Genomic DNA, 144179 nt, shown 5'->3' with positions numbered 1-144179 from the left:
ACACGACGATGACGTGCTAAAGACGTGAAATTTAACCGACAGGAAGAAGATGCTGTGATATGCAAATGATTAGCTTTTCAGAGCATTCACGTAAGGTTGGCTCCGGTGGTGACACCTACAACGTGTTGTCATGAGAAAAGTTTCAAACCGATTTCTCATACACAAACAGCAGTTGACCGGCGTTGCCTGGTGAAACGTTGTTGTGATGCCTCGTGTGAGGAGGAGAAATGCGTAACAACAGAGTTTCCGACTTTGATAAAGGTCGGATTGTAGCCTATCGCGATTGCGGTTTATCGTATCGCGACATTGCTGCTCGCGTAGGTCAAAATCCAATGACTGTTAGCAGAACATGAAATCGGTGGGTTCAGGAGAGTAATACGGAACGCCGTGCTGGATCCCAACGGCCTCGTATCATTAACAGTCGTGATGACAGGCATCTTATCCGCATGGCTGTAACGGATCGTGCAGTCACGTCTCGATCCCTGGGTCAACAGATGGGGACGTTTGCAAGACAACAACCATCTGCACGAATAGTTCGACGACGTTTGCAGTAGCATAGACTATCGGCTCGGAGACCATGGCTGCGGTTACACTTGACGCTGCATCACAGACAGGAGCGCCTGCGATGGTGTACTCAACGACGAACCTGGCTGCACGAATGGCAAAACGTAATTATTTCGGATGAATCCAGGTTCTATTTACAGCATCATGATGGTCGCATCCGCGTTTGGCGATATCGCGGTGAACACACATTGGAAGCGTGTATTGATCATAGCCATACTGGCGTATCACCCAGCGTGATGGTATGGGGTGCCATTGGTTACACGTCTCGGTCACCTCTTGTTCGCATTGACGGCACTTTGAACAGTGAACGTTTCATTTCAGATGTGTTACGACCCTTGGCTCTACCCTTCATTCGATCCCTGCGAAACCCTACATTTCAGCAGGATAATGCACAACCACATGTTGTAGGTCCTGTGCGGGACTTTCTGGATACAGAAAACATTCGACTGCTGCCCTGGCCAGCACATTCTCCAGATCTCTCACCAACTGAAAACGTCTGGTCAATGGTGGCCGAGCAACTGGCTCGTCACAATACGCCAGTCACTACTCTTGATGAACTGTGGTATCGTGTTGAAACTGCATGGGCAGATTTACCTGTAACACGCCATCCAAGCTCTGTTTGAGTCAATGCCCAGGCGTATCAAGGCCGTTATTACTGGCAGAGGTGGTTGTTCTGGTACTGATTTCTCAGGATCTATGCACCGAAATTGCGTGAAAATGTAACCACATGTCAGTTCTAGTATAATATATTTGGCCAATGAATACCCGTTTATCATCTGCATTTCTTCTTAGTGTAACAATGTTAATGGCAAGTAATTTATATATCTCATGGTCTCCCTATAAAAGTTTTACCCCTCGCCCCCCACACACACATTTGCCTCCAATAATAAATTGGTGATCCGTTGATGTGTCAGAACGTGTCCTACCATTCGATCCCGTCTTGTGCCGCAAATTTAATTTCTCCCCAGTCTTTTCAGTATCTCCTCTTTAGTTACGTGATCTACCTATCTAATTTTCAACATTCTAATGTAGCACTACATTTCGTAAACTTCAGTTCTCTTCTTGTCTGAACTGCTCATCGTCCATGTTTTCCTTCCTCGAATAGCTAGGCTCAATAGCTAGACCTCCGCGAAATACGGCCTAACAATTAAATCTATATTCGGTGGTAAAAAATTTCTATTCTTCAGAAAGGCCATTCTTGCCATTACCAGTCTGCATTTTATTTCCTCTCTACTTTGACTATCATCATTAGTTATTTTGCTGCCCCAATAACAAAACTCATCTGCCACTTCAAGTGTCTCGTTTGGTAATCTAATGCCCTCAGCTTCACCTGACTATCATTATTCTAGTTTTGCTTTTCTTGATGTTCATCTTATATACTCCTTTCAGGAGACTCTCCATTCCAGTCAAGGTTTGCCTTTCCTTAACTAATTTTCGAGATAAGTCGTAGGGTTAGTGTTGCTTCGCATGTTCCTACATTTCTACGCATTCCAAACTGATCTTCACCGAGGTTGGCTTGTACCAGTTTTCCATTCTTCTGTAAGGAATCCGCGTTAGTATTTTGCAACCGTGACTTATTATACAGACAGTTCCGTAATATTCACTTGTGTCAGCACCTGGCTTCTTTAAACTTAGAATTATTACATTGTTGTTGAAGTCTGACTATATTTCGCCTGTTTCACACGTTAGGCACACGGGATGGACTAATTTTGTCATGGCTGGCTCAGGCAAGTAGGTCTGACGGAATGTCGCCAACTCCCGGCGCCTTCTTCAGACTTGGGCTGCCCGTCCGCTGTGGCCGAGCGTTTCTACGCGCTTCAGTCCGGAACCGCGCTGCTGCTACGGTCGCATGTTCGAATCCTGCCTCGGGCATGGATGTGTGTGATGTCCTTAGGTTAGTTAGGTTTAAGCAGTTCTAAGTCTAGGGAACTGATGACATCAGATGTGCTCAGAGCCATTTCAATCTTTTTTTAACTTGCGCTGAGGCGACAGTTATGGAATACATCATAATGTCGAGTCGTAACTCCTGTTGCCCGGAGTACTGCAGCAACTCGATGTGGCATAGAACCAAAATGTCGTTGGAAGATCCCTGCAGAAATACTGAACTATGCTACCTCTTTTTTTTTTTTTTTTGGTCATCAGTCTACTGACTGGTTTGATGCGGCCCGCCACGAATTCCTTTCCTGTGCTAACCTCTTCATCTCAGAGTATCACTTGCAACCTACGTCCTCAATTATTTTCTAGACGTATTCCAATCTCTGTCTTCCTCTACAGTTTTTGCCCTCTACAGCTCCCTCTAGTACCACGGAAATCATTCCCTCACGTCTTAGCAGATGTCCTATCATCCTGTCCCTTCTCCTTATCAGTGTTTTCCACATATTCCTTTCCTCTCCGATTCTGCGTAGAACCTCCTCATTCCTTACCTTATCAGTCCACCTAATTTTCAACATTCGTATATAGCACCACATCTCAAATGCTTCGATTCTCTTCTGTTCCGGTATTCCCACAGTCCATGTTTCACTACCATACAATGCTGTACTCCAGACGTACACCCTCAGAAATTTCTTCCTCAAATTAAGGCCGAGATCTGATATTAGTATACTTCTCTTGGCCAGAAATGCCTTTTTTGCCATAGCGAGTCTGCTTTTGATGTCCTCCTTGCTCCGTCCGTCATTGGTTATTTTACTGCCTAGGTAGCAGAATTCCTTAACTTCATTGACTTCGTGACCATCAATCCTGATGTTAAGTTTCTTGCAGTTCTGATTTCTACTACTTCTCATTGCCTTCGTCTTTCACCGATTTACTCTCAAACCATACTGTGTACTCATTAGACTGTTCATTCCGTTCAGCAGATCATTTAATTCTTCTTCACTTTCACTCAGGATAGGAATGTCATCAGCGAATCGTATCATTGATATCCTTTCACCTTGTATTTTAATTCCACTCCTGAACCTTTCTTTTATTCCCATCATTGCTTCCTCGATGTACAGATTGAAGAGTAGGGGCGAAAGGCTACAGCCTTGTCTTACACCCTTCTTAATACGAGCACTTCGTTCTTGATCGTCCACTCTTATTATTCCCTCTATAGACATCCATATGTGCAAAAGGATGACGGGTGGAGGATTTTGTGCCCAAACTGGCCTCCCGATTATGTACCATAAATGTTCGAAGGATGGCTAAACCATTTGTTCCAATTTCCCAGACTGTTCTTCAAACCCTTCACAAACAATTTCGGCCCAGTGACACCATGCATCGTTATCCATAAAAATTTTATCATTGTTTGAGAACATGCAGCCGATGAATGGTTGCAGCTGGTCTCCAAACAGCCAAATAGAACGATTTCCAGTCAATGATCGGTTCAGTTGGACGAGAGGACATAGTCCATTCTGTGCAAACATAGCCCACACCATTATGCAGCCACAATACTTCCTTGTTGACGACTTGGGTCCATGGTTCAAAATGGCTCTGAGCACTATGGGACTTAACTTCTGAGGTCATAAGTCCCCTAGAACCTAGAACTACTTAAACCTAACTAACCTAAGGACATCACACACATCCATGCCCGAGGCAGGATTCGAACCTGCGACCGAAGCGGTCGCGCGGTTACAGACTGTGGCGCCTAGAACCGCTCGGCCACCCCGGCCGGCACTTCGGTCCATGGCTTCGTAGGGTCTGCACCACACTCTAACCCAACCATCAGCTCTTACCAGCTGAAATCGGGTCTCACCTAACCAGGATACGGTGATCCAGTCGGGTAGGGTCCTACCGATATGGTAATAGGGTCATGCGAGGCGCTGCATGCGATACAGTGCTAACACCTACCAGCAAATGCATTCGCTACAGCCGTCTGCTGCCCTAGTCCATTAACGCCAGATTTCGCCGCACTGTACTAACGGATACCTTCCTCGTATGTCGCACATTGGTTTCTGCGGTTATGTCACCCAGTGATGCTTTTCTGTGAGCACTGACAACTTTGCGCAAACGCTGCTGCTCTCGGTCGTTGAGTGAAAGTCGTCAGCCGCTCCGTTGTCCCTGGTGAGAGAGAATGCAAGAAATTTAGTATTCCTGGGCACTGTTGACATTGTGAATCTTGGAATATTGAATTCCCTAACGATTTCCGAAAAAGAATTTTCCATGCGTCTAGCTCCAACTACTATTCCGCGTTCAAAATCTGCCAGTTCTAGCCGTGCACCCATAATCACGCCGGAAACATTTTCACATGATCCACCTGAGTATAAATGACTGCTCTGAAATTTCAGTGGGCTTTTAAATCTTGTGTACACGATTCTACCGCCATCTGTTTATGGAGAACATCGTTAACCCATGACTTTTGTCATCGAGATGTTAATCTTCTGCTGCTGTATCAAATTCTTCTCGCACTATCTTATCTCCCAGCTCATCTTCATCTATGTCGCTATTCCTAGCTGAAGTTTATAGTAGAACTCAGTTAGCCTTTCTGCTCTCTTGTTCCTGCTCCGTAGCCCGTATTGTCACGTAACGCTTTCTTCTATTTCTTCGAATCACTGATGATTATTAGATTTTCATGTCCCTTTCCATTCTGAATTAACCGTTCCGTGTTCCCTACATGTTTGCTCTTTCTTTTCAGCTCTTGCTTGCGGCGTCGGCATGGACTCTGATAACTCAACTACCGTTGTCGGAGTTGGTCTGGTGTTGAATCTGATGAGAACAGCCCTGTCAGTGAACTGTTCACAGTAGCTCACTCTCTACCCAGCTTTCCCATCGTCAATAATTGTACTCCCGTTACACAATTTTCTGGTGTTGTTGGTATAGCCCTATGTTCGTCTGACGAGAAATCTTTCCCTCATTTCCATTTCATCTTACTAACCTCCAGTATTCTAGATTGAACCAATGCAGTTTTCTTTTCAGATTTTCTAACTTGTAACAACAACAACGCTGTACTATTGTACATATAATAATTTTTTTCTTCTGATTTTTCATAAATTAGTGTAATCGATGTTCTGATTTCATTTCTTTTTCTTTTCATGTCATTGTGTTAAGAAACTGTAAAAAAATTTCGATGTGAATATTAATGTTTATGTCAAATGTCAAACGATATTGTAACAGAATTGAAATGTAAGAAACGTTGAAACTATTGTAAGATGTCAAAGTTGTAATTGTGCGTCTGGTCCATACTTAGGCAATGTATTAGAATATGTAGAATGCAAAACCTCTGGTGAATACCCTGTCTGTAGGGGAGCGGTAAAAGGTGGATGGCAGGCGAGCGCGGGAAAATGCACACGGGCGCTGCACGGCATAACGGGCTCAGCAGTAGTAGTCGGAGTTGGGCATTGGTCTGAGCCACACGTTCAGGATCAAGGAGGCTCTCCTGGAAGACGTAGTTTCATTGAGCCTCGGATGTGCCGTCCCGACGACTATACAGCATTGCAATATTCCATAGGCACTAAACGGAAAAGTATTGCGACGCTAAGAAGAAGCAAAGTGCCGATACATCAAGAGCCATTGCTGTGATTGTATGTGTGCTCTGTGCCTCGCCATCTCGCCGCCTGCCGAGCGCCGCGTCGATACGAACAGGTTGAAACTTTTAGTACTGTATTCGTGTGGACCAGTGTTACTTTTGTCCCATACTGTTCAATAACAACTTAAATTTTACCAGCACTGTCCTATCATTTAATTATCCTCACAACTAACCTAGACAGGGTCCTTTCCACATGTTGTGCAATCCGAGTGTCCCGAGATGAAGATTTAAAGTTTATGTTAATAATAATTACCTGCAGACCTAGCTATGTTAGAATGATGTTTAAAGAACTTTGTTGTTAATGAATCTATAGGCAAATAATAAAGGTCTGACAAAGTTGGAAGATAATTTTGAAATTGGTTTAGTAATGAAGTTTAATTATTTTGAGGCAGATATAATGGTATTTGAATGAGCAGGAAATAAGATAAAAAGAGTAGTAACTCATATATTGGAAATCTTGAGTGCTTAATGATTTCAATAATCAAAATTTTCAATACAGTGATTATAACAGTTTCAGGGTCACCCCCCTCATTTGAATTCTGAAGTGTACTGAACTGATTTGACCAGCAAAGTTAAAGTCAATATAAAACCAAAATTTATCAGTGTTTAACATTTATCAAAATTGATATTGTGTGTGTGTTTCGAAAGTGCTATTTCTAGGGTAACCTATGCCCGATTTTAATCAGATCAATGGACAGTACGAAGTTTTGTAGTAAACATTATAGTGTAATGTTTATCCATATCCATTTTTGTACAGAAAGGGAAATTATCAGTGCAGTAGATTTTCTGGTTCTAAACGTTACCATATTATGCAGTGTTATTACGTGTTGTTTTGCATGCACGTACACCAACTTGTACGGGAAAGAAACTCAGTTAATGCCTAATTAGGCTGGCGACCGTATTATTAAGAAATTGGTAGCATCTGCTGTGTTGTTTCTTGTCCGTCCTAACGTGTAGTTGCACATCGGAATTGTTTGACGTATCATGGTTATTACTGAGTGGGTGTAAGTCTGATTTGCCTCCATTCAGGTACACGCGGTCAATTTCTATACCAAAATCCTTTCTCTTAAGGTGAAGCCCGTCAACTTACCATAGTACAGGCTTTAAAGAATATCGTGTGCCGTAGCGCAGCGTTACAAACTATCCAACCATGTTCGCAGTACGGGGTACCCGTGCGGTTCGAGGCGTCTTGTAACGGTTCACGCAGCCGGCTGATGTGGCCGAGCAGTTCTAGGCGCTTCAGTCCGGAGGCGCGCTACTGCTACGGTTGCAGGTTTGAATCCTGCCTCCGCCATGGATGTGTGTGATGTCCTTAGGTTAGTTGGGGTTAAGTAGTTCTAAGTCTAGCGGACTGATGACCTCAGATGCTAAGTCCCATTGTGCTTAGAGTCATTTGAATCATTTGTACGGTTCGCGCGCCTCCCCCCCCCCCCCCGTCCACCGTCGGAGATTCGAGTCCTCCGTCGGGTATGGGTGAGTGTGTGTTGTCCTTAGCGTAAGATAGTTTAAGTTAGATTAAGTAGTGTGTAAGCCTAGGGATCGATGACCGCCGCACTTTGGTCCCATAGTCCTTACCACAAATTTCCAATTTTCCAACTACGTTCAAACTTCTGGCATTCCATGTTCCGACTCGTAACATTTAATTCCCTCGCTTGGCAGTCCGTGCCCAGAGGTACGTATTCTTTAGCCAAAGGAGAGATCATCAGACATCTTTTCACTTAAAGGCGATGTCCGCTCCCGGTAGCTGAGTGGTCAGCGCGACAGAAGATCGATCCTAAGAGCCCGGGTTCGATTCCCGGCTGGGTCGGAGATTTTTCTCCACTCAGGGACTAGGTGTTGTGTTGTCCTAATCATCATCATTTCATCCTCATCGACGCGGAAGTCGCCAACGTGGCGTCAAATCGAAAGACTTGCACCAGGCGAACGGTCTACCCGACGGGAGGCCCTCGTCACACGACATTACATTTTTTACTTAAAGGCGATATGCCCTGTGTATACATATTCCGTGTCATTAACGCTGTGGTTTGCATTGCCTTTTTAATGCTCATGTTGTTAATCATTACTGATTCCTCTGCCCTTAGCGGCTGTTCCCCATCCCGAGGACGAGAGAATGCCCTGAACCTCTGTCCGCTCCTCCATCCTCTTTGATTGGGTCGCTGGCAGAGCGATCGTGACTTCACGTGCCGGAAGTCTTCTGTCGCCATTATTGATGATTTTTATTCCAAATTTACGCAGGAGCTACGTTCGATCTCTGGACATCTGACGTATTTGATGTCTAATCAAAGACGCTACCCCTAGCTCGCTCTGTAAAATAGGATATACGGCCATCTGTGGTAAACATGACGACAGAGTACAATGCTGCTGCAGGGGCATGTGTTTCTGTGCACATCGTTGAGTGCACGTTGTTGGACATGCGGCTCCACAGGATACGACCTCTGTGTGTTGGCCTGTTGACGCAGTGACGTTGCCCCTTGCTCGCAGTGGCTACAGGATCAACAAGATTGGACCGAGGGAAATGATGAAAATGTCTCGTTTGGTAGGATGACTTATATTTATTATTGTACCAGGAAACTCAAATAAAGATAAATGTTATATCATTAAATAACTGGGACGTAATAGGATTTTACATTTAATATGTAAAGTTATAATTAACTTATTTCAAACAGCATTAACTTGTGGTTGATGGTCGTGTGCGTATACGACGGCATCACCACGAATGGCTGCTCGAATCATGCACTATTCGACGAATGCAGGTCGTTAGGGGCAGTATTATTCTGTGGGCGACATTGGCCTTGTCTTCCATTAGACACGTGGCATTAATCGAAGGCAGAGTGAGACAAGTATTTGAATATTACTGTGGATCACCTCCATGACCGAGCGAAGTGGTGCAGTGGTTAACACACTGGAATCGCATTCGGGATGATGGCGCTTCAAACCGGCGTCGGTCCATCCTGATTTAGGTTTCCCATAATTTCCCTAAATCGCTTCAAATGTTGGGCCGGCCGTGTTGACCGAGTGGTTCTAGGCGCTTCAGTTCGGAACCGCGCGACTGCTACGGTCGCAGGTTCGAATCCTGCCTCGGGCATGGATATGTGTGATGTCCTTAGGTTAGTTAGGTTTAAGTAGTTCTAAGTTCTAGGGGACTGATGACCTCAGATGTTAAGTCCCATAGTGCTCAGAGCCATTTGCATTTGTACAAATGTCGGGATCGATCCTTTAAAAGGGCACGGCCGACTTCCTTCCCTTTCCTTCCATTATCCGACGGGGCCGGTGACCTCACTGTTTGGTCCCCTCCCCCCCTCCCCCCCACAAATTAAACATCCAACCAATAGTTTCTGTCCATAATTCTCCATGTCTTTCCCGATGGTGATGGTATCTGCCAGCAGCATATTCATCTGCAGCACAAGGCCACAAACGTTTATCTTAGGGGCTGAAAGCCCATGAAGTAAAGTTCGCACATGAAATCTTCTTTATTTGGACTGATTACTAAACCGACGGAAAAAATCGCAAAGAAACGATTATTGTAGAGTAATGAAATTTCGGATATACGTTGGTCTGGGTAACGTATTTAAGTGAGAACGCTGCAAAAAATGTTCAAACGAGTGTGCATTCCTAAGGGACAAAACTGCCGAGGTCATCGGTCCATAGTCTTACACACTACTTAAACTGACATAAAATAAGAACAACACACACACACCCATGCCCGAGGGAGGACTCGAACCTCCGGCGGAGGGGCCGCGCTTTCCGTGACGTGGTGCCTCTAACAGCGGGGTCACTCCGCGCGGCGATAACGTTGCAGGGTCACAGGTTCATGTAAGCGAGAGATAAGCCATTCCAAATGAGAAATTCTGTACATAAATAACCGGTTTAACTGCCAAAATGTTGAATTCTGACGAGCAAATGTGTATGCAGTGTGTCACACAGATGTTCGACGTCCGTTTCTGGGATGGAGTTCCACGCCTGTTTCTCTTGTTCGGTCAGTGCAGGGACGGTTAATTCTGGTTGTGGATGACGTTGGAGTTGTGGACGATTTGGCGATCGAGCAATCAAAGGCAGGCAACATTACGACACTGTTTGCAGCATGTTGGGTTGCAATAGAGGTGTTGCTGCTGTCGTATGAAATCGTAGCCACAGACCATAACTCCACGTGTAGGTCCAGTAGCAAGCAGACAGTTTGGTTGCAGACGCTTGAACTGACCTTCTTCTAATCAACACACGGCCATCACTGGTATAGAACCAGCTTTCATCTGAGAACACAACACACCCCCACCCGCTCTCCAACGAGCTCTCACTTGACACCACTGAAGCTGCAGTGGAATGCTCGCTACAGGCCGCCTGACTCAGAGCTGTACTTGAAGTAATCGATTTCCAACAGTTCGTTGTATGACTGTGGTGCCAACCGCTGCTTGACTTGCTGCTGTAGACGCAGTACGATGTGGCATAGAATATGCCGAACACGACGATCTTCCCTCTCGGTTGTGGCGGTCCGGAGCCCGGTCTTCTTGCTATCGTACGTTCTCGTGACCACCGCTGCCAGCAATAATGAACGTTGGCTTCATACCTTCCGCGTCTTTCTGCAATGACGTGGAAGAAACGTCCACCTTAACGTAGCCCTGTTACATAACCTTCTCCAAAATCATCTGATAATAATGAGCAAGCAGTAAACGAAACAAAAGAAAAATTCGGAGTAGGTATTAAAATCCATGGAGAAGAAATAAAAACATTGAGGTTCGCCGATGACATCGTAATTCTTCAGAGACAGCAAAGGACTTGGAAGAGCAGTTGAACGGAATGGACAGTGTCTTGAAAGGAGGATATAAGATGAACATCAACAAAAGCAAAACGAGGATAATGGAATGTAGTCGAATTAAGTCGGGTGATGCCGAAGGAATTAGATTAAGAAATGAGACACTTAAAGTAGTAAAGGGGTTTTGTTATTTGGGGAGCAAAATAACTGTGATGGTCGAAGTAGAGAGGATATAACATGTAGACTGGCAATGGGAAGGAAAGCGTTTCTGAAGAAGAGAAATTTCTTAACATCGGGTTGAGATTTAAGTGTCAGGAACTCGTTTCTGAAAGTATTTGTATGGACTGTAGCCATGTATGGAAGTGAAACACGGACGATAAATAGTTTGGACTACATCTACATCTACATCTACATCTACATCCATACTCCGCAAGCCACCTGACGGTGTGTGGCGGAGGGTACCTTCAGTACCTCTATCGGTTCTCCCTTCTATTCCAGTCTCGTATTGTTCGTGGAAGGAAGGATTGTCGGTATGCTTCTGTGTGGGCTCTAATATCTCTGATTTTATCCTCATGGTCTCTTCGCGAGATATACGTAGGAGGGAGCAACATACTGCTTGACTCTTCGGTGAAGGTATGTTCTCGAAACTTTAACAAAAGCCCGTACCGAGCTACTGAGCGACTCTCCTGCAGAGTCCTCCACTGGAGTTTATCTATCATCTCCGTAACGCTCTCGCGATTACTAAGTGATCCTGTAACGAAGCGCGCTGCTCTCCGTTGGATCTTCTCTATCTCTTCTATCAACCCTATCTGGTACGGATCCCACACTGCTGAGAATTATTCAAGCAGTGGGCGAACAAGCGTACTATAACCTACTTCCTTTGTTTTCGGATTGCATTTCCTTAGGATTCTTCCAATGGATCTCAGTCTGACATCTGCTTTGCCGACGATCAACTTTATATGATCATTCCATTTTAAATCACTCCTAATGCGTACTCTCAGATAATTTATGGAATTAACTGCTTCGAGTTGTTGACCTGCTATTTTGTAGTTAAATGATAAGGAATCTATCTTTCTATGTATTCGCAGCACATTACACTTGTCCACATTGAGATTCAATTGCCATTCCCTGCACCATGCGTCATTTCGCTGCAGATCCTCCTGCATTTCAGTACAATTTTTCATTGTTACAACCTCTCGATACACCACAGCATCATCTGCAAAAAGCCTCAGTGAACTTCCGATGTCATCCACAAGGTCATTTATGTATATTGTGAATAGCAACGGTCCTATGACACTCCCCTGCGGCACACCTGAAATCACTCCTACTTCGGAAGAATTCTCTCCATTGAGAATGACATGCTGCGTTCTGTTACCTAGGAACTCTTCAATCGAATTACACAACTGGTCTGATAGTCCATATGCTCTTACTTTGTTCATTAAACGACTGTGGGGAACTGTATCGAAAGCCTTGCGGAAGTCAAGAAACACGGCATCTATCTGGGAACCCGTCTCTATGGCCCTCTGAGTCTCGTTGACGAATAGCGCGAGCTGGGATACACACCACCGTCTTTTTCGAAACCCATGCTGATTCCTACAGAGAAGATTTCTAGCCTCCAGAAAAGTCATTATACTCGAACATAATACGTGTTCCAAATTCCGCAACTGATCGACGTTAGAGATATAGGTCTGTAGCTCTGCACATCTGTTCGACGTCCCTTCTTGAAAACGGGGATGACCTGCGCCCTTTTCCAATCCTTTGGAACTCTACGCTCGTCTAGAGACCTACGGTACACCGCTGCAAGAAGGGGGGCAAGTTCCTTCGCGTGCTCTGTGTAAAATCGAACTGGTATCCCATCAGGTCCAGCGGGTTTTCCTCTTTTGAGCGATTTTAATTGTTTCTCTATTCCTCTGTCGTCTGTTTCGATATCTACCATTTTGTCATCTGTGCGACAACCTAGAGAAGGAACTACAGTGCAGTGTTCCTCTTTGGAAAAAGACATTTAGTATTTCGGCCTTCAGTCTGTCATCCTCTGTTTCAGTACCATTTTGGTCACAGAGTGTCTGGACATTTTGTTTTCATCCACCTACCGCTTTGACATAAGACCAAAATTTCTTAGGATTTTCTGCCAACTTTACTTTCGAATTCACTGAACGCCTCTCGCATAGCTCTCCTCACACCACAATCCGCTCCGCGTAATTTTTGTTTGTCTGCAAGGCTTTGGCTATGTTTATATTTACTGTGAAGTTCCCTTTGCTTCCGCACCAGTTTTCTAACTCGGTTGTTGTACCACGGTGGCTCTTTTCCATCTCTTACGATCTTGCTTGGCACATACTCATCTAACGTATATTGTACGATGGTTTTGAAATTTGTCCACTGATCCTCAACACTATCTGTATTTGAGACAAAACTTTTGTGTTGGGCCGTCAGGTACTCTGTAATCTGATTTTTGTCACTTTTGCTAAACAGAAAAATCTTCCTACCTTTTTTAATATTTCTATTTACGGCTGAAATCATCGATGCTGTAACCGCTTTATGATAGCTGATTCCCTGTTCTGCGTTAACTGTTTCAAATAGTTCGGGACTGTTTGTCACCAGAAGGTCTAATATGTTATCGCCACGAGTCGGTTCTCTGTTTAAGTGCTCAAGGTAGTTTTCAGATAAAGCACTTAAAAAAATTTCACTGGATTCTTTGTCCCTGCCACCCGTTATGAACGTTTGAGTCTCCCAGTCTATATCCGGAAAATTAAAATCTCCACCCAGAACTATAACATGTTGGGGAAATATACTCGAAATATTTTCCAAATTATCCTTCAGGTGCTCAGCCACAACAGCTGCTGAACCAGGGGGCCTATAGAGACACCCAATTACCATGTCTGAACCTGCTTTAACCGTGAACTTCACCCAAATTATTTCACATTTCGGATCTCCGTCAATTTCCTTCGATACTATTGCACTTCTTATCGCTATAAACACGCCCCCCCCCCCCTTTTCACTGTCCAGCCTGTCTCTGCGGTATACATTCCAATCTGAGTTCAGGATTTCATTACTGTTTACGTCTTGTTTCAGCCAACTTTCTGTCCCAAGTAATATATGGGCATTGTGACCGTTTATTAATGAGACCAGTTCTGGGACCTTTCTATAGACACTCCTGCAGTTTACTATTAACGCATTACTATTGTTATTCCCTGTTGCATTTTGCCTACTCCTACCTTCCCACGTCTCAAGAGGCGTCTTGTCGGGCCTAGGGAGGGATTTCTCTAACCTAAAAAACCAACATGTTCACTCCACACGTACTCCGCTACCCTTGTAGCCGCTTCCGGCGTGTAGTGCTACAGAAGAATGCAGAAGATTAGATGGGTAGATCACATAACTAATGAGGAGGTATTGAATAGAATTGGGGAGAAAAGGAGTTTGTGACACAACTTGACTAGAAGAAGGGACAGGTTGGTAGCACATGTTCTGAGGCATCAGGGGATCACAAATTTAACATTGGAGGGCAGCGTGGAGGGTAAAAATCGTAGAGGGAGACCAAGAGATGAATAGACTAAGCAGATTCAAAAGGACGTAGGTTGCAGTAGGTACTGGGAGATGAAGAAGCTTGCACAGGATAGAGTAGCATGGAGAGCTGCATCAAACCAGTCTCAGGACTGAAGACCACAACAACAATAACAATAATAGCGTCGTTGTTGTCTTAAAGACATTTCTCACTAACATCAACTCACTATGTCCGACATCAAACGTAACAAACGCTCATGACTGTTACATCGCATATTTGAAGCAAACCTGATTTGCAGTCTCATATTGGTGCCAATAGCCCCACATTTATCAGACTGGCCCCAAATTTCAATAGATGTCTTCTTTCGCGTATAGAAAGACGCGTCCCAGCTTTCGTTTATATCGAATAACTCCTCCTTGGCTTTGCGATCTGTTCTTTCCGTTAGCATAGTTTGGGCTAGTAACGTAGTCGTCTTCAGATTATAAAACATTCTAGAATAGTCCTGATGCCGTTGCGTTTACACGCATGACATGATATAATTAACAATTGTTTTTCATCGTTCGTTGACTGATGACCACAGCAGTTGAGTCCCATAGTGCTCAGAGCCATTTGAACCATCAATCATCGTTCGTTAGGCCGTTATAATTTAATAACTGATACAGTCAGTATCCACATATCCACACCACTTTCTAACAGAGTTACAGTGGTTGAGGTGCGTGATAGTGAACTCTTTTTAATGTCTTGGACATCAACTTCATCCGATATGATCTCAAACGAAACTTATGGAACGCTATTGCGCCACTTCCACTCCCAGTAACCACCTGTCCGTAACTTACGGGGAGTGCGTGACCTGCGTATAGATATCTGGTGCTACACACGTCTGGAAATCTAAGTAGGACTTGTGGAACCCATGGCATGCAGAACCGCTACTGTATTGATTTACAGTAGTGGCTCAACATGATACTAAGCGGATGATCAAGATGTTTTGCTCATCAGCGTATCTTCTTACACTCGATATGTCAAGTACGACATAATTCACATCTAATATACAACGTTACAGAACATTTATAAATTGTAATGGTGCAGAAGGAGAAGTACAGTTTACATTCGTTCAAAGAAACCGTCAGAGACAAGTTACAGGAAGATAATTATAAATTACAAACGCCACCATCAGTATACGTGAGAGATGAGGTGGAAGAGGGGGAGAAAGAGAAAGCCGTAATTAATTAAGAAAGTAGAAAAAAACGGTCTGACTAACTTACAAGGGGAGGCCGCCAATTGTGAAATTCAGATTCGATTCATACTGCGCATAATAAAAGCTCATGGCCAGAGGTGTAATGTGGCAAAGCACCAAGATGCACTTCTCAGCCGTTGTCGAGAAAATCGACAGTTAAAAGAAACCGTTGCGGTGAATTACTCTCTACGATAAATAGTTTTCTACAGCGTCGTGGCGCAGCGGCGCTCGGGTTCGTAATCCGAAGGTTGCCGGATCGGATCTCGCGCCATGAAACTTTTTTTTTATTATTAGTTTTTTGTAATTCATATAAACTATTAATGAATTGCCTATGCATGTTGGTGAAGGCGGATCGCTCTCCAATTGTACCGCCTCCATTTTTCCGTTTGTTTAACAGGGTGTACCAAAGCTCTCACGTCCGCACTGATTTTCGACGATGTTATAAGTTGCGCTAGGGGTCCTTCTTTCGAAGTTAGTAGGCAACTACGCTGTTATGCGGCGGCTCGTTTCGGCCCATTCAACATCCGTCCTTCAAGTGTAACGAGCGAGTAACAGAGTTTATATTTCATACCTGCCACAGAAAATTTGTGTTCGTGGGGTTTCTATTCTAATTCGAACGTTTGACTTACGCTATACGTATTCGTTTCGGAATATCGTTTCTACGTCTTCCGTTAACTATATGTGGTTAACATTATGAAGACAATTAATAACATTTGTGAAATACAACTTTGTTTGCGGAAAACATAATGATGTTCGAAGTCGCCAGTTTTTCCACGACAAACGAGTTTCAACAACTTATTATATGCATAATTGTTGCAACTGATTGCCGGGAATTATATATATATATATATATATATATATATATATATATATATATATATATATATATATATATATATATATATATATGTGTGTGTGTGTGTGTGTGTGTGTGTGTATACTCGCATTTGAATTACAAAAAACAAATACTAAAAAAAAATGTTACATGGCGCGAGATTCGATCCATCGACCTTCGGATTACGAACCCCAGCGCTTACCGCTGCGCCACGACGCCGTAGAAAATTATAAATCGTAGGGAGTATTTCACCGCTACGGTTTCTTTTAACTGTCGATTTTCTCGACAACGGCTGAGAAATGCATCTTGGTGCTTTGCCACATTACACCTCTGGCCATGAGCTTTTATTATGCGCAGTATGAATCGAATCTGAATTTCACAATTGGCGGCATCCCCTTGTTAGAAATGAAAAGAGACAAGCATAAGACCGATAAGACCGAAGCATTTGCTGTATTGTTTGGCCATGGACATTAATTTTCGGGGAACTTTGTGATGGTAACAAGAGGAAGTGTCTCACCATCTTATTAAGAAGCAACAGGACGTTTAACTGTGCTCAGTATTCACGGTAGATTGTTTCAAATGCGGAAGGCAGTAATTTGTCCTTTCATGGCTGGGCACAACTGGGGTATTAGGTAAGTTAGACCACGTGCTTCAGTAACGAAGAGCTTTCTTTTTCATTTTGAGTCACCAGTCTTCTGACTTCTTTGACGTGGCCCGCCATGAATTCTTCTCCTGTGCCAATCTTTTCTTCTCACAGTAGCATTTGCTATCTACACCCTCAATTATTTGCTGGATGTAATCCAATCTTTGTCTTCGTCTACGGTTGTTAACGTCTACACCTGCCTGTAGTGGCAGGGGAGCTGTTCCCTGATAAATTAACACATGTCCTGTCACCCTGTCCCTTCTATTTGTCAGCGTTTCCCACATGTTCCTTTGCTCACCGATTCTTTGGAGAACCTCCTCATTCCTTACCTTATCAGTACACCTAATTTTAGACATTCTTCTGCAGCATCACTTCTCAAATGCTTCATTTCTCTTTCGTTCCAGTTTTACCACGTGCCACGTTTCACTACCACACAATGTTGTGCTCCAAACGCACATTCTGGGCAGTTTCTTCCTCGAATTAACTTCTGTGTTGGATACTAGTAGACTTCTCTTGCCCAGGAATGACATTTTTGCCTGTGCTAATCTGCTTGTTCATATCCTACTCCCTCCATCTATCATGGATTATTTTGCTCCCTGGGTAGCAGAATTCCTTAACTTCGTGATCGCCAATTTTCATGTTTTGTTGCTCTTCGCATTTCTGCTGCTTGTCATTATTCTCGCCTTTATTCGATTTACTTTGAGTCGACGTACTGTATTCATTAGCCTGTACATCCCATCAAGCAGCTTCTGCATTTCTTCTTCACTTTAAATGAGGATAGCAATGTCATTATCGAATCTTATTATTGATAACATTTTACTCAAATTTTAATCCCACTCTTGAAACTCCCACTTATTTCCGTCATTGCTTCTTCGAAGCATAGCCTGAACACTCTATTTAAATCGAGCACTTCGTTTTTGGTTTTCCGCTCTTACTGTTTCCTCTTAGTTCTTGTACTTATATCCCTACAGTTTTCTATTTTTCTCAGGCTTTCGAAAATCTAGCGCCATTTTATATTATCGAACGCTTGTTCCAGGTCGAGAAATCCTGTGAACGTGCCATAAATTTGCTTTAGTACTGCTTGGAAGTGAAACATGGACGGTAAATAGTTTGGACAAGAAGAGAATAGAAGCTTTCGAAATGTGGTGCTACAGAAGAATGCTGAAGATTGGATGGGTAGATCACATAACTAATGAGGAGGTACTGAATAGGATTGGGGAGAAGAGGAGTTTGTGGTACAACTTGACCAGAAGAAGGGATCGGTTGGTAGGACATGTTCTGAGGCATCAAGGGATCACCAATTTTGTATTGGAGTGCAGCGTGGAGGGTAAAAATCGTAGGGGGAGACCAAGAGATGAATACACTAAGCAGATTCAGAAGGATGTAGGTTGCAGTAGGTACTGGGAGATGATGAAGCTTGCACAGGATAGAGTAGCATGGACAGCTGCATCAAACCAGTCTCAGGACTGAAGACCACAACAACAACAACAACTGCTTCCATTATCATCCACAATGTCAGAAACGCTTCTCTGGTGCCATTACCTTTCCGAAAGCGGAACTGATCGTCATCTAGCACATCTTCAAATTTCTTTTCCATTATCCTGTATGTTATTCTCGTCAGCAACTTGGATGTATGAGCTCTTACGCTGACGGCGTGTGGGTGATGTTTCTCCGAACATTTGATGCTGTATTAACAGTCTCACACATTCGACACACCAACCTAAATAGTTCTCCTGTTACCACTTACCCCAATGTTGAAATTCTGAGGGAATGTTGTCTTTTCCGACTGCGTTATTCGATCTTAAGTCTTCCTAAGCTCTTTTATATTTTGATTCTAATATTGGAACTCGTATCTATGTTTTATAGGCTCCTGTTTCTTCTTCTGTCACATTATCAGACAAGTCTTCGCCGTCATAGAAACCTTCAGTGTACTCTTTCTCCTTAACTGCTCTCTGCTCTGAATTGATCAGTGAAATTCCCATAGCACTCTTAATGTTACCACCCTTAATATTAATTTCAACAAATGCTGTTTTTACTTTTCTGTATGCTGAGTTAGACGTCTTGACAATTATTTTGTTTTCGATTTCTTCACATTTTTCATGTAGACATTTCGTTTTAGGTTCCATGCAGTTCCAATTTATTTGAATCCTAAATGGCTTATATTTGAATAAGAGGTACGTAATGGCTGATGCGTGGTGCTGGGGTGCTTGGCCACTGAAAAGACCATACGTTCGTACCTTGAGATGGTTGGGTTGAATGTGTATTACAGTAACGTGAATCTCAAACTCTCTATACTTCTTCTGACGTAGAAGTTTTACTGATGGCTTGACCGAAGTGATACTAGACGTAGAACTCAACCCGTAAGATAATAATCTCTGGCATTTAGCGTCATTCACGTACAAACTGAAATGGAAGAGAACACTGACACTTTTTTTGTATGTTATTGTTCAATTTTTGGTGCCAAACTAATTTTCTGTTTAGATCGAAGCCTTTGTTGGATTGCGAGCCGATTATCAGCTTGTGAAACTACTGCCGATAGAGGTAATCCCTCTGTTGTATCTTTGTACGTTGCGGCACAGCGACTGTTCCTCCGCTCAGAGACTGGATGTCGTGTTGTCTTTAGGTCGTAAATGACACTCCACTATTCGCAAGGCTAAAAGGGCACATCCCGAAAGGCAATAAATTAAAAGGAAAAGAAGGTAGCAAGGAATCCTACAGTGCCCCACTAGAATGTTCGATACACGCCAAAAGCCGCATTTAAGAGTTCCTCGTTTAGTGGTTCAAATGGCTCTGACCACTATGGTATTTAACTTCGGAGGTCATCAGTCCCCTAGAACGTAGAACTACTTAAACCTAACTAACCTAAGGACGTCACACACATCCATGCCCGAGGCAGGATTCGAACCTTAGACCGTAGCTGTCGCGCGGTTCCAGACTGTAGCGCATCGTTTTAGTGGCTCTGAGTCCAACAAGCAGACGTGATTCAAGTGCTGCAGTGGAGGCCCAGCATTGTTTTCTTTGTGTTGAATTGTGTGCCTAATGTCCAATTGAGCCACCGTTAGAGAGGAAACGCACTTGTCTCACTGCATCTGAGCAGCTGGAACGTCGAGCTAATAGCAGTCCGATGCCTGATGCGCGTACGGGGTTGGCAGTCTCCTAAGATTACTGACCCGTAAATGGAGCGCCGAAGACAATTTAATCCAGGGAGAAACATTTTAAAACAAAACGCTTTCAGTTTTCCTATCTACCACGGCAGAGTGACTTGCGTGTTCCTGCGCATGTTCACCGCATATATGAACCTCAGCTAACTTCCTGTTTAAACTGCCGCCGGCCGGGGTAGCCAGGCGGCTCTAGGCGCTACAGTCTGGAACCGCGCGACCGCTACGGTCGCAGGTTCGAATCCTGCCTCGGGCATGGTTGTGTGTGATATCCTTAGGTTAGTTTGGTTTAAGTAGTTCTAAGTTCAAGGGGACTGACGACCTCAGAAGTTAAGTCCCATAGTGCTCAGAGCCATTTGAGCCATTTTTTAAACTGCCATGCGTCATTTGGTCTTTCGCTGTCGTTGCAGTTGTTCTCCGTTCTTGTTGTGTTTTTAGTTGTAATGGTTCTAACTCCCCCACCAGGATGTCAAAAGTTGCTATGTTACATTATTAGTGGTTTTGCAGATATTACGTAAGCAACTTTTTGATAACCTTGGTTGCATCGTTGTTGATTGTCATTGAGTCTAAGAACTGTTATTACATAATGTCAGTGGTTCTTTAATCGAATACTAATAGATAAACCTGTCACTGGCCGGGTACCCTTTTTGCTAATTTTCTATTGCGAACGGAACAGAAAATGAACTGTGCTGGTAGTGCAATATCGAGAAAATCACATTTCCTTTTATTCGTGAAAACACCTTTGAAATTACGAAAGTGTCATGCAAAGGAACATGGATAATATACAGATGTATAAGTGCCGATGCTTCGTGTGTATGCAGCGCCATTTTGTAAACGTCTCTATGACCTCTTCATAGCGGTATAGACTCCTATTGACTTCGCCTGGCTTTCACCTACAGCCATTTACACTTCAAGGGTGAAAGCTGTCAAAAGGACCACCAGGCGTTAGGGATTTCCTTAAACTGACTCGACTGTAGGACTGTATTCGTAGTAAAGAATAAATGTATTAAAAGTTGAAGCATGATGCAGCATTTCTTCAAGTCATCTCAGTGATTATGACGTCATATCTCTTGAACTATGTGTCGTACAATAATGTATTTGTGTAGATACATTCAGCGGAATGTGCGGATGTTGTTGTTGTGGTCTTCAGTCCTGAGACTGGTTCGATGCAGCTCTCCATGCTACTCTATCCTGTGCAAGTTTCTTCATCTCCCAGTACCTACTGCAACCTACGTCCTTCTGAATCTGCTTAGTGTATTCATCTTTTGGTCTCCCTCTACGATTTGTACCCTCCACGCTGCCCTCCAATACTAAATTGGTGATCCCTTGATGCCTCAAGACATGTCCTACCAACCGATCCCTTCTTCTAGTCACGTTGTGCCACAAACTCCTCCCTAATTCTATTCCATACCTCCTCATTAGTTATGTGATCTACCCATCTAATCTTCAGCATTCTTCTGTAGCATCACATTTCGAGAGCTTCTATTCTCTTCTTGTCTAGGCGCTTCAGTCTGGAACCACGCGACCGCTACGGTCGCAGGTTCGAATCCTGCCTCGGTCATGGATGTGTGTGATGTCCTTAGGTTGGTTAGGTTTAAGTAGTTCTAAGTTCTAGGGGACTGATGACCTCAGATGTTAAGTCCCATAGTGCTCAGAGCCATTTTAACCATTTTTTCTTCTTGTCTAAACTATTTATCGTCCACGTTTCACTTCCATACATGGCTACTCTCCATACAAATACTTTCAGAAACGACTTCCTGACATTTAAATCTATACTCGATGTTAACAAATTTTTCTTCTTCAGAAATGCTTTCCTTGCCATTGCAAGTCTACATTTTATCTCCTCTCTACTTCGACCATCATCAGTTATTTTGATCCCCAAACAGCAAAACTCCTTTACTACTTTAAGTGTATCATTTCCTAATCTAATTCCCTCAGCATCACCCGACTTAATTCGACTACATTCCATTATCCTCGTTTTGCTTTTGTTGATGTTCATCTTATACCCTCATTTCACGACATTGACCATTCCGTTCAACTGCTCTTCCAAGTCCTTTGCCGTCTCTGATAGAATTTCAATGTCATCGGCGAACCTCCAAGTTTTTATTTTTTCTCCATGGATTTTAATACCTACTCCGAAGTTTATTTTTGTTTCCTTTACTGCTTGCTCAATATACAGATTGCATAACATCGGGGATAGGCTACAACCCTGTCTCAATCCCTTCCCAACCACTGCTTCCCTTTTATTCCCCTCGACTCTTATTGCGGCCATCTGCTTTCTGTACAAATTGTAAATAGCCCTTCGATCCCTGTATTTTACCCCGTCCACCTTCACAGTTTGAAAGAGAATATTCCAAGCAACATTGTCAAAAGCTGTCTCTAAGTCTACAAATGCTAGAAACGTAGGTTTGCCTATCCTTAATCTTTCTTCTAAGATAAGTCGGAGGATCTACGGGATCCAAAGTGATCTTCCCAGACGTCGGCTTCTACCAGATTTCCATTCGTCTGTAAAGAACTCGCGTTAGTATTTTGTAGTTGTGACTTATCAAACTGATAGTTCGGTAATTTTCACATCTGTCAACACCTGCTTTGTGCGGATACATCCTGCGAAATATATGTGATTAGGTTTTCACGCAATTTTGGTGCATGGATCTTGTGAAATCAGCACCCGGAACAACCACCTCTGGCCGTAATAACGGCATTGATACGCCTGGGCATTGAGTCAAACAGAGCTTGGATGGCGTGTACAGGTGCAGCTGCCCATGCAGCTTCAACACGATACCACGGTTCATCAAGAGTCGTGACTGGCGTATTGTGACGAGCCACTTGCTCGGCCACCATTGACCAGACCTTTTCAGTTGGTGAGAGATCTGGAGAATGTGCTGGCCAGGGCAGCAGTCGAACTTTTTCTGTATCCAGAAAGGCTCCTACAGGACCTGCAAAATGCGGTCGTGCATTATCCTGCTGAAACGTCGGATTTCACAGAGATCGAATGAAGGGTAGAGCCACGGGTCATAACACATCTGAAATGTAACGTCCACTGTTCAAAGTGCCGTCAGTGGGAACGAGAGGTGACCGAGACTTGTAACGAATGGCACCCCATACCATCACGCCGGGTGATACGCCAATATGGCGATTACGTATACACGCTTCCAATGTGCGTTCACCGCGATGTCGCCAAACGCGGATGCGACCATCATTATGCTGTAAGCAGAACCTGGATTCATCCGAGAAAATGACGTTTTGCCACTCGTGCACCCACGTTCGTCGTTGACTGCAGCATCGCAGGCGCTCCCGTATGTGATGCGGCGTCAAGGGTAACCGCGGCCACGGTCTCCGAGCTGATAGTCCATGCTGCTGCAAACGTCGTCGAACTGTTCGTGCAGATGTTTGTCGTCCTGCAAACGTCCCCACTTGCTTACTCAGGGATAGAGACGTGGCTGCACAATCCGTTACAGCTATGCGGATAAGATACCTGTCATCTCGACTGCTAGTGATACGAGGCCGTTGGGATCCAGCACGGCGTTCCGTATTACCCTCCTCAACCCACCGATTCCATATTCTGCTAACAGTCATTGGATCTCGACCAACGCGAGCAGCTGTGTCGCCATACGATAAACCGCAATCGCGATAGTCTACAATCCGACCTTTATCAAAGTCAGAAACGTAATGGTACGCGTTTCTCCTCCTTACACGAGGCATCACAACAACGTTTCACCAGGCACCACCAGTCAACTGCTGTTTGTGTGTGTGAAATCGGTTGAAAACTTTCCTCATATCAGCACGATGCAGGTGTCGACACCGGCGCCAGCCTTCTGTGAATGCTCTGAAAAGTTAATCGTTTGCATATCACAGCATATTGTTCCTGTCGCTCAAATTTCGCGTCTGTAGCACGTCATCTTCGTGGTGTAGCAATTTTAATGGCCGATAGTGTAGTTTGTAACAAAGAAGTAATAAATTTAAACGTCATTAATGATGAATTTTTTCACGCATCTCAGTGTTCATGACACCATGTCTACTGATAATGTGTGATACAGTGAGATAATTTTTTATGAACATTGAGCGGACGGGATGTGCTGATTTATTACGAATAGAGGGGGTAGCAAACAAATAATAAATTTAAACGCCATGCATAAAGCGACTTTTATTCGCGCACTTCATTGTTTAGGACGCCGTATCTCCTGAACCGTGATAGGTAGATGCTTTTTAACCCGATATGGATTGTTACCTGAAAGTAACGGGTGTGTGTATCATATTTCGTTGAAATCGGTACAGCTGTTTACGAGGAGATTTGGTACATACACAGATAAATATTCATACGTCCATTTTTATAATATATATGTATTACCAGCTTTATGAACTTGCGAATTTTTTTTCAGTTTTCTTAGAAGTTTTCTTATTGTTTGTTTTTGTATAACTTTTACTGTACGTTTTCTGAGAGTTTTCAGATGTTTTAGTTACCAAGTACTGGCAGGCTGATACCCTGAAGAAACTGTAAACTTTTTTTCAATTTTCTTAAAAGTTTTATTATTGTTTGGTTTTATATAACTTTTATCGTACGTTTCCGAGAGTTTTCAGATGTTTTAGTTACCAAGTACTGCCAGTCTGATAGTCCGAAAAAACTGCAAAATTACATCTTACAAAAGGTGTGTACCTCAAGACTGGTGTCAGAAATGAGATGCTTCGTGTAACATTAGTTTTTCCTGGCACGTGCAATGTTATAATAACTTACGGGAATGCAGCCGGGTGATACTGTCGACAACCACCGATATTTCGACAAGTGACCACTCTGTCATTTTCAAGCCAAAACGCAGCAAGGGAAATTGCGTGGGTTGTCCAGAAAGTAAGTTCCGATCGGTCGCGAAACTACTGTGAAAACCAGAAACGTTTCATTTGCAACAGTTATGTACACCTTCCACCTACTTCTCTTCATAGTCGCCGCCCCAACTTCGAGTTTTGTCGTTGTGCTGTATCAACTTTCCAATATCCTCGTCCTGGTTTTGCCAGTTATCTGCACTGGTCTGCAGCTCGTTGTCTGTGGAAAAATTTTGTCTTCATAGCCAGCGGTTCTTGTAAGCAGAGATGAGACTGAGGGGGAGCCAATTCTACATCTACATTTACATTTATACTCCGCAAGCCACCCAACGGTGTGTGGCGGAGGGCACTTTACGTGCCACTGACATTACCTCCCTTTCCTGTTCCAGTCGCGTATGGTTCGCGGGAAGAACGACTGTCTGAAAGCCTCCGTGCGCGCTCTAATCTCTCTAATTTTACATTCGTGATCTCCTCGGGAGGTATAAGTAGGGGGAAGCAAAATATTCGGTACCTCATCCAGAAACGCACCCTCTCGAAACCTGGCGAGCAAGCTACACCGCGATGCAGAGCGCCTCTCTTGCAGAGTCTACCACTTGAGTTTATTAAACATCTCCGTAACGCTATCACGGTTACCAAATAACACTGTGACGAAACGCGCCGCTCTTCTCTGGATCTTCTCTATCTACTCCGTCAACCCGATCTGGTACGGATCCCACACTGATGAGCAATACTCAAGTATAGGTCGAACGAGTGTTTTGTAAGCCACCTCCTTTGTTGATGGACTACATTTTCTAAGCACTCTCCCAATGAATCTCAACCTGGTACCCGCCTTACCAACAATTAATTTTATATGATCATTCCACTTCAAATCGTTCACCACGCATACTCCCAGATATTTTACAGAAGTAACTGCTACCAGTGTTTGTTCCGCTATCATATAATCATACAGTAAAGGATCCTTCTTTCTATGTGTTCGCAATACATTACATTTGTCTATGTTAAGGGACAGTTGCCACTCCCTGCACCAAGTGCCTATCCGCTGCAGATCTGCCTGCATTTCGCTACAATTTTCTAATGCTGCAACTTCTCTGTATACTACAGCATCATCCGCGAAAAGCCGCATGGAACTTCCGACACTATCTACTAGGTCATTTATATATATTGTGAAAAGCAATGGTCCCATAACACTCCCCTGTGGCACGCTAGAGGTTACTTTAACGTCTGTAGACGTCTCTCAATTGATAACAACATGCTGTGTTCTGTTTGCTAAAAACTCTTCAATCCAGCCACACAGCTGGTCTGATATTCCGTAGGCTCTTACTTTGTTTATCAGGCGACAGTGCGGAACTGTATCGAACGCCTTCCGAAAGTCAAGAAAAATAGCAGCTACCTGGGAGCCTGTATCTAATATTTTCTGGGTCTCATGAACAAATAAAGCGAGTAGGGTCTCACACGATCGCTGATTCCGGAATCAATGTTGATTCCTACATAGTAGATTCTGGGTTTCCAAAAACGACATGATACTCGAGCAAAAAACATGTTCTAAAATTCTACAACAGATCGACGTCAGAGATATATATATATATATATATATATATATATATATATATATATATATATATATTATAGATATTACGGATATTATAGATACTATATATAGATATTACGGACTGTATTGTGGGTGATCAAACACTTCTCATCGGAAACGCTGCAGGAGCGTCCTCATTGTCTCCTCAGTGTGCGACCGAGAATTGGCATGAAGAAGGAACTGCTCGACAGGTGTGTTATGTGGGTTGCATGACACAGGCGAAATCTCTAACCACGCCCTCATACTTGGCGGGAGACGCTATTCCCTACACATCTTCACGTGCTCACTGTTCACTCAAAACGAAAAAGAGCGACGCGACGCGACACGATCGACGATCATACTAGAGACACTGCCCGTCACACCGGGGCAAAGCTTTATCGGATTTTCCCAATGGTTTCCATTTCGCGACAGATCGGAACTTACATTCTGGACAACCCTCGTAAAACCTCGGTTTGGAGAGCAATTGCGGAATTGTAACACACACACACACACACAAACACTAATGCAACTTTTCATATATTCTTTGAGTGCCGTTGAAGCACGTGATAAAATCTTGCGCAGGTACATTAATCCTAACGGCAAGAATAGGTGTCTAGATACACTCCTGGAAATTGAAATAAGAACAACGTGAATTCATTGTCCCAGGAAGGGGAAACTTTATTGACACATTCCTGGGGTCAGAAACATCACATGATCACACTGACAGAACCACAGGCACATAGACACAGGCAACAGAGCATGCACAATGTCGGCACTAGTACAGTGTATATCCACCTTTCGCAGCAATGCAGGCTGCTATTCTCCCATGGAGACGATCGTACAGATGCTGGATGTAGTCCTGTGGAACGGCTTGCCATGCCATTTCCACCTGGCGCCTCAGTTGGACCAGCGTTCGTGCTGGACGTGCAGACCGCGTGAGACGACGCTTCATCCAGTCCCAAACATGCTCAGTGGGGGACAGATCCGGAGATCTTGCTGGCCAGGGTAGTCGACTTACACCTTCTAGAGCACGTCGGGTGGCACGGGATACATGCGGACGTGCATTGTCCTGTTGGAACAGCAAGTTCCCTTGCCGGTCTAGGAATGGTAGAACGATGGGTTCGATGACGGTTTGGATGTACCGTGCACTATTCAGTGTCCCCTCGGCGATCACCAGTGGTGTACGGCCAGTGTAGGAGATCGCTCCCCACACCATGATGCCGGGTGTTGGCCCTGTGTGCCTCGGTCGTATGCAGTCCTGATTGTGGCGCTCACCTGCACGGCGCCAAACACGCATACGACCATCATTGGCACCAAGGCAGAAGCGACTCTCATCGCTGAAGACGACACGTCTCCATTCGTCCCTCCATTCACGCCTGTCGTGACACCACTGGATGAGGGCTGCACGATGTTGGGGCGTGAGCGGAAGACGGCCTAGCGGTGTGCGGGACCGTAGCCCAGCTTCATGGAGACGGTTGCGAATGGTCCTCGCCGATACCCCAGGAGCAACAGTGTCCCTAATTTGCTGGGAAGTGGCGGTGCGGTCCCCTACGGCACTGCGTAGGATCCTACGGTCTTGGCGTGCATCCGTGCGTCGCTGCGGTCCGGTCCCAGGTCGACGGGCACGTGCACCTTCCGCCGACCACTGGCGACAACATCGATGTACTGTGGAGACCTCACGCCCCACGTGTTGAGCAATTCGGCGGTACGTCCACCCGGGTTCCCGCATGCCCACTATACGCCCTCGCTCAAAGTCCGTCAACTGCACATACGGTTCACGTCCACGCTGTCGCGGCATGCTACCAGTGTTAAAGACTGCGATGGAGCTCCGTATGCCACGGCAAACTGGCTGACACTGACGGCGGCGGTGCACAAATGCTGCGCAGCTAGCGCCATTCGACGGCCAACACCGCGGTTCCTGGTGCGTCCGCTGTGCCGTGCGTGTGATCATTGCTTGTACAGCCCTCTCGCAGTGTCCGGAGCAAGTATGGTGGGTCTGACACACCGGTGTCAATGTGTTCTTTTTTCTATTTCCAGGAGTGTATTTTATTATTTTTTAAGAGCAGAACCGGCCTCGAATCAATTTAAAATAATTTTGGTTTTCTGTTTGAATGTGTTTTTACTGGCAACCTTCAATCCCAGCTTCTCGTCCTCCATTTTATCAGATTGAAAGGTTTGATTATGAGGCGAGGACGTCAACGAATATAATGTGAGGAGAATGACAGTAACTCATATTATAGTGCGTCTTGCTTTTTTATGAGTGATTAATGTGCGTCATTTTGATGATATGCCAAGCGTTCGTGCTTCGTCCGATCAGCGTCCTGTCGTTTGCAAAAGCGCAGGCTGTGTATCTTAAAGTCCTTCCCCGACACTGCAAGCCAATGTAAAGCTCTTTACTTATCTTACGAGTGGCAAGATTCCAGTTGTTCTATCGAAACAGGTGACCACGGGAAACCGCCTAAAATTCAGTTATTAATTTAATTGTACCTGGATTAAGTTACCTTCGTCAAGTATACAGCTCAGTAAGATGTTTTATTCTTCAGGATGCAGAAATGATGAGTTTGGCACAGTGCGTTCTCGCAGTCAGTCATTCAGAACACGTAAATTTTATCTTGTTCCGGTAACTTTATTATGACCAAAAATATGATTTCTGAAAAGAGTAGGCAGCACATATAACACTCAATTCATCTGTTAAATCAATCCAAACATCAGAAACAGCAGATAGGAGCAGAAATATTATTGACATGAAGCTGAGCTGATTGCCTTACTTTCCCTCAGCTTTCTCTCGTTCTTTCTGTACCCACCTGAGGTGACGACGTTACACAGCCCAGAGCAACGGCGTAATTCAATCAGCTACTCAACTGAATTTCGCCGGAGCTCCGATAGAAGGTCACAGCCTCATCAATGCACAGTTGTTCAGGCACTACGGAACTTTTCCACGGGGAAAGCAGATATGAGGTACGTCTTGCACTTTATGACATACTCTCTTTATACAAGTTTGTAATGGTTGGTAAACTGCCTGCCTTCCTCTCTGACGGAGGAATTCAGTTTCCATGCACGCGTTATAAGAACAGTTTTGGCAAAATATTAACATTCGGCAGATTGTGACCTCAAAATTGCAACCAGAAGGCACGAATGAAGAAAGGATTCTGAGACAGAGCTACATCGTCTTATGCGTCTGCGTGCATCAAAGAAGCAAAGGAAATGGTTTGAGTATTCACATCACCTTGAGGAGTTAGTAATCGAAGAGCAATATATGTCAACAAATTACACACCGGAAAATTTAATGATTTGCCTGAAGTGAGAGAACGAATGGTGAAGGCCTATTCTCAAACGGATGTGAGAATAAATACCGAGAGAAGAGAAGTTTCGAGTGCTACTTAAATCGACAGTCAAGAAAGCACAAAAGAAGAAATATTTCGAAATTCACATTCTGCGAATATCACATCGGAGACTAAATGTCAGTTAGGAAACACTCTATATCGTTGCCGTTTTATAAAAAAAAACAGTCACAGTTCCGCAGATTACCCCTAATAGCCAGAATTCGCCGTGGTAAGGCTCATCTTTTCTTTAAAAGATTTCAGTTCGTATAAAAAATTTTATAGTTATCAGGCTCTTAATCTGTTTCATGGCTGATTATAATGAGCATCTAATAAGCCACCAAGCTTGTATGCAGCATTAATTACGATATGATATATGCGTCATTTTTCAAACTGTGATCGTAGTGGAGTACATCGTGCAGCCACATGGGACAAGTGCTATAACTGCGATGAACTTTTTTGTATAGCAAACATTTTATTTTCGTATGAACATCCACGAGTGAACTGAAATGTACTGAGTCTTGAATTGACGTGCTTTATCGTAATTAAATGATGTCAATACAGATATAACGTTTTGGCATGTTAGCCTCAAAGGTGCACGGTGCAGTGAGACAGAGCAGACATTATTCAAGGATTGTGTATCCAAAATGCGATATTTTATAGAGACTCTACTCAGCAACTCTTATGTGGTGTGCACAAATATATGCGAATTAAATGTCCTGTTTGTGCTTGGTAGATTCACATTATGTAATGGAGCTCTCAGATTCATTTCTGGGATAGAAGAACAGTAAAACCTACCAAGTCACGCATTGCACATGGTGTCCACAAGATGTATATTTAAGTGGCAAGGGACCGATTAATAGTGACCGTGAAACTGTACAGACTTCTATGTTGTTGTTGAGATAATTACAGGGAACTGTCCTTGTATTTTAGTACACATCGTCGAAAGCAGAATGAGAGTGATCAAGAAGTACCCTAACAAATTAACGTTAATGGCTCCCATAGCGACCACATGTTTATTCATCTATTTGTTTGTTTAGCTATAATGTGTAATTGTAAATTTCAGATGTACTATGTTATATTATAGAGTCATTATCATGTTTGTTATTCATGTATCAATTAGCAATGTGTGTGCTAGAGTTCCTTAAACAAGAATTTACTATGTCACTGAATTGTTCTACTAGTCAGGACATTTGCTATTTCACAGTGAGATTACAATATTTGGAAGAGTTGTAGATAGCGTCATCATGCGTGAAGTACTTGTAAAAACGACTGTGTCACGTCACACAAATTTTAATGTTAAAGACAGATAGTTATAATAGAGGTGCAGTGAACACTAAGTTTCGGATAAATTTTCTTAACACACACTGAAATGACAGTATTTTCATTTCTTTATTGTTATTTCACTGTCCAGAATGGAGCAGGCTAGCAGTGGCACAATACGCTGCTCGTCAGACAAGAGAGTTAAAGAAACAACGTAGTCAAATAAGAAAAGAACACATAACAGAGAATGGTATGAAGTGATGCAAAAACCAAGAACAAAAATAGATGAGTATGAACTGTAGATTTAAAAACAACATAGACGAGAGACACACACACATGCGAAGAATGAACAATGTGAGTCGACACAAAAAACAAAGGAACACCAGTGGGAACACAAACGAATGATGCTGGCGACACTCTTGGTGCTGGTGGAACGTAGCACTGCACATGGCACTGGAGTAACACTGACTCAACCGAAGGGGACCTACCACTGGGTGGAGGGAGGAGGGGAGGAAGAAAAGAGAGGGGAGAGGGATGGTAGGGGGAGGCAAGGAGGGTAGGAGGGGCCAGTGGAGGGGAGAAGGAAATGAGCTAGAAACCCAGGGGGGTGAAAAGGAGAAAGAAGGTGTTCAGCAGTGGAATAGGAGGAAGAAAGGAAGGGGGAGAGGGAGGGTGAGAGGGAGCCCTGAGGAGGGTGGGGCAGAAGGAGGAGGGATTAGATCTGTTAGGTGGGGTAGATGGAAGGCACGAGGCCGTCGTCCAGGAGGGGGAGTTCGTAGAAGCCACCTTGCGCGAGAGTATGGAGTGTTTGGAGATGGAGACCAGGTGGGACACTGTGGTACAGATGCGACAGCAGGCTAGGGTGGGAGAGGATGGGGGAAACCAAAGGATGGAGGGGATCCAGTTTGCAGGAGAAGTATAGGATCTTTATGCGTTCTAGCAGCAGGAGGAGATGGGGGAAGGGAATCCGATCATAAAAGATCCACTTGGAGGAAGGGAAACGGATGCGATAAGCGAGGCAGAGCGCATGTCGCTCAAGGATTTGGAGGGATTTGGAGTGGGTGGGGTGGGGGGGACAGAGATCCAAGCGGGGTGGGTGTAACATAGGATGGGGCGGATCAGGGACTTATAGGTATGTGGGATAGTGGAAGAGTCTAATCCCCATGTTCAAACAGAGAGGAGTTTGAGAAGACGGAGATGGTTATGTGCCTTGGCTTGTACTGTGAGGAGATGGGGGTCCAGGAAAAGCGGTGGTGGAGGGTGATGCGAAGGTACTTGAGGGTGGGAGTGAGGGCAATGGGGCAGCCATAGATGGTAAGGTAGAAATCTAGGAGCCAGATGGAGGGGGTGATGCGGCCTATGATGATTGCCTGGGACTTGGAGGGATTGATCTTAACGAGCCATTGGTTGCACCATGCAGTGAACAGGTCAAGGTGGGACTGGAGGAGGCACTGGGTACATTGGAGAGAGGGGGCAAGAGCAAGGAAGGCCGTGTAATCGGCACATTGCACGAGATGGATGGGTGGTGGGCGCTGTGTCATGTCTGCCGTGTATAAGAGGTAGAGGAGAGGGGAAAGTACGGAGCCGTGGGGCACACCTGCGGAGGGGTAGAAGATGCAAGAGTTGGAGTTGTGGATGGATGACAGAGTCGTGCTAACATTGAGTATGTAACACCAATACATGAAGATTCAGTGTGGTATAGTGAAGGCAGCAAACACACTGCTGATGTGGTCAGTGGATACACTGTATATGTCGATGTTGATCTATATCTAGGCTATCACTGTAGTCACTAGAACGTCCACTGCAATGTTACACAAATGGGAGTGACGTTATGCAGAAAGAATATTTTTGTGTACCAAGCAAGAGGTACAGAAGAAATACCTCGAGAGGCCTCCACCACAGAGGCACAACCACTCGACCAGCTCGTCTGACGTCCATGCAGCAGCCTCCAGGTGGCGCTCACAAACACAGACACCTTCCTGATTCTGCGCCACTTCCTCCAGTGCCTCGCGTGTGTTCGCAAATAGTGTGGACGGCTAACAGGGAACCTGTCAACTACAGACTTCTAAGGGGCAGGTCCTTCGACCAACATACACCAAAACACAACGTACCGTGGTCACACACAGAGTTCTGCAACGGCAGTTATACAGTTCAGTTCTGCACTTGTAGTCCACTCAGTACAGTACTTTAAAGACTAATGTCTGACATGAATTTCCTACTTAGAGCTAACGATTTACAGAGAAAATGAATCGTTAACGGAGTTTCTGGAATATTACATTCAGTGATATGGCAATATATTAAACTGTCAATAGACAGCCAATATATTAGGTTAGAAATTACGGTGACATACTATAATATGATTTCCACGGATGAAAATCCTCGACACGAGTATTGCCCAGAGGGAGAAGACAGCTGGTGCGAGTGGCAGAAACGAACAGACCTTGGAATGGAACATGAGCGGCACGCTACTCCATTGCACCCCGACGTACAGAAGGAAACTCTTCCAGTATATGAAGATTTATCCAGAGATGAATTACTAGAGAGACGTTTAGGCGAACACAAACAAAATGCGAATGAAAATTTTAAATCCACTATAATGGCGATTAGCTCCTAAACACTTGCACTCCGGACTAAAAGTCGTTGAATTGGCATCGCATTTAGCAGTGGGCTTATTCAATGAAGGAAATTCATCCCTTCTGATGGTCATAAACGAGGCAGGAATTGTAGAAGGAAAAGCTTCAGTTTTGCCGAACAAATTGATAACCAGCCTGTGAGCCGGCAGAATCGACGTAGTTCATTGAAAGGAAGGTCGCAAGGCTCGGAAAGCACTGCTGCAAGAGCAAAACGAAGCCTATGAGGATGAAGGAGGATTGCTATATGGTTCTGGAATCGCAGATTAATCGCTAAGCATTTTACGTCATTGTTAACCCCCTTGAATTTATAGTTTCCGAGAATTTATTTTTCAAACGCGTTTATCTCGAAATGACCTGTTTCATATTTGCTTGCAGTCTAACTCCAAACGTGTAGAACCGATCAAAATGATGAGAATTGATAGTATGATTCTTTATAAAAATACGAATCATTTGAACCAGCTTGTGAGATGATGTCCTGATTTTAAGGGTATTTTTCTTTGCGTAATTAGAGAAAAAAATCGTGTAAATCGAAGTAAATTGTTCCAAAGCCTGCAAAATTTTTGATTTTCATTGTTTTCAACTGCATTGAGGTTAATATTCTTAGAAAATAAGTTATTAATGTAAAATCAAAACTTTTTGATTTCAGATGAAAATCGGAATGGCTACACTGCACGCAATTGGAGAACTATATTCACAAGCGGACATCATAGCGTAACTTGGTTATTTTTGACTGAAATTATTAACAAAAATTACAAAACTGTTCGAAATGTGGGTGAAATGATGCCAAAATTTGATTAAATTCTAGTTAATTATTTACACCAAAATAAACCAAAAGGATCTGTGTCAAACAGCCTCCTTATGTGGTTTCCCCCCTTAAGCGAATTTTAGAAGAAATCACTAGCATTAAATCTACATCTACATCTACGTGATTACTCTGCTATTCACAGTAAAGTGTCTGGCAGAGGGTTCAATGAACCACATTCAAGCTGTCCCTCTACCGTTTCACTCTCGAACGACGCGCGTGAAAAACGAGCGCTTAAATTTTTCTGTGCGAGCCCTGACTTCTCTTATTTTATCGGGATGATCATTTCTCCCTAGGCAGGTTGGTGCCAACAGAATGTTTTCTCAATTGAAGGAAACTGGTGATTGAAATTTCATGAGAAGATCCCGTCGCAATGAAAAACACCTTTGTTTTAATGATTGTCACTCCAATTCACGTATCATGTCTGTGGCACTAACTCCCCTATTTCGCGATAGTAAAAAACTAGCCGCCCTTCTTTGTACGTTTTCGATGTCATCCGTCAGTCCCATCTGATGCGGATCCCACACCGCACAGCAGTACTCCAGAATAGGGCTGACAAGCGTGGTGTAAGCAGTCTCTTTAGTAGACCTGTTGCACCTCCTAAGTGTTCCATTGCACCTCCTAAGTGTTCTGCTAATGAATCACATTCTTTGGTTTTCTCTACCCACAATATTATCTATGTGATCGTTCCAATTTAGGCTATTTGTAATTGTAATCCATACGTATTTAGCTGAATGTACAGCCTTCAGATTTGTGTGACTTATCGCGTACTCGAAATTTAGCTGATTTCTTTTAATACACCATGTCAATAACTTCACACTTTTCTTTATTCAGGGTCAATTGCCACAATTCGCTCCATACAGATATCTTACCTAAATCATTTTGCAAGTCGTTTTGATAATCTGATGACTTTACAAGATGGCGAATTACAGCATCATCTGCAAACAATCTACGACGGCTACTGAGATTGTCTCCTATGCCGTTAATATTGATCAGGAACAATAGAGGGCCTATAACACTTCCATGGGGAACGCTGGATATTATTTCTGTTTTACTCGATGACGTTCCGTCTATTACTACGAACTGTGACCTTTCTGATAGTAAATCACGAAACCAGTCGCACAACTGAGGCGATATTCCACAGGCACACAGCTCGGCTAGAAGACGCTTGTGAGGAACGGTGTCGAAAGCCTTCTGGAAATCAAAGAATATGGAATCAATTTGACATCCCCTGTCGATAGCACTCATTATTAAATGAGTATAAAGTACTAGTGGTGTTTCGCAACAACGATGTTTTCTGAATCCGTGCTGACTTCTTGTCAGTAATCGTTTTCTTCGAATACAGTGCATGTTCTAAAACCCAACTGCAAATCGTCGTCAGTTATTCTGTAATTCCACGGATTACTCCTACTTCCCTTTTTGGGTATTGGTTGATATGAGCAATTTTCCAGTCTTTAGGTACGGATCTTTCTGTGAGAGAGCGGTTGTATATGATTGCTAAAAATGGAGCTATTTTATCAACATACTCTGAGAGGAACCTGACTGGTATACAATCTGGACCGGAAGCCTTGCTTTTATTAAATGATTTAAGCTGCTTTGCGGCTTGCCACTTGCGTGCCTTATGTATGACCAGTATCTCTTTGGGATTTCTGCCAGATTTCGAGGCAGAATTTCGTAGTGGAAGTTATTAAAGTACGCCCTATATTTCGAACTTCTGTCAAACTTTGCCAATCTTGGGGATTTTGCGTTGTTTTAAATATGTCATGCATTTTTCGCTGCTTCTGCAACAGCGATCTGACCTGTTTTGTGTACCATGGGGAAACAGTACCATCACTTATTAATTTATATGGTATTCATCTCTCAATTGCTGTCGATACTAACTCTCTGAAATCATTCCACAACTTTTCTATGCTTACTTAATCAGATCTGAAGGAGTGCAGACTGTCTCTCAAAAAGGCTTTAAGTGCATTTTTATCATGTTTTTAAAAGTAAATATACTTTGCGTTTCTTTTTGATGGTTGTAGGAGTTACGGTATTCAGCCTAGCAGAACTTCACAACAAACATAAACGTAGCCAAAGCCTTGCAGACAAACAAAACTTACACGAAGCGAAATATAGTGTGACGAGGGCTACGCGAGAGGCGTTCAACGAATTCGAAAGTAAAGTTCTATGTACTGTCTTGGCAGAATATCTTAAGAAATTTTGGTCGTATGTCAGAGCGGTAGGTGGATCAAAACAAAATGTCCAGACTCTCTGTGACCAAAATGGTATTGAAACAAAGGATGACAGACTAAACGCCGAAATACTCAATGTGTTTTTCCAAAGCTGTTTCACAAAGGAAGACTGCACTGTAGTTCCTCCCCTAGACCGTCGCACAGATGACAAAATGGTAGGTATCGAAATAGATGACAGAGGCATAGAAAAATTATTAAAATAGCTCAAAAGAGGAAAGGCCGCTGGACCTGACTGGATACCAGTTCGATTTTACACAGAGTACGATAAGGAATTTGCCCCCTTTTTGCAGCGGGGTACCGTAGGTCTCTAGAAGAGCGTAGCGTTCCAAAAGATTAGAAAAGGGCGCAGGTCATCCCCGTTTTCAAGAAGGGACGTCAAACAGATGTGCAGAACCATAGACCAATATCTCTAACGTCGATCAGTTGCAGAATTCAGGAGCACGTATTATGTTCAAGTATAATGACTTTTCTGGAGACTAGAAGTCTAGTCTGTAGGAATCAGCATGGGTTTCGAAAATGACGATCGTGCAAAAGCCCATCTCGCGCTATTCGTCCACGAGACTCAGAGGGCCATAGACACGGGTTCCCAGGTAGATGCTGTGTTTCTTGACTTCCGCAAGGCGTTTGATATAGTTTTCCACAGTCGTTTAATGAACCAAGTAAGAGCATATGTACTATCAGACCAATTGTGTGATTGGATTGAAGAGGTTCTAGATAACAGAACGCAGCATGTCATTCTAAATGGAGAGAGGTCTTCCGAAGTAAGAATGATTTCAGGTGTGCCACAGGGGAGTGTCGTAGGACCGTTGCTATTCAAAATATACATAAATGACCTTGTGGATAACATCGGAAGTTCACTGAGGCTTTTTGCGGATGGTGCTGTGGTATGTCGAAAGGTTGTAACAATGGAAAATTGTATTGAAATGCAGGAGGATCTGCAAAGAATTGACGCATGGTGCAGGGATTGGCAATTGAATCTCAATGTAGGCAAATGTAATGTGCTGCGAATACATAGAAAGAAAGATCTTTTATCATCAGCTACAATATAGCACGTCAGCAACTGGAAGCAGTTAATTCTGGGAGTAATCATTAGGAATGGAATGACCATATAAAATGAATCATCGTAAAGCAGATGCCAGACAGATTCATTGGAAGAATACTAAGGAAATGCAGCCCGAAAACAAAGGAAGTAGGTTACAGTACACTTGCTCGTTCACTGCTTGAATACTGCTCAGCAGTGTGGGATCCGTACCAGACAGGGTTGATAGAAGAGATAGAGAAGATCCAACGGAGAGCAGCGCGCTTCGTTACAGGATAATTTAATAATCGCGAAAGCGTAACGGAGATGATAGATAAACGCCAGTGGGCGACTCTGCAAGAGAGACGCTCAGTAGCTCGGTACAGGCTTTTGTTGAAGTTCCGAGAATATAACTTCACCGAGGAGTCAAGAAGTATATTGCTCCCTCCTACGTATATCTCGCGAAGAGACCATATGGATAAAATCAGAGATATTAGAGGCCACACAGAGGCATACTGACAATCTTTCTTTCCACGATCAATAAGAGACTGGAATAGAAGGGAGAACCGATAAAGTTATCAAGGTACCCTCCGCCACACACCGCAAGGTGGCTTGCAGAGTATGGATGTAGATGTAGATGTAGATGTACTGCCTTGGGGTCGTTAATGCTTGTATTCATCACGATACTCACTTTTTGTCCAGGATTGTTTGTTGCTAAGAGGTCAAGGATGCTTTCGCAACCACTTACGCTTCGAGTGGCTCATGAACTAATTGTTCAAAATAATTTTCTGAGAAAGTGTTCAGTACAATTTCGGATGAGATTTTATGCCTGCCGCCGCCTTTAAACGTATAATTTTTCCAGTATATCAAGGGTAGTTTAAAGCCACCACCGACTATAATTCTACGAGTGGTGTACCTATTTGAAATGAGAGTCAAGTTTACTGTCAACTGTTCAACACCTATATCTTCTGAGTCGGGGTGGGGGGGGGGGGTGGTCGGTAAAAATAGTTTAGTCCGATTTTCAAGTATTACCCCTACCCATACTATTTCCAGGAACTATCTACTCCAATTTCACTACAAGTCAAACTATTTCTGATAGCGTTAAATACTCCACCACCAATTGTATTTGATTTATCCTTTCTGAACACTGTTAGATCGTTAAGAAAATTCTGCTGAGCTTATTTTGCGCTTAGCCAGCTTTCTGTACCTATAATTATTTGAGATTTTGTGCTTTCTATCAGGGCTTGGAGATCCGGTTCTTTCCCAACACAGCTACGACAATTTACAACTACAGTACCGATCGTTTCGACAACTAACTTACTGTGTTTTACTTGCCTCTTTTAGACGGACGCCCTTTCTGTGGTTCCCTGCACCCCTCTGAAATAAATACATAAAACACTGGAGCAAAGAAAACGGCTGAATTCAAAGGTTATAGGAAAGCAAACAGCGGCAACAGCCGACTAAATACACCGACGAAATCAATTAAGCCATCCGGTGGCAGAACGTCAAATAAATTATAATATAATTATTACAAAGCCGGCTTGTACGGAAAATTGCAAATGACAAGCGATGCGGACGAGCTATAATCAGCTGGCCAGATATCTTACCAAAATAGGTAGATTTTCCACAGATGTATGAGGAATTTACAAAATCATTTGGTGAATGCCACCAGACCGACTAAAGCACACCATTTCTATGTTTACCACTGACACATGGGGCATTAAATAATGGCTAATTTCTCCTGTAACACACCTGTATAAACAGAATTAAACACGTCAATGTATAAAAGAAGTATGACAAGTGCTGAAGGCGTTAAGCACTGGTCAAATACATAACGCCAATGAATTAAGGCAGTGTGGCAAGCATTAAGTGTTAGGCACTATTCTCGTAAAATACTGTGATCATCAATGAATTAAAAATGCTGGAAAGCATTGGACAGATAATATGCCAGACAGGCAGCTTATAGATAACTTTAACATTAAATGTGGGAAACACTATTTTAATAAAATACAAGACACTAGTAAATTGAAGAAGGCTGGGGAGCACTAAATAGATAATATGCCAGGCGGTTAAACTGCAGGGGGATTTGGGACAAAGAACAGCAACTGAGGCAAACTGCTCAGTAATTTGGCACCTAGAAGACAAAATAAAAAAATAGAATAGACGTTCGCCACAATTCAAAGATACATTAAATAATCCTCTAATCTATTTCATTTCTTACTCTAAAAAAACATTTCACAAATATTTGACCATCTTTTTGTATTATTGTCAAATTTAGCTCAGAAATCGTTATCTTTCTGACTACTCATTTCCTTTCTTATTGTCTTGTTTTTGGAACCAGTCTGTAATGGCCTAGAAACGTTGATGGGATATTAAATCCTAATCTTCTTTCGTTCCTTTGATCTCAAAAAGACCTAAATTTAGTAGTTGGTTCGAAAGAAGCCAATCCGACGACAGGTAACATCTCACCAATGCAAATTTTATGTATAATACAGGTTATGTAGGCATGATGAATAGATGAACACTTCATATTTACATATACACCACCGGGTGCTCCTTAAATATTGTACTTTTCCTCCGAATAAATAATTCGTTTTGTTAATTACCTTGATTAGCTTTAAGGAGTTAAACTCTTTTTTTTATAACCTAGATTTCACGCTCCTAGTAAATTTGATACCCCCATTTGTCCGGTCCCCATTTTCCGTTTGGCTGTAATAATTCGGACAAAAAATTTTCCCTTAAACAAGTAATTATTTTTTTCAAATTACCCTGACTGATCAAGCAAATAAATAATTCGATACCCACTTTGTCCATTTCTCACTGTTCGTTTCGATATGGAAATTCGGTCGAAAGTTTCCCTAAAATTACTGATTACTTTTTCTTAATTATGATGATTAGTTTCAAGCAATCAAACCATATTTTGAAAAACTACATGTCACGTTGATCGACCTGATGCCCCAATTTGTCCACAACCCATACGTCGTTTCACTATGAAAAGTCGTACAAAAATCTTTTTTGTAACATAGAAAGTGTTCCTTTCACTCCGCTCAAACACTGACGAAAAATATTCCTTCATGTTACAGTGTGCTATATATATATGAGCGAGGACGGCTTTACGTGTAGTACTTTCAGTGCAGATGCACCGAATGTTCTGAATGTAGAGTCTTGTATCTCAAGCAAGCTACGGGGACGATGTTGTTATGGGTGGCCGGTGTCCCCTTTCTACAACATAAACACACACGTGGATTCTACAGTTCTTTATTTACACGAACTGGAAACATTTACTTAACTTGAATACAGTCCATTTTTTGTGGGACAAGCTCATCAGTAATAGTCCTCTTGCCAACTGATGTAATGTCAACATCGGTGATGCTGCTATTACAAACTTTAGTTTCTCACTGTTAGTAAAGTACAATTCTGCTTGAGGTAAACTAGTCCCGCTACAGTCAGTAATCTGGTCGCTATGTACTATCATAGCTAGTAATGAACTAAACCTGTTCTATCAGTAAGTAACAGATGCAGAGCTGGATGATCAAGTGAGTCCTCTGGTCAGTGGCGGCGGCCTAAATACATACCGTTGAGAGAGCGTTGGCAGCGTGTTGCTTGTGGGTCTGCCTCTGGCTTCTCCTGTGACAGGTGCGCTTGATGCAGCACCTACTAATCGATCTTCGCGCTTCATCTTTGCCAACTGGTGTGCTGGCGACTCCTTACCCAGCACACTGAACCTCTTCAGGACTTGGCGAACAGTACGAGCAGTGGGCCTAATGGGTGCGGGACGCTACTTGTATATGACGGGCTGAATATTTTGGGTGTTCGGGGAGTGTGTTAAGATGGCCGAGGCGGTTAAGGCAACTACTTTAGAGCTGTGGAACATCGCATCGGAGTTCGAGTCCCAGTCTGGCATAGATTTCCAACATTCACCAGTGATTTAGTTCAATGCCTGAATACCGCTGAAATCCGGGTTTCTCATAACATTATCATATGTGTATGATAAGTCATTTTTGGAATGTGTATACTTTTGACTGTGATAAATGGAATAATAATTTTAAGGCACCTAATACTACATAAAAAACGTAGGTAGGTATACAGGGTGTATCAAAAAGTATCATCCGATTTGGTACGTCTATATTTCTGAAACTAATAAACATATAGAATGAATTTTGGTTTTTGATGAACAGGAAACTCAAAAACATTTTTTCTTACCTTTTCATAGGTGCTGAATATGCCCCCTTGAGATTCAGTGCGGTATTCAAACTGTTCCCACATTGTAGCGAGCATGTCTTGAGTTACAGCTTCCACACCTGCTGTTAAGCGATGTCTCAGTTTATTCATTGTTGCTGGTAATGCAGGCACATAAACAGAGTCTTTTATAAACACCCACAAGAAATAATGACATACAGTCAGGTCCGGTGACCTTGGAGGTCAGTAATGTAAGGCTGAACCTTTGGTCCAGTGCGACTGCTCCTTCGTTCAGTAATGCTTTGATTTAAAAATTCCTACACTTCCAGATTCCAGTGTGGCGGTGGCGGTGGCGGTGGCGGTGGCGGTCTTGGTAAATGAAGTCGTTCGAATCAGTCTCCAACTGTGGGAAAAGAAAGTCCTGAAGCACTTCGAGATGGCATATGCGTTCGACGCCTGTGTCAGACACTCGGGGACGGTCTGGCGATTTGTCCTTACAAAAAACAACCTGTTTCTCGGAATTTTTATGCCATCCTATAACTCTCTGATCTACGGGAGGATCCACACCGTACCTACTACGATAGCCGCGCTGAACAGTTATTACTGATCCGCACTACGCAAAACGTAGAATACGAAACGCTTTATGTTGTCCCGACACCACTTTTACTAGAAATGAAGTGTGTGCACCCTGCTGCTACCTATCGGGAACTATGTAAAACTCGAGATTTTGCCCTTTCCAACAATACGATGTTCACACACATATGTCATACTACACAGTAGTTACGAATCTTTTAAACCGTATGACTCTTTTTCATATACCCTGTATTATATATAAGTTAATGTGTGAAATAATGCAGCATAATGACTTATCTTCTCGCTGTTTATAGATCTCGAGAATCGGGTCATGTCTTCCCGGAATGTGAAGCGTTTTTATCTGGAGGAGTGATACGTCATCATGTCTGTACTAACATCGTGAAGCATTTACACTGTGGCTTCACAGTAGCTAATACCCGTACTGTTGTAAGATTTGTTACCTAATCCAAAACTTCACGAGAAATCACGCAGTTATGATCTGAACGAGGTCCAAAGTTATATCCACCGCTAATCATTAGCGGCCAGCTGATGAACAAACCAGCTAACCAACTGAGTCCATAACGAGGCATTATTGACTTTTTTTCGAGTCATGAGTCTACTGACTAGTTTGATGTGGCCCGGCAAGAATTCCTCTCCTGTGCCAATCTCTTCTTCTCAGTATAGCATTTGCTACCTGCATCCTCATTTATTTTTGGATGTATTCCAGTCTCCGTTTTCCTCTACAATTTTTGCCCTCGACAGCTCTTTCTAATATCTCGTAAGTCATTCACTGATGTTCTAACAGATATCCTATCATCCAATCCCTTTTGCTTGTCGGTGGTTCCCACATACTCCCTTCGTTTCCGATTCTGCGCAGAACCTCCTCATTCCTTAGCTTATCAGTCCACATAATTTTCCACCACATCTCAAATGCTTCGATTCTATTCTGTTCCGATTTCCCCGGTCTATGTTTCACTGCCATACAATACTGTGCTCCGAACGTACATTCCCAGCGCTTTCTTCCTGAAATTATGTTTGATACTAAGTCGGCTTCTCTTAACCAGGAATGCCCTTTTTGCCAGTACTAGTCTGCTTTTGATGTCTTCCTTGCCACGACCGTCATTGGTTATTTTGCTGCGTAGGCGGCACAATTCCTTAACTTCATCTATTTCGTGACCATCAATATTTAAATAAAGTTTCTAGCTGCTCTCGTTTCCGTTACTTCTCACTACTCTCTTCTTTCTTCGATTTATTCTCAATCCATATTCTGCATTCACTAGACTAGTCATTACATTCAGTAGATCATGTAGTTCTCCTTCAATTTCACTCAGGATAGCAATGTCATCAACAAATCGTTATCACTGAATTTTAACTCCGCTCCTGAATCTTTCTTTTATTTCAGTCATTGCATTTTCGATATACAGAATGAACAGTCGGGGCGAAAGACAACATCCGTGTATTACACCCTTTTTAATTCCAGCACTTTCTTCTTGGAAATCCACTCTTATTACACTCCTGGAAATTGAAATAAGAACACCGTGAATTCATTGTCCCAGGAAGGGGAAACTTTATTGACACATTCCTGGGGTCAGATACATCACATGATCACACTGACAGAACCACAGGCGCATAGACACAGGCAACAGAGCATGCACAATGTCGGCACTAGTACAGTGTATATCCACCTTTCGCAGCAATGCAGGCTGCTATTCTCCCATGGAGACGATCGTAGAGATGCTGGATGTAGTCCTGTGGAACGGCTTGCCATGCCATTTCCACCTGGCGCCTCAGTTGGACCAGCGTTCGTGCTGGACGTGCAGACCGCGTGAGACGACGCTTCATCCAGTCCCAAACATGCTCAATGGGGGACAGATCCGGAGATCTTGCTGGCCAGGGTAGTTGACTTACACCTTCTAGAGCACGTTGGGTGGCACGGGATACATGCGGACGTGCATTGTCCTGTTGGAACAGCAAGTTCCCTTGCCGGTCTAGGAATGGTAGAACGATGGATTCGATGACGGTTTGGATGTACCGTGCACTATTCAGTGTCCCCTCGACGATCACCAGTGGTGTACGGCCAGTGTAGGAGATCGCTCCCCACACCATGATGCCGGGTGTTGGCCCTGTGTGCCTAGGTCGTATGCAGTCCTGATTGTGGCGCTCACCTGCACGGCGCCAAACACGCATACGACCATCATTGGCACCAAGGCAGAAGCGACTCTCATCGCTGAAGACGACACGTCTCCATTCGTCCCTCCATTCACGCCAGTCGCGACACCACTGGAGGCGGGCTGCACGATGTTGGGGCGTGAGCGGAAGACGGCCTAACGGTGTGCGGGACCGTAGCCCAGCTTCATGGAGACGGTTGCGAATGGTCCTCGCCGATACCCCAGGAGCAACAGTGTCCCTAATTTGCTGGGAAGTGGCGGTGCGGTCCCCTACGGCACTGCGTAGGATCCTACGGTCTTGGCGTGCATCCGTGCGTCGCTGCGGTCCGGTCCCAAGTCGACGGGCACGTGCACCTTCCCCCGACCACTGGCGACAACATCGATGTACTGTGGAGACCTCACGCCCCACGTGTTGAGCAATTCGGCGGTACATCCACCCGGCGCCCGCAAGCCCACTATACGCCCTCGCTCAAAGTCCGTCAACTGCACATACGGTTCACGTCCACGCTGTTGCGGCATGCTACCAGTGTTAAAGACTGCGATGGAGCTCCGTATGCCACGGCGAACTGGCTGACACTGACGGCGGCGGTGCACAAATGCTGCACAGCTAGCGCCATTCGACGGCCAACACCACGGTTCCTGGTGTGTCCGCTGTGCCGTGCGTGTGATCATTGCTTGTACAGCCCTCTTGCAGTGTCCGGAGCAAGTATGGTGGGTCTGACACACCGGTGTCAATGTGTTCTTTTTTCCATTTCCAGGAGTGTATTTCCACTTGGCTCTTGTACTTATTGCCTATTACCAGTTTCTCCCTGTATCTTACACGTATTTTTCTCAGAATTCCGAACATCTTGTACGTACATTGTCGGGCGATTTTTCCAGAACTACAGATCCTATGAACGTGTCTTGATTTTTCTTTAGTGTTCCTTCCATTTTCGTACCCAACGTCAGAATTGCCCTTATCATGCCTATATCTTTCCTACAGCCAAACGGATCGTAGTCTAACACATCCTCAGTTTCCTTTCCCATTTTTCTGGGTATTATTCGTGTTTGCAACTTGGATGCATGAACTGTTAAGCTGATCGTCGCGATAATTCTCGCACTTGTCAGCTCTTGCATTCTTCGAAATTGTGTGAATGGTATGTCGCCAGACTCATACGTTCTACACGTCACCGTGAATAGTTGTTTTGTTGACATTACCTCGAATGATTTCAGAAATTCTGCTGTAATTTTATCTATACCTTGTGCATTATTTGATCTAGAGTACTCCAAAACTTTCTTAAATTCTGATTTCAAGACTGGATCCCCTATCTCCTCTAAATCGAGTCCCGTTCCTTCTTCTATCACATCATACCCATCATAAGGCATTCGATGTACTCTTTCCACCTATCCGCTCTCCCCTCTGCTTTAATAGTGGAGCTCCCATTGCTCTCTTAATGACAATTGTCCTTATGACAATTATATGTTTTTCGATTTCTTCACATTTTTCACGTAGCCATTTCGTCCTAGTTTCCTGGACTTCCAATTTATTTCACTCCCAAGTAACTTCTATTTCTGTGTTCATGAATTTCGTGGAAAATTTTTTTTACTCCCTTCTTTCATCGATCAGCTGAAGTATTTCTTCTGTTACCCATGATTTCTTCGTGGTTACCTTTTTTGTACCTATGTTTCCTTTCCAACCTCTGTGATTGTCCTTTTCAGTGATGTGACTTTCTCTTTAACTCTACTGCCTACTGAGGTATTCCTTACTGCTGTATCGATGGCCTTAGAGATCTTCAAGCGTATCTCGTCATTCCTTAGTACTTTTGTATCCCACTTCTTTGCGTACTGGTCCTTCCCGAATACTCTCTTAAACTTCAGCCTACTCTTCATTATTACTACATTACTATTTGAATCTAAATCTGCTCCCTGGTACGCCTTACAACCCAGTATCTGATTTCGGAATCTCGGTCTAATCATGATGTAATCTAACTGAAATCTTCCCGCGTCACCCGGCCTTTTTCCAAGTATGCCTCCTCTTCTTGTGATTCTTGAATAGAGTATTCTCTATTACTAGCATTGAGGACTCGATTAGTGTTCCCCCTTTCTCATTCCTTGTCCCTAGCCCATAATCTTCTGTAACCTTTTGTTCCACTCTTTCCCCTATAACTGCATTCCAGTCACCCATGACTATTAGATCTTCAGCTCCCTTTACGTACTGTATTACCCTTACAATATCCTCATATACTTTCTCTATCTCTTTCTCTTCAGCTTGCGACATCGGCATGTATACATGAACTATCGTTGTCGGCGTTAGTTTGCTGTCGATTCTGATAAGAACAACATTATCACTGAACTGTTCACAGTTGCACACTCTCTGCAGTGTTTTCCTATTCATCATGAATCCTACTCCCGTTATACAATTTTCTGCTGCTTCTGACATTACTGCATATTCACCTGACCAGAAATCCTTGTCTTCTTTCCATTTCACTTCTTTGATTCCTGCTATATCTAGACTGAGCCTTTGTATTTCCCTTTTCTGATTTTCTCGTTTCCCTACTGCGCTCAAGCCATGAATTACAGAATGTTATGCTTTCGCTGGTTAGTCAACCTACCTCTTATGGTCATCTCCCCCATGACAGTCTTCTCCTGGAGATCCGAATTGGGGCTATTCCAGCCGGCCGAAGTGGCCGTGCGGTTAAAGGCGCTGCAGTCTGGAACCGCAAGACCGCTACGGTCGCAGGTTCGAATCCTGCCTCGGGCATGGATGTTTGTGATGTCTTTAGGTTAGTTAGGTTTAACTAGTTCTAAGTTCTAGGGGACTAATGACCTCAGCAGTTGAGTCCCATAGTGCTCAGAGCCATTTGAACCATTTTTGGGGCTATTCCCGAATCTTTTGCCAATGGAGAGATAATCATGACATTTTTTTTAAAACACGGATCACATGTCCTATAGATACAGGTTACGTGTCTTTAATGCTGTGCTTTCCATTGCCTTCTGGATCCCCATGCCGTTGATCATTGCTGATTCTTCCGCCTTTAGGGGCAGTTTCCCACCTCAAGGATAAGAGAGTTCCCTGATTCTGTGTTTGCTCCTCCACCCACTCTGACAAGGCCGTTGGCAGAATGAGGGTGGACTTCTTAAGCCAGCAGTCTTCGGCCGCCAATGCTGATTATTAATCAGAATTTATGCGCTGGCGGCCTTCGGCCAGGAAGATCAAAGATGCCACCCCTATATCACCGTGATATTAACTCTAATATAATAGTTAGAGTAAAAAAGGAGAAAAAATTTTGTTTAGGTGATGCCACCCTGTATTGTGATTTTTGTCTCTTTCCTCATCCTAACAGTGGGAATGTGATGTCTGGAGAAATCATCTGGAGACTTCAAAGCAGCGATTCACCAAACTCAGTACCGCCGAGAATTACCTCAATTGAAAAGATTGACATCATTGCCTATAATGTGACTAATGTGTAATTGAAGCTTAATTCGTTACTCACTGAAGCGGAAAGGAACATTTTATACCTTATTGTTGAGCATTTAATTTACATACAGTACACAAATATATATGTAAATGTGTCTGTTGTTTATTGGAGTAGCATTTAACTACACTATAGAGTACACATATTTCTGAGAAACACAAATGACTCTGAAAATCAACATGTAATACTTTTGGCTTGTTTTATGCAAACAAACAGATGATGAGATTATGATCTTTGTTGTGAGTTCCAGTTAAATGTAATTTAGTAGCTATTTTAATCTTAAATAGAAATTAGTCTTGATGGGCAAATTTTAATTAAAAATTAAAAATCAGATGTCAATGGTGATCATCAGGCCATGTCTCACTAGGTGGTGCATAGGGACGACGAGAGGTGCTCTGATAAATGTCGTAGACATCTCCAGCCACTGCTCACTGTTAGCTGCTCCATCGTGGGGCGAGGGTGGGGGGCGGGGAATGGGATATACAATGTGATTTGTTACTACCACACCGGCTGTGGGTAGAGAGTAGAACATTGGTCGCAGCACCTCACCCTGAATCACAGCAGCATTTATGTTATCGTCTGATAACATAACACGTTTGATGCTTAAGTGAAACTCTTCTTCAGAGGTGTGTCTGAAGAAGACAGACGTGCGAGAGAAGGTCTCTTTATCTAAAACGTATGCAGAGGCAAATATAACGCCACCCGTTGTCGACAGCTCTGGAAGCGTCCAGGAATATAACTCCTGTACTGGCTGTCCTGGGGAGAACAATATTTGTTCTTATGGAATTACGAACAGTGCAATGAATTAAGACTGTTATGATTCTTGAAAAACGTACGTAAAAAGTGCAAAAAAAAAGTTTATCATTCCACGTAACTGAATTTAGAAATATATATTCTTTGTTCAATGTTAAAAATATTAGTAACTGTGAAACGGTCGAATAATTTTATGTAATTACTTAGTCTGGTCTTGATCTTGGATGAAGATAGACGTAAGAGACATTGCAAGTATACTTACGTTACATTTTGGTTAAATATATGTGTTTATTCGCTCTCAAAAGCTTTATTTATGTATCTATATCATCCCTACATATTAGGACATTAATGGCTTATTTTTTAAGAGTAACAGAACGCGCAATATAACGCGAGCCTATGATTGTTTGTTGTCGCCCATTTGCACAGCCGCTACGTATTATCTGAACATTAAACGGGACAGAGCAGAGGAAATAACTTACAAAGTTTGCATTTTACTTGTATAACTTCCATGTCATTTTAATTTATTTGCAAAGATCGATAGCGGTTTTTAATAAATTCTTGTGGTGGCCGCATAACGGCTACCTTTTGTCTTAGCTACGTAAATTCACAGAAATTAACTTACTCCGAAATGATCAGTGATGAATATGCTACACAATAATATTTCTCTGCGAGAACCAATAACATTAAAGCAGTATTAATTTCAATGAAGTTACAGTGAAAAAAGAACCTGAGATATTTAGTTAACATACGAGTTATTATGCTGCTTCAAACCGCTCTTTACGTTTTTCATATTGCACGCATTAAACCTCCAAATAATATTTCCACAGAAAAAGACTGTGTAATTTGTCCGTGATAAGTTGTGTTTTCACTTAACAATGTGTGGCATCATTTGATGTGTAACTATTCGTATATGTGCCTACAAACCATATAGTTTAACGAACTGCGCATGTACACACAATTGAAGCACACCTCCTGACGTACAGAACACAACGCAACAACATAGATACTAAACGCAACACACTCCGAAGCATTTCCGCCTCCCCATTGCTCCTATCGCCTATTCCAGTAGCCACGGAAGCTGATCGATCGTGGCCTGGGGCCCTTATATAATTAGGCTTGCCCAGAAATAAAACCTTCCCAACACCGTCTCCCTTCCTACCAATACACACACAAAACAGTGGCGCCATGTCTAAGCTGGGAAACTGAATCACTGGGAACTCAGGTCAAATTTGAATTATATTGGTTTTCTTCTTCTTGTGTTCGGCTACGAGTTCACTGTCGCATATGTTGTAGCCAGTCTCAAAATTTTTGCTGATGTATTTCTTATTGAAATTTCAACTGCTTAATAGCCTACATACAAAATCCTGCGAGGTGGCACAGTGAAAGTTTCGTAAACCACCGGAGAAGGAGATTCCTGTGGTTTCACCGAGCGCAGGTATTTTACAATAAATATGTTCCGTTTCAAATTTTATTTGATCGACCTGCAGGTATGAAATTAAGGGCAGAGCACCAGAGTAGGAATGCAATGCCGATTCTGGATCAAATGTTAACTGAACCGTTGGGTTGCCTACGTCCAGAAGCCAGGGCAAACACAAGATGTCATCATATCCCACACCTCTCCTGAGGTATCTCCCTTCCCAAGCCACACCACCAATTTCCAACTCTCCACTCACTCATTCCTCCACTCCCTCACCTTAACCCTTCCCCTCTTCTGCCTCATTCTGCAGCCACAACTATCCTTTTCCGGAAAGAGGTCAATCAGAGAACTTCTAAAGCAACACATAGACACATACATTTTGCTCTCTCAGTCACATTCCGGTGTTTTACTGTCCTCTTTCTCTCTCTTCTCACACACACCCACACACACACAACACACACACACACACACACACACACACACACACACACACACACACACACATACTCACACATTTTGCTCTTCCAATCACATTTACCAATTCCTTACTAAGCCACACTCATGTTTTTTGGAAACTGGCCAATCCGCCAGTAGGTAAGGGCAGTTGGTAACATTATTCTCATCAAGTGGTGCTGGGTGCTACACAGTGGCAGATATATTTGTGCTGCCGCCAGTGTACCTCGTTTCTGTACCCTACAGGCCGGAAACAGTAGGTACCAAAGTTTGACTCTATTGAATCACTATATTCCAAACAAACCACACTGATTTTTGATATAGTGTTGTCTGCAATGTGGTGATATCATATGTTATAGAAAATAATGTTCAAGGGAAGGTGGTTACAATACATGAACTATTAGTACGCAACTGGAACTTTCTCACTACACCATTTTGGGGAGGGGGGGAGTGATAATTCATCATGTCCTACACTATAAATGTATCTCTGACTTTGTTGACTGGCTGATGTAGCTTTTCGTTACTTTCGATGTTAGACCTAGTCTAGGTTATGTTAAACTAGTGGTACACAAAAACGAACTATAAATCACCGGATATTTTAGAAGATTTCGCAGTAACGATTCACTTCATTAAACAGTATTGCAGGCGAGGAACGACAATTCATCATTATAGACACCACAAAAAAAAATATTGTAAGTTATTGGCTGCTTAATATAGTTTCACTTTACTTTCGATATTATCCTGCTTGAGATTATGGTCTCCTGTTAATATAATAAACGAACTATCACCACCTTACGTTTCTTAGAAGTGTTCGAGAAGTGATTTTCACCAAATAACATTTTAGAAGCAAGACACTATTGCATTATGTTCTACGCCAGAAAAATATAACTGACGTATACATTAGCTAATATAGCTTTTCGTTAATTTCTGTTTGGCTGCCTGTGATATGTTCCACTGGCGGTACGATCTATGATGATAAGTGTAAGTGAAGATGAACTGATTAACAAAAACTACAAATAATCACTATATTTTTACCACCTGACAAGTATTTCTGGGCATGCCTACAGTCCATACCAGAAGACTTTCATGAAACTTGGCTGAGTAGGATTCTCAAGCAGTACAGAAGGCTATGTTAGGATCACAGAGATATTTGTTAAATAACCAAACAGGCAACAGTATGCAAAAACTTTATCCAAACATAATTAACTACACAGTTTGCATCTGAAGATGGCAATTTACTTGAATATTCCCACAGTCCTTTGGCATGTGATAAACGAAGCACAACTGATAGCTAAGAAAATTTGAGAGCTCCACAAACTACATAAGAAGACGATTCCTGTATTCACATCCAGCAGAGGTATTGTGAGAAAAGAAACAGTAATCAAAATTCTCTTTCAAATTTTGTTTGGTCAACGTGTAGGTAGAACATAAAGCACCAGTTTGTTAACCAGGAATGGGAGCCAATCCTGGGCTGCCTTCGTGAACAGGACTTATATAATTTTTACTCATACATTCATGGATGTTGTTTTTCAAATGCATTTATCTGAAAACCTGCAGCACGCCTTGCAGAAGGTGCAACCTAGCGACCGTCTATGAGGTCGAGGGTATATTAGCCAAAGCTTGGCCTTATAGGGAAAATCACTTCCATGGATACGTTTACCCTGTATTAGGTGGTTCAGATCTTCGGCGTAAAAATTTAACAGGTACTGGAGAATATTAAACTATATAATGTGCAACTACATCCCGTTATCGGTGTGGAGATTACAATGCATCAGGTGTCGTAATGTGTGATTTATTTAAAACAAAATGTTTTGGGGCGATATTATCCCATTGTTGAGTTCTTAAAGTTAATACACCACACAGTCAAAAATAATAAGCAAGTAGCAAGTATACATTGTCATACAAATATATATTTGATGCTTGATTGTAACTTTTGATTGTGCGTAATAGCATTTTAATTTCAAGAAGTTGCTAATGGGATTATACGAGGGTTGTCCAGAAAGTAAGTTCCGATCGGTCGCGAAATGGAAACCACAGGGAAAATCCGATAAAGATATGTTGGGTAGTGTCTCCAGTATGCCCTTCGATAGAGTCTCGTCTCTCTTTCCAGTTTTGAGTGAAGAGTGAGCACGTAAAGATGTGTATCGAATTGCGTCTCCCGGCTAGTATGAGCGCTTGGTTAGAGATTTCGCCTGTGTCATGCAGCCCACATAACACCACTGTCGAGCAGTTCCTTCCTCATGCCAATTCTCGGCCGCACACTGCAGGGGCAACGAAGACGCTCCTGCAGCGTTTCCGATGAGAAGTGTCTGATCACCCACAATAAAATCTGTAATTGGCTCCCCCTGAGTCTCATCTCTGCTCACAATAACCGCTGGCTATGAAGCCAAAATTTTTCCACAGACAACGAGCTGCAGACCAATTACAGATAACTTGCAGAAAGCATAAGCGGCTGCTTCCTATGATGAGGATATTGGAAAGTTGGTACAACACTACGATAAAACTCTAAGCTGTAGCGGCGACTATGTACAGAAGTAGGTGGAAGATGTAGCTAACTGTTGTTGATAAGACGTTTCTGGTTTTCACTGTGGTTTCCATTTCGCGACCGATCGGAACTTACTTTCTGGACAACCCTCGTATAGTGGCGTAACATGATTTATTAAATAAATCACACATTTGGACAACAAATGCGTCATAATCCTTGTACTGATGTATACTTTTGAAATAAAGATCTTCTAGTCAGAATGTATCTTTATTGTTTCATAGCCAAAAACAAGTTATACTTTCTAGCAAAAATCTACACTTACACCACCTGTTCAAAATGACGACTGACAGTTACATGATATGTATTACAAGGGGTAAATAAAATTATCCAAAATTGTCCCAAATATCCCTGTGTTGATTTATACTAGGGTTATTGAAAATGTAAGGTAACAATAGCTCTAACAGGTGTATAAACAGGCCGCGCCAACTAAATTCCGTGACTAGACAGAAGAAACGTTCAATGCTTTCAAGCTTGACCAGTATATGAAAGTAGCTGTGCAGTTTTGTTTCGGGATACGGTTTCAAGGTACAGAAGTTGGCCGATATGTGATCAGCGATTGAAGTAAGAAGTGCAATAATGAGTTTGTGTTTGCAGATGAAGTTCCCAGGTTGAATTATAGAGCGGAAGGTTATAGAGGGAGTGTAGTGTAACGAAACCAGATGTGGTTTTGGAGCCAAGAACTCGACAAAGGAGAAGCAGATGAAAGACACGGGCGAAAATTTGAGCGGATAAACACGAGAAACTCTCGGACGGAAATGTTTGCCGTGTCAAGGATTGCACACGAATTCAACATCTTCATTGGAAATGTAGTGGATATCGAGCACATCACGTTGGTCTCCCTGAATCCGTGTTCTCGATGGGTAGAGCGGCAACTCTCAGGCTGGGTATAGCTAAATGAATGAGATAGTCTCTCCACCATTTAATAACGTATCAGGAAGATGGTGTTACGTTCTTTCACAATACATAGCGAATGAGAAGCTGGTGGACCATGTTGCACCAGAGAATAAGAAAGGATAAATGTTATGTCGACATCACTGGCACTACAGTCTGGAACCGCGCGACCGCTACGGTCGCAGGTTCGAATCCTGCCTCGGGCCTGGATGTGTGTGTTGTCCTTAGGTTAGTTAGGTTTAAGTAGTTCTAAGTTCTAGGGGACTTATGACCTCAGTAGTTGAGTCCCATAGTGCTCAGAGCCATTTGAACTATTTGAACCCAACAAACAAGTTCTGAACGACGATATCAGCGAAGATATGCTACACATATTTAATACTGTGTATTAAAAAAATTGTCGGTAGGCACTTCGTTTGCTATTGGTTAGGGATAATGTACGGCCATCAAACAAAGCGAGGCACTTTGTTCTTCGCCGCGCGGGATTAGCCGAGCGGTCTTGGACGCTGCACTCATGGACTGGGCGGCTGATCCCGGCGGAGATTCGAGTCCTCCCTCGGGCATGGGTGTGTGTGTTTGTCCTTAGGATAATTTAGGTTAAGTAGTGTGTAAGCTTAGGGACTGATGACCTTAGCAGTTAAGTGGCGTCAGATTTCATACACATTTGAACACACACTCTGTTCTTCCGCCTGGTACGGTGAGGTTGTGCTCATCTGTTTATTGTAGAAACTTTGTCTTGTGATGGGGCTACTGAAACTTCGTTCTGGATTGTGATGAAATGGTTGCTGGCTTGGTTCGTCACGCTGCCTTTGCATCATTACATTTTGCGGATTATCAGATTTATGTAACGAGATACCTTGCAGTCGTATTTGACGTGGGCAATATTCTTTCTGTATTCAAGTTAAGAGATTCGTTAGAATACGTGGGAAGCAATATCCAATTCCCATTTACTCTTATCGGTTCACAATTTGATTTATGCATTGCTTTTACAGTCATTAAATAATAAATAGGCGCTAATAGGAATGTGGGGTACTTGTGGGGTCCTGCCTAAAGGATGTTGCGTTCTCGGAATGCTATACAATAATTCTAGCAAATCACATTAATAGTTTATATTACAATAAAGGAGATTGACAACACCTAGCTCTGTACTTCGAGAACTTGTCGCAAGCGATGGGCGACATGCAAACGAGTAATGTTCTTCGCCATAGACAATGTTCCTGTGAGCAATGGATATGGATCACTGACAACTGCCATCGTAGTGTCGGCCTGCAGCTGTGCTGGTCTGCGAGTCCTGGTCTGGTACTGCACCGTCTAGTACTGTGCGCTCGATGCTGGCAGGAGCGGCCCTTACGTTCTCTTCTTGTGGAGGCCGCTCATGTAGTGATGACGTCCTAGTCACCGGTCTATTGGCTGACGTCGTCTCACAGCCTTCTCTGCTCTTGTGTTCGTCTTCGTGCAGGCGCTTGTCAATACGCCGGAACAGTAATTTTCCGTGTCTTCCTTATATATATCGTCACGCAAAATCCGTTGAGGGTACTTGTATCTGAAACATCAGTTTTTTATATTCATTTTTCTGAACAATAAGTATTCAGTAGTCATATCATTCAGGATTCGTGCGAATTTATGTTTCACTCCTCCCATCTTTGTTCAAATTTTTACATTTGTTCATTTAAGTGCGCCTACATGGGATGAACTACATTTCGATTTCACTATATTTCATGCAGAAAGAAAAAGTTTGTCTTTAGCAATTGTAAGTAGGCTGTTTAGGTTTTTTTATTGGTAACGCCACCTCTATATGAAAATCACTGTCTGTGCTGTGTGCAGTCTGTGGCTGCTCTGCATTGTTGTAATACTCACCATTGTAGTGTTAGGCAGCTGGCTGTGAACAGCGCGTAGTGTTGCGCAGTTGGAGGTGAGCCGCCAGCAGTGGTGGATGTGGGGAGAGAGATGGCGGAGTTTTTAAATTTGTCATGAACTGCTATATATATTATGACTATTAAGGTAAATACATTGTTTGTTCTCTATTAAAATCTTTCATTTGCTAACTATGCCTATCAGTAGTTAGTGCCTTCAGTAGTTTGATTCTTTTATTTAGCTGGCAGTAGTGGCGCTCGCTGTAGTGCAGTAGCTTGAGTAGCGAAGATTTTTGTGAGGTAAGTGATTTGTGAAAGGTATAGTTTAATGTTAGTCAGGGCCATTCTTTTGTAGGGTTTATTGAAAGTCAGATTGCGTTGCGCTAACAAAATATTGTGTTCAAATGGCTCTGAGCACTATGGGACTTAACATCTGAGGTCATCAGTCCCCTAGAACTTAGAACTATTTAAACCTAACTAACATAAGGACATCACACACATCCATTCCCGAGGCAGGATTCGAACCTGCGACCGTAGCGGTCGCGCGGTTCCAGACTGAAGCGCCTAGAACCGCTCGACCACATCGACCGGCAAAATATTGTGTGTCAGTTTAAGCACAGTCTTGTATAAAATTGTTAAAAGGGGACGTTTCACAATGACGTAACTTTTTTATTTTTGAATGAAATTTTCAACTACCCATGTAAGTTCCTGTTGCGGTGGAATCTCCTGCCACGTATTTGCAGCGGCGAGGACTTCGATACTTTCCTATAACAGTAGCTCAGATCTTTCGGTATATTACATGTTGTAGAATACAGAGAGCATACACGTTTGCATTGCCGAAGTCCAGCTATGAGGTCGAATTAAGAAGCAGAGAAAGCGTCTAGCAGTACGAGATCTGTTTCTGGGTTTATGGTTTCATTTTGTCCTAATTTAGTTTATTCCACGATGGTATGAGGAAGTTCCTTGTCAGTACTAAGTCTAACATTTAGCCAGATTGCATTTCTTCTTTTATAGATGATATTTCCTATGAAGGGAGATGTTCCAGAGAATTTAAAACTAGTGACACAGTCTCCTATGCTCTCAAAGGTTAAAGAATAAACTAGCGACACGCTTTCAGAGTTGCAGCCACAGTCTTTTGGGCCACGCAAGCTGTGAGACAGTAACCTCGACCAAGGAGAGAAGCTGTAGTTTAAGCAGTAATAGTGGGAGACAGATTACATTGTATGGTCTCAAAGTGACCGATGTGAAAATGTGACTTGTTAATATTAGTATAAATGTGTGTAATTTTGAAGTTCATTAGCTCTTAGTTTTATACTGCTGTTGTGATTTTCAGTCAGAAGACTGGTTCGATGCGGCTCTCCGTGCTGCTCTATCCTGTGCTAGGCTCTTTATCCCCGAGTAACTACTGCGACCTACGTGCTTCTGAACCTCCTTACTGTAGTCCTCTCTTGGTCTCCCTCTACAATTTTTACCCCCCCCCCCCTCCACAAACTTGCCTCCGGTACCAAATTAGGGATGCCTTGATTTCTCAGAATGTGTCCCAAAAACCGATCCTCCTTTTAGTACAGTCGGGCCACAAATTTCTTTTCTCCCCAATTCTATTCAATACCTCCTCATTAGTTATGTGATCTGCCCATCTAATCTTCAGCATTCTCCTGTAGCACAACATTTAAAAACCTGCTCGTTTCTTGTCTAAACTGTTTATCATCCATGGCTACGCACCATACAGATACCTTCTGGAAAGATTTCATGACACTTAAATCAATACTCGATTTTTACAAATTTCTCTTCTTCAGGAAAGCGTTTCGTAAGATTGCCAGTCTACATTGTATATCCTCTATAATTCGACAATCATCAGTTATTTTGCTGCCCACATAGCAAAAGTCATCTACAACTTTAAGTGTCTCATTTCCTAATCTAATTCCCTCAACGTCACCTGATTTAATTCGACTACATTCCATTATACTCGTTTCTCTTCTGTTGATGTTCATCCTATATCCTCCTTTCAAGACAATGTCCATTCCGTTCAACTGATCTTTAAAGTCTTTTGCTGTCCCTGGCACAATTACAATGTCATCGGCAAACCTCAAAGTTTTTCTTTCTTCTCCCTGGACTTTAATTCCTATTCCAAATTTTTCTTTTGTTTCCTTTACCGCTTGCTCAATATACAGGTTGAATAACAGCGGGGATAGGCTACAATTCCATTTCACTCCTTGCCCAACCACTACTTTCCTTTCATGCCACTCGACTCTTATAACTGCATCTAGTTTCTGAACAAATTGTAAATAGCCTTCTGCTCTCTGTATTTTACATCTGCCACCTTCAGGATTTAAAAGAGACTATTCCAGTCAACATTGTCAAAAACTTTTTCTATGTCTACAAATACTGTAATCGTAGGTTTCCCTTTCCTTCAACTATCTTCTATGAGAGATCGTAGGGTCAGTATTGCATCGTATGTACCTGCATACCTTCGGAATCCAAACTGAACTTCCTCGAAGTCGGCTTCTATCAGTTTTTCGATTCACTGTAAGGCATTCGTGTTAGTATTTTAGAACGGTGACTAATTAAATTAGAGTTCGGTAATTTTCACACCTGTCACAACCTGCTTTCTTTCTCATAGGAATTATTACATTATACTTAAAGTCTGGCGGTATTTTGCCTGTCTCATAGATCTCGCTCACCAGTTTTATGTTAAACAGTGGCAATTGGATCTGATTTGGTTCTAGAGCGAGCCTATACAAGCTACCACAGGTTCGAAGGGGAAGGGTTATTTTCTACTGGTATCTGGAGTATCAGCTGCACCGACTACATTTCGCTTACAGAGTTTGATTATGTTTCCGGATGGTATTCTGTAGGATTTGTGAGTCGAGTTTGTTTTAATCCAAGCCTTTGAATGTCTAGAAGCTGAAATACTTTCTAATTTTATAAATATCTGATATTCATGGAATTTTTAGGTCTTTGACGCATTCACAATTACACTTATTGCAAAATAATGAACTTACTAAAGGATTTGAAACAATTTCAATGTTATTCTTGGAGTTTTCCCGGCATACTGAATGTTCGATGAGGTTTCGAAATTGCAGATGGATCATGTTGGCTAACTGCCACAATATTTCGGTTGGCAATCGTCTAGCCATTTTCAGGTGAGTGTCCATTACTGGAGACTGCAAGATTTTTTGTTTTTTTTTATTGGGTTTTCATTCCCCCCCGGAGTGGGCGGGATGGCAGCAGCTTAGTACGCCGCTCTTCAGCCTAGAGAATATTTAAAAATATAATAAGGAGATAATAAATAACAAAAAGACAATAAAAACGATGACTTTTTAAATTGTAAAATGGAGAAAATTAGTGGAAGTTAAAAACATAAAAAAATGGTATATAATGCAAATTAGTACACACAGTAACCAGACAGATTCAATAGTAAACAGACAATTCACAAACACTGCGACAGTCTGGTTTCTGTTCGCAAGAGATAAATAATCACACCTAGCGACTGTGTGGTTTCTGTTCACTCATCAAAAAAGACACACGACACTTAACACTATAATAAAGGGTAGACATGGAGATGACACACCACAGCCTAAGGCAGACGAGGTGGGGTACACACCGGGACAAATGAGGGGAAGAAAGGAGGAGGAGGAGAAAAAGCAAAGGGGAGCTGATGCAGGGAGAGGACCCATAAAGCGGGAGGAGGCAGAGCGGACGTGAGAAGGACTGGGCAAGGCAGAGGAGGCGAATGCAACAGGACTCAGGGGAGAGAATGGAGTCAAAGAGAGGGTAGGTGGGGAAAGAGGGATGGAAGGGTGGAAGAGGGAAAAGGACAGAGATAGGGAGGGGGTAGGTGAGGATCAGAATTGATGTTGTTGTTGTTGTGGTCTTCAGTCCTGAGACTGGTTTGATGCAGCTCTCTACGCTACTCTATCCTGTGCAAGCTTCTTCATCTCCCAGTACCTACTGCAACCTACATCCGTCTGAATCTGCTTAGTGTATTCATCTCTTGGTCTCCCTCTGCGATTTTTACCCTCCACGTTGCCTCCAATACTAAATTGGCGATCCCTTGATGCCTCAGAACATGTCCTACAAACCGATCCCTTCTTCTGGTCAAGTTGTGCCACAAACTTCACTTCTCCCCAATCCTATTCAATACCTCCTCATTACTTATGTGATCTACCCATCTAATCTTCAGCATTCTTCTGTAGCACCACATGCCGGCCGCGGTGGTCTCGCGGTTAAGGCGCTCAGTCCGGAACCCCGCGACTGCTACGGTCGCAGGTTCGAATCCTGCCTCGAGCATGGATGTGTGTGATGTCCTTAGGTTAGTTAGGTTTAAGTAGTTCTAAGTTATAGGGGACTGATGACTACAGATGTTAAGTCCCATAGTGCTCAGAGCCATTTGAACCATTTTTTTTGTAGCACCACATTTCGAAAGCTTCTAGTCTCTTCTTGTCGAAACTATTTAATGTCCATGTTTCACTTCCATACATGGCTACACTCCATACAAATACTTTCAGAAACGACTTCCTCACACTTAAATCTATACCCGATGTTAAAAAATTTCTCTTCTTCAGAAACGCTTTCCTTGCCATTGCTAGTCTACATTTTATAACCTCTCTACTTCGACCATCATCAGTTATTTTGCTCCACAAATAGCCAAAATACTTTACTACTTTAAGTGTCTCATTTCCTAATCTAATTCTCTCAGCATCACTCGACTTAATTCGACTACATTCCATTATCCTCGTTTTGCTTTTGTTGATGTTCATCTTATATCCTCCTTTCAAGACACTATCCATTCCGTTCAACTGCTCTTCCAAGTCCTTTGCTGTATCTGACAGAATTACAATGTCATCGGCGAACCTCAAAGTTTTTATTTCTGCTCCATTGATTTTAATGGTTGGCTCTGAGCACTATGGGACTTAACATCTATGGTCATCAGTCCCCTAGAACTCAGAACTACTCAAACCTAACTGACCTAAGGACATCACACAACACCCAGTCATCACAAGGCACAGAAAATCTCTAACCCCGCTGGGAATCGAACCCGGGAACCCGGGCGTGGGAAGCGAGAACGCTACCGTACGACTATTGATTTTAATACCTATTCCGAATTTTGCTTTTGTTTCCTTCACTGCTTGCTCAATATACAGATTGAATAACATCGGGGAGAGACTACAACCCTGTCTCACTTCCTCCCCAACCACTGCTACCCTTTCATGTCCCTTGACTCTTATAACTGCCATCTGGTTTCTGTACCAATTGTAAATAGCCTTTTGCTCCCTGTATTTTACCCCTGCCACCTTCAGAATTTGAAAGAGACTATTCCAGACAACATTGTCAACAGCTTTCTCTAAGTCCACAAATGCTAGAAACATAGGTTTGCCCTTCCTTAATCTAGCTCCTAAGATAAGTCGTAGGGTCAGTATTGCCTCACGTGTTCCAACATTTCTACGGAATCCAAACTTATCTTCCCCGAGATCGGCTACTACTAGTTTTTTCCATTCGTCTGTAAAGAATTCGCGTTAGTATTTTGCAGCTGTGACTTATTAAACTGATAGTTCGGTAATTTTCACATCTGTCAACACCTGCTTTCTTTGGGATTGGAATTATTATATTCTTCTTGAAGTCTGGGAAGTGGTGTGACCTACAATGATTGCCTGGATCTTCGAAAGATTGATTTTTAGGAGCCACTGGTTACACCTTGTGGCAAAAAGTTCAAGGTGATTCTGGAGAAGGCATTGGGATTGTTGAAGGGTAGGAGCGAGGGTAAGGAAGGCGGTGACATCGGCATACTGCAAGATGTGGGCTGGAGATGGGTTGGGGCATATCTGCTGTGTACAGGCGGTAGAGGAGAGGGGAGCGGACAGAGTCCTGGAGCATACCCACGAAGGGGTAGAAGGTGGGGGTATCGGTTTTATTGACAGTGACATACCAGGGAAGGCAGGAGATGAAGGAGGCAGTCAGATAGTTGACAGGAAGGGCATAGGTCTGGAATTCAAACAGGAGACTGGGATGCCATATGCGGTTATAGAGCTTTTTGAGGTCTAGGTATACAAAACTAGTTATTATGGCATTCTGTCTTCTGTAAGCCCACTCATATGGACCTTTACGTGCAAGTGTCGAGCTGCCATAACTCTTCACAAACTAACACTGGTTTTAGAACGTTGGTTTACCGGGCTCATGTTGTTTCTGATGGAGACAGGCTTACAAAGAAGTTAGAACATCAAGAAGATAAGTCCATGGCGTTCATGCCATACATCGGCAACCTTTCATCTAAAGTAGGTGGGATCCTAAGGAAACATCAAGTAAAAGTAATCTTGCGGCCACCAGCGAAGATATGTGCCATTCTCGGTTTGGTAAAAGACAATCTGGGTCTGTGGAAGGCCAGGATCTACAAGAATACTTGCCGGTGTGGCAAAGCTTACATCAGTCAGATGACACACATAGTACATGAAAGGTGTGTTGAACATGAGCGCCACAGTCGCCTTTCACAGCCCATTAAGTCGGCTGTGAGCATTGTATTACCGTAGGAGAGGCTATGGATTTTTCTCCCATGAAAATCTTGGTCCCAGTGAGACCTTTTTGGGATTCAGTAATTAAAGAATCTTGGGAAAAACATCTAGCACAAAATCTTATAACTCTTGATGGCAGTTTTCAACTGCACAAGGCTTGGGACCCAGTGATCTCTCAAATTTCTTCTGACAGAGGACAGTTTATTCATAATGACACATCTGGAGACATATGACATCTGAGTTTTAGCGAAGAGAACGCGCATTCCGACAGTGAACGGACATGTAGTTTACACCTTTACGCATGTACCTTCGCGCTACAGGTACAACAGTATTTTCAGAGGTGAAGATTTCGATAGAGGACGCTCCTGTGACGACCGCCAACGTGCATGCGTTTTTGGAACAATTTTTGCTATAAAGTTGATGCCGGGAACTTTCAGTGTCTTCCCCCACCCCCTGGTGTCCCCCTTGCTCTCCACCTGCAGCCTGTAGCCATGTCTTAAACGTTGTGTCTCGTCCTCTCTCCATTCCAACACCCTCCACCTGCTTTCCCAACACAACTTCCAACACCTACCCCTCCCAGATGATGAGCTTTGCCCTAACACCTACCCCTCCTACCAATTTTAACATCACCTTCCCCCCTACCCTTCAGGGCTCAGGGATCCCTCTCCCCTCTCCTTCTCTTCCTCTGAGCGGTTTGCCTCCCTGCTACACCCCCTCCATTTCCCATGGCCCCCTTCTGTGTCTCTGCACTCCCTCATCATCTCCCACCCCACCCACCTCCTGCCTCTTGGTGCTCCCCCTGCCCCGCTTTTCCTCCCACCCCCCAGCACCTCCCACCCATTTTTTTCCCTCCTCTCAGGCCTCCCTTCCCTCGGCAGGTGCCTAGCAGCGGTATTTATTCTTCATGTGCGCTCTGTCGTTTACAGTGGCTTCTTAAGTGTCTCTTGCTCTTTGTGGTTTTTATACTGTGACCGACTTTTAACTTGCGCTTGACTCCGGTGGAATTTAAGTGCCCAACGAATTGCCAGCTGTGTTCCTTTAACATTATGTCTACTTTTCAACTGTCCCCCAGTGAATGCCCCATGTTATTGTATATTGTAATTTCCGGTATCTCCATTTCTGTGTTTTTATATTCCCTTTTTTTCGCCCTTTCATGTATGAGTTCCACTTTTTAAATTTTTTGTAAAGCCACACAGCTGAAGAGCGGCAGACTGTGTCGCTGCCAGTCCTTCCCTGCCCACGCAGGGCAGGGGCATGAAATTACAAAAAAGGAAAAAGAAAAAAACTTGCAGTCTCCAGTGACAGACACTCACCTGAGGATGGCTGGCCGATTGTCAGCTGAAATATTGTGGCAAGAAGTCAACATCATCCAGCTGCAATCTCGAAATCTCATCGAACATTTCCATTGTTTCTATCAAACAATGGAAAATGCAGGATGGAATATAACAATATTATGAGAAGGAAAGTTACTACTCACCATATGGTGGAGACGCTCAGTCGCAGGTAGGCACAACAAAAAGGCTCTCACAATTAAGACTTTCGAGCATTAAGGAATTTGTAAACAATAGTCACACAAAAACTCACACAAACGCAACTCACACACATGAATGCTGCCTCAGGCAACTTAAACCACACTTCAAGCAACAGTGCTAGTGCATGATGGGAATTGTGACTGGGTGGGCGTAAGGAGGACGCTGGGGTGGGGAGGTGGAGGGATAGCATGGTGGGGGGGTGGCTGATAGTGAAGTGCTGCAGGTTAGACGGAGGGCCATGGAGGGTTGGGGAGAGGGGAGGGGAAGTAACAGAAACAAATAGAAGAAAAGACTAGTTGGATCACCCTATTGCTGAAAAAGCTGCCAAACATGGTATTCCTCATTTCCATAACTGCTACACTTCCTGTGCCATATGGATCCCTCCCACCAACACCAGCTTTTCTTAACTTCACAGGTGGCAACATTCCCTGCAATATATCCTATGTTCCCATAACCCTCCTGCCCTCAACCTTCGTTAGGCAATGACCCCACCCATCCAGCCCCTTCAAGTTCCCATTATAGCACTACACAGCCATCACTACTTTTGCTCCCCCTCTCCACCTCTCCTGTGCCCACCGTATAACCTGTGGCACTTCACTCTCCACCACCCCCACATTGCAATCCCTCCCCGTCTCCACTCCAGCCTCCTCCTTACCCCCACCCAGTCGCTACTCCCATTATGCACTGGTGCCACTGCCTGCAGTGTGGTTTCAGTTGCCTGAGACTGCAGTCGCATGTGTGAGTTGCGTTTGCGCGCGCGCGCGCGCGCGCGCATTTGTGTGTGTGTGTGTGTGTGACTGCGTGTGAGTGTGAGTCTCTATTGTTGACGAGGGCCTCAATAGTCGATAGCTGTAATTTGGAGAGTCTTTTCGTTGTGTCTGCAACCCAGCATCTCTGCTGTATGGTGAGTAGCAACCTTCCTTTTCATAATATTCTTACATTTCATTGTTTCTAATGACTTAAAGTTTTATTCAAGCAATGTTAATTTGAAGCGAGACATCTACATTTGAACGTTTTTATGTGGGAGGACTAGTGATGTTCTGCTTCACATAACTGGAATCATTAGTAACTTAAATAAGTTTACAAAGATTTGTAACTTGAAATCGGTTTCAGTTCAGTACGAGCTATGGCACATTATTGGGATCAACTGTTTTCAAGCACTCCTATTAAAGCCACTATTTCAGTGTCGGAACTAGTAACAATTGATGAATTGCTATTAATTATTCGCACGTTGTAGAATAAAGTTGTGCTCTGAGGAGCGGAGTAATAATTTGTGGGGTTATGTGGAGGGATGTGTAGTGTAGAATACAATTTGTCAGGAGGAAGGGGATTTTGTGTACAGGTAACTACGCTAGAGACCAGCCATGGTTATAGAGAGGGAATCCATGGAATTGAAACTTCCTGGTAGATTGCAGCTGTGTGAAGGACCAAGCCTCGACTTGGGACCTTCGCCTTTCGTGTGCAAGCACTCTTCCAACTAAGCTATCCAAGCACGCCTTACGACTCCTCCTCACAGGCTTATTCCGTCAGTACCACGTCGCCTATCTTCCGAACTTCACAGAAGCTTTCCTGTGAACCTTGCAGAACTAGCACTTCTGGAAGAAAGGATATTGCGGGAACATGGCTTAGCCACAGCCTGGGGTATTTTTCCAGAATGATATTTTCACTCTGCAGCGGAGTGTGCGGTAATATGAAACTTCCTGGCAGATTACAACTGTGTGCCACACCGAGACTCGAACTCGGGAACCTTGCCTTACGCGGGAAAGTGCTCTATCACTTGCAATTGCCCGTGAAAGGCAAAGGTCCCGAGTTCGAGTCTCGGTCTGGCACACAGTTTTAATCTGCCAGGAAGTTTCATAGCAGCGCACACTCCGCTACAGAGTGAAAATTTCATTCTGTAACCCATGGAATTATGGAGTCAAGTTTTCCAAGATGTATAATATAATCAGTGGCTGAGGTTGGAGGCGAACTTGATGAATTTTAAAAGGATAAGATAGGAGAGGGTAATCCTGTTCAGAAAGCAAGACAGGTGTTCAAAGGTTTTGAGACGCTGATAAGTAACGTGGATGGGTCAAACAAGGACATTATTGGCTGTTAAAGGTTTATGAGATGGACCCGTTTTCCTGTATGGATGGAAGGAGGGTGTGTCCCTGTAATTTTGCAGTTGAGGAATAGTCTGCGATACTTAAATATGTATCTCAACTAAATAGGATGGTCGTAAATAGTTGTGTACAACTGACGGAAACGAAAGCTATGGGCGGTTCGTCCTGTAATTTTTAAGTGAGTTTTCCCAGGGTTTGTGTTGAGGGGTCTTAGCTGCATCAAGAGTAAACTGGTTAAGACAGAGTGACTGTGTCATTGGGACATTAGGAGTGCAGAGTAGAGGAATAGGAAAGTGACGTTATCGGTGCACTTTGTGGGGCGGCTGGTGGAATTTATGTTCTTATTTAAATGTAGAATGTAATGTAGAAAAGATGCATTTCCCGGCCGATTAACCACATGTGGGGCGGCGAGTGGAATAATTCTTTATAAAAATGTTCCTATTATTTATTTAATGCTGTTGTTTGCCGTTCTCAACACTGGCTCTCTAACTACAATATTGGCAACCAGAAAGTGATTAGCAAAACGTGAAGCCTGTAATTAGAATTCCTAGTGCCCACTCCATCTGAGAAATAAATTTATAGCTACAGCTTATAGCTCTGAGGAATTAGGAGATTGTCTGGAATTCATAATCAAAAACGATTCTGTCTAAAATGTACACTATATTCTGAAAGTCACAGACCAAAAAAAAGTATCCACACAATCCAACTACCAGAGCAGTTCAGAGTCTAATGCGCTGATGCAACTATAACTGTCCAAATTAAATGTTTAAGTGAATGCTCGCCATAATTTGATGATAATGTTCATCAAAAGCCACGCTAATTAATTTTAGAATGTTTGTCCCGCGGCGGCACGTGAAAATACGACATACGCAAACTGAAGATAGATCATTAAAGTCATCCCAGAATTAACACTTCACTCGAAAACGATTTCATGGTTACACGTATCCCGAGTAACTTATTACGGCATCCGAGGCTGTTTATAGCAATGATACCGATGTGACGCGACTCCCGGCACAGATGGTGCGCCAAACAGCATCTGGAGAGTACTGGGGCCATCTCTCGCGCAGCGTTCTTATATATAAAGCCGCGGTGCGGACGGCTAAGGGAACGCCTGATCAATTCCGTTCTCCCGACCAGCCGCTGGGCTAGTAGTGCACCACTTTAAGTTATTGAATAAACCATTGCTTCCTTTGATGATGGCCGATGAAGCTCTCAATTTAAATGTGCAATCAGCAAACAGGTAAGTAATCATAATAAAAGTCTGATGTGGCTATGTCAAATAGTTTGGGCGACAGAATTAATTTAATTACACTACACGCAGTAGACGAGCTCTGAACTTGCTCTTTGGAGATACGCTATCGCTATAGTTTTATAGTTGTTCTGTGAAAACTTCTCACATCTTTATGATTATAGCGAATCTCCCTTCTACTTAAATTTAAACATCCTAGCCTTATTTATTCGCCTATTTAATCTATCTTGCTTCCTTAATTTCTAAGAGGAAAACCAGAAAATCATGAATTTGAACTAAAATTTTAATTTGTGAGATCCAGAATACTGTTTCTACTAAATTATTATGAAAAAGGAATCTAAATATAAAGTTTTAAGTCTCTAGCTCTTTTCTGTTACGTCAATGATTTTTACAGAAAACCGTTCAAATTTCGAAAATGGTGAAAGTCATTGAACTGATTTTCAACACATATTGATTTAGTATTACTCCTGACATGCTAGAAACGTTTCAGGTTATTTACATGATTTTCAAAGTATTGCGCAACATTTATGACGTCAGAGCTAGTTAGAGCGGACTAGGCTGGCACACAATGGAAAGACTGATGAGAATTTTATAAGGCGTGAGTAGGCTGCTTCCTTACAACTTGGCGAGGTGAACACGGAAATGTAGTTTAGGCAAATTAGCGGTGTAGTGGACTGTCAGGAGGGAATAGCGGACATAGCTTGGTTCAAATGGCTCTGAGCACTATGGGACTTAACATCTCTGGTCATCAGTCCCCTAGAACTTAGAACTACTTAAACCTAACTAACCTAAGTACAGCACACAACACCCAGTCATCACGAGGCAGAGAAAATCCCTGACCCCGCCGGGAATCGAACCCGGGAACCCGGGCGTGGGAAGCGAGAACGCTACCGCACGACCACGAGCTGCGGACGGACAGAGCTTCGCGGCACGCCTGCTACAGGAAATGGTATTGTTGATAATAACAAGGAATGTGTGATTAGAGAGCAAGTTTGCAATAAGCTGTAAAACATTAATCGGAAGTGCATGTTTCTGGAGGCACCGTAGGAGACTATAATGATATCGACAATAGTATATCTCGGGGTCAAGGCGTGCTTCCAAGAAACTAGAAAAATATCTAAACAAGACCCGCTACTGGAATAATCCGACATCCCATGCCGATGTACCGAAAATCTTAAAGAAGAAGTTGCCTGCTAATGTTAGTGAAAAATTAGTAACCATTCCCGAATATGATCTCGAGTATTTTCCCTCAGTACTCGACTCAATAGATCTAAATCATGAGGATTGGCAAGCCATGCCTAGTTATCGTAACGGTAATGAACACAAATGGGAGGAACAACTAAGGTAATGGCAACGGCTTTGGTAACTACACTACTAGCCATCAAAATTGCTACACCAAGAAGAAATGCAGATGATAAACGGGTATTCATTGGACAAATATATTATATAACGTCTTTGATATGTCTGGGCATTTGAGTCAAACAGAGCTGCGATGATGTGTACAGGTACAGCGGCCCATGTAGCTTCAACACGATACCACAGTTCATCAAGGGTAGTGACTGGCGTATTATGGCGAGCCAGTTCCTCGGCCACCATTGACCAGACGTTATCAATTGGTGAGAGATCTAGAGAACGTGCTGGCCAAGGCAACAGTGGAACATTTTAATTATCCAGAAAGGCCCGTACAGGACCTGCTACATGAGGTCGTGCATTATCCTGTTGAAATGTAGGGTTTCGCAGGGATCGAATGAAGGCTATAACCACGGGTGGTAACACATCTCAAATGTAACGTTCACTGTTCAAAGTGCCGTCAATGCGAACAAGAGGTGACCGAGACGTGTAACCAATGGCACCCAATACCATCACGCCGGATGATACGCCCGTATGGAGATGACGAATACACGCTTCCAATGTGCGTACACCGCGATGTCGCCAAAAACGGATGCGACCATCATGATGCTGTAAACAGAACCTGGATTCATCCGGCCGCGGTGGCCGAGCGGTTCTAAGCGCTAACGTCTGGTACCGCGCGACCGCTACGGTCGCAGGTTCGAATCCTGCCTCGGGCATGTATGTGTGTGATGTCCTTAGGTTAGTTACGTTTAAGTGGTTCTACGTTCTAGGGGACTGATGTCCTCGGAAGTTAAGTCACATGGCGCTCAGAGCCATTTTCCAATAGAACCTGGATTCATCCAAAAAAAACGTCGTTTTGCAATTCGTGCATCCAGGTTCGTCGTTGACTACACCATCGCAGGCGCTCCTGTCTGTGATGCAGCGTCAAGGGTAACCGCAGCCATGGTCTCCGAGCTGATAGTCCATGCTGCTGCAAATGTCGTCGCACTGTTCGTGCAGATGGTTGTTCTCTTGGAAACGTCCCCATCTGTTGACTCAGGGATCAAGACGTGGCTGCACGATCCGTTACAGCCATGTGGATAAGATGTCTGTCATATCGACTGCTAGTGATACGAGGCCGCTGGGATCCAGCACGGCGTTCCGCATTACCCTTCTGTACTCACCCATTCCAAATTCTGCTAACAGTCATTGGATCTCGACCAACGCGAGCAGCAATGTCGCGGAACGATAAACCGCAGTCGTGGTAGGCTACAATCCGATCTTTATCAAAGTCGGAAACATGATGGTACGCATTTTTCCTCCTTACACGAGGCATCACAACAACGTTTCACTAGGCATAGCTGGTCAACTGCCGTTTGTGTATGAGAAATAAGTTTGAAACTTTCCTCATGTCAGCACGTTGTAGGTGTCGGCACCGGCGCCAACCTCATGTGAATGCTCTGAAAAGCTAATCATTTGCACATCACAGCATCTTCTTCCTGTCGTTTAAATTTCGCGTCTGTAGCACGTCATCTTCGTTGTGTAGCAATTTTAATGGCCAGTAGTGTATAATAATCGTGTGCGTGTGAATGAATGGCATCCTTATTCACCGCCTGCCGCGGTGGTCTAGCGGTTCTGGCGCTGCAGTCCGGAACCGCGGGACTGCTACGGTCGCAGGTTCGAATCCTGCCTCGGGCATGGGTGTGTGTGATGTCCTTAGGTTAGTTAGGTTTAAGTAGTTCTAAGTTCTAGGGGACTTATGACCTAAGATGTTGAGTCCCATAGTGCTCAGAGCCATTTGAACCATTTGAACCTTATTCACCAACGCACCACAATCGAGTTACCTATCAGCCACAGGGTGACCGAAGGTACGAAAATAAATATCGACCCCATTGGTACGGCAATGGCCGAGATAAGAGAAATTCGAGAGAAAACTTTGATTTTAGGCGAGAAGGAAATGCAAATTTCCAGGATCGAAATGTGGAACACAGGGATCCGAGAGAGAACCGCATAAAAGCAAGAATTGCAAAAGCTACATCACAAAGGGACTGAAATATACCAAAAGAATTTTTGGGAGAGATTTCAAGATGATAAAGGAAATCAGTGGCGCCAAGGACAAGACGAAACAGCAAGGCTTTCGTGTGTAGCACAATAAAAAATATTATCTACAAAATGAAATAAAAGAGAAATGACTGATGGTTGAAAGAAGTGAAGAGAATGTCAAGAGTTTGTGGAATTCGAAGAAATAAGTGGAGAACACACGAATACAAATGAGTTGTATTGTTTTAACTGGTCCCTAGAAGGCCACTCTCCGAGAGATAACAATATGAAGAAGGAGAAGACCTCAGCATTACGCTGCCTCTCAGTATTACTATAGAATGCAGAAGGCAGCGCGAAGTAAGTAGTGCGTGTGTGCCGTACGCAGAAGCTCCCTGTACCTTTGGGGCGCAGGGTTGTTTACGAGGTGACCCAGTCTCCCCGCAGCCATAAACCACGCAGGCCGCCCCTTATCTCGTCGTCATGAATATTCAGCCAGCCCTGTCTGCCGCACCACCATACCAAAACCGGCACTGGGTTTGATTAACACGTTGGGTATTATTGGGGTTTGTTGGTCTGCAATTATAATTTATTAAAAAACCACCTCTATTTATTAGCCGATTATGCATCAGCTCTTGGTGGCCATGACGGTTAAAAGTTAGTTTGCTCAAGCTACCGTAGGAATGTTAGTACAAGCATCTGTAAACTATGGGAACTAGGGTACGAAAATCTGCCGTTTTTCTTTAACAAGAACATATGTATACCTGACATTCTAGACAAGAGATTACGTAGATCAACCAGCAAACCACCTTACTAGAACAGGTGGTTAACTTCAAATCATTGGTAAGTACACTAATGAACCTATTTCTCAGTTTCCTACCATCCTATGTATCAGTTGGTGTTTGAAACATATTTTCTGCGTATGGACGCTAATGAACATAAATTTCGGGCACGATGGGTCAACAGCCGCTCGTACGTGTTCTGAAAAATTTACCGGCTTAAGAAAGAAAGTATATTGTCCATGAGCCTAGTATAAACATTCTCACGCGCACACTGAAAATAACTATATTTTCTACCTGTATTTCTTTCCAGTCACCATTTGTTGATGCTGTAGCAGATAACCCTCTGATTTGTTACTTCTCTGAGAAAGCATGACAAAAAGACTTATTTCCTCATCTGTTCTTTTTAGCACTGCGCTTCGCGCTATACACGTTCACTCAATTTTGATCGTCCTTTGATATTACCAAATGTCCTGCGTTTCCAGTTTCTTGCTTTACGGAGATCTATTTTACATACGCGTCTGACAATAATGGTTAGGGCTGGAAGTTTTTCTTTGTAAGTAATTATGTAACTAACTTTTCAGATTTCTTTGAATAGATCCAAATACTAGTACAATGGTTAAGCTTTCTATTATGAATACAACATTCTCTAATGAATACAACATACTAATCATTTAAAACATTTTACTTATTTTGAAATTTATATTGTTCCGCCTGAAGTCTTTTGCGATAACACCAGTTTAAGGCAGCTTTTCACGTTAGTCTATTTTGTGCAAGTGTCTTCACATCTGCTGCACCACACTTCCTTTTGAGTCTGCCTTAGTGTTTAGTACAACCTTGAAACCCTCATATCTGTGTGTACAATTTTCACCCCCTCCTCCCATCGCCGACACAATCATACACACACTTTCCTGTGTTAGAAAATTTCTTGATGTCTGTCGGTGTATCTTAACGAAGGATCGGTTCGGTTTTGTTATTCGAGTAGCGACATTAATTTTTCCCCGACCCTCCTGACCCCCCCTCCCCCCTCCCCCCGCACCTATATTTCCATTCAGTACCTTCAGAATCTTTCGTCTTCTTCTTAGCAAAGCTGTTCATTTTCCACGTTTCCCTTACATGAGTCATACGGTGCAGAAAAACTCTTTCAGGAAGTTCTACATTTACTTTCGTTGTTAATACATTTATATTTTCGAGTCTGTATCGTATATAGTCATTACGTCTGTCTCTTCAGCTGATTTGTGTCAAAACTGCTAGACATTTTGAGCAGCTCATTTTCTAATCCGATTCCTCCTAATTTATGTAGACTATACTCCTTTACCCCAGTTTCACTTTGGTTGACATTCATCCTATTACCACTTTTCAAGACACTATCCATTTACCGATTCTGACAGAAGTGTAATGTCAGTGACAAACTTAAAAGAATTTATTGATGTGTTTCTGTTGTTCAAAACAGGACACTGAATAATTTATGATTCTCCCGCCAACTATTAAAGAATTTTATTTATTATTGCTGAAATAGGACTGTAGCAAAATTTAGCAATCAAAACAATATATGTCATTAAATGGGATATATATGAGCATTGCAGTTACTATCATTTTAATATGGTAAATCTGCCATGTGGTTCAGAGACATTATTACAGTTTTTATAGTTCTGATAGAATAAACTGGGACAGAAGTACATTTTGAGATAACTAATGACTTTTCAGGCAGAGTAGCTACTTAAATGTCTTCATTTTCAATGGTCCATTACAATTTTTACTGCAGATAGAAAGCTATATTGGCAGAGAATTTTGTGTTGAAATAGATAACATAATACAAAATGTTAACATTACATTACTATTAAAATGGTTCAAATGGCTCTGAGCACTATGGGACTTAACACATAAGGTCGTCAGTCCCCTAGAACTTAGAACTACTTAAAGCTAACCAACCTAGGATATCACACATATCCAAGCCCGAGGCAGGATTCGAACCTGCGACCGTAGCGGTCGCGCGGTTCCAGACTGAAGCTCCTAGAACAGCTCGGCCACACCGGCCGGCCCATTACTATTAAGCAGTCAGCCAACAGTGTACGTTTGTATACGGTTTTTATTAGAAACCTTATGGGATTGTCCATACAGTATTGTTTTAAACGTGAATATTTACTCAAAATTACAGATAAACTAAGCTTATATGTATCTTTGAATTCAGTGCAGTGGTGCATATTTCGCTAAAGCTTCTAGTAAACTTCAACAAGAAACCGAAATTTCTATTTTCAGTGGAAAAATTCGAAATTCCTGTTTAGGTTGTAGACCATTTTTTGCAGTACGCAAGTTTAAATGGGCACTAAAGCCAAAGACTAACTCTCATGCTTAAGAATCGGCATTATGAATCTTACTTCTCAATGACTGCTTATCCAGATCAAAGTGACTGACATGTATGTCATCAGTTCATGGCGTGCTGAATGCGAGTCCCTAATTTTACATTCTGGCTGAAAAAGAAATATAAGTGATCCATCATACGTATAATGCAGAAGGTACCTCCAACCTCTGGAACATAACGATCCCTCTCACGTTCTCCACATGTGACGATGTGTAAACATGTGGCCAAGAAAGACAACAAAAAAAGACAAAAAACACAGAAATACTTTAGATTTAGCTAGAAAAATGCCAATGCTTCAAAATTGCTAAACATGTATGGAAATGGATGTACATCCAAATTTTCTTCTCTCTGTCTCTCTGTCAATCTCCTTTCCCGTCTTTCTTTGTTCATCTCCTCATCCTCCTCCTCCTCCTCCTCTCTTTATCCATTACCTCCTCCCTCTCTCTGTGTTACCTCCTCCCAATTTTCTATGTCCATCTAATCCTTCCCAAGTCCCTGTCCATCTCCACCTTTCCCACACTCTACGTTTGTTTCCTCACAGCTTGTCTGTTCGCCTTCTCTTCCCAACTCTCTCTGACTTTCAGCTTTGTTTATTGGTATTCCAAAATGAACGTTGATTGAAAACTGAAGTACTTTTAAATGAAATCCGTTGGGATCATTGCTATATGGGGTATGAGAGAGACCTCCACAGATGCTGAATATGTGAGGATAGTAGCTTCAGTGACAATATTTGGCATTATTTAAATCTGCATATGGCTGTGATTACAGAGTTTCAGAAGATTCAGATCCTGTGGTAGTATTTTAATCTTAAGCCAATATGCCACAAACATAACTTCTCTGTTTTCTGTTAAAATAGACTGCGAGGAAGAAAAAAACAGAAAATTATTGTGCATACGATTTTTGTTTACAGTTATATATAAGGAGAAAGAATATGTGCAGGACAAAATATGTGTCTAATGGTTTAAATGCCCTGATAAAACATACCTGAGGAGGGAAACGAAACCACACGTTTTCACAATTTTATTGCGATCAGTTTTAACAAAACACTGTACATTGTTATATTTATATATATGTTTATTAGAGTACTGAGCAAAATTTTGTAGAAAATCGGTCAATAACTTTTCGAGATATTTGCTGACCATATTTACCTACTGTACGTTACACATACATTTATATACTTCATACATTTAAAGATATTATATCCAAATGTATAGTAGAATATCATGTACAAATCTCAAGTAACTTGGACACGAACTTTTCGAGATTTCGGGTAACAAGGTTATGCAACATTTTGTCATTATATAATAGTACAGGTAACCTGTCATTAGGTTATGAACCATTTTTGTAATGAGCAACCCACAAGTGGATTTATTTCTGAGCTGTAAATTTTATTTAGAAGTGAATCAAATTTCTATTTTAATTTAACCACTTAATAACAATTCCAAGAGAAAGGAGAGCATTCTAAACTCATACAAGAAGTACTGAAGAAAAGATTTTCGAAATCGGCTTGTGATTGCAGTGACTCCGACGTATGTCAGTAATTTGAAAAACTGTGTACTGGTCTCTTTCTCTGTCTCTGGCATGAGGGCATCCAGTCATGCTGCCACCTCTGATCACATCACCTGTATTAGTTTTCTTCAAGAAATTTAACATCTGGTTGCATTTTTGCCATTCATCTTAGGTTAATATGTCTGAAAGTATAGCCTCAGTTTCTCAGTATGGATAAAAAGTCACTGAAGGCTACTCTCGGCTCATATTTCTCAACTGCTGTTATTGAAATATATCGGTTTGTTAAATTTTAACCTGTTATTTTTAATTCAAGTTTGTTTTTATTCCTCAGTCTCCTAATCATCCTAATCAAACGAAGACCCCCCCCCCCCCCAATCAAGTAGATACGAAGCCAACAACACTTCCAAAGGTCTGTGCTGAACTGTAAGTTAATTTTAAATCGTAGTGGCTTGTTAATCTTATCTCCCCTGTGGACTGGAACGGTTGCCTGGGTTGTGGATGTTGTTACCTACAGCAAGGAGAGAACCTACGACGATGTTCAGAATAGTGTGTGACAAACTTTCTAAGTGAAAGAATTATTTGCGTTCATACTAGATTCATTTGATAATACGCTCAAGATATCACTTCCCAGTATTCACACTTTCTCTGTTCCTATTGCAGACATTACCGAAAGTAGGTTTTTAGCTTCATAAATCAGCATCCATCAACGTATCTGTGAAATGCGCACTTCGAAGAAATACAGAACGTGGAGAGCTGCGGTGGATCAGTCATATCCCTGCCCTAAACAAGACGTGCAGCAAGTGGGACAAATAGTTCTGCAGCAAGAATTCTGTTCTGTCAATGAGACGTTTTGAGAATGGAGGGGATAAATACTATTATTTTCCATGAGTTTAAGTTGTTGTTGTAACGTGTAAGAAAACGTTTCTGACGGTGTCGACTGGAATGAACTGAAATTCTGAAGAGTGCATGGACAAGTGAGCAAAAGTGTATCAAGAGCTTATACACAAATCGGACTGCAGTTATAAGACTCAAAGTGCATGAAGAGGTAGTAATGGTAAAGAAGGAACGTGGAAATGGAAAAGTACACATGGAAGATGGACCCACGATAATCGCATCATTTTTCATTCGACAGTTCACATTTATTTACAGAAAACATTACACTTGTAAACGGAATATAATAGTCGGTCAAAGAATGAGCAAAAAGACCCTTTTTTGTTTTTGTTTTTTGTTTTCAAACAGTTCGTTTCAGCCACTGATCAAAGGCTCCAAGCCTCAAGGACAAATCGTCATTTGTGGCTCATGAAAGGACTTTAAGAAAAGAAATTTAAATTAATTTCAATCTTAATCGGACTAGCCTTTGAAAGGAACATCTGCAGCTGCAATTAGTGAATCCAAATATCCAGTCCTCAGATCAGACTGGCCACGAAAGGCAAGTTCAAACAGTTATGATCCACCAAGATTTTCTTTAACACACAAGCATTGAATAAAATATGGATGTGATGGCGAAATAATTAGAAAAAACATCTCAAACATTGACCACTAATGAAAGTAAGCTCAAAGTTTCCAACGCAATAAGTACAGACTGAAATAGTCTGGTTTAGTAAATGTGAAGGTTAATCTCAAATCTGATATACCCATTTCAGGAGAGACGTAAAATATTGGCGGAAATCTTTAACGTAAGAGCTTGTAAATAAGAGCGTTGGCTTAGCCAACTTAAGAAATACGTTGCTAGAGCGAACAGCTCCACTAAGGAAATGTCAGGCAGCCACAAACACTGCTGTAAAACACCACGCCGGTACATCTTAGCGACAGATCCCCAGAGCCAAGGGCCGCTCCAAACAGCGGACCCGTAACTCGTAAAACTAAGAGTTGTTAACAAAGGCCATTCAGGTGAAACATGACCTAAAAAATGCAAGAAAAAGTAATTTGCCCGCCTTAGTAACTTAATGCCATAAACCTTCAAATCTGCCATAATAATCAAACAGTAACGTTACTCAAAATTGCTCCGCGCAAACACTGCTCAATAACATAAAACAGTAAAATGATGGCATATTAAACGTCTCCCTCCAAACAACGTGACTAAATGGGGCGAAATCATTAACGTCAGAAAGTTACTTGAAACAGAAAAATAGTGAATAAGTCACTTAGACTACACAGCCAAAGACTTGTTTGCACCAAGTTGAAATATGTATGAGAAACAGAAGTTTACCTCTAGCATTTGCAAGTAGTGCTCTCTTCCATGGCACTTAGATTTCAGAACGACTTAAATCACTGTTTGAACAGCATGCATTAGTTCACAAATTTCCTAAAAGTAATTAAAATATTGAACAAAAAATTCAGGAAAACATCACAAGGCCTTAAAAACAAACACTTAACAAAGCAGATTTACCACAGAGCTTATGAAAAATTTAACTGCACTAAATACCCAGTTTCATTAAACAGTAGGGTAGTGACAAATTCTCTGCCACATCACAGGAAAATAAAACTGATTTGGTATGTACAAGATTTAAGCTACCAGACGGCTTGTAGCGTAAACAAGTACGAGTAACAGTAAGGCAAAATTTCATCTAGGACTTAACAATAGCAAGCAGCCATCGTTACACGTGCGCAGCAAGCACTAACCACTAAACGGATCAAACTCAAACCGAATAGTTGCGATGAGAAATAATTCTGCATCTACATCTACATGATTACTCTGCAATTCACATTTAAGTGCTTGGCAGAGGGTTCATCGAACCACAATCATACTATCTCTCTACCATTCCACTCCCGAACAGCGCGCGGGAAAAACGAACACCTAAACCTTTCTGTTCGAGCTCTGATTTCTCTTATTTTATTTTGATGATCATTCCTACCTATGTAGGTTGGGCTCAACAAAATATTTTCGCATTCGGAAGAGAAAGTTGGTGACTGAAATTTCGTAAATAGATCTCGCCGCGACGAAAAACGTCTTTGCTTTAATGACTTCCATCCCAGTTCGCGTATCATATTTGCCACACTCTCTCCCCTATTACGTGATAATACAAAACGAGCTGCCCTTTTTTGCACCCTCTCGATGTCCTCCGTCAATCCCACCTGGTAAGGATCCCACACCGCGCAGCAATATTCTAACAGAGGACGAACGAGTGTAGTGTAAGCTGTCTCTTTAGTGGACTTGTTGCATCTTCTAAGTGTCCTGCCAATGAAACGCAACCTTTGGCTCGCCTTCCCCACAATATTATCTATGTGGTCTTTCCAACAGAAGTTGTTCGTAATTTTAACACCCAGGTACTTAGTTGAATAGACAGCCTTGAGAATTGTATTATTTATCGAGTAATCGAATTCCAACGAATTTCTTTTGGAACTCATGTGGATCACCTCACACTTTTCGTTATTTAGCGTCAACTGCCACCTGCCATACCATATAGCAATCTTTTCTAAATCGCTTTGCAACTGATACGGGTCTTCGAATGACCTTACTAGACGGTAAATTACAGCACCATCTGCGAAGAACCTAAGAGAACTGCTCAGATTGTCACCCAGGTCATTTATATAGATCAGGAACAGCAGAGGTCCCAGGACGCTTCCCTGGGGAACACCCGATATCACTTCAGTTTTACTCGATGCTTTGCCGTCTATTACTACGAACTGCGACCTTCCTGACAGGAAATCACGAATCCAGTCGCACAACTGAGACGATACCCCATAGGCCCGCAGCGTGATTAGAAGTCGCTTGTGAGGAACGGTGTCAAAAGCTTCCCGGGTTAACAGATTTTTGAGATCCATCAACCGAGAGTCAAAGAGGTGGGCATATCTCAGAGCGAGCAGTACCAGCCATTGCTACACCAAAAAGGTGATATTCCATAATTTCAGCCCAGTACGAGACTCCAGCACCCAAAACGGGCAGCAGGGGCGTAACAGAAGACAATTGACAATTCAGCTGAATCACACTGAATGAAGATGTGGTAAGTTCGATGCAGTGAGGCAGCCTACGGCCGACCACTGTCCGTGTTGCCCTCTCGTCACGCATTCAGTCACTCCTCTCTCGACACATTCTGGCTTGTTTTCAAGCCCCTCCCCCATCCCCCCCTCCCGTGAAAGCGACGCTATACATGAAGCTGTTAACTCCTGCCACCTGGAGGGGCACATGAATGGGGATGAAAAGATGAAATCAAGCCGCCTCCGCTTAACGGCTGCAAGGTAGTGAGACAGTGTACTAGCCTACTGCTCATTTCATTCACCCTATATATTGAGCAAGCAGTAAGGGTGATCAAGGAGAAGTTTGGAAAAGGCATTAAAGTTCAAGGAAAAGAAAGAAAAGCCAGATGACATTTTGATCCTCTAAGAGACGTCAAAGGACTTGGATAAGTACATCTACATCCATGCTCCGCAAGCCACCTGACGGTGTGTGGCTGAGGGTACCTTGAGTACCTCTATCGGTTCTGTCTTCTATTCCAGTCTCGTATTGTTCGTGGAAAGAAAGGTTGTCGGTATGCCTCTGTGTGGGCTCTGATCTCTCTGATTTTATCCTCATGGTCTCTTCGCGAGATATACGTAGGAGGGAGCAACATAATGCTTGACTCCTCCGTGAAGGTATGTCCTCGGAACTTCAACAAAAGCCCGTACCGAGCTACTGAGCATCTCTCTTGCAGAGTCTTCCACTGTAGTTTATCCATCATCTACGTAATGCTTTCGCGATTACTAAATGATCCTGTAACGAAGTGCACTGCTCTCCGTTGGACCTTCTCTCTCTCTTCAATCAACCCTATCTGGCACGGATCCCACACTGGTGAGCAGTAGTCTAGCAGTGGGCGAACAAGTGTACTGTAACCTACTTCCTTTGTTTTATGACTGAATTTCTTTAGGGTCCTTCCAATGAATCTCAGTCTGGCATCTGATTTACCGAAGATTAATTTTATATGGTCATTCAACTTTAAATCATTCCAAAGGCCTACTCCCAGATAATTTATGGAATTAACTGCTTCCAGTTGCTGACCTGCTATATTGTAGGTAAATGATAAAGGATCTTTCTTTCTGTGTATTCGCAGCACATTACACTTGTCTACATTGGGATTCAGTTGTCATTACCTGCACCATGCGTCAATTCGTTACAGATCCTCCTGTATTTCAGTACAATTTTCCATTGCAAGGTGGGCAAGCTAACTTTAAACCCTGTAAGGTGTATGCTTCGCCGGCGATGGGCGAAGCATGACAGAATCTCTGACCAGAGAGTAGTTTATTGTTAGTTGTTGCTTGTCGCGAGTCTGCGCTAGTCTGAGCGAGTCGACAGTAGAAGTCAGTCTGCAGTAGCAGTCAGTCGGATACAGTACTAGTCAGCCGACAGTAGTAGTCAGTCGGATACAGTAGTAGTTGGTCGGCTTTAGTAGCGAGTGGACAGGAGTAGTCTGCGGGAGTCGGCATGCGTCGGCTGTGTGCTCTGCTCGCGACTCTGGTCAGGACTCTGGACGATGAGTACTGTTGTAGAAGGTAAAGAAGCAGCATTGCGCATAATTAATAATGTATGTTAATTGTAATTTAATTTGTTCAGAAAAAATGCCCCAATAATAATTTTTACAATATAAAGTAACTTTTTTTTAAAGAAAAACATTCATTTCAATTTAAAGAATATTTCCTATGCATTCCTTCCAAGAATCAAAAAAAAAATATATATATATACGCCAGCATTGCACGAAGCTGTGTCGATAAATATTTGAATAAGAGCAGATATAGTTTGTAAGTAGGCTGTTTAGGTTTTTTTATTGGTAACGCCACCTCTGTATAGAAAATCACTGGCTGTGCGGTGTGCAGTCTGTGGCTGCTTTGCATTGTTGTAATACTCGCCATTGTAGTGTTAGGCAGTTGGCTGTGAATAGCGCGTAGCGTTGCGCAGTTGGAGGTGAGCCGCCAGCAGTGGTGGATGTGGGGAGAGAGATGGCGGAGTTTTGTAATTTGTCATGAACTGCTATATATATGATGATATCAAGGTAAATACATTCTTTGTTCTCTATTAATATCTTTCATTTGCTAACTATCCCTATCAGTAGTTAGTGCCTTCCATAGTTTGAATCTTTTATTTAGCTGGCAGTAGTGGCGCTCGCTGTATTGCAGTAGCTTGAGCAGCGAAGATTTTTGTGAGGTAAGTGATTTGTGAAAGGTATAGTTTAATGTTAGTCAGGGCCATTCTTTTGTAGGGAATTTTGAAAGTCAGATTGCGTTGCGCTAACAAAATATTGTGTGTCAGTATAAGCACAGTCCTGTAAAATTATTAAAAGGGGACGTTTCATATGTCGACCCTTAGCCGAGGATACCTCACTGGAATCTTCTAATTTTTTCTTGTAGTTTGTGTAATTAGTGTAGATTTTGTTTATTGCTAGCGCGTAATTGTAGAGAGAATCTCCTTTGTAGTTGCAGTCTTTCATTGTTGTACAGTAAAACAGGTGTGGCACGCATGTAGATTTGCACCAAGTATTTCGCAGCTGCAATTAACTAGATATTATTTTCAGTGTTATGTTAATGTGTATTCTTATTTTTGCTCTTCAAATTGTGCTTTTCTGTGTTGTCGTGTGAAATACTGTGACAATAATGGCGTGTGAAAAACGTAATACTAGGCTCCAAACTAAATTGAGAAATGACAGTGAAGACGAAAGCAGTGTGTTAGCGCCGTAGAGTAATGAATTAACTAATGTTCAAAGTAGTAATTTGGTAATTGCGCATAGGGAAATGGAGCGGGCGGCAAACAATGGTGTAGACAGTGAAACAATTAGAGAACAGGGAAGCATTATCGATCGATCGGTTGGCAACAGCTCGCCTCAGGAATCTGAAATGACAGGAAACAATCTCGCAAATATTGTAGACTCAGGTTTTGGTTCCTCACCGTTTTCTCAAATGAGTCAAGACACATTTTCTGCTTGTCAAAATGTGAATGTTGCCGGTGCAACTTCACTGCCGAATAGCACTGAGGAACATGTTTCAGACACCAGTGCACTGTTATTACAATTAATGCAACAAATGGGACAAAAGCTTCAAAAGTTAGACATAATGGAACAAAATCTTCAAAAGTTAGACACAGTGGAACAAAATCTTAAAAAGTTAGACACAACACTTGAACAAAATCAGAAACAAATAGGACAAAATCTTCAAAAGTTAGACGCAATGGAACAAAATCTTCAAAAGTTAGACTCATTGGAGAAAACTCTTGAACAAACACACGAGGATTTAACTACTGAGTTACATCACATTGAATCGAAATGTCAAAAAGTCTGTAGTGACGTAAAAACACAAATTTGTGAGCATTTCCAACCTATTTTTAGGCGTCATGAAAATGCACTACAGAATCACGAAGCAGCCATAAAAGAACTGCAAACTACTGTTCATGAAAATCATGAGACCTTGCAAGCTAAATTTGACTCAGTTGCATCTACCGATTCGATTACGCAACTTGCAAAAACTCAGGAAAACTTGAAGGACACAGCAGATTCGATTTCAACACAAATGGACACTCTGAAACTTGGTTCAGAAAAACACACTGAGGAAATGTGTTCACTATCGGAGAAAGTAGCCGAACTTTCGGATCAGGTCACTAACTTACCTAGAAAGGTAGATGATGATCTGAATGACACAAGACCTGTAGCCTTCACTGACACAGAAGAGTATGAACAAATTAAAAAATTCAAACAAAATCAAAATCAAATCAATACACAGTACAAAAGAGAAATCCGGGAAGTACAAGATCAGTTGACGCAGGTAATACAAGAATTACATACTTCAGAGGACACTCGCGCTCCAGTACAGGAAGACGGACATAGAAATACGGAACAGCCACAAAATAATAACACAGCGCATTTCGGAAATTATGAAAGAAATTGGCAAGGTGCGCCGAATTTTGAAGTGGAACCGCCGAAACGACGTAACAATGACCGATATGCGACTCGCCGACATGATGACTTTGACTATAAGCTGTTCATTACTACACGTAAATTCAAAACGTTTAAAAATTCTGCCAACGACATTCATCCACAAGCGTGGCTCCATCAATTCTCTCATTGTTTTCCCCCCAACTGGTCATTTGAGCACAGGTTAGAATTTATGTGTGGCTACTTGGAGAATGAACCAGCTGTAAGAATGCGATCGGTCATTCTCGATTGTCACAGTGAAGGAGATTTTTATCATGCCTTCCTCTCAGAATATTGGTCTCAAGCCACACAAGACCGAGTAAAACATAGCATCATAATGATGAAACGTTTCGAACAATCTGAATTTTCCAGTATTATGAAATATTTTGAAGATATGTTACACAAGAATCAGTATCTTTCAAACCCATACAGCCCCTCAGAACTCATCCGCATTTGCTTAATCAAACTGCCTGAACATTTACGACATATTATTTTAGCAGGACGTTGCAAAGACGACATTGAAGCTTTTCAGGGACTGTTACAAGAACTGGAAATTGACACTGACAATCGTGGAATGCGAGAACAGGAGCACAACAATTACAGGTCACATATGTCACAATTCCGCGATGACAGAAATAATACACGACAAGGCTATTCTTATAACATAAATCGTGACCAAAACAGACACCACCCGTATGACAACCGTTGGCAGAGTAGTAATAATTACAGGGAAAGATCACCTCTCCGCGGTAATGACTATTACAGAGACAATCAGAGAAACAGACACTATGGGAACCAAAATAATTATTATCAAAGGAGACAGAATAACTTTAGACGCAACGGTCCAGCGCGCAGTTACGATTCAGGGAGAAATTCTCCACCACTTAACCGACAAGAAAGAAACTACAGGAACTACCGACATAACGACAGACGATGGGATCGTAACGACAGACCTGAATTGCATCAGAACTGGCGGGATTTAAACTGGGCAGGGCCCTCTCGTCACGGTGAATTTGTAGAAGTTAGGTCTCCTAATCCCAATAACGGCGCGCGCCAACAAAGAGACAGACAATGACTCGCACAGCAGACAGCCGCGTGCGCCCGCTGGCTCCGAGAAAAATAACATAGACGCTAACCTTGAGGAAAATTCCAGTATTCTTTACCGACGTATACCACATGATAATTACGTTCAAGTTGAAACTCTGAGTACTATGAAGAGTAAAGGTTTACACCACATTTCACATGTAAAACCGTTTATAGAAAGATAATCTGCTTTTTAATTTAGTCTTTGCCATAAAATTTTTCACTTTACATTACTAGTATGCTTGTCAGATTTAGAATCTGTTAACATGCAACAATGTTTGAAGTTAAATATCCAGTCAAGAACCAAGAGAACATATTGACACAGAAATTACGAATACATTGTTATAGTGAACAGAGCGGCGTCACAGTGTTATTGTGTGTGTACATTCTTGCTTGTTAGTTCCACTATCACGTAACGACTATAAGGATCACATACTTAAAACATATACCGGCAACGCTAATGAGATTTTCATGAACATTTTGGTTTACTTAAAAAAAAATATCTGGATTTAAAGTACTTTCTGTGAAATACCAGAGGACACAGTAGTTAGTTTATGTGACAGCTACACGATGTTATCACGACGCTACTAATGAGTGACCATTTACAATGTTGCTTTTGCAGTGTATCTGTTTTACATCTGCACTATTTTTCTGAATTCTTCTGGAAAGTGAAACATGTTTTAGTATTTAACTTTTGTGGTATAGCAACAATGAGACAGCCTTTTTCATGGCACAACAATACGTTACAGTACAGTACTTTCTTCATCACAACAATAAGCGTAATAACTACGATATCTATACACAAAGCATTCCACTTTTGTTTATCATGAGGTAAGTACATTGACTTCTGCAGAACTTAGCTTTCGGAGGACGATAACTACGAGACTTCCACAGAGATTATGTTGCGACATGACACACAGTTTAGCGCTAGAGGACACGTATTTGAGTGATTAATTTTGTACTTAAATATATATTTTTAAAGATTTTTAAATTGCAAAGAAAGTTTTCCGTGATACATTTCATTCCATTGCTGTAATCTGTAACACCTGAGGGTATAATTACATTAATCCTCAGGGGGGTACACGCTTACTTTGTGTACCATGTGTGTGGCAACCACAAGGAACCCTAGCTAATATGGTATTTCCTTATACAACTTTACACATCGGTACCATATTTCTCTAACACACAAATTACACAGCTATCTGATCATTTAACTGAGAGAGACAAACATTTTTTTACTACGTCAGTGACAGATGTTTACGTAATTACACCGTTGGATAACTTCATGTTTACGCAATTACACAGTTGAATAACTTCACACTTACGAAATTGTATGTTGTTTGTACTTTGTGAACTGTTCATATTTTTTTGGAACCATTGTGATACTATGAGAGCTTTGAATGATGTATTTGGTATGGGATCACGATTTTTAAAGTACGTTTGAGGCAGATGACACTTTTGACATGAGCAGAGAATTTTTTTTAGGTTTTGAAATTATTGGAGGAAGCTACAACGATTTTGAGAGTTGACTGAGGTGTTATGATATTATTACGATGACTATGTGTATTATGCTGTTGCGGTATGTTTATGATCAATAAGCTGATGCTATATGAGGAATTTGATTATGCTACTTATCTGTTATGGTGAAATATTGAAGAAGCGTCGACGAATATTTATATGTGTAATAAGGTAAGGAATAATGAGTAGTGGCTAGGAACCCTGATTTGTGGAAAAGGTTGTTGGAAACCAAGAATCGTACTTTAAGAGTTATGAAGTGTGTGTAAATGCGTGAATGTATTAGAATGCCAACAAAAATTTTTTGGGCACCGTTATATTTATAGGATTTTGTTTCTACACGTTTGCAACGCGAATTCTTGACCTGTGAAATATTTTTATATGAGACTGCCACTGTAGCGGAAACTGTTGTAAATATTTCGGTAAGAAAGGTAAGTGACCTTGACGTAATGCATCTTGAGCGGCCACCTGTGCCAGCCACCTGGAGAAAAAGCCATTAGGTGGAGAAAAAAAGAGGCCATTAACCTCGCTTCTGACATTCCTTTGTAGAAAGCATCGCAAATACGACACGCTCATTACTTGGAAACATATCGTACTTTGTGCTACTTACAGAAATGCTTATGAATTGATGGGAAATATTCTTACATCTGCAAACCTGATAATGACAAGTGTCTTTCTACGAGAGTTGAGAGCTACTGACTTACGAAATGCCACATAGCTATTGAATGATGTTTTTATGCTTTGGTTTGCGTAATTGCTTATTTCATTTGATATCTGTTTTCCAGCTGTGTTGCAGCATTGGTTTTATAAAATAAACTTAAATGCATTTGCTAATGTGAAAACTTTCTGTCAACAGATCTATTAAATAATTATTTTATGATCCACATTCTTCGAAAAAAGGAGCTCTTGGAATGGAAAGAACAATAAGAAGGGTCTCGTAACAGTAACTGCATACATAATATTCTTTTCAAGTACTTGGTAATTTATTTCATAGAATAAGTTTTTGTGGTGCACCACTTTAATGACATAGATATTAAGATGTGAATACACATTTCCCTTATCTGCATTGTTGTCTTTAGTGTAATATTTTTTCTGCTTGATCTTTGCCATGCTTAGGTATTAGTTACAGAATTTGCTGCTGCTGTTTGCCATGCATAGTGCTACTAAATTTCACTTTGTATTACTCTGTTAAGCTAGTTTTACTAATGATTTATTTTTATTGTTTGCTGCAAATTGCCTTAGATTAGTTGTAATATTACAATTGCTTTGCTAATTTCTTAATGCTGCTTGCTTCGCAAATCTGCGTTTTTTTTTCATTGCTTTTTATATTAATTGTTTTATGTGATGCTGCATTGCCTCGTCCCTTGGTATATATATCTGAGCTCAGTAGATTTAAGTTAGCTTAAGAGGGGGTAGACTATATAAGAAACTAACTATGATGAATTTATAAGAAATACATTGAGAAGCTATCAGAAAATGGTTTGGCAAAAAAAAAAAAAGGGATACTGTACAGTGGAGAAAAACTATTTTTGACAGAGGATGTGAACAGAATACAGAAAACAGGCTTAGATAGGACTTTTGGGAATAATGATGAACGAAGGGAGATCTCCATGCAAAATACTGCAGTAAAACAAACCCTGTCCTTTCCTTTTGTGTTATCCCACTATCTGTTTGTGTACCCTTGTGTATTTGTTTTCTTCCTGTCTCTGTGTAGTTTCATAGAATTTTTTCTTCTTCTAATACTAAGCTACATTCACTATGATGAGGAATACTGTTATCCTCAAATATAATTGGCATTAATAATATGTTATTTACCTTGTAAATATGCTTAGACATTTTTTATTTTGTTTTATTTTAATGCTCATGTGTGAAGTTGATGTTTCGAAAGTTATTCTGATCTTTTATGTATGTACTCATGTCATAATTCCTGTAACATTGACGTATATGTCTATTTCTATTCTTCTGTAAAGCCCCTATTACCGCAAATGTTATTTGTATTGTTATGTTCTTTACTTATATATTTTGTATCTTTGTTATTGTATTCTTATGTTGTAAATTTATAATTGTATAGACACCAGTTCTTCAAATTAAGTATCATTTCACTGCACACGTTTTTGTTGGTCATAATATATGCACAGTATGTGAGCAGTTGGGACTGTTAGTGTTTGCACGTGTGTTAATAATTCAGCAAGGGACTGGATAACAGCATTGCTGGTTCTAAGGACAATTCCTAAAACTTTGTGAGTGCACAAGTGGTGGTTATGGACTTGCTATATTATCCGCAAGACTCTTCAACGGTGATTGTGCACCTGCACAGTCGCAACAGATGTCTGCTGGCCATCTCTACAAGGACTGCAGTGGGTGTGCACCTCTGGTGGCCCACCAGTACCGTAATCTCTACAAGGACTACAGTGGGTCTGCGTCTTTGCTGACTCACCAGTACCATTATTTCTACAAGGACGGCAGTGGGTCTGCGCCTCTGGTGGCCCACCAATACCGTAATCTCTACCAGGACTACAGTGGGTCTGCTCTGTGATGACCTACCCACCAATACTCTTCAAAATTTCGACTGACTCCGCTGTGGGTTTACTCTGTTGTGGCCCATTACCTGTCTGCATGTAGAGTCAGCACTGTCTTTTCGTTGGAAGGACAACAATACTTCTTCAATACTGCATGGAAATCCACTACTTCCGTGTGCATTTTCTTTTACTGCTCAGACTTTGAGAAAAAGACTGATATTTTACTGTGATGAACGATTAGGACTGTCTTTATGGACTGTGAGAAAATGTTAGCTTTTGACCAACATTGTATCAATAAGTGTGTGCATTTGATTTCTTTGTTATTGTAGTTACGATTATGAAAAAATTTAACAAATATGTGTTGCCCAGTGCCCAACACAATTTGTACAATTTTTTGTGGGGAGCATGGGGGCTATGTAAGTAGGCTGTTTAGGTTTTTTTATTGGTAACGCCACCTCTGTATAGAAAATCACTGGCTGTGCGGTGTGCAGTCTGTGGCTGCTTTGCATTGTTGTAATACTCGCCATTGTAGTGTTAGGCAGTTGGCTGTGAATAGCGCGTAGCGTTGCGCAGTTGGAGGTGAGCCGCCAGCAGTGGTGGATGTGGGGAGAGAGATGGTGGAGTTTTGTAATTTGTCATGAACTGCTATATATATGATGATATCAAGGTAAATACATTCTTTGTTCTCTATTAATATCTTTCATTTGCTAACTATCCCTATCAGTAGTTAGTGCCTTCCATAGTTTGAATCTTTTATTTAGCTGGCAGTAGTGGCGCTCGCTGTATTGCAGTAGCTTGAGCAGCGAAGATTTTTGTGAGGTAAGTGATTTGTGAAAGGTATAGTTTAATGTTAGTCAGGGCCATTCTTTTGTAGGGAATTTTGAAAGTCAGATTGCGTTGCGCTAACAAAATATTGTGTGTCAGTATAAGCACAGTCCTGTAAAATTATTAAAAGGGGACGTTTCATAAGTTGTAGTTTTTAATGAGGTAAGAATTTTTTCTTGTTTTATTCAGAATACAGGGCCGAAGGTCAGCGCTTCTGTCCTTATAAAATTTACCAGATATTATTATTTCTGTTAGGAGGTTATATTTTGTTCATGGTTCATTATTTAATTAATATTATTGTGTGGTTTTTTGGTCAATTTTCATTTATTAAATTTCTGTGGAGAGGTTTACACTTGGCGACATCCGGCCAGGATCGTATTTCTTTGTGAATCTTCTGAGAAGTAGTCATATATCTGTTCTTACTTACTTAAATGTAATTAGCATTTGGCGCAACGAATTTACTAATTTGTCACTCTTTCTTCCACAGATCATCGGCAGTTTGTTGCTCTTTGTTATAATTGTGTTTGTTGCATTTTTGCATTGTGTTTGTTTCATTTGTGAGTAATTTTGAGTTTTTGATTTGTGAAAAATGCCGCGAAAAACTGTTAATAGTACATCGCGATGTGTAATGAATGAAATAGCCGATTCTAATAATTTGAACGATAGTACTTGTGACACGCAGTGGAATGATGACAATCCTCCGTTTACAGATAATCAGTGCGTATCGACCACTAATATTGATTTATATCTTAGTGATGAGCAAATAAATTCAATTGTGTCCTCTGTTAATTTAACGACAATTGATAACGCGGGACGTTCTGTTACAATGAACGCTGCCCATCTTGAAACACCCGGTTTGCAAAATTTACGTAATGAACAGTCAAATTTTTCTAACGAAAATTAACAGTGTAATCAGAGTACGACTGATTTATTTGATTCCGGTGTAGTGACCAACAGTGCACATCCGATTGGCTAACATTTTCAAGAATCACAGAATATCCAAGTGGATACACAAAACGTGACAATTGCAGGTACGCCATTAAACAGCACAAAGAATACAGTAGCTAATTTTGACATGGATCGAGTCATAGCGTTAATGATACAACTTAACGGGAATCTCAGACAAGAATTTAGTGAAAATTTCAAACAACTCAATGAAAAATATGACAGGTCGATCGAAATAATTAATGAAAGTTTGAAACAGTCGAACAAAAAACACGACAACCTTAATGAACAGAACAAACATCTTAGTGAACAGATTATAGCCGTTACTGTGCAACGTCAAGATACTAAAGAACAATTACGTGAGGATACTAAGACTTCTGCTACAAACAATAGTGAAGAAATTAGAACTGTTGCACAAGAATTAGGTAATAGACATGCAGCCACAACAGAATCACATAGAGACGAAATTAATGCAGTCTCTGAACAATGTTCAGTCATCGCAACACAGATACGCGACGAGTTTAATTTAAAGTCACTAGAACTTTCACACACTCTGTCTACGGAAGTCAATAAGAAATGTGAACAACAGAACAGCCCAATTGACGAACGTATTAAAGTGACAGAAATGAAAAATGTTTCAGTCGCTAACACGTCACAGCATACGCCACGTTCCGATCATTTGTCATACTCACACAGCCAGTGTAACTTACGTAATTCACAGAGAGTACGCGACTTAAAATCCGAAAAGACAGACAAACAGATTCTTATGTAATCGTGAACCTGTCCACACATTCAGTGATGAGAATGTTGATTGTAAGCAATTTGTATCTGTAAAAAAATCTAAGGTATTTGAAAATGACAGAGCACAGGTACACGCATTGAACTGGATACGTCGATTTATTTTTGTACTTTCACCGCCATTACCTGTAATGCAGAAACTACAATTAGCATGGATACAGCAATTTATTTTTGAATTTTCACCGGCATTGCATGAAACGCAAAAGCTAAAGTTTATTTGCAGCGCGTAATAGACCTAAGGGGATTCATTACGCTTTAATGAATATGTGCAGTAGCGTGCACAGGGCCCCGAGCCGTAGTAGTGCTATTTCATCTTTAGTTTTCTGCACTGATGCCTTCTCTTCTACTATCCTTTATATCTATTAAAACTGCTCTTCAACTATTGCTCTACCTAGAATTAAAAATGAGTGAAGAAAACCCGATGTGACAAGTTTTTACCGAAAGTGACAGTTCTCTTTAGACACTCCCAAAATGGCAACTACCAACGATAACCTTAATATCAGAGAAAATTTTAATCATCAGTATGTGTAAAATTATCAGCAACAAAAAAAATGGCTCTGAGCACTATGGGACTCAACTGCTGAGGTCATTAGTCCCCTAGAACTTAGAACTAGTTAAACCTAACTAACCTAAGGACATCACAAACATCCATGCCCGAGGCAGGATTCGAACCTGCGACCGTAGCGGTCTTGCGGTTCCAGACTGCAGCGCCTTTAACCGCACGGCCACTTCGGCCGGCTTATCAGCAACAGGAACGACATTTTAGTAACAATAGAGGTTTTTCACCGCAATAGCAACAAAACCAGCCGGTTAGCATACCTAACCAACAATGTAATGTACAAGGTCAACCAAGCTTTAATGTTCCGCCGCGTACACGTATAGCATCAGCTCCAACAAATAGTAACACACAGCAACAAGGGAATCAGTACGTACAGAAAACACACTATTTAAATTCCTATCGCAATGCACCATATAGAAATGACTATCATGACAGACGTAAAAGTAATGAGCACAATTTTCAGCGTACATTTAATAACAGTCGATCTTATCAGCAGCAAGAACGTCAGCAACAACATATTATCACGAATGAGCCAGACAGTAGGTATCATCCAGAACGTAAGACTTCAGGAAGAAATATAAGAACAGTACAAATAGTGGAAATGCCACAGCATCCTCCCGAAAATAATGACACGTCAGATGCAATTTGACTAGATACAGTACAGGTTGCATATTCCAGTAACGCAAGCAATAATTTTGACACGCAGAATCTTGTTCACGAGAATGTTATTGGAAACATGCTTTGTTGAATGCACCACTTTTATCGCACCCAGATCTTACCAGAAATTTTTCCATTGCTACCGACAGTTCTAACACCGCTTTAGGCGTACATATTTTTCAGGAAATTGAAGAAGATGGTTGTACAGTAATTAAAATCATCGCTTTTGCAAGTCGCATTCTGTCACCTGTTGAACGCAATTATTCTGTCACAGAACTTCAAACATTATGTGTTGTATGGGCTTTTACCAGATTTCGGCATTTTCTTTATGGAAGACACACTACAGTTTACACAGATCATAGAGCGATACAGTTTCTACTTTCGGCTAAATTTACACACGACAGATTAAGCAGATGGAAACTTTATTTACAGGAATTTAATTTTACAATTGTTCACATTCCCGGTACACAAAATATTGTAGCAGATGCACTATCCCGTTCTCTCAGCAACAATCAGCAAGACATCACAACCAACTTCTGTAAAGCAAATTACAGCGTTATGTACATTCAACAAGTTGCATTTGAAAATATTATTTCGTCGTCATTACGAGACATAGCACAAGAGCAGAATAAAGACAACGTGTGGAAAGAAATTAAACACCTTTGGCAAGATAGGAATAATGTTATCATTAGAAACCATTACACTGTACGCAATGACATTCTGTTTCGCCGCTGTCATCAAAAAATGGTTCAAATGGCTCTGAGCACTATGGGACTTAACTGCTGTGGTCATCAGTCCCCTAGAACTTAGAACTACTTAAACCTAACTAACCTAAGGACAGCACACACATCCATGCCCGAGGCAGGATTCGAACCTGCGACCGTAGCAGTCACGCGGTGCCGCTGTCATCCTGACAGCAACAATACGTTATTATGCATTCCTGACGAACTTGTTAACAAATGAATCTGGTATACTCATTTAAGTTACGCACATTACGGAGCCAGAAAATGTTTTCTTATACTGATACAGAACTGTTATTTTACCAACATGGAGAAACGTATACGACGAGATTTAGCGTCATGTAAAATCTGCCAGAAAGCTAAATCAGACACGACTTCACATATTCCTCCATTACATCCCATTGTTCCTGTTAAATTAAGACATATGGCCGCTGTAGACACTTTTGGTCCGATTCCCAGAACTAATAGAGGTTTTTGCTACATCTTTGTCGCTGTTGAACTCGCTTCAAAATTTGCTACCTTCACTCCGTTACGCAAAGCTACTGCTAAAACTGTTTCGAAAGCATTTGTAAAACTTTTTTTTTTCATGTAGGGCATATGTTGAAAGTAATTTCCGACAATGGATCACAGTTTCGATCTGCTGTATGGACACGTATGTTACGAGATAGAAACATTTCTCCGATCTATATATCCAGGTACCATGCGTCTTCGAACCCTTGTGAACGATTAATGAAAGAAATTGTTAAACTGTGTAGAATATACTGCCATAAAAAACATATTGATTGGAACACACACATACTCTCATTCCAAGATGTAATTAATTCCATACCAAATGAATCTACTATGCTATCTCCGTCTGTTACACTGAAAAATGTTGAACCTACTAACAAAATTAAAGAATTAGTAACCTTTCCTACATCTCGTCGTCCTCGACACCATGAAATAATTGACATTGCGCTGAACAACATCAAACGTGCCGCAGAGCGCCGGAGAAGGCAGCAAAAACAGGTTTGTACACGCCGTGACTTTCACATTGGACAGAAGATATTAGTACGTACACACTATTTATCCAATAGGGGAAAAGGTAGTTGTAGTAAATTTGAACTTCTATACGCAGGTCCATATCGAATTCGCAGCATTCCTCACCCCAATGTAGTACACGTCGAAACTTTGAGAACCAGAAAAACCAAAGGGAACCACCACATATCGAGCATCAAACCTTTTATTGGATGAAGATACTTTATGATTTATCACACTGTAATGCCATTTCCTAATTTTTTTATGACCGCTTAGGCAATTATATTCACATGAACAGCTACTGATGATTATCGTAATTTTTTCTTGGCAAATGCCCGGCAAGGTAAGGTTAGCAGGTCGCTTTTCTTGTCCTTACACATCAGACCGTGCATATTTTTCCCGATGAACTTACACATTTTATGACCACTTATGCAATTATATTTACGTGACTACTTACTGATGAATATCGTATTTTTTCTTGGCAAGTGCCCGGAAAGGTAAGGTTTGCAGGTCGCTTTTCTTGTCGTTACACATCAGACCTTGCATATTTTCCATTTTTCATGTATGTATGATTATGTTCCTGTTTTGTTTGTATGCACGATGAAATATTTAAGATATAACAAACACCAGTTGACTTTAACATTTTGCCTTATTATAGCTAAACATCGTGACTATTATACCTTTTTTTTTTTTTTTGCTGCTACATTGTGATACACTGTGTACATTTTTGCACCTGAACACTGTCGATGTTTTTGACATATTACGTTTTCTGTTATGCTATGCTGTATGCTCAATTATGTTACTATAAACCAGTTTTTATCTAATGGGTATATGAATTAAATGCAAGACATTAATCTTTGTTCATCATTTTCAGAAAGAAATAACGTGTAAACGAAATAAATTAAGCAGAAATGGGAATTTCACCTTCGGAATGAACGAAAGAGGATGCAATTCCTCATGATGAAGAGTAAAGAGTAAATGTATCAGAATTAACAAGCATTAACAAGAATATACTATACACATCATAGAATAGCAGTCTTAACTAATTTTTTCTTTCAGAATACGAGGCGATTGATGCAGGTTGTCAGACAGAACTACACATCTTAGTTTTAGTGATGAAATATGCTAGAAATAAGGAATAGTTGTATAATGAATAATGAAGTGACTTTTTTGCAGATTATAATGAATGGTGATGAATCACGATGAAGAATATGCTACTAAGGATAATGAAGTTTTTCTTTACAGGTGATGATAATAATGGAGTTATGGGTAATGAAGTTTTTCTTTGCAGATGAAAATAATGATGAAGTTTATATATTTGCTGTTAGTTAAGAGATGCTATGTAGTTATTTAAGTATTTGTTGCAGTTCGTTTTGACAGTATGTCTTATATCGCATTGAATGATGACTGAAGGTTTCGGAAAGGACAGCTAGAGAACATTTATATTTTCTATACACCTTTCACTACCTGTTAATTCGAAGTTCACTACTTTTCACCGTAATATGCGTTTCTTCTTTCCGCTTCATAATCCATTTTTGTATATTTTGCAGGAGAAATTATTCATGAAATTAATGTGCTATAAGCAGTTGTTTATTAAACCTATGTCGTTTATGAATGTGATCACATATACTCTACTTGTTTCATAACCTTGCTACAGCTGACTCATGACGAATGACGTTACACATCTTCATTTTTGCAGCAATAACTCAAAAGCAAACAAAGGAATTACCAGTCCCAAATAATGCTACTAGTTTAAGAGAGTTCTGAGTAATACTGATCACCTCTGAATAGTATGTCACTTCAATAATGACTTCTGAATAATACATACAAAAAAAAAATGCTTCGTAACTGGCCAATGAATGCCACTGTTTATTGTAATTAGATGACCTATGATGCCAATGATTACTATAATTAAGTGAATTATGTTAATACTATGCCATTCATTAGCTTCTGTTTCGAATGATGACTTCTAATGGTTTGTAACTGGGCAATGAGTGCCAATAATTACTATATTCAGATAATTTATGAACATTATTCTGTAATACTACATACATGGTACAGAAATGTTCAGTAACTGGGTGATGAGTGCCACCAATTACTCAAATCTGTTGTTAGACTAGTGTAATTCTCAATGAAGACTACTATGTGACTCAATGTCCTTCACCTTCTGACCTAATTACGAGAAATTACTGCAATATCCGTTTGTCCTGTGTATCCTCATGATCATGGAGCACTATATTTGGTTTTTGCACTAATTCTACGTTGGTCTACTTTACAAGAACATGGTGTTGACACGACATGCTGTCCACCACCTTGAGCGATGGAGATGTTATTATGGTCCCACTGTTTGGTGTACCTAGTGTACTACCAAAATGATAGCATGGAATATTATTACGACATTTCAGTGTCTTGGCTACACTGATTAATACTTCAAGGAAAAGAACTTCAGATTGTCTCAGTTGGTGTTGTGCTTCTGTAGAAAGATATGGACTTTCAGTGCAGCTGCGTGCAAACTAAAGTGCTACAACCATGACGCAATCCTTCCCATTCCTTTCCTAATTCTTGTAAAATGATAAAGACATATACAGTGCGTGTGCACTTCATTTCATTTGTTAACAAGATCAGTTGTCCTAAAAATATTAAAGACTTCTATAGTGCGTGTGCACTTTATTTCACTTCTTGATATGTTTATTAGTTGTAAAAAAATATTAGAGAGTTTTACACTGCGTGTGCACCTTATGCCATTTGTACTCATTACGTATACATTTTTTTTGTGATTCCCAGATATGTTCTGTATTACAGTGTGTGTGCACTTTCGTCATTTTGTTAACATGATTTGTATTCATTGCATATACATTTTTGTGATTTGCTGATATGTTCTGAACTTCAGTACATGTGCACTTTTGTCATTTGTCAATATGATTTGTACTCATTATGTTTATTTGCAGTAAAAATATTAGAGAGTTTTACAGTGCGTGTGCACTCTATGCCATTTGTACTCATTACATATACATTTTTTTTGTGATTCCAAGATATGTTCTGAACTACAGTGCGTGTGCACTTTATGCCATTTGTTAATACGATTTGTACTCATTACGTATACATTTTTTTTTTGTTGTGATTCCCAGATATGTTCTGTATTACAGTGTGTGTGCACTTTCGTCATTTTGTTAACATGATTTGTATTCATTGCATATACATTTTGTGATTTGCAGATATGTTCTGAACTTCAGTGCGTGTGCACTTTTGTCAGTATGATTTGTACTCATTATGTTTATTTGTTGTAAAAATATTAGAGAGTTTTACAGTGCGTGTGCACTTTATGCCATTTGTAGTCATTACGTATACATTTTGTGATTCCCAGATATGTTCTGAACTACAGTGCGTGTGCACTTTATGCCATTTGTTAATACGATTTGTACTCATTACGTATACATTTTTTTTTTTGTGATTCCCAGATATGTTCTGTATTACAGTGTGTGTGCACTTTCGTCATTTTGTTAACATGATTTGTATTCATTGCATATACATTTTGTGATTTCCTGATATGTTCACTACTACAGTGCGAGTGCACTTCTGCCATTTGTTAATATGTTTCGTACTCATTGTGTATACATTTTGTCATTGCCTGATATGTCTGTACTCAGTGCACGTGCACTATATTTTATTTCATGTTCTGCACCTATATATATATATATATATATATATATATATATATATATATATATATATATTCTGTGATTGTAAAGTTAATTAATTATGAAAAATTTGTTGCTCATGGCAAGTCCAATTGACTCATCATTGCTGCCAAATTTTTGCCCCCCCCCCCGGTGGAGGGTTATGTAAGGTGTATGCTTCGCCGGCGATGGGCGAAGCATGACAGAATCTCTGACCAGAGAGTAGTTTATTGTTGGTTGTTGCTTGTCGCGAGTCTGCGCTAGTCTGAGCGAGTCGACAGTAGTAGTCAGCCGACAGTAGTAATCAGTCGGATACAGTAGTAGTTGGTCGGCTTTAGTAGCGAGTGGACAGGAGTAGTCTGCGGGAGGCGGCATGAGTCGGCGGTGTGCTCTGCTCGCGACTCTGGTCAGGACTCTGGACGATGAGTACTGTTGTAGAAGGTAAAGAAGCAGCCTTGCGCATAATTAATAATGTTTGTTAATTGTAATTTAATTTGTTCAGAAAAATGCCCCAATAATAATTTTTACAATATAAAGTAACTTTTTTTAAAAGAAAAACATTCATTTCAATTTAAAGAATATTTCCTATGCATTCCTTCCAAGAATCAAATATATATATATATATATATATATATATATATATATATATATATATATATATATATATATATACGCCAGCATTGCACGAAGCTGTGTCCATAAATATTTGAATAAGAGCAGATATAGTTGTAGTTTTTATTGAGGTAAGAATTTTTGCTTGTTTTATTCAGAATGCAGGGCCGAAGGTCTGCGCTGCTGTCATTATAAAATTTACCAGATATTATTATTTCTGTTAGGAGGTTATATTTCGTTCATGGTTCATTATTTAATTAATATTATTGTGTGTTTCTTTGGTCAATTTTCATTTATTAAATTTCTGTGGAGAGGTTACAACCCTTACAAAAGGGACGAAAATAAAGAAATTGAAGTAGGTTTGATAATCATTTGTTTACTTAATCTTTGAATTACAATAGCATGCAAAGAAACCTGCAAACGTGTTACATTTAGTTAGAAATATCTCTATTTGAAATATAAACTACCAATTCCCCGTCTTGCCCCACATGCGGGGTAAGATGGGGAACTAGCATGAATTCATCTCTAAAGCTTAAATAAGGACTGGAATAACGAAATCATGTGGCGATAAGATTTCGAAACATGGTTCTGTAAATTGTAGAATCAGGTATTACGTTTCATTTAGGCCTCTTACTTTCACATAGTACACAAGTATGCACGACCTCGTCATCATCACTTTCTATCCCTGCACATGTGTCGTGGGCCCAGCGTCCGAAGCTAATACACCGTATCCAGCCTGCTTCAGAGACGTCATAGCAGTATAAACATTCTCCACTCATCTTATTCGACCTCAGTTTATTATCCCTTGAGCATGAGGGGGTGGTTAAGACGTCAGTAACGTTAGTCACTTTCTCGTTGTCATTATGTCCTTTTGGTGGTATCCCAGGAGTATTAAACGTCTTTCAGAAGAGTTTTCGTTTACATGGAGCACGTTTGGGGACTCCTTTTCGTTTAATTTCTTCAGATAGTTCACTCCTATAAGGAGATTCGGTTAAAACAACGGGTTTTCTACGCCTGCTAGATGGTTTCCTTTTGGTTTTTTTATCCACCTTTGGAATTGCTAACAAGCGTTTGAGTCTGGCCTCCCATCTGGTGCCTGGTCAGAAGTCCAAGAAACTGGTTGGATGATGAAAGAACTATTTTTGACTTGGTTTAAGAAGTTTATGGCATTTACTGGAGCGTCAAAGGAGAGACCAGTACTTCTCATATCGGACGCCCACAAAACGCACACCAGGAATTTAGAACTGATAGATGTCGCCCTCGAAAATGAGATTGTCTTGCTGTGTTTGGGACCACACTGCTCACACCATCTTCAACCACAGGACGTGGCATTTGTGAAACCTCTCAGTAAATTTTACGAAGATGAAGTAAGATCATGGCTTCGCACCCATCCTGGAAAAGTTGTTAGGCTCCATCAGATGGAAAGTTTATTCGGCACGTTTTGCGTATTTTTATTCACCATATAGCCTAAGGCATACTTTGTAATTAATTAGGAAACGTTGGAATAACGAATACCATTCTATTTACAATTGTATTCAACGTATAATGTACGTGTTCAAAACCCGCAGCGAGGTAAACACATGAGACGATAAGAAGGTAATGGTTGGACAAATAGTAGGGGCAAGACGATGAGCTTCCCCTTCTTGCCCCACCCTGTCCTGTCCCCTACCATGCTGTCAGGTTATGTTACGCCTACTCGAATACTATTTAGTGAACATTGACTACTGACACAGCAGTTTACTGTTAATAAGACGTACTATTCAGTGCTATATATACAGTCTGGACAAATGTTCACGAAACACATGTTTTAGGACCTCGAAAGCTGTAAAACATTGCAAATCAGTATAACATTTGTACGTACCTAGCAAAGCTCCCAGAAACCGCCGCGAAACTAAGGTTCAGCAATGTCAACACACTGGGACCTGTGTATTGATGATATTGACGTAGCTATCCACAGATGGCAGCACTCTAACTGTAGCTTATAGCCCTTCCCCGTCTTACCCCACCTCCCTGTCCTGCCCCGCCGTCCCCTACTAGAGCAACATCCGGTAAAAGCCTCAGTGAACTTCCGATGTTACCCACAAGGTCAAGTATATATATTGTGAATAGCAGCCGTCCTATGATACTCCCCTGGGGCACAGCTAAAATCACTCTTACTTCGGAAGACTTCTCTCCATTGAGAATGACATGCTGCGTTCTGTTATCTAGGAACTGTTCAACCCAATCAAACAATTGGTCTTATATTCCATATGCTCTTACTTTGTTCATTAAACGACTGTCGGCAACTGTATCAAACCCATGCGGAAGTCAAGAAACACGGCATCTACCTGGGAACCCGTGTCTATGGTCTTCTGAGTAGTTCAGAGTAGTTCAGTGTAGTAGTAGAATGTTCCTATTTGGATACCAAAGTAAGTGATTTGGCTGAACAACCGAGAATTTAAAAGAAAGGTAATAGTAAGAAATATGCGGTCTTGAATGGAAGTGAAATGTACACGATTAGGAGTTGAGACACGAAGAAAACAGGGTATTCTGATACTTGGTGCAATAGAAGAATGCTGAATATTGGATGGGTAGCTCGAATAACTATTGTGGAGGTATTAAATCGAATTGGCGTGAAAGGAAATTCGTGATGCAACTTGAATAAAAGTGGGGATCAGTTGATAGGACACAGGTTGAGGTACGAAATAATCGTCAGTTCGGTAATGAAGGGAAGTATGGGGAGTAAAAATTGTAGAGGGAGATGAAAGCTAGACGACAGCAAGCATAGTGAAATGCATGTAGGTTGCAGTGGTTATGCAGAGATGTAGACAATTGCAACGAGCAGACTAATGATGAGGCGTGCACCATACCAGTCTCTGGAATCAAGACCACAAAAAAGAAGCATCAGCAGCCACAACACATCGTGTATTCTTCATGAGAGTAAAAATTGCACAGATGTAGAGATTTTCAGAGAGTGGACTAGCATGGAGGGATGCGTCATACCAGTCTTCGCCCTGAAGACCACAAAAAAAGAGCAGACAACCAGACAATGGGTGTTCTTTATTTTATTTATTTATTTACATAGTTTACTCCCACATTGGAGCACTAAAATCAAACATAACATAACAGAGTGTACAATGATTAAGTTTAGATCTTAGCAGTCAGCAATTTCTTCGTTCCCCAGAATTTCTTCACTCGCTGTGATCTGGCTGCTCGTTCTTCTGCAGATACGACAGACTTCTTCCGTTCTGATGCTTTAAATATCAGCCGTGTGTATTTGTTCTTCAGAAGCAGTTTCTCCTCTCTGTGTTGAATTTGGTGTGTGGTGATGTTCAATTCATCCAGATCACTTTGTACTTCTTTAAACCAGATGTTTTTGGTTTTACTGTTCCATAAGTAGTCAAAAAGTTGCTGCAGTATTCTAGTATTTGGTAGGCGAGATATGTAGCCGAAAAATGCAATCCTACTTTTCCGCATTGTATAAATAATGGATTCACTTTCTTTATTCACTACTGAATTGGGCAAAAGCCTCCACTGCACATTATCTTGACATTTTTACTGATAATTGTTCGGAGGATTCTTCTATCGACTTCCTGCAATTCGTCAGTTGTTGCTTGAGTGTTTGGTTTGAATAGTGTTTCACTTGCATATGTTGCTTCCGGTTTAACGACAGAGGAGTGATGTCGAAATTTAGCATTTATTGAGAGAGATTTTTTTTCTGTAGGTTGGTCATGTGGTTCTTTGCGTTCGCTGTAGCTTTAATGTTCTGCTGTGTACTGATGCCCTTTCATTAGCATTCCAGGTAATAATCTGACCAAGATATTTAAACTTTTTTACTACTTTAATTTTTTGATCTTTATCAAGTATGATATGGGATGTGTCAACTGGGAAGCTAAGCATCATTTCTGTTTTCTCAAACGAAATTTGCAATCCAACCTTTGCTGCGAATCGTTCTAGTTGCTCTAGCTGAACCTTTGCTTCATCAATATTCTTTGCTAACACTTGATCAGTGATCAGACAGTCAAACAGATATGAGGGGGTTCTTTATGAGAGTAAAAAACTGAATCATGATCTCCGACAGTTGTTACACATTTCAAAGTACTCAGTTCAAGATTCTCTACTGTTTATGTGATTTCTACTGTAACAATTACAACGGCTTCTGATACCAAATGTAACAGTTGTGATACTAAATGTGACACTTCTGTCACTAAATGTAACTGGGTTTTCTCTTTTGATGCAAGTCAATTGTCAGGATGAGCATTCTAAAGCATTCTGTCAGGGTGAAAATATTAAATAATTTAACTTTCCTCTCTTAACAACATGTGGGCAGGGTGGGTTCTTCCTTGGCTCGGGTATGAGGTCGAATGAAACATCATTTTTACATAAGATAACTTTTATTGAAGATTTGTACAACTGTATCTTACGGGATGTTCTGGTTCGGAGAGCGGCAGCTGTGTCGTTTGTGAAGTCTTCTGCTGCGGCAGCGGCGGCGGCGGCGGCGGCGGCGGCGTCTGATTACGCGTAGCGGTGAGTATCTCGTGTCGCCGTCTCGCCCAGCTGACTGGAGACGCGCAGCGTGAGGTGGCCCGTTTAATTATTGCGAGCGAAGTCGTGCATCGGATGATACCTTGGGTGTGGCGTCCCAGTGTTTCTCTTCTCTAAGCGGCCGCGTGTGTTGTGCGTCGACCAGCGGAGCGGCGCGGCGGAGCAAGGCCAGTGTCCCGGACTCGAACCACGGACTCCCGCTTCCCAGTCTTCGGCTGTCAGGTCTTCATCCCAGCTCACAGGTGACTGCTGAGGTGAGGCCGTCTCCTTCCCGTCCTCACGAGTCACCCGAGTACGTAAAAATCAGACTTCAAGTACCTTTTAACTTCTGTCTTCTGGCGCCGCGGCTGCTGCTTGCTATTCCATTACAGCGACGGACTTGGTTCGTCTGTGCATGATGCAGACTCTTCTTGCATGACGGTCTTCAGCACCGAAACTGACTGAAAACTAGCGCTACTCTTCTTTTCTTCCTTCGTCTCTCGTCTTCGTCTCCGTCCCCGTCTCCGTCTTCGTCTTCCTCTCCGTCTCCGTCTCTGTCTCCGTCTTCATCCGACTTCATCCCTCTGGCCCACTGCGTCTCGCGTATTTATTCACTTCAGTTTACTGGAGGTGAACGACTTCACGGTCATTGCCTCGTCTGTCACGTTGAAAAGCTTCTCGAAGAATCTTCTTAACGTCAGTCGTTGGCTCTTGGAATGTAGGTGAGGGCTTTTGATCCCATGTGACGACTGAGAAACACGTGAGCCGGTCATTGCCTCTTCTGTCATGTTGAATGGCTTCTCGGAGAATCTTCTTTACGTCGGTCATTGGCTCTTGGGATGTAGGCGAGGGCCTTTGCTCACATACGACAACTGAGAAACACGTGAGCCGGTCGGGCGATGCCCTGACGGCTGAATCGACAGCGCCCGCTTATGTGGAAGTTGCTGACTTCGCGGTCATTGTCTCTTCTGTTCTGCTGTTCGGCCCGCTGTTTGCGAGTATGTAACTCTCTAAACTAAACCAAGTTTTTCATTTATATCCTAATTTCTAGTTCACTTTGATTTCACTGATTTATTTACTTAAGTACCACTCAACATTCCTCCACCCTTCGGAGAAATTCGCCCTCGAATTTACCACTCAACATTCCTCCACACTTCACACGGCAAAAGCACTAACATAAGCAATGAAAACTCTCGACTTAGAAGATTACACACGCTTCACATTAAGTATGTTGAAAATACTTTAGCACTTTACTAAAGCACTGTACGCTCATGAATCACATAGTTCACACATAAATGGTTATAATAAGTGTAACAAATCTTGATGACAATGAATAAACAAAAAATAGATTATTCACTTAGAAATTTACATAGGAACACCTGTTTCATCAACCCTATATGAATGCAAGAATATTTATTCTACAGTATTGTTTACTTTAACATAAGACTGTTTAGTAAAGAGTGAAGTACAATAAACAAAATTAATACACTAATGCTCAAAAGTAACCACTGAAGTACACCAGTTAAGAGTGTGGTATCCAGTTAACAGGGATTTGATGAAGTGGTATATTATTATTTGGCTTATTTTTTCGTCTTAGATAAAAGAAAACTGTACAAAGTAGAAACACCAACACAAAGGTTCCAGATATACCCGTTCCTAGCATTATAATTTTAGTTTTGTGTTCACCTTTTAATTTTAAAACATGTTGCATCATAACATTGGCATCAATTGTGCCTTGCTGTGAGTTTATGAACGTATCTAATGACTTCAGAAGGGAACTGTCAAGGGAGTCATTGAGGTAGGACAGGTTTTGTGTAGGAAATGCTTGCATGGCGTTTTCTGGCCAATAAATTAGAGGGAAGGATGAATTAACATTAGTTGTACCAGTGATTGTTGCGGGTAAATGAAAATTCGCTCCTGAGATGGAACATTACGTGCCGTTAATTATTAGCCCGCTTCCATGAAGTTCAAAATGTTGTAATGTTGTAGCTACACCGTTCTCGTAACATTGTGCAAAATTATCAGTTGGATTGCTGACTGCATATAACCAGTGATTTTCTACTTGCTCGAAAAAACATGATGTGGAAGTTAATATATCGCGTGGGCAATTGATGGCGTCAGATCGTTCGAAAAATAATTGAGATTCACAACTATTGGCATGTAATTGGATTGCGCGAGATGGACATATAATAACTTGTTCGAATGTGCAACTATTTAATTCGGAAGTTGTCATTACCGTGTTCGTATTGGTGGTTTGGGAGATTAAAAATACTTGGTGTGTCCGGAACTGTACAAATTTATTTATTTTGCCCCACTTTACCGGAAATGAGTGTACTCTGTAACAGTCATATATACCCATTTTATCTGTAACCGGGAAAGATATACGAACTCGTATTCTTGCATTATCTGTGTCAACTAGTACTGTAGATAAGTGGTAATACTGTGGTAAATGTTTCTTATCTGCAGGAAATATTAACTTTAGTGAATCTGGCAATTGTTTTTCAATTTTAACTAATAATGAGATGAATGTAACCGGCGATAGTAATGTGGGTGACAAATGTCCCTGTACTGCATAGTGGATGGCTTCCTTTAATTCCTCCGCTGCTAGCCGTGCATCTATCACTTGATCAGTGAGTAGCCTAAGCGACCTTGCTACTGCAAGTTTCTTATCCACAATATCGAGCCTTGTTTGTATGACCTTTAGGTCTTTATTCAGCGTAGCAGTAGTACCTAGAAGATAATCGTTTAATTCTTGGGTGAGGTTCCTGATGACCTTGGTATTAGTAAAGACTGTTTGCTCCAATCCGTTTAATCTTGTCGTGTGCCATTCTATAGTGCCTTTATTTAATTCCGCGGTACTCTCTATGTTCTGTAATGAATTATTTAACTGATTAATATCTTCGTTATCCGCTGTACCGAAAATGGTCTTTAGTAGTTTACCTCCTGCGTCCACCCATCCACGTTTAGCTCGTTTAACGGTCTGCGGAAGTATATCTTGTAACTGACGCAACTGTCCTCTCAACTGTTCGTATGAGTAGTGTAATGTTTTAAATTCACTGGATATTTCTTCAAAAATCTCTGGTGAACTTGTCCTTTCATGTAGCGTATCAAATTCTAATTCAAGGTTCTTAAGTTCATTACGTAAGGCCCATAAATTATACTCTAATGAAATAGTCCACTTGTGATTGGTCAGAATTACAGTACCCTGTTTTACAAAAATTACACCACTCATCAACTGATTGATCTGTAGTCCGTTATTCGTATTAGTCAATAATGCAATTATGATGAGCAGTACAGTCACAATGTAGTTGTCCATTATGCTAGAGGCGTTACCTGAAAAAGCAAACAACATGGTTATGGACCTACCAACCTAGTGAAAACAAAAACAAAGAAAAGAAGGAATACATTGTTAACTACAAGATCTACGTGTTTCTACGTTCAAATTTTCTTTCTTAGAAAATAAACCATTATCATGTATTAATTATTTACATTTGTATATTATCCACAGTCTACTAAGATTCCACTAGGACATTCGTACTCTTGGGCGAAGATTGTATGGTGCCATGTCTGTATGTTGTGCTAGCGTGGCCACTCTTTTTCCTTTTCGGGTACTTCCTCCACCCTTCGTAAAAGCAGACACTATTGTTGAAGGAATTACATCTGGAGCGCCCTTGAAAGGTTTTAAACGACTTGCATGCACAATGGTAGTTCGGGTGGGCAGTTGCAATTTAACGTTGACTGGTGACGTGATCTCAATAATTTGGTAAGGACCTCTGTAGTTTGTTACAAATTTCTTCGTTTTTCCTCTCGCAATATAAGGAGTTGAAAGCATAACCCACTGACCGATTTTGTAATTTGGATATTTTGCTTGGGTATTACCTAATCTTTCCTGTCGTTCCAAAGCCTTTGTATTAGATTTTTGAACCTTTTTCCATACATCCTTCATCATTCGACTGAAATCTCTTACTGTTTCTCCGACTTTTCCGTTTTTCTGCCTGATTACATCAAAAGGGGACGGCATTTTTCTGCCATAGACCACTTCATAAGGTGACATGCCAGTTGCTTCATGCGTTTTGGCGTTGTATACCGACACGATTATTGGTAAATACGTATCCCAATTAGAATGTTGTTCGTTAATATAATAACTAAGCATCTTGCCAATTGTCCGATGAACTCTTTCTGTGCGCCCGTTGCACTGCGGGTGTAACGGAGTTGTGCGTAATTTACGTATTTTTAGTAAGTGGCATAGCTGTTTCATTAATTCAGACATAAAATTAGATCCCTGATCTGTGATAATAGCTTCAGGTACGCCAAAGTTAAGTATCCAGTTGTTAACTAAAGCTTGGGCAACTGTATTTGCTTGCTGATCTGGGAGACTCACCATAGCTAGGTAGCGTGAAAAGTGATCTATAATTGTAAGGACATACTTATTACCAGCCGGTGTTCTATGATATGGCCCGTGGAGATCTAGTCCACAGATTTGAAATGGACTTGAAGCCTCGGGGAGCCTCTGTAAGGGTATTTTTGAACGAGAAAGTTCAGCTGGTTGTGCGCACGCAATGCAATTACGAACGTACTGCGCAACATCCTGCTTTCTGGTTTGCCACCAAAATCGCTCTGCTACACGTCTTTCGGTTGTCCGCTGTCCACCGTGTCCTGCAAGGATATGATCGTGGGCCTCTGCCATTATTTCTTGTCTAAGGTGTTGGGGAACAACAATTCGCGGTCCAAGTTTTGTTTTACGGCATAATACACCATCTTCAAAGCAAAATTGTTTTTGAGTTGCGTATTTTTTGCATTCTGTATCCTCATCTTGTGCCTTTCTCCAGTCCTCAGTATCTCAGCCTGTTGCTTCCAAAAGTGCTATTTTCCGACTTAGACAATCTGCATTTGTGTGTTTTTTGCCTGGTTTATGGATAACTTCGAAATCCATTTCGGAAAGACATAGGGCCCAACGGGTAAGACGACTAGATGGATCCTTTAACCCAAGCAACCATTTTAAAGCTGCGTGGTCTGTAATGACCTTGAATTTCCTACCATACAAGTAGCATTTAAAGTATTTGATACCATAAATAACACTTAACAATTCTTTCTCCGTTGTGGAATAATTTCTTTCTGCTGTTGTTAGTTGTCTCGAAGCGTAGGCTATGGGGTGTTCCGCGCCATTAATATTCTGACTCAAAACAACTCCTACTGAATGACCACTTGCGTCACAGGATAAAATAAATTCTTTATTATAATCTGGATAGGCTAATACTGGACTGTGTGTTAACTTATCTTTAAGGGTTTGAAATGCTAATTCACAATCTTCAGACCAATGAAATTTTGCACCCTTTTTCAATAATTGGGTTAAGGGTCGGGCAACTTCAGCAAAATTTTGAACATATTTTCGGTAGTACGATGCGAGACCAATGAAACTTTGTACTTCCTTAACGCGTTGTGGTGTTGGGAAGTCCTTAACTGCCGAAATTAATCGAGGATCTGTTTTAATTCCTTTTTCACTAATGACATGCCCTAGGTATGTAACCTCTGTCAATGCAAAAGTACATTTTTCCATATTTAATGTTAATTTAGGTTTTCTAAGTCTCTGAAAAACATTACGCAGACGCACAGCATGTTCATTAATGTCTTTGGAAAATACAATAATATCGTCTAGATATACACAACATTGCTGAGTTTTGAGTCCTCGCAATACTCCATCGAGTAGTCTTTGAAAAGTTGCTAGTGCATTTTTCAAACCGAAAGGTATTCTTTTAAATCGCCAATGGCCTCCAGGGGTAGAAAATGCTGATTTATGCCTATCTGCAGGAGCAACTTCCAATTGATGATATCCGCTACGTAGATCGATTGTTGAAAAGTATTTACTGTTACCCAAACTGTCAATGATATCTGTAATGTTTGGAAGAGGATAAACATCTGAGATAGTTTGTTTGTTAAGGTGTCTGTAGTCACAACAAAATCTATATCGTTTCGTACCGTCGGGAGACTTCTTTGGAATAATTACGATATTTGAATTATAAGGCGAATCAGAATATTCTATAATTCCATCTTGTAGATGCTGTTCTATAAATTCATCCAGTACTGGCTGTAAGTGATGCGGAACTCTATAAGGCTTCCTATAAACTTAAACTGGGGGGCTATTTCCTGTTGGGATCCTATGCTGTGTGATATCTGTTGCTGGCAGTGGACCTTCTGCATTAAATAAATCTTGAAACTCAACTAAAACTGCTTCTATCGTGTCTCTATCATTTCCTTTCAAATGCTTAATCTTCTGGCGTAATGCGGTTTTATAGGCGTCTGGTTTCTGACCATCGTTAATATCTGACCAAATGAAATCTTCTTCTTCAAAAGTACTGACTGTAGCTACTAATATTCCCTTATGCAACTCTTTGTCCTCCACTCCGAAATTGTCAATATGTACCGGTACTTTTCTTTCACCCTCAACGTCTTGAACCCGTACAACACTTCTACGTACAAAACAATGTGATACATCTAATTCCTCATTTTCCTTTAAAGGCTCTATTAGACACACTGTATCTGTAGGTACTTCGGGGTCAACGGTCATCCAGAAAAGTTTTCCTGAGCCAGATGGTATCTGATCCCGCGAATCAACCTTCAAGGACGTTGCACGCAGTATAGTTGATTTCGCCTTCCGGTTGGGGAAATCTTGCGGCAGCGGGCCCTTTGCAGCGGTGTCACCTAGCTGAAACACTATTCCTCTAAGTTCTACAGTTTGCTGTCTGAGGTCAATTTTAGCGTGATGTTTATTCAGGAAATCCAGTCCTAGGATCGCGTCGGACCCGTCAGTTACCTTTGTTACCACTTCTACATCTTCCTGAAATTGTACACCGTGAATATAGAAAATCAGTGATGTACATCCTAATGACTTCACTGTACCTCCTCCTACTCCACTCAATCTATACCTTGGAGGGTCATATTTCTTTTCTCCAATACATTCATTACTCACTATTGATACGTTTGCGCCTGTATCCACTAGTATACTTGCCTCTTTATCCTGTATGGTAGCAGATAACCAGCATTCCGCCTTCACATTCGCCTTAATGGCATGAAATTTTATTGGGAACGCCTGGCGGCGGCTCCGACATTCCCGTTTGAGTTTAACTGATTTCTATTTCCAAACACTTTTTTAGACCTGCATTCCTTGAATGTGTGACCTACTCTTTGACAATTAGTGCATTGAGATTGTCTGCAGTTTTTTGCTATATGTCCCTGTCGATCGCACCTAAAACATCGTACTCCTGCTGAAAATACATTTCGCTTCTCCTTGTATCTGGTGGCAATGTCTATTTCTTCGAAAGCTGTCGCCACAGATACAGCTTCTGCTAAATTTTTAGGAAACTCTGCCCTGACACGACGGGAAGTTTCAAGAGGTAACCCACGTAAAAATGTATCCAGAGCTCTATTTTCTGCCTCTTGTAAAATAACTTTATTTGCTTCATCACTAGTTGTCAACTGATAGGTGTTAATATTAACTTTTCTAATCCTATCTACAAAACTTTCTAACGACTCGTTTTGCCTCTGAGTGATAGTGTTTAATTTTTCCCTATAAAATCTACAGCTGTTCTGTTTTTGAAAACGTTGAAGCAATCATTTCTTCAATTCCTCAAATGTTGGAGCATTCCGTAATTCTTCATGGTATAAGACGTGTGCTTTAGCCTCTCCTAGCAATCTTAACTTTGTCATTTGTAAGAGCTGTTCATCTGACCATGATCCTAACTTTGCAGCTGCTACTAAATCATCAAAAAAGGCTGTTATGTCCTCGCCAGGTTTACCTGAAAAAGGAGTTACTAAGGCTGCTGCTGAGGAATCTAGGGTGGGAGGGATTGAACTGGTTTGCCTAACCTCACTCAACTGCTTAAATAATGCATTATTATCACTTTTAAGCTGTGCTATCTGATTAACTAAGCTCTGAATAGCTTCCTCAGTAGAAACCGCTTGTGGTACTGACTCTGACTTTGTACGATTTCGTGTCATCATTTTACAAACTATTAGTTACACAATATTACCACACTGAATTCAAAAGATGTTTAAATATTTTAGACAAACTCTTAAAATCATGAGCGAAAATACACTTCTAAATAAAGAAAATATTACGACTGCTATGCAAACCTCTATCCTTTCACACATTAAACAATACTAACTGTGGACCTTTAGTGACTGTCATTCACACCTCATATTGAGCCAAGGGTTTTTTCTCTGACACCAAATGTAACAACTAAAACGGCTTCTGATACCAAATGTAACAGTTGTGATACTAAATGTGACACTTCTGTCACAAAATGTAACTGGGTTTTCTCTTTTGATGCAAGTCAATTGTCAGGATGAGCATTCTAAAGCATTCTGTCAGGGTGAAAATATTAAATAATTTAACTTTCCTCTCTTAACAACATGTGGGCAGGGTGGGTTCTTCCTTGGCTCGGGTATGAGGTCGAATGAAACATCATTTTTACATAAGATAACTTTTATTGAAGATTTGTACAACTGTATCTTACGGGATGTTCTGGTTCGGAGAGCGGCAGCTGTGTCGTTTGTGAAGTCTTCTGCTGCGGCAGCGGCGGCGGCGGCGGCGGCGTCTGATTACGCGTAGCGGTGAGTATCTCGTGTCGCCGTCTCGCCCAGCTGACTGGAGACGCGCAGCGTGAGGTGGCCCGTTTAATTATTGCGAGCGAAGTCGTGCATCGGATGATACCTTGGGTGTGGCGTCCCAGTGTTTCTCTTCTCTAAGTGGCCGCGTGTGTTGTGCGTCGACCAGCGGAGCGGCGCGGCGGAGCAAGGCCAGTGTCCCGGACTCGAACCACGGACTCCCGCTTCCCAGTCTTCGGCTGTCAGGTCTTCATCCCAGCTCACAGGTGACTGCTGAGGTGAGGCCGTCTCCTTCCCGTCCTCACGAGTCACCCGAGTACGTAAAAATCAGACTTCAAGTACCTTTTAACTTCTGTCTTCTGGCGCCGCGGCTGCTGCTTGCTATTCCATTACAGCGACGGACTTGGTTCGTCTGTGCATGATGCAGACTCTTCTTGCATGACGGTCTTCAGCACCGAAACTGACTGAAAACTAGCGCTACTCTTCTTTTCTTCCTTCGTCTCTCGTCTTCGTCTCCGTCCCCGTCTCCGTCTTCGTCTTCCTCTCCGTCTCCGTCTCTGTCTCCGTCTTCATCCGACTTCATCCCTCTGGCCCACTGCGTCTCGCGTATTTATTCACTTCAGTTTACTGGAGGTGAACGACTTCACGGTCATTGCCTCGTCTGTCACGTTGAAAAGCTTCTCGAAGAATCTTCTTAACGTCGGTCGTTGGCTCTTGGAATGTAGGTGAGGGCTTTTGATCCCATGTGACGACTGAGAAACACGTGAGCCGGTCATTGCCTCTTCTGTCATGTTGAATGGCTTCTCGGAGAATCTTCTTTACGTCGGTCATTGGCTCTTGGGATGTAGGCGAGGGCCTTTGCTCACATACGACAACTGAGAAACACGTGAGCCGGTCGGGCGATGCCCTGACGGCTGAATCGACAGCGCCCGCTTATGTGGAAGTTGCTGACTTCGCGGTCATTGTCTCTTCTGTTCTGCTGTTCGGCCCGCTGTTTGCGAGTATGTAACTCTCTAAACTAAACCAAGTTTTTCATTTATATCCTAATTTCTAGTTCACTTTGATTTCACTGATTTATTTACTTAAGTACCACTCAACATTCCTCCACCCTTCGGAGAAATTCGCCCTCGAATTTACCACTCAACATTCCTCCACACTTCACACGGCAAAAGCACTAACATAAGCAATGAAAACTCTCGACTTAGAAGATTACACACGCTTCACATTAAGTATGTTGAAAATACTTTAGCACTTTACTAAAGCACTGTACGCTCATGAATCACATAGTTCACACATAAATGGTTATAATAAGTGTAACAAATCTTGATGACAATGAATAAACAAAAAATAGATTATTCACTTAGAAATTTACATAGGAACACCTGTTTAATCAACCCTATACGAATGCAAGAATATTTATTCTACAGTATTGTTTACTTTAACATAAGACTGTTTAGTAAAGAGTGAAGTACAATAAACAAAATTAATACACTAATGCTCAAAAGTAACCACTGAAGTACACCAGTTAAGAGTGTGGTATCCAGTTAACAGGGATTTGATGAAGTGGTATATTATTATTTGGCTTATTTTTTCGTCTTAGATAAAAGAAAACTGTACAAAGTAGAAACACCAACACAAAGGTTCCAGATATACCCGTTCCTAGCATTATAATTTTAGTTTTGTGTTCACCTTTTAATTTTAAAACATGTTGCATCATAACATTGGCATCAATTGTGCCTTGCTGTGAGTTTATGAACGTATCTAATGACTTCAGAAGGGAACTGTCAAGGGAGTCATTGAGGTAGGACAGGTTTTGTGTAGGAAATGCTTGCATGGCGTTTTCTGGCCAATAAATTAGAGGGAAGGATGAATTAACATTAGTTGTACCAGTGATTGTTGCGGGTAAATGAAAATTCGCTCCTGAGATGGAACATTACGTGCCGTTAATTATTAGCCCGCTTCCATGAAGTTCAAAATGTTGTAATGTTGTAGCTACACCGTTCTCGTAACATTGTGCAAAATTATCAGTTGGATTGCTGACTGCATATAACCAGTGATTTTCTACTTGCTCGAAAAAACATGATGTGGAAGTTAATATATCGCGTGGGCAATTGATGGCGTCAGATCGTTCGAAAAATAATTGAGATTCACAACTATTGGCATGTAATTGGATTGCGCGAGATGGACATATAATAACTTGTTCGAATGTGCAACTATTTAATTCGGAAGTTGTCATTACCGTGTTCGTATTGGTGGTTTGGGAGATTAAAAATACTTGGTGTGTCCGGAACTGTACAAATTTATTTATTTTGCCCCACTTTACCGGAAATGAGTGTACTCTGTAACAGTCATATATACCCATTTTATCTGTAACCGGGAAAGATATACGAACTCGTATTCTTGCATTATCTGTGTCAACTAGTACTGTAGATAAGTGGTAATACTGTGGTAAATGTTTCTTATCTGCAGGAAATATTAACTTTAGTGAATCTGGCAATTGTTTTTCAATTTTAACTAATAATGAGATGAATGTAACCGGCGATAGTAATGTGGGTGACAAATGTCCCTGTACTGCATAGTGGATGGCTTCCTTTAATTCCTCCGCTGCTAGCCGTGCATCTATCACTTGATCAGTGAGTAGCCTAAGCGACCTTGCTACTGCAAGTTTCTTATCCACAATATCGAGCCTTGTTTGTATGACCTTTAGGTCTTTATTCAGCGTAGCAGTAGTACCTAGAAGATAATCGTTTAATTCTTGGGTGAGGTTCCTGATGACCTTGGTATTAGTAAAGACTGTTTGCTCCAATCCGTTTAATCTTGTCGTGTGCCATTCTATAGTGCCTTTATTTAATTCCGCGGTACTCTCTATGTTCTGTAATGAATTATTTAACTGATTAATATCTTCGTTATCCGCTGTACCGAAAATGGTCTTTAGTAGTTTACCTCCTGCGTCCACCCATCCACGTTTAGCTCGTTTAACGGTCTGCGGAAGTATATCTTGTAACTGACGCAACTGTCCTCTCAACTGTTCGTATGAGTAGTGTAATGTTTTAAATTCACTGGATATTTCTTCAAAAATCTCTGGTGAACTTGTCCTTTCATGTAGCGTATCAAATTCTAATTCAAGGTTCTTAAGTTCATTACGTAAGGCCCATAAATTATACTCTAATGAAATAGTCCACTTGTGATTGGTCAGAATTACAGTACCCTGTTTTACAAAAATTACACCACTCATCAACTGATTGATCTGTAGTCCGTTATTCGTATTAGTCAATAATGCAATTATGATGAGCAGTACAGTCACAATGTAGTTGTCCATTATGCTAGAGGCGTTACCTGAAAAAGCAAACAACATGGTTATGGACCTACCAACCTAGTGAAAACAAAAACAAAGAAAAGAAGGAATACATTGTTAACTACAAGATCTACGTGTTTCTACGTTCAAATTTTCTTTCTTAGAAAATAAACCATTATCATGTATTAATTATTTACATTTGTATATTATCCACAGTCTACTAAGATTCCACTAGGACATTCGTACTCTTGGGCGAAGATTGTATGGTGCCATGTCTGTATGTTGTGCTAGCGTGGCCACTCTTTTTCCTTTTCGGGTACTTCCTCCACCCTTCGTAAAAGCAGACACTATTGTTGAAGGAATTACATCTGGAGCGCCCTTGAAAGGTTTTAAACGACTTGCATGCACAATGGTAGTTCGGGTGGGCAGTTGCAATTTAACGTTGACTGGTGACGTGATCTCAATAATTTGGTAAGGACCTCTGTAGTTTGTTACAAATTTCTTCGTTTTTCCTCTCGCAATATAAGGAGTTGAAAGCATAACCCACTGACCGATTTTGTAATTTGGATATTTTGCTTGGGTATTACCTAATCTTTCCTGTCGTTCCAAAGCCTTTGTATTAGATTTTTGAACCTTTTTCCATACATCCTTCATCATTCGACTGAAATCTCTTACTGTTTCTCCGACTTTTCCGTTTTTCTGCCTGATTACATCAAAAGGGGACGGCATTTTTCTGCCATAGACCACTTCATAAGGTGACATGCCAGTTGCTTCATGCGTTTTGGCGTTGTATACCGACACGATTATTGGTAAATACGTATCCCAATTAGAATGTTGTTCGTTAATATAATAACTAAGCATCTTGCCAATTGTCCGATGAACTCTTTCTGTGCGCCCGTTGCACTGCGGGTGTAACGGAGTTGTGCGTAATTTACGTATTTTTAGTAAGTGGCATAGCTGTTTCATTAATTCAGACATAAAATTAGATCCCTGATCTGTGATAATAGCTTCAGGTACGCCAAAGTTAAGTATCCAGTTGTTAACTAAAGCTTGGGCAACTGTATTTGCTTGCTGATCTGGGAGACTCACCATAGCTAGGTAGCGTGAAAAGTGATCTATAATTGTAAGGACATACTTATTACCAGCCGGTGTTCTATGATATGGCCCGTGGAGATCTAGTCCACAGATTTGAAATGGACTTGAAGCCTCGGGGAGCCTCTGTAAGGGTATTTTTGAACGAGAAAGTTCAGCTGGTTGTGCGCACGCAATGCAATTACGAACGTACTGCGCAACATCCTGCTTTCTGGTTTGCCACCAAAATCGCTCTGCTACACGTCTTTCGGTTGTCCGCTGTCCACCGTGTCCTGCAAGGATATGATCGTGGGCCTCTGCCATTATTTCTTGTCTAAGGTGTTGGGGAACAACAATTCGCGGTCCAAGTTTTGTTTTACGGCATAATACACCATCTTCAAAGCAAAATTGTTTTTGAGTTGCGTATTTTTTGCATTCTGTATCCTCATCTTGTGCCTTTCTCCAGTCCTCAGTATCTCGGCCTGTTGCTTCCAAAAGTGCTATTTTCCGACTTAGACAATCTGCATTTGTGTGTTTTTTGCCTGGTTTATGGATAACTTCGAAATCCATTTCGGAAAGACATAGGGCCCAACGGGTAAGACGACTAGATGGATCCTTTAACCCAAGCAACCATTTTAAAGCTGCGTGGTCTGTAATGACCTTGAATTTCCTACCATACAAGTAGCATTTAAAGTATTTGATACCATAAATAACACTTAACAATTCTTTCTCCGTTGTGGAATAATTTCTTTCTGCTGTTGTTAGTTGTCTCGAAGCGTAGGCTATGGGGTGTTCCGCGCCATTAATATTCTGACTCAAAACAACTCCTACTGAATGACCACTTGCGTCACAGGATAAAATAAATTCTTTATTATAATCTGGATAGGCTAATACTGGACTGTGTGTTAACTTATCTTTAAGGGTTTGAAATGCTAATTCACAATCTTCAGACCAATGAAATTTTGCACCCTTTTTCAATAATTGGGTTAAGGGTCGGGCAACTTCAGCAAAATTTTGAACATATTTTCGGTAGTACGATGCGAGACCAATGAAACTTTGTACTTCCTTAACGCGTTGTGGTGTTGGGAAGTCCTTAACTGCCGAAATTAATCGAGGATCTGTTTTAATTCCTTTTTCACTAATGACATGCCCTAGGTATGTAACCTCTGTCAATGCAAAAGTACATTTTTCCATATTTAATGTTAATTTAGGTTTTCTAAGTCTCTGAAAAACATTACGCAGACGCACAGCATGTTCATTAATGTCTTTGGAAAATACAATAATATCGTCTAGATATACACAACATTGCTGAGTTTTGAGTCCTCGCAATACTCCATCGAGTAGTCTTTGAAAAGTTGCTAGTGCATTTTTCAAACCGAAAGGTATTCTTTTAAATCGCCAATGGCCTCCAGGGGTAGAAAATGCTGATTTATGCCTATCTGCAGGAGCAACTTCCAATTGATGATATCCGCTACGTAGATCGATTGTTGAAAAGTATTTACTGTTACCCAAACTGTCAATGATATCTGTAATGTTTGGAAGAGGATAAACATCTGAGATAGTTTGTTTGTTAAGGTGTCTGTAGTCACAACAAAATCTATATCGTTTCGTACCGTCGGGAGACTTCTTTGGAATAATTACGATATTTGAATTATAAGGCGAATCAGAATATTCTATAATTCCATCTTGTAGATGCTGTTCTATAAATTCATCCAGTACTGGCTGTAAGTGATGCGGAACTCTATAAGGCTTCCTATAAACTTAAACTGGGGGGCTATTTCCTGTTGGGATCCTATGCTGTGTGATATCTGTTGCTGGCAGTGGACCTTCTGCATTAAATAAATCTTGAAACTCAACTAAAACTGCTTCTATCGTGTCTCTATCATTTCCTTTCAAATGCTTAATCTTCTGGCGTAATGCGGTTTTATAGGCGTCTGGTTTCTGACCATCGTTAATATCTGACCAAATGAAATCTTCTTCTTCAAAAGTACTGACTGTAGCTACTAATATTCCCTTATGCAACTCTTTGTCCTCCACTCCGAAATTGTCAATATGTACCGGTACTTTTCTTTCACCCTCAACGTCTTGAACCCGTACAACACTTCTACGTACAAAACAATGTGATACATCTAATTCCTCATTTTCCTTTAAAGGCTCTATTAGACACACTGTATCTGTAGGTACTTCGGGGTCAACGGTCATCCAGAAAAGTTTTCCTGAGCCAGATGGTATCTGATCCCGCGAATCAACCTTCAAGGACGTTGCACGCAGTATAGTTGATTTCGCCTTCCGGTTGGGGAAATCTTGCGGCAGCGGGCCCTTTGCAGCGGTGTCACCTAGCTGAAACACTATTCCTCTAAGTTCTACAGTTTGCTGTCTGAGGTCAATTTTAGCGTGATGTTTATTCAGGAAATCCAGTCCTAGGATCGCGTCGGACCCGTCAGTTACCTTTGTTACCACTTCTACATCTTCCTGAAATTGTACACCGTGAATATAGAAAATCAGTGATGTACATCCTAATGACTTCACTGTACCTCCTCCTACTCCACTCAATCTATACCTTGGAGGGTCATATTTCTTTTCTCCAATACATTCATTACTCACTATTGATACGTTTGCGCCTGTATCCACTAGTATACTTGCCTCTTTATCCTGTATGGTAGCAGATAACCAGCATTCCGCCTTCACATTCGCCTTAATGGCATGAAATTTTATTGGGAACGCCTGGCGGCGGCTCCGACATTCCCGTTTGAGTTTAACTGATTTCTATTTCCAAACACTTTTTTAGACCTGCATTCCTTGAATGTGTGACCTACTCTTTGACAATTAGTGCATTGAGATTGTCTGCAGTTTTTTGCTATATGTCCCTGTCGATCGCACCTAAAACATCGTACTCCTGCTGAAAATACATTTCGCTTCTCCTTGTATCTGGTGGCAATGTCTATTTCTTCGAAAGCTGTCGCCACAGATACAGCTTCTGCTAAATTTTTAGGAAACTCTGCCCTGACACGACGGGAAGTTTCAAGAGGTAACCCACGTAAAAATGTATCCAGAGCTCTATTTTCTGCCTCTTGTAAAATAACTTTATTTGCTTCATCACTAGTTGTCAACTGATAGGTGTTAATATTAACTTTTCTAATCCTATCTACAAAACTTTCTAACGACTCGTTTTGCCTCTGAGTGATAGTGTTTAATTTTTCCCTATAAAATCTACAGCTGTTCTGTTTTTGAAAACGTTGAAGCAATCATTTCTTCAATTCCTCAAATGTTGGAGCATTCCGTAATTCTTCATGGTATAAGACGTGTGCTTTAGCCTCTCCTAGCAATCTTAACTTTGTCATTTGTAAGAGCTGTTCATCTGACCATGATCCTAACTTTGCAGCTGCTACTAAATCATCAAAAAAGGCTGTTATGTCCTCGCCAGGTTTACCTGAAAAAGGAGTTACTAAGGCTGCTGCTGAGGAATCTAGGGTGGGAGGGATTGAACTGGTTTGCCTAACCTCACTCAACTGCTTAAATAATGCATTATTATCACTTTTAAGCTGTGCTATCTGATTAACTAAGCTCTGAATAGCTTCCTCAGTAGAAACCGCTTGTGGTACTGACTCTGACTTTGTACGATTTCGTGTCATCATTTTACAAACTATTAGTTACACAATATTACCACACTGAATTCAAAAGATGTTTAAATATTTTAGACAAACTCTTAAAATCATGAGCGAAAATACACTTCTAAATAAAGAAAATATTACGACTGCTATGCAAACCTCTATCCTTTCACACATTAAACAATACTAACTGTGGACCTTTAGTGACTGTCATTCACACCTCATATTGAGCCAAGGGTTTTTTCTCTGACACCAAATGTAACAACTAAAACGGCTTCTGATACCAAATGTAACAGTTGTGATACTAAATGTGACACTTCTGTCACAAAATGTAACTGGGTTTTCTCTTTTGATGCAAGTCAATTGTCAGGATGAGCATTCTAAAGCATTCTGTCAGGGTGAAAATATTAAATAATTTAACTTTCCTCTCTTAACAACATGTGGGCAGGGTGGGTTCTTCCTTGGCTCGGGTATGAGGTCGAATGAAACATCATTTTTACATAAGATAACTTTTATTGAAGATTTGTACAACTGTATCTTACGGGATGTTCTGGTTCGGAGAGCGGCAGCTGTGTCGTTTGTGAAGTCTTCTGCTGCGGCAGCGGCGGCGGCGGCGGCGGCGTCTGATTACGCGTAGCGGTGAGTATCTCGTGTCGCCGTCTCGCCCAGCTGACTGGAGACGCGCAGCGTGAGGTGGCCCGTTTAATTATTGCGAGCGAAGTCGTGCATCGGATGATACCTTGGGTGTGGCGTCCCAGTGTTTCTCTTCTCTAAGTGGCCGCGTGTGTTGTGCGTCGACCAGCGGAGCGGCGCGGCGGAGCAAGGCCAGTGTCCCGGACTCGAACCACGGACTCCCGCTTCCCAGTCTTCGGCTGTCAGGTCTTCATCCCAGCTCACAGGTGACTGCTGAGGTGAGGCCGTCTCCTTCCCGTCCTCACGAGTCACCCGGGTACGTAAAAATCAGACTTCAAGTACCTTTTAACTTCTGTCTTCTGGCGCCGCGGCTGCTGCTTGCTATTCCATTACAGCGACGGACTTGGTTCGTCTGTGCATGATGCAGACTCTTCTTGCATGACGGTCTTCAGCACCGAAACTGACTGAAAACTAGCGCTACTCTTCTTTTCTTCCTTCGTCTCTCGTCTTCGTCTCCGTCCCCGTCTCCGTCTTCGTCTTCCTCTCCGTCTCCGTCTCCGTCTCCGTCTTCATCCGACTTAATCCCTCTGGCCCACTGCGTCTCGCGTATTTATTTTCAGTTTACTGGAGGTGAACGACTTCACGGTCATTGCCTCGTCTGTCACGTTGAAAAGCTTCTCGAAGAATCTTCTTAACGTCGGTCGTTGGCTCTTGGAATGTAGGTGAGGGCTTTTGATCCCATGTGACGACTGAGAAACACGTGAGCCGGTCATTGCCTCTTCTGTCATGTTGAATGGCTTCTCGGAGAATCTTCTTTACGTCGGTCATTGGCTCTTGGGATGTAGGCGAGGGCCTTTGCTCACATACGACAACTGAGAAACACGTGAGCCGGTCGGGCGATGCCCTGACGGCTGAATCGACAGCGCCCGCTTATGTGGAAGTTGCTGACTTCGCGGTCATTGTCTCTTCTGTTCTGCTGTTCGGCCCGCTGTTTGCGAGTATGTAACTCTCTAAACTAAACCAAGTTTTTCATTTATATCTTAATTTCTAGTTCACTTTGATTTCACTGATTTATTTACTTAAGTACCACTCAACACTACGAATAGATTTCAAAATTGAAGGCAAACAATAGTGTCAGTGGATTCAACTGCGCCCCTCTGCAGTAGAAAGTGTTTTGTGAGTGAGGTCGTCTGCAATTTTGTGCCCATGAATATACGTGCAGCGCTATTTCCCTCGCCGAGTCCCTAATTAGCTCTGCAGTAGCAGCGGGAGTCTGGTTGGCCTACCTCCACCTCCTCTCATCCTCGCTCCTCATAAAACCACCCACACTCCCTCTTGGCCCTCCCCGACGCATACAGTTCCCAGGGCGTGCTAAACTCTATAACTGCAGCAGAAACATGACTGTTGTTAGTGCAATCAATGGTACACCCACGTCGTGCAGCACAGCGTTATGTGAGCCAGATGTTTTTCTTTTTCTTTTTTCTTGCCTGTGGTCTTTATCAGTCTTCTGGCTGGTTTGATACTACTCGCCTCGAATTCCTCTCCTGTGCTAACCTTTTCATCTCAGTGTAGGAATTGCACCCTACATCCTCAATTACCGGCTAGAGTTATTCAAAACTCTGTCTTCCTCTACAGTTTCTTTACCCCCTATAGTGGTCATTAATACCACGAAGTTATCCCCTGATGCCTTAAAAATGTCCTATCTTCTGCCTTCTGTCTTGTGAGTGTTTTACATATGATCCTTTCCTCCCTGATTCTGCGGAGAATTTACCCACCCCTTACTTTATCCGTTCACCTAATTTTGGACATTCTTCTGTAGCACCACATCTCGAAAGGTTCGAATCTCTTCTGTTCAGGTTTTCCCACAGTCCATGTCACACTAACACACACTGCTGGGCTCAACACGTATTTATTCAGAAGTTTCTTCCTCAATCTAAGACCTACGGTAGATATTATCAGTTCTCTGTTGGCCAGGAATGCCTTTTTCGCCTGTGTTAATTTGCTCTGGGCAGTTCTGAGCTATACCTGGCTGCTGTCTCCCAGTGAACTGGCGAGAACGTTACATGTGAAAGTACCTTCTGTTGGAATCCCTGGGAGTGTGTAGTGCAAATTCACTCTACGCTGCGTACAATATATGTGCCAGATCGTATTCGAAGTTACATGAGGCTGTACACGGACGATCTTGCTGCGTTTGGGGAACATTGGTACACAGTAATTCTACGATAATGCAGTGAAAGAATAGGAGATCTGCAGAAAATTGCATATAGTGGCAGGGGACAGTCAGGTTGGTAACCTACCGCTGTGCAAGGCGTCTCCAGACACATCCTCGCTGGTCATCGGGGTTCAGTTCGAAGCGGGACTCATCACAGAAGACAATTTTAGTACAGTGAATCAGATTCCAGACCTAAGACGTGTCTGGAGAAGGCCTTGGCAGCAACAGGATACCAATCTGAGAGTTTACCGTCATATGGCCCGACAGCCAGGAGTGAAGGTCTGGGGTGCCACTTGGTTTCATAGCAGGACCCCTCTGGTTTTCATTCGCGACACCCTTACAGCGCAGCGGTACTTCGACGATGTTCTACGCCCTATTTTGTTGCCTGTTTTGGCAGGCCATACTGAGCTTACATTTCAGCAAGATAATGCCTGCCCGATGGCGGCGAGATTTTCTACGCTTGTTTTCATGCTTTCCAAACCCCAACTTAGCCAGCAAGGTCGACGAAGTATCTGTAAAGAGTTGAATGTTTGATGCATTGTGGACAAGGTCCTCCAACAGACTAAGGATTTTGACGCGCCAATTGGACGGAATTTGGTTACGACATTCCTCAGCAGGACATCCAACAATTCTATCAATCAACGCCAAACTAAATAATTGCTTGTATAAGGGCCACAGTGGACCAACTCGTTACTGACTTCCTCAAATAGTAAAGCGCTGTCCCTTAAACAATCGTCCATTTTTTTCTGAAATTCTAATCAATTGTTTATCTGTATATGTATAACACATTTACTGATTTCCGTCGGATTCTGATGATATCTTCGTGGTGCTTCGTTCTTTTTTTATTTGATCTTTGATTGTACTTTCACCCCGTATAAAATGGCTCTGAGCACTATGGGACTCAACTGCTGTGGTCATCAGTCCCCTAGAACTCAGAACTACTTAAACCTAACTAACCTAAGGACATCACACACAGCCATGCCCGAGGCAGGATTCGAACCTGCGACCGTAGCAGTCGCACGGTTCCAGACTGCGCGCCTAGAACCGCGAGACCACCGCGGCCGGCTCATCCCGTATAGTGGGATAGTGAAACTAAGACGATCCTTCTGTTGGGTATACAAAAAGGCCGGTCGATCGAGGGTTATCGAAAACACTTGACCATCCCTTTTTATAATGAACAGAACCAGAGGTATAACCACTGGAAGTATACCGATTTTATGCCCGACGTTTCGGAACATACGAGGTGTGGCTAGAAAAAAACCGGACTAGTACTGGTGAAACAATAAAACGAATGCAATAAGGCTGTCACGTGACTCTCGCTCCGCCTACAGCTCGAGTTTCATCTGCCTCCTGCACTCAGTCTGCCCGTGGCGTCTGTTTTAAGTAGTTGACGTTTTGTCTGTGCGTCGGAAAATGTTGAGTGTACAGAAAGAACAGCGTGTTAACATCAAATTTTGTTTCAAACTAGGAAAATTTGCAAGTGAAACGTTTGTAATGTTACAACAAGTGTACGGCGATGATTGTTTATCGCGAACACAAGTGTTTGAGTGGTTTAAACGATTTAAAGATGGCCGCGAAGACACCAGTGATGACACTCGCACTGGCAGACCATTGTCAGCAAAAGCTGATGCAAACATTGAAAAAATCGGTAAACTTGTTCGACAAGATCGCCGTTTAACAATCAGAGCAGTGTCTGAGTTAACAGGAGTTGACAAGGAAAGTGTTAGGCAGATTCTTCATGAAAGTTTCAACATGAACAAAGTGTGTTCAAAAATGGTTCCAAAGTGTCTCACAATTGAACAGAAGGAACGCCGAAGAATGATTTGTTCTGACATCCTGGAAAACATTGAAAGTGATCCCACCTTCTTACAAAATGTTATTACTTGCGATGAATCGTGGTTTTTTACTTACCATCCCGAAACTAAACGCCAGTCGATGCATTGGAAAACTCCTGGTTCTCCACGACAAAAAAAGCACGAATGTCAGAATCGAAATTCAAGGCAATGATGATTGTTTTTTTTTTGACATCAAAGGGATTGTGCACATTGATTGGGTACCAGAGGGACAAACAATGAATCAGCATTACTACATTAGCGTCCTGGCTACCCTACGTGAGCGAGTACGGAGAAAACGGAACGATTTGTGGAGAAAAAAGTCATGGATCCTTCACCAAGACAATGCCCCAGCTCACAGTGCGTTGTCAGTGAAGACGTTTTTGGCAAAACACAACATTCCCATCTTAGATCATCCACCCTACTCACCTGATTTGGCCCCCTGTGACTTTTTTCTTTTCCCTAAAGTCAAGTCAGCTTTGAAAGGAACTAGATTTGAGACTGTTGAAGCAGTAAAAGAAAAAGCGACGGAAGTAATGTATGGACTTACCGAAAATGATCTGCAGCATTGCTATGAACAGTGGAAAATTCGTATGGAGCGGTGTAGAGACCGAGGAGGAGAGTACATTGAAGGAGATAACATGAAATTGTAAATAATTGTAAATAAATGTTTTTTCCAGCATCAGTCCGGTTTTTTTCTAGCCGCACCTCGTATTACGTACATTCTGGAATGTACACTCGTGTTCATAAAATCCGAACACCATGAATGACTAAAGATAGGACGTTCATATTCACCGGGTATATACATTAGAACAGAACCAGAGGTATATCCATTGGAAGTATACCGATTTTATGCCCGCCGTTTCGGAACATATTACGTACATTCTGGAATGTACACTCGTGTTCATAAAATCCGAACACCTTGAATGACTAAAGATAGGACGTTCATATTCACCGGGTATGTACATTAGTATGTTCTGCAGAAATGATTAGCATTTGAACCATATCGGCAAGCGGGTTCAAGATCAATATCGATATCATGGCGCAATACCAACTGCTTGTAAAATGTGCCTGTTGCTCTCGTTGTCTCTATAAATCGAAGGCAATGGGTCAGTGTGATTTGAGCAGCCGTGCAGGATGCCTCGCAGACGGTATGTGCCAACCGTACAGTCAGATCAGTGAGCTTGAAAGGGGGCGCATTGTTGTCATGAGAGGAAGGCCGCAGAACACGACGAGGTGGGTCAGCCTGCAGCATCCAGACGACCCCACCCAGAAGATGGACACCTCATCCGAACGGCATTGCGGGACACATGTGCGTCCTCCTCGGCTCTGGCTCAACGGTGGAACAGTGTAACAGATCGTACACTGTCAGGGGTGACAGTATGTAGCCGTTTATTACGGCAGGGGTAACGTGCGCGTCGTCCACTTACCTACCTACCTTTGACGAATGTGCAGAAACATGGTGTATGGAACAACTTGACTGGGGACAAGAATGGCCTCAGATAGTATTTTTGGACGAATACAAGTTGTGTTTGTTTGAAAATGATGGCCGCATTTTTCTTCACCGCAGACAAGGGAAGTGGCATCATAATGATTGCACTCACACGAGACATACGGCGCCAGCTGGAATCCTTACGGTGTGCAGTGCACCATTTGTGGCTGTCCAGGGCATAGTGACCTGTGTGACCTACGTGAATGACATCCTGTCATCCATAGCCATTCCCATTTGCTCAAGAACACAGTTTGGATTTCTGAAGGGTTCTCATATTGAGAAGGCTGTTTACACCTACAGTGAAAATGTACTTAATTCATTAAATAACAAATTACAAGTAGCAGGTATTTTCTGTGATTTGTCAAAGGCATTTAATTGCGTGAACCACAACATCCTATTAAATAAATTAGAATTCTATGGTGTCACAGGCAGTGCTGCCAAATGGTTCAAGTCATACCTAGCTAACATGAAACAAAGGGTGTCAGTACAAAGGATTAGTGAATTAAGTCATCAGTCATCATCAGAATGGGAACATATTACATGTGGTGTCCCACAAGGATCCATCTTAGGGCCATTGCTTTTTCTTGTGTACATTAATGTTCTCTCATCAGTTACACTGCCAGAAGCAGAGTTGGTTTTGTTTGCAGATGACACAAGTATTGCAATAAATAGTATGTCGAGCGTAGTTCTAGAAAGATCTGCTAATGATATTTTCATGGATATTAATAAATGGTTTAAATCCAACTCATTGACATTAAACTTTGAAAAGACTCACTACATGCAGTTCAGAACCTGTAAGAGGTTTCCACCCAGCATATGCATAAAGTATGAAGAAGAGCAGATAGAAGAGGTTGACAGTCGTAAATTCCTGGGATTACAACTTGATAATAAATTCAGTTGGGAGGAGCACACCACAGAACTGCAGAAACGCTTTAACAAACCTGTATTTGCAATTCGAGTGTTAACAGACATAGGCGACAAAAAATTGAAAAAGCTTCCATACTTTGCCTACTTTCATTCCATAATGTCATACGGTATAATATTTTGGGGTAACTCTTCAAGTCAAACAAAAGTTTTCAGAGTCCAAAAGCGTGTAGTACGTATTATTTGTGGAGTAAATTCACGAACGTCATGTAGAAACCTCTTCAAAGAAATGGGTATACTAACCACTGCCTCTCAGTATATTTACTCCTTAATGAAATTTGTCCTAAATAATATATCTCTTTTTCCAACAAACAGCTCAGTTCATACATACAATACCAGGAACAAAAATGATCTGCACAAAGACTTAAAAGCGCTTACTTTAGTTTAAAAAGGGGTCCACTACTCAGGAACACTCATCTTCAATAATTTGCCAGCAAACATAAAAAATTTAGTTACAAATAGAGATCAATTTAAAAGGAGCCTGAAAGACTTACTAGCGGCCAACGCCTTCTACTCCATAGACGAATTTTTTAATAGAAACAAATGATGTACTGTATATATTCATACTATTAGTATTGTTATTTCAGCTAAAAAAAAAAGTTGACATGTTCCACATCCACGAGGATCTCCTCAGCATGGATCTATGGAACGAAAAACTAATCCAAACAAAGACGCCATTTTTCGCCAAGGCAATGCTCGACCACACGTTCCTGTACGAACACGTGCCTTCTTGGCGTCACAGGATGTCAGTCTTTTTCCCTGGTGCGCCAGATCACACCAGTCTTGTCGCCAACGGAAAATGTATGGGATACAGTGAAACGACGGGTGCAACTCTGTGAACCACCACAGATGAAACAGGTGAATGCAGCATGGATGGCTGTACAACATGACGCTGTTGGCCCCTTACATGTGTCTATTACACACGGGAAAAATTATCAGGCCCCATGGCGGCTCTGTTCCTCCTGTATTCCGTACGTCGAGAGAAGAGCCCTGACAGCTGGCATCGCAGTTGCCAGTATTGGGCACGGACGGGGCAGGCGAACCAGCGGCGGGGGAAGCGGGATGACAGACCTTCTCGTCCCACGCTTTGGCCCGCAGCAACACACGGTTCCTTCAGAAACTAATATTGCCGTATCGCATTCCTGTAGGGGCAGAATTCTGCTGTCCTATGTGTTCCTTGATGGAATATTTTTGCACACGTGCTACCAGTGTTTGTCACCTTACAGAAACACACTCAAAAATATTTTCATTAATGAAGTTGCAGCCATTTGACTAACAATTTTTATTTTATTGTTATACAGTTCAGATTTCGCTGTATTTCATACCAGTCTGTTATCTTTTGACATATAAATAAGTTACTGTACTAGAAAATGGCCAATGGCCGAACTCTGGATCGTATAACAATAAAATAAAAACTGTTACCGTCAAACGGCGGTAACATCATTAAAAATAACCATGACTATGATTCCAGCGAAAATAAAACTTACACACAATCAGATTTTCAACATTTAAAAAGGTAAAGCAAATTGCACAATGTTACATGTAAAACATCGAATAAGGACGTTACCTCTAGTTTTCGTGTGGGAGAACGGAAACCCCAAGATCATCGTCATCTGATTGGTCACCTCTCGTCACGACCACTTAGCCTTCGGTATCTTCGCTGGTACTGTCCTCATCGTCTGATAAAGAAATTACAATATTATGAACGGATTCTTCTGTTCTACCTTCTTCTATGTTTGACCTTGTAATCTCTCTCCACACGTGCTTCACGACATTCTTCCAAATTTCTGGCGCTATTCGTGTGACAGCCACATTTAGCAGCCTCTCTTTGTCTCGCAAACGTAAAGATTTTGTTTCGCTCCAAAACATCTGCTTTTATTTCAGCCCAGATGAGTTCAATTCTGTTGTAACGGCAGTGGTACGATGGAAGACGTATATCTTCGTGGCCGTGGTTCTCTGGTAATGTGTCAATCACATAACGCGTCTTCTGTGGCTTGTATTGTTTCACCATATGTCGTTTTTGACTGGGGCCTCCCGTCGGGTAGACCGTTCGGCGGGTGCAAGTCTTTCGATTTGACGCCACTTCGGTGACTTGCGCATAGATGGGGATGAAATGATGATGATTAGGACAACACAACACCCAGTGCCTCAGCGAAGAAAATCTCCGACCCAGCCGGGAAACGAACCCGGGGCCTTATGATTGACATTCTGTCGCGCTGACCACTCAGCTACCGTAGGCAGACATGGTTTCACTGATTCCGCTTCCCGCATATTCTGTTCGAAGCATATTTTACTATCTTTCAACTAGCTCCCTATTTCGTCCCTCCTTGCAGCAGCCGTTGGTGCCTTACTTAACTGTACAGAAAGGTACAGCGCATTGTCCATTACAAAAACACAACCAGAACTGACGTTTGGTAGCAAACGAATAACAAACCAGTCTTTGAATGAATATGCATTCATGTCCTCATGGTAGTCGAAAGAGTTTTTTTTTAATAAAACATCATCGTAGCATGGGGCTTAAAACCGTTCATACAGCCCGCATGAACAATAATTAGTCGCCCTCCCTTAGCAGTTGACACACTCATACTTATGTGACACATGTCGTCTGTCCATGCGACGAAACGTGCAAGACGCACATTGACCAATGTTTCGTCCATCCATATTGCATTTTCTGGATTCACTGCTAGCAACTCGTGCAGGAAACGACATCTCCATGCTACAATGTCTCCACGTTCCATTAATACCCTTCGTCTGGGGAACTTTTTCCAACGGAAGTCAATGTTTTTCAAAACAACGGAGAGACTTGTCTTTCTGCCTGTGAACAAACCAATGTCCGACAGTGATGCCATAAACTTTTTAAAGTGTCAGATACTCCTTCCTGCTGTAGTAAACGTATATGTGTTGCCTGATAGCACTTTCGTCGAAGTTGTTTGTTTCTGTCACATGACATGATCTCTTCGATGACTTCCCAGGCGTTACATTAACAGGGCTTGCAGCTGAATTGGCAGCCTCTTTATCATTTGTGACTCTCTTCACTACCGCTGTAGAGATGTTGAATGCTTCTGCCACTCTGTCAGCCACTTTACTCACTGATATCATGGGCCCACCATGGTCCCTTTCCCTTTCAAAGTAAACACGCTAACTGTATATAAATTAGCGTTCTTGGAATTTCAGCGTACCTCCATTTCCAAAAGCCCTCTTCTCTCCACTTCATGCAGCCACTTTCCACTTATACACACTTATACACACTTACACACATATATACAAACGTGAACGTAGCACGTGGCGCAACTGACTGAAAGCAGCGGTCGCTCAGCAATATGGCAACACTGAGGCGGTGCCACAGTAAAGTAAGCAAGAGCTCACCATCTAATTGGCCATGGTGGATGCGTGAAGCACATGCGCCAAGGCCGCATCAACTGTCCTCTTCTCTCGCCTTATGGAGTATAGGCAACATGACACATGCTGAAACGAGGTGACTGAAATGGTAATCATTTCTGCAGAACATACCACTGCAAGTGTTCTGTTAATATGAACGTCCTACCTCTAGCTATTGAAGGTGTTCTTTTTTTGTGAACGTGAGTGTGTATGTCTTGAGTCAGTGTAACAAACCGTACACAAATACCCGGACTATATTCATCCAGCATTTGACAGTAGAGCACTTAGTGAGGTGGAGCGAACTTCACACATGATTTCATCCGTTTTAGAAAGTTTTGATCGCTTAGTTGTTTAACGTGAAATACTGAACTCACGAACTCATTTTAACCGCAAGTCTGAAGGTGTTTTATTCAGTGGAGTTAGATTCTCTCCGGAATTGGGGATCTTCTGGTTATAAATATAAGTGCTAAACATAAAATTACTTTGTGAACCATGGATATGGATCCATACTTATAAGGAAATAATTTTTATTTCGTACATTGTGGTTCCCCATTGTTCCCTTTTGGTTCTTGTACATACTGTACATTATCTGTCTACGTTTTTCACCGTGAGACATTTTCGAACACTTTCTCCAGGTAGACAATTCCTCCGAACGTGTCTCGATTTTCTTCAGCCATGCTTCCATTATCAGTCGAAACGTCAGAACTGCCTCTCAAGCGCCTTTACATTTCTTAAAGACAAACTAATCGTCATCTAACAGATTCTCAATTTTCTTTACCATTCTTCAGTGTATTAGTCTTGTCAACAACTTGAATGTTTTAGCCGTTAAGCTCATTGTGCGATGCTGTGTTATTGTTAACCAAAACTAATACTTCGTTTACACCCTGGAACTATCAGTGCGAATTCCAAAGTCTCTGAAGACGCTTTGGCAAGATATTGTCTTCGCATTACTCAGCAATCGCGAAAGGGTAACGAAGAAGCTCATCGTAATACCTTGGTAAACGTTACAAGAGTGATGCTGCACATTTTGCGGGTTAGAGAAGTTCGCTACTGAAATTTCGATAGTCTACGCCTCTCACGTATTCATTCAGTCAATCAACGTTTTCTGTATATGTCAGCCTCCAGAGACGCGGAAGGTGTGAATATACAGGGTGGTCCATTGATCGTGACCGGGTCAAATATCTCACGAAATAAGCGTCAAACGAAAAAACTACAAAGAACGAAACATGTCTAGCTTGAAGAGGGAAACCAGATGGCGCTATGGTTTGCCCGCTAGATGGCGCTGCCATAGGTCAAACGGATATCAACTGCGTTTTTTAAATAGGGACCCCCATTTTTTATTACATATTCGTGTAGTACGTAAAGAAATATGAATGTTTGAGTTGGACCACTTTTTTCGCTTTGTGATAGATGGCGCTGTAATAGTTACAAACATATGGCTCACAATTTTAGACGAACAGTTGGTAAGAGGTAGGTTTTTTAAATTAAAATACAAAACGTAGGTACGCTTGAACATTCTATTCCGGTTGTTCCAATGTGATACATGTACCTTTGGGAACTTATCATTTCTGAGAACGCATGCTGTTACAGCATGATTACCTGTAAATACCACATTAATGCAATAAATACTCAAAATTATGTCCGTCAACCTCAGTGCATTTGGCAATACGTGTAGCGACATTCCTCTCAACAGCGAGTAGTTCGCCTTCCGTAATGTTCGCACACGCATTGACAATACTCTGACGCATGTTGTCAGGCGTTGTCGGTGGATCACGATAGCAAATATCCTTCCCCACAGAAGGAAATCGCGGGCCGTCAGATCCGGTGAACGTTCGGGCCATGGTATGGTGCTTCGACGACCAATCCACCTGTCATGAAATATGCTATTCAATACCGCTTCAACCACACGCGAGCTGTGTGCCAGACATCATGATGTTGGAAGTACATCGCCATTCTGTCATGCAGTGAAACGTCTTGTAGTAACATCGGTAGAACATTACGTAGGAAATCAGCATACGTTGCACCGTTTACATTTCCATCGATAAAATGGGGGCCAATTATCCTTCCTCCTATAATGCCGCACCATACATTAACCCGCCGAGGTCGCTGATGTTCCACTTGTCGCAGCCATCATGGATTTTCTGTTGCCCGATAGTATATATTATGCCGGTTTACGTTACCGCTGCTGGTGAATGACGCTTCGTCGCTAAATAGAACGCGTGCAAAAAATCTGTCATCGTCCCGTAATTTCTCTTGTGCCCAGTGGCAGAACTGTACACGACGATCAAAGTCGTCGTCATGCAATTCCTGGTGCATAGTAATATGGTACGGGTGCAATCGATGTTGATGTAACATTCTCAACACCAACTTTTTTGAGATTCCCGATTCTAGGGCAATTTGTCTGCTACTAATGTACGGATTAGCCGCGAAAGCAGCTAAAACACCTACTTGGGCATCATTATTTGTTGCAGGTGGTGGTTGACGTTTCACATGTGGCTGAACACTTCCTGTTTCCTTAAATAACGTAACTATCCGGTGAACGGTCCGGACACTTGGATGATATCGTCCAGGACACCGAGCAGCATACATAGCACACGCCCGTTGGGCATTTTGATCACAATAGCCATACATCAACACGATGTCGACCTTTTCCGCGATTGGTAAACGTTTCATTTTAACACGGGTAATGTATCAAGAAGCAAATACCGTCCGCACTGGCAGAATGTTACGTGATACCACGTACTTACACGTTTGTGACTATTACAGCGTCATCTATCACAAAGCGAAAAAAGTGGTCCAACTAAAACATTCATATTTCTTTACGTACTACACGAATATGTAATAAAAAATGGGGGTTCCTATTTAGAAAACGCAGTTGATATCCGTTTGAACTATGGCAGCGCCATCTAGCGGGCCAACCATAGCGCCATCTCGTTTCCCCCCTCAAGCTAGACGAGTTTCGTTCTTTGTAGTTTTTTCGTTTGATGCTTATTTCGTGAGATGTTTGGCCCGGTCACTTTCAATGGACCACACTGTATACATCAACGTAAGACAGAAAATTTCAGGAACAATATCTGTATGCTGTGTCAACTAGGCCGGGCTCGTTGTCTAGCGGGAGAACACGTATCCGAAAACTGATGTCACTTGATCGAATCATAGTCCGTCTGCCTTTAATCTGGTATTCATCTCTCACGATTCGCTCGGAACCACATGTGTTTCAGATTACGACTAAAAATGTAGGCCCGTATTTACCAGTAATTATATTGAGGTAGGTTAGGTTAGGCACAAGCAAGTCGGCGAAATGCTATCCTGTTGAGAACACAATACTCATTCCTCCCGCAGTCATAAAATGAGGACCCGTTCTTCCCCAGCCCACAAGGGTCCGAAAAAGAATGGAACCCGTTCCTCACGTTGGAAACAGGTAGAAGTTTTTCCACAGTTGGTGACGGCACTTTAGTGCATCGACCGTTGAGGCTGTAGTATGTGGCCTGCCCGCGGAAACGTTAGCGTTATTTTGCGAGCTTTTTCTGCCCGAAAACGGCGCTCGTCCCAGCCCATTCTTCAGTCTGAACGTTATACAAACATCAGTCTATCAAAGCTTTCTAGCCAATGTATTTGTAGAAGGAATTGTAAAACTTTTTCGCATTCATCGCGAGAACGGTTAAATGTGAGATGAGCACTTTATTTTTTGCACATCAAGTTCCGTTAGACGGTAAGATGTCCGCAAATGGCTGGATATAAACTAGCATACTAGCAAAAACGCAGTAACGGCCTGAAATTTCCCCTAGGAACTACAAGACGTACTAAAAACGGCTGAATATAAACTAGTGCAATAGTAAAAACACTGTGATTGCCTGAAATTTCCCTTAGAAACTACAAGACATAATAAAAGGAGTGTTCCATTCGGATATTCTTCAATTTAGATTGAAAGTGCGAGGCTTACCTCTAAGATCGTTGACATCTCGTGGTAGCTTACTGAAAAGGGATGCAGGAGAATACTATATGCCTTTCTGCACAAAAGTGTAGGAGATGCGATTCAAATCCAGATTGAATTTCTGTATAGCATGAATTGAATTAAAACTGCTGATTCTTGGGAATAAGCTTATGTTAACAGGCTTTCAAAATAAAATGATTATGTCATGTGGTGGCCCTCAACTACGTACCCTCAAAGTTGAAATAGTAAAAGTTTTGATGGTGTCATTGTCTAGGGTGCTGGGATACGTAGCTGCGGCATTACAACTCAAATACTGTTGAGTCTACAATATACAGGGTGATTCAAAAAGAATACCACAACTTTAGGAATTTAAAACTCTGCAACGACAAAAGGCAGAGCTAAGCACTATCTGTCGGCGAATTAAGGCAGCTATAAAGTTTCATTTAGTTGTACATTTGTTCGCTTGACGCGCTGTTGACTAGGCGTCAGCGTCAGTCGATGCTAAGATGGCGACCGCTCAACAGAAAGATTTTTGTGTTATTGAGTACGGCAGAAGTGAATCGACGACAGTTGTTCAGCGTGCATTTCGAACGAAGTATGGTGTTAAACCTCCTGATAGGTGATGTATTAAACGTTGGTATAAACAGTTTACGGAGAATGGGTGTTTGTCCAAAGGGAAAAGTTCTGGACGGCCGAGAACGAGTGATGAAAATGTAGCACGCATCCAGCAAGCATTTGTTTGCAGCCCAGGAAAATCGACTCGCAGAGCTAGCAGAGAGCTGCAAATTCCACAATCAACTGTATGGAGAGTCCTACGAAAAAGGTTAGTTATGAAACCTGAACGTCAACTACCCGAGGCGATGGATCGGCCGCCAGGCAGCCCGTGACAGAGCACTTCATCACTGGCCTCCAAGAAGCCCTGATCTTACCCCCTGCGATTTTTTCTTATGGTGTTTCGGCCACCTCGCCCAGCCACCATTGATGATTTGAAACGAGAAATAACAGGAGGCGGCCATATTGAACATCTCTGAACTTGTTTTTGAGTTAAAAAAAAACCTTTTTAAATACTCTTTGTAATGATGTACAACAGAAGGTTATATTATGTTTCTTTCATTAAATACACATTTTTAAAGTTGTGGTATTCTTTTTGAATCACCCTGTACAATATGAATATACACATGAATCGAATAGTCGAAGGTTCCCATCACTTGGCAATCGCGAATGTGACATAGAAATTTATAAATAAAAGATTGCAATAAATAAAATCTGCCGGTACTATCTTAACGACTTTAAATTATGAGTACAATAGCAGAAGTACTTTTAAGAATGCGGTATGCTTCTGAAAAATACTATTGGTGTTAATGGTCCACCAATTAAATAAAATGTAAGTTGAATAACAAGGAAACAATAGATTCCTACATCACGTAATTAGTTATGAACAACAACATAGCTCGCGAGATATTCACTTCCAAACGTGCACTACGTCTTCACTGTAGAAGCGGCAGAAATCTCACTAGTGCACAAGTCGGCACTCCGAAGTATTTCTGTCTATCTCGATCACGTGCAAACTGCTCCACTCCAGGTCTTTCCCGTGACTGTCCGTCGCGCCTTCACGTCCAGTACTTTCCGTGTCCTGTCCATACCGTCCAGAACTCCCCGTGTCCTGTGCCACTGTCCCCGCGATGCACTGTCCTAAACTCCCCCTCCATTCACTTCGGTAGTCGCCTCCCTTAGTAACGACAGCTGTGATTGGCAATAGCACTTCCGTAACGCCTCCAACCCAACACACACTCACAAACATTTTGAAACACATTCTAAATACTGGATTTACATTTAAATAACTTGAAAGTAAATGAATATTCCTATGGATGGACCATAAACACGTTTTAAGACACATTATTAAGTACATAACCAATTACATAAGCGTATATCAAAAGAATTGAACAGAAGTAAGTCAGCAGCCCAATGTCTCTGTACTTTCTAAAACACAGTAAATAATTGACCAATTTGTTCATGAATAGTATATATTGGATATAAACAGACATAGATGAATAAATATATTGATACGCATGCTGCTACCGTTTTTTCGTGTAACTGTGGAGTACTTATGGCTTAACGCAATCGATAGTAATAGGCCCATTTGACCTCCAATAACTCATGTACTATTCAAGTCACATGCCTGTAATTTATACCAGTTTAGGTTTAAACTAATAGCTTTCTAAAGACAAGTCGATCGACGCAATCGGATGAACCATTTAGATTTTCGAAATTCGTTGCTGAGTGTTACTTGTATAATTTACAGTCAGATACTTATCTTTAAACTAATAAAGATACTGAAAATCTGATTACACCATCAATAAATAAAATCTGCAGGTGCTATTTTAACGACTTTAAATGATGAGTACAACAGTAGAAGTACTTTTAAAAATGCAATGCATTATATTAAAATATAATGTCAATATATATTCCTTTTTGAGATATCACGATTCATCTAATAAAGATACTGAAAAACTGATTACACCATCAGAATCGTCGTGCATATAATGGTAATGTATATGTTTCTTTTTGAGGTATCATGATTCATCTGGCGACTATTAATTTCTATATGAACTGTGAAATGTTAGCCATTACGGTTCCACAAAGTCCGCCAACTTCGGCACTCCAAGCGTGCCTCCTTGATCGACACAACGTCACCATGGAATTGCCAACCATGTGGCTGGACCATGCGCTTGGACTACCCCTCATGCTCAGCTAACGTTCGGCACCACGTGCTTGCTGCCGGGCCGCGGCCCACCGAGAGGCCCACGTGCGGCCACGCCAACTCCGAATGTAGAATATATCCAGGGCGCCACAACTCGCCTGTTACGTCACATGTTGTTAAAAACAAACACTATTAAACAAAATGCATGTTGAGAATACCAGTTCATTTAGCGTTACCCAGGGTGAACCACGAGGAGTCCAACAGTTAAACACCCCCAAAATATTTATATTTAATTGTTTTATATTTTTAAATATATTTACAGTATTTAATCATATTTATCCAGACTGTGATGGTCCATTCTAAAACCCTTTTTAAATTTTTTTGTATGTTAAGAATGTTTCCAAAATGTCAGTTGTATCCTAGTATGTATATGTACTCACAAAAGTTGCAATTCTTTTAATGTGCAATTCCTGGTTTCATTTGGTAGGAAGCAGGTTTAACACATCGATATCCGGAAATTTTTCCAACTTTGGATTTTGCCACTTGCTGTGACGTTAATTTCAAACCTGGGCAGTTTCTTTTCTTTCTCTTGCTTTTAGAATAATTGATTTTCGATTTTCAAGTCGATCTAAATTTGCTTCATCACCTCACGAAACCTGTAAATGTTTGAATTGCAGGAGCAGGACGGACCATAACAGTTTCTCCGGGAACTTTGACAACCATTGGTAGTTCGCTGCCTGTTTTAGCTTAATTCTGTCCACATATGAGGAGGAAAGAGTGCGCTGAATCGGCAAGTGCGATGAGGAATTGTAGGTTAATCTCTTCGTTGCACACACACTTGTTTGTACCGTTCCTGAATGAGATAAGTTCAGGGGAGCAAATGTAGGTACTACACCCTGTAGAATTTTTTGAGAATTTTGAAGATTGGTTTACGACTGTAACATTATCCTGTCGACAGCCAGCTTGTTTGTTTGGCCTGCACCTAACAGGAAAACCAAAACTGTGGTGGGATGCTACAGGGAAACACTACAAGTCTTTGCCGGAGCTGGACCAGAAAGTTTTGGCACAGTACTGGGACCGTAGCTATCGACAGTATATCAAGCGCCACTAATGAAAGGGTCCCATTACGACACCGATTATGGAACACTGCGGAAATTCCTCTTGTACAAATTCTCTTAGCACATCACCTAGATCCGTCGTTTGAACGGAAGGATGTTACAGTTGTGTCATACCAGAAGATGCTTGACTGGGATCGTAGACGAATAATTATAATACCGATTCGTGGCGTGGAAGGTTCCCTGACCTCTTCTCGAGATGGGATGAATTCCAAAGCGATAGAAATCAGCGGGGCCCATGATGTAATCGTGAATGTGTTTCCCTTGTTAGAAGAAATGTTGCAGCGGAAGTAAACAGGCAACAGCAGCTCCCCCTATTCAGTGTGAACAGCAGCATAAGGAGAAACTGGCAGCTGCGATGCTGCAATGTGAATCAGTGCAACAACTGACTAACGTCTTGACCCGTGTATGTCGTACGGTTCATGGGCACATTGGTCACTATATGTTCCTCTCAATAATTATTTAAACTATATTCCAGGGATACCTATAATCAGGAAAGCAAGTTTGTCATATTGGATGTACTCAGGTATGCTGTACAAAGAATGTCACCCAACAATGTGATTAGTAGGTAATAGTACCATCATTTATATACCAGTTTCGCATATACAGTACTGAACTCGTGAAGACCGACCAAACAGCTTTCGTAATTCGATTTGAGCCACCACATAGTGATTAGAAAATCGCTATAAATTAAATAAAAACTATTTACGTCAGCTTCTAAAATTCAAAGTTTCACTGGCTCAGGCACATGTTCAGACAACTAAAACTGTGGAAAATATTACCTTGGCGACATTCGAAATTGTTCGTAATAGAGGGAGAGTAAGACTGGAATGAACTGCAAAACAATTCAATGTTCATGCCACCTACACACACACACATACACACACACACGCAAACACACACACACACACACACACACACACACAGAAAAAAGAAAATTGAAGCAGGCGTCCTGCTGCGCACGTCACATATTCAGTCCCGAATCACAGTGATCACAGAAAATCGCGAGTGTTTACAGATGTGAAAAAATCTAAGTCCGAAACTTAATACAATTACACTCTTTTACGCTTATATGTTACGTTAAAAAGAAATACGCCAAAAGACACACATTAAAATCATATTTTACAATTAATTTCTCAAAGAGAACTTCGCCTGCAATTATAATCAAAGTGGCAATAATCTTCTCATACAGCGAGTCGTAGTTAGTGTTTGTGAACTGTGCCTTTAAGATTACCAACATACACATCAGTCTTATTGGAAATGAACTGCGTTTCCTGCTGATGACATAGAAATGCATATAGCTATAATAGAATTTAAATTAAGCTCAAAACTATGTAAAACTGTAGTTAATTAATGAAAAGCGGCAATTACAAACTGAGAGCTAACAATCTAAGTGTTTTTTTTTTAATATTGTGTGGTTACATTTACCAATACGTACTGCAATGTTACTTGTGAATGTGTATTGTGAAATTAGTTATGATAGATTTATTTACTTAGTTTGATCGGTGCTCATAATCTAATTAAGTAAATAAATAAAATGTGAGTAGTTAACTCTGTTCGCCTGGATGAGTGCTTTCATTTGGTAGGTCTCTCTTCACTGTGTCTTAAGTAGCATAGAGGCTATTAAAGTTATGGCAAGAAGCCATCACCCATTCCTTCTCCACTCGTGAACAAATTACATACTTCACTTTGATTCTAAGTTTATATTCCAAAATAATCCTCTCGTTGAGCTCTTTATTCAGGCCACACGGAGTGGCCACGCGGTTAGAAGTCCCATGTCACGAATTGCCCAGTCGCTCCCGCCGGAGTTTCCAGTCCTTCCTCGGGAATGGGTGAGTGTGTTGTTGTTAGCATAATTTAGTTTAAGTAGGGTGTAAGTCTAGGGACCGATGACCTCAGCAGTTTCGACCCTTCATTTGAACATATTTGAGCTGTTTATTCGGGGTATCGAGCTCTGCTATATGTTCATGATTTACGCACCACTCGCGTAAAAGTGTATCGTGATGAATGTCTTTGTGTGAACTGCTAACTACATTCGTGACGCCATATCTGGACACTGGCGAATCTGCCAGAAGCACGTGGGCTGACGAGCCTCTTGATTATCGCAATGATCAGCATCAGACGAACCGTCTGAAGCAGATCGCTCCCCATGAACTCAGGTACTGTGATGAACCTGTTGCGCTATGGAATAATAATATGAACAGGGTGGCCCATCCTTGAAGTTGGTTATTTAAAAAAGCATAAAAATTTCACTAACAGCGAAGGGGTTCGTCTAATTAGTGAAATGAATTCTCGTTCCAAACTGACGCCAATTTATAACAACATTCTCTGTGAGCACATACATGGATATGGACCATAAACAACATGTTATGATGATTGATGAAACAATGAGAAGAAAAACTACGATTTATAAAAATACAACAATTCTAAACTAAAGGCAGATTCATACCTGGCAAAGTATTCAAGGATTAGGTAAGAAGAAAATGATTGTCATCTCACAACTTATTCGGAAGTATCCACAACCAGAAGTGGGTGTTCAGTGATTTCTCGGATCGTGCCAGAAAGGAGCATAGAAGCCGTAAGCAGGTAGTATGAACTGATCGATCATTGATGAGCCTTCAGCTGTCTATCAAAGTGTATCAAATCAAAACCACATTCCTACAAACAACTAACAATTCGGATTCCCAGATCGCCAGTGCTGCAGGTTCTCACTGTCCTTCATGAGTTGGAGAATCAAACGCTGCGTGCGGAATGGGGAGCTGGCCAAAGTTAGACATGAACCATTGAACCCTGCAACCTCCAAATGGAAAATCAGCGTATCTTCCACTGCGCATCCAGCCCAGAAGATGTAGTTGTCCCAAGAGTGTTTGTCATCCCACCCCTAAGTCCGCAACAGAGAGTAAGCTCTGACTTGAAGACCGAAGAGATGTGCTCTAAAATTTGCTGTCAGCTCCCCGCAACGTCTGCACAAAACATAGTTCGACAATCGAAAGACTCCGGCAAACGTTTTTCATTGAAATTACATTTGCAAAACTGTTAACTTTTAGAGAGGACAAGTTACTCTCTCACCTATTTTGCGATCCGTCTGCCTGATTGGTAGACAGTGAGATTTTTGTATTTCTTTCGTGGCCGCTATCGATTCCCAGGTTCGGCCTCCAAGTCTCACCTCGGCCGCACACATCTCGCCAGCTGCTGCACGAAGCAAACAGAGTACCCTACTGCCGCTCCGGCATTGTCAGGGCGTAGAGACCTCAATCGCCACTTGCTCTCAGCAGCACCCATGTAGAGAAACTACAGTAGATTTGATCAATGAAAGTCTGCTCAGCGTCAGATGAATTCAGATCGCGTTCTCCACATTTTTAGCGCCATAGCACTTGACTCACTTCTGCCACCAAGTATCCTTGTCCATTGTAGTCTTAAATCACCCGTTAGTTGTTAACGCTATTCAATCAATAAATTGTTTAGCGTATTTTATATATCTTTTTTGTTTTTGTTTTGGGAAAATAAATGTTGTTAGTACAGTAACTTTTGCCTACATTCTCAATCATTTAAACAGTCCTCACTAGGGTTACCTTTCAACTTCACCACCTAGGAAAAGTTCAATTCTCCAGTATACTGCCGGCCGCGGTGGTCTAGCGGTTCTAGGCGCTCAGTCCGGAACCGCGCGACTGCTACGGTCGCAGGTTCGAATCCTGCCTAGGGCATAGATGTGTGTGATGTCCTTAGGTTAGTTAGGTTTAATTAGTTCTAAGTTCTAGGGGACTGATGACCACAGATGTTAAGTCCCATAGTGCTCAGAGCCATTTTTTTCTCCAGTATACTGTCTCCTCGCTTGTATAGTTCTGAAGAACTTCCACTCCATCTCTTACTCTGTCACATGTTTTTAAGATCGGCCAATGAATTACTTCTCTGCACTTCTGCCCTGACTCCACGTGGAGTTGTCTCTGGCTGACTCAATTCCAAACCTATGAACAATTTGTAACAGAAAAGTGCCTCGTAACTTCCTACGGGGAAAGCTTAGATCACTGTCTCTCTTGTCTTCTCGGAAGGTTCTTTTGGTGAACAGCTCAGCTCGTCAAATGGTAGATTATTCTGCACTGCCCGCCCTCTCGTTACACTAGATTATTCGGGCTTTTTAGCCAGAGACTAGGACTCCACGTCACGTCGGTCACAGGGTGCGGGAAATTAGCGGTGTACATCTCGCTGGAACCCCACTACGACAATACGTAAGTTGTAAACTGATTACCTGTGCCTTGAGGACAGGGTGCTCGCACCCGACTACTCACGGCCTTTCTTTCTGAAGAGGAATGCCGCTTCGTAGGGTGCCAGAGGCGTGTGGAGGCCACCAATCTTCACCTCTCCATTTCCACAGCTCATCATGACCAAGAATAGAAACTGGGAACATGCAAATAACTAGCAAGATAGACAAATTTGAGACTGGTGTTGGCGGCCTCATATTGGCAGCCAGTGTTATTACCTTTGAGATCAGCCTCAGATATCTATTAATCATCATCATCATCATCATCATCATTTAAGACTGATTATGCCTTTCAGCGTTCAGTCTGGAGCATAGTCCCCCTTATAAAATTCCTCCATGATCCCCTATTCAGTGCTAACATTTGTGCCTCTTCTGATGTTAAGCCTATTACTTCAAAATCATTTTTAACCGAATCCAGGTACCTTCTCCTTGGTCTGCCCCGACTCCTCCTACACTATACTGCTGAACCCATGAGTCTCTTGGGTACCCTTGCTTCTCCCATGCGCGTAACATGACCCCACCATCTAAGCCTGTTCGCCCTGACTGCTACATCTATAGAATTCATTCCCAGTTTTTCTTCGATATCCTCATTGTGGACACCCTCCTGCCATTGTTCCCATCTACTAATACCTGCAATCATCCTAGCTACTTTCATATCCGTAACCTCAACCTTGTTGATAAGGTAACCTGAATCCATACAGCTTTCGCTCCCATACAACAAATTTGGTCGAAAGATTGAACGATGCACAGATAACTTAGTCTTGGTACTGACTTCCTTCTTGCAGAGGAAAGTAGATCGTAGCTGAGCGCTCACTGCATTAGCTTTGCTACACCTCGCTTCCAGTTCTTTCACTATGTTGCCATCCTGTGAGAATATGCATCCTAAGTACTTGAAACCGTCCACCAGTTCTAACTTTGTTCCTCCTATTTGGCACTCAATCCGTTGATATCTCTTTCCCACTGACATTACTTTCGTTTTGGAGATGCTAATCTTCATACCATAGTCCTTACATTTCTGATCTAGCTCTGAAATATTACTTTGCGAACTTTCAATCGAATCTGCCATCACAACTAAGTCATCCGCATATGCAAGACTGCTTATTTTGTGTTCACATATTTTAATCTCACCCAGCCAGTCTATTGTTTTCAACATATGATCCATAAATAATATGAACAACAGTGGAGACCGGCTGCAGCCTTCTCTTAAGCCTGAAACTACTCTGAACCATGTAAGAAGTATGCACTGCCTGCGATATGCAAGGTATAAGAGAATCGCTGACCAGAGAGCAGTGTTGACTGAGTAGGAACTGTGTAGCTGTAGAAGTAAGTTGTTGCTAGTCACAAGTCTGCTGTTGTCGCTAGTCTGCTCTGGTCTGGTGTATCGTGTTGGCTGGGCCGGTCGCGGTGCAGCGATGCCGGAGCCTGAGTATTATTGTATAAGGTAAAAAGCAGCCTCGCGCATATCTAGTAATGTATGTGAATTCCCTTGTAAATCTTATAAAAAAAAATATCCTAATAATATTCTTTGTGATATAAAGAATTTAAAGAAGTTTTGCTTCTTTTTATTCAGAATCATCTTACAGGGCCATGATGCAGCACTGCTGTCGTCCTAAAATATACCAGGTTACTGAATTTTTTTTATTATGAGGTTTAAGAATTTTTCTGTTTCGTGCTTACATTAAATGAGAAAAGAATTTTGTGGGTACATTAAATGTGATTGCATTTCTGTACGGAGATTATAAATGGGAACCAATTTTGTTCTGAGGTTACACTAAATTAGAATCACATTCATTATTCATATTTAAATTCATTCAATTATTTCGTGTGGGGAGGTTACACTTGGCGACAACCGGCCAGGATCGTATTTCTTTGTGAATCTCTGAGAAGTAGTCATATATCTGCTCTTATTTACTTAAATGTAGTTTGCATCTGGCGCAACGCAATTTACTAATTTGTCACTCTTGCTTTCACGGATCATCGGCAATGTATTGCTCTTTGTTGTAATTGTGTTTGTTCCATTTTTTGCTTCGTCTTTATTTCATTTTGTGTTTAATTTTGATTAGTGAAAATGCCGCGAAAACCTGTTAACAGTACATCGCGATGTGCAATGAGTGAAATAGTCGACTCGAATAATTTGACCGATAATACTAGCGACACTCAGTGTAATAATGATGAGCCCCAAATTACAGATAATCAGTGCCTGCCGACCACTAGTAATGATTTTGATCCAAATGATGAACAAATAAATTCAATTGTGTCCACAGTAAATTTAACAATTGA

The sequence above is a fragment of the Schistocerca nitens genome, chromosome 7 (genome assembly GCF_023898315.1).
Source record: "Schistocerca nitens isolate TAMUIC-IGC-003100 chromosome 7, iqSchNite1.1, whole genome shotgun sequence".
NCBI lineage: Eukaryota > Metazoa > Arthropoda > Insecta > Orthoptera > Acrididae > Schistocerca > Schistocerca nitens.
This window is presented reverse-complemented; position numbering follows the sequence as displayed.